The sequence below is a fragment of the Ambystoma mexicanum genome, chromosome 1p (assembly GCF_040938575.1).
Source record: "Ambystoma mexicanum isolate Mex_15411 chromosome 1p, UKY_AmexF1_1, whole genome shotgun sequence".
NCBI classification, from domain to species: Eukaryota; Metazoa; Chordata; class Amphibia; order Caudata; family Ambystomatidae; genus Ambystoma; species Ambystoma mexicanum.
In genome coordinates this window covers 109625721-109769899 of record NC_090921.1, presented here as the reverse complement: position 1 = coordinate 109769899, position 144179 = coordinate 109625721, and the positions used below count along the sequence as shown (strand labels likewise).

The 144179-nt window shown below is 46.7% G+C and overlaps 1 protein-coding gene across 1 annotated transcript; it reads right to left on the bottom strand.

Moving 5' to 3' along the window:
* Nucleotides 1–66217: 66217 nt before the first annotated feature.
* Nucleotides 66218–117264, bottom strand: TMEM256 (transmembrane protein 256). The gene is made up of 4 exons (XM_069644437.1): nucleotides 117109–117264; nucleotides 75520–75557; nucleotides 74868–74948; nucleotides 66218–67058 (listed from the first exon to the last, which is right to left on the bottom strand). Exons 1-4 carry the CDS (start codon nucleotides 117191–117193, stop codon nucleotides 66915–66917), a joined length of 348 nt encoding a protein of 115 aa, XP_069500538.1. The 5' UTR covers nucleotides 117194–117264; the 3' UTR covers nucleotides 66218–66914.
* Nucleotides 117265–144179: the final 26915 nt, after the last annotated feature.

Sequence of the window (144179 nt, the reverse complement as noted above, 5' to 3'; positions counted from 1 at the left end):
CACGAGGACCCGGCTCTTCAGACGTGAGCGGGCGGCGGAGAGGGAGCGACCGGACCGCCCCAGCGCTGCTCCTGCTACGAGGAGCTTAGTGACGTGGGATTCTCTCCACAAACAACCCTGCTTCCAGGAGCATAATGCCAAGGCCATAGGAGGCTAACCTGGGTGCCCTGTAATCCTGCTGTGTGCCCCTCTTATCTTCACACCCGGCCCCCAGTGAAGCAACTGGGAGGCACATGAACTGAATAGTGAGTACAGCCTATCCTTCCCCATGGACTACAGTTCACCTCCCTCACTGTAACTGCCCCAATAAATACAGTTGGCAGCATTACTGGTGTCCTGTCTTCCCTCAGCCCACTACATATTTGGCGACAAGGACACTAAGGACCCACGGCCCACCATGCAAGGCGCCACACTGCCCCCGCATTCCTCCCTTCACCAGGGACCCCAGTTATCCCGTGGCTACAATGGGATCCCCTTTTCTCCACGTACTTGGAGGCAGTAGGAGGCATGGAATACGCACCTGCCAGAAAGAGGGCAATGTTACTGAACGCAATGGGGGTCGAAGGCCAGCGCATCTTTGCCAGTCTGAAGGCCATTGCTGTGGAAGGCGACGGTGATGACGTCTATAAAGAGGTGATCTGCCGCATCGTGAAAAGATTCACCAATAAGGAGAACGTGGTGCTACACAGGCTGTGTTCTACACCCGCAAGCAAGAGGGGAACGAGCCAGTGGATGACTACATTACCAGGATGAGGGAGCTTGGGTCCTTGTGTGGCTTTGGCAAAAATGCAGAGCAAGTCATCTGCGACATGCTGGTAGTTCATATAAACTTCAGGAAAGTGCAGGACAAATTCATCCAAGAAAAGGAAGTGAACCTAGACAAGGCCATCCAAATTGCCAGAGCGGAAAAAGAAACCTCCAACAGATGCAAAGAAGCGTGAACCCACTCCCCAGTGCCCGAACTAACGGCACTGCAGTGGAGAGGGCGCAGGGATAAACAGACTTGTTACAGCCCCAGAGCCAAAAGATGCACCAAAATGCTACAGGTGTGCCAGCACCAAACACATGGCGAATGATCCTGACTGCCCCGCCAGGAACAAGGAGTGCTCCAAGTGCAGATGCATAGGTGACGTGGCTCCGGCCTGCACGTGGCTTGAAAAGGTCGTCACCCATATCGATGGGGACAGCGAGTCGAGTGAAGAGGAAGACCAACAAGACAGGCCCATGGTCATCATGATCAACGCCCCCATACCAGGAGAGAAAAGCCCCACTGCACCATTAAAGTGGACGGCATGTAGACACGCGTCATGGCTGACTCGGGCTCAGACCTCACCATCCTTCCCATCAACACATACAAGGAGATGTTGGGACAAGACAGAGTGGAAATCAAGACCACCAGGCAAAAGCCGACCGTGTTCGGAGGTGCATCCGTCGATCTACTCGGCTACATCAGAGCACAAGTTGAGATCAAAGGCAGGTCCCACACCACCAAGGTGTACTTCTCGCATAAAGGCCCCGCCATGCTTGGATGGGACGATCAACATAGACTCAGTATAAAACTGGACCCCAAAATAATAACAGGTACTTATGGTCTAGTCAGGAGCAGCACCGAGTTTCAGAGAAGCTTTTCCAGACCTGTTTTCTGAAAGCCCGGGGAAAGTGAAGAACTATGGCCATAAAATTCGCCTCATACCGAATGCAGTTACGGTGAAGCAAAAAGTCAAACCAGTACCTGCTACGGCAAGACCGGCGCTAGAAGCCCACCTTCAGAAGATGGTCGAGGAAGGAACCATTGAGACAGTAGAATCATCAGAGTGGTTGAGCCCAGTGGTACAAGTTAAAAAGAAATCTGGCAACGACCTCAGAATTTGCATTGACTTAAGAAGCCTGAACTTAGAGGTTGTTACCGACAGTTTCCCGCTCCCCAGCATCAACGAAATTGTGCTTATGATGAAAGAAGCGGCGATCTTCTCAAAGTTGGACATGCGCGATAATTACCACCAGATTCCACTGCATAGAACCTCGCACCCCGTAACGGCGCTCATCACCCTATTTGGCTCGTTTCAGTATACCCGCATGCCATTTGGTCTATCTTCAGCAGCGTCCGCTTTCCAGAGAATGATGAGCTCACTTTTAAAGGGAGTCACCAATGTTTCCTACTTTCAAGATGACATCCTTGTATATGCCAAGGACACCGTAACACATGATAAAGCGCTCACGGCAGTCTTGAGCAAGCCTCAAGAAGCAGGCATCCATCTACGCCACGAGAAATGTGCCTTTGGGGTGAGTGAAGTGGACTATCTTGGGTACTGCATTTCAAAGCAAGGGGTAAGCCCCAAGAAGAACCTTCTGGAAGCCATAACAGAAGTCCCAGCCCCGATGTCCAAAGATGAATTTCGCTCGTTCCTAGGCCTCGCAGAGTTTGTTTGTTTGTTTTATTCGTATTTATATAGCGCGCAACAGTCGAAGGACATCGTGGCACTTGTTACGGTACAAATCTTATTTACATAGTCATTAGCAATATATATACAGGGTACAGAATAGTTATATAGTCATTGGTAGCATATGTACAGGTTACAGTAAATGTATACATTTGTATTATATTACAATAAGGATGGCAGGCCGGGAGATGGCACTGCTAGTTGAGGAACGTGGCCTTGAGGTTGTTGCGGAAGACAGAGATGGAATTATTAGCTCTAAGGGTGGCTGGGAGAGAGTTCCATAGTTTTGGTGCAATATAAGAGAAGCCTAGACCTCCAGATGTAGCTCTCTTTATGTGTGGTATGTGTAGTTGGTTGGTGTACTGAGCTCTGGTGGGGCGTGTGGATGTGGTCCTGGATAGTGCTTCAGATAGGTATGTTGGGGCAGTTTTGTGTATACATCTGTGAGTGATGGTAAGGATTTTCAGAGTGATACGGTCTTCGACCTGGAGCCAACGTGCTTCACGTCTGGCGTGGGATATATGGTCTCTTCTAGGGATGCTCATAGCGGCTCTGATTGCATTGTTTTGTGTAGTTTGCAGTCTTTGAATGTTCTTGGCGGAGGTGCCAGCTAAGAGAGCATTGCAATAGTCCAGCTTGGCTCCTATAGTTGCTCTAGCTATGGAAAGGCGGTTGGGTATGGATAGGTAGGGTTTAATGGCATGATGAGTTTGGTGCTTAAGGCAGATGCAGAGGTTATGGCACTAACTTGTTTGTTCATTGATAGATTAGCGTCAATGTGAACACCTAGAGTCTTGACAGAGGATGATACAGGGATGGCAGTGTTGTCTATGTTGAAGTTAGCGTATTGGGGGCTTAGCTTCGTTATTGTGTTAGGGAGGCCAATGATGAGGATTTCGGTCTTCTCCCCATTAAGACACAGGCCATTGATTGGCATCCAATCTTGGATAGTGGCATAAATGTTGTGAAGGGCTGTGGTGTCTTGGTGATAGAGTCCCAATAGGGGTATAAGTACTTGAGTGTCGTCTGCATAGTTGGTATATGCTACACCCATGGAGTCCAGTAAGTCGAAGAGGGGTTTTGTAAAGAGGTTATAGAGGATGGGGTCGTGCAGGATCCTTGGGGAACACCACAGTTGATGGTGGTAGGGTCTGCGTTTGCCGTATCCGAGTAGACCTTCATGCCTCTACATTCAAGGAAGGATGTGATCCAGGATGCTGCTGGTTTAGAGAAATGAGCTGCATGGGTGAGGTGGGTGGTAAGTGTTTGGTGATCCACCAGGTCAAATGCAGCTGATAGATCGAGTAGGAGGAGCAGTGCAGGTTTGCTTTTGTCCATGATCTGTAAGATTTGATTTTTTAGGTCTAATAAGGTGGATTCTGTCCCGTGCCCAGCACGGAATCCAGATTGTCTTTTATCTAGTAAGGAGTTTGTTTCTATGTAAGATTGGATCTGGTTGTGAGCTGCTTTGTCCAGGATTTTTAAGAGGAATGGGACTGTCGTTATTGGTCTGTAATTGTTGGGAAGCGTTGGGTCAAGCGTGGCTTTTTGTTAGGAGTGGCCGGGAGTACTACGCCAAGTTCATCCCAAGGTTCTCTGAAACCACATCCCCCATGAGGGAACCCTTAAAGAAAGGCACAACCTACACATGGGGCACCAGCAAGAGGAAGCCTTTAATGAGATCAAAAGACGGATACTGCACGCACCGTGTTTGAAGCCGTTCAATCCTGAATGGGACACCTGCATCACAACGGATGCCAGCGCGTACGGCTTAGGGGCCACACTGACCCAGAAGAAGGGTGATACAGAAAACATCATAGCATTTGCCTCGAAAGCCCTGTCTTCAGCATAAAAAAATTACTCCACCGTAGAAAAAGAGATGCTGGCATGTGCCCGGGCCGTTGACTACTTTAGATCATACGTTTGAGGCACAAAGTTTCAGTTGATCACTGACCACAAGCCTCTCATCCACATGCTAAGCCCAGGTGGCACCAAAACGGCTACCCCAAGGCTGGCCAGAATCGCTGCAAAGCTTCAGGAGAACACTTATGAGATAGCCCACTTTGCCGCATGGAAGACTGCACAAGCGGACTGCATGTTCAGGCTCCTCAATCAAAACACCCCGGGACCACATTCCTTGAGGATAAATGTGTTGTGGCCTCCATAGATGACCTGAGGAACGGCAAGTACATGGACATGAGCGAGCACCACTGGCAGGAGTACGAGCATGATGATGCCCTATGACACATAGCAGCATGGGTCCGCAAAGGGTGGCCCGATGAGAGAGCCATCCCTGAAGGTCTGCGTCCCTACTAGAAAGTGAGTGACGAAATCACCGCCATGAACGGCCTCATCCTAAGAGGCGACCAGGTGATCCCTCCCGGCAGCATCCGCAGAGTGATACTATGCAGAGCACACTCAGGCAACTTAGGGTGCAACATGACCAGGCGCAGGATACACAACGCCTATTGGTGACCAGGACATACGGCAAATGGTAGAGAGATGCCACGAATGCATGAATAGCGACAAGCGCCTGTCAGTGAGACAAGCCCCCATGCTCCCCACTGAAGTCCCCAAAGGGGTATGGCACAAACTAGGGCTGGACTTCATAAGGCCCCTGGACAGTATGTCCCCAGAACACAAATATGGGAATGTCATAGTCGACTATTTCTCCAAATGGGTAGAAGTTGAATCCACATCGGATATCACCACGAGCACAGTGATTGAAGCACTCACCACCATATTCCAGTGAGAAGGCCTCCCAGAGGAAATTGTGATGAACAATGGGGTCCAACTGGTGTCCCGAGAAATGGAAACATTCTTAAAATTCCACAACGTTCGACAGCTGAGAGTAAGTCTCTACCATCCACAAGCCAATGGGCTTGTAGAGAGGGTGAACCGTTTCATCAAAGGAGCCCTACAATTGGCGCACACTTCGGGTCTGGACCCGTACAAGACCGTCAAGGAAGCCGTCGTGGCGCACATGACCTCCCCCAACGCCATCACCTGTGTTTCACCTTTCCATCTGTTGAGAGGGAGAAGGGCAGCATCCACGCTGGTGCCACCCTGGCTCCACCAAGTAAGGGATGACGAAGAGGTGGACATGAAAGATGTGGTTTTTCGCATGCAACGAAGCAAAGAAGCCATGAAGGCTCAAGGGGACACAAGCAGAGCCGCTCACCACACAGAGGTCAGCAAGGGCGACTGGGTGAAAATACGTCTTCCCCATAAATACACCATGACTGGCTCCAAGTACAGCAGGCACAAAGTCATTGCCAAAGGGTCCAACCACATCTGCACCAGCAACGGGAGGAAATGGAATCTAGAAAGGGTGGCTATGTACCGCAGAAAGGAATCTGCCGAACATCCACTGCCGGAGACGGCGGAAGAACAAAACCAGCAAGAACCATCCGACAAATCCCAACAGCCAGAAAGAGACACACCAGAGACACTATACCGTGACAAACTCTCAGGCACCAACCCTTCAACCCCAGTTTGGGAGTCACAACACAGATCAAGGCACGGAGAACCAGATCCACCCACATCTCCCAAGGCAGTCTCCCGTAACCCTGTTTCGCTCCTGGACCAAGGCTGACCACAGCGAGAGAAAAGGAAACCCAGCAAGTTCGCAGACTTTGTCATGCAATGACCACCTTTTCCTTTTCCCACCAAAGGAGGTGTGTGGAGATGTTGTGAGATCGCAGGCAGGCAATCTTGCGAGAAGCGCGAGGACCCGCTCTTCAGATGTGAGCGGGCGGCTGAGGAGGAGCAACTGGACCGCCCCAGCGCTGCTCCTGCTACGAGGAGCTTAGTGACGTGGGATTCTCTCCACAAAGAACCCTGCTTCCAGTAGCGTAATGCCATGGCCATAGGAGGCCACCTGGGTGCCCTGGAACCCTGCTGTGTGCCCCTCTTATCTGCACACCCTGCCCCCAGTGAAGCAACTAGGAGGCACATGAACTGAACAGTGAGTACAGCCCATCCTTCCCCATGGACTACAGTTCACCTCCCTCACTGTAACTGCCCCAATAAACACAGTTGGCAGCATTACTAGTGTCCTGTCTTCCCTCAGACCACTACAGCGCCTCACAGACGAGGGCTACGTTCCATAGTTTTTGAGCCGGCAGAGAGGAGGCAACAAAGCATTTACTTTAGTTTGTGGCCTCCCTGGCCGTAGCGGGCCCCTAGCAGCCACCCCCTCCTCCCGCCTTGCCTTTTCCGGACGTGCTCACGAATACAGTGGTTTGGCACTTTGTTTGCTGCTGTGTATGAATGCACATGTGAAGCCTCACACCAGTAGGAGGTGTGACAGGAACAGAGAGCCAGGGAAGAGCCTGCTTGGAGTTTCTCTTCCTCAGGTGCCTCAGCTCCACAACCGTCATGCTGTGTGTGAGTGCGGCATTTTTTTCCACAAACACACAGACAATAATGTCAATTTAACCATTTTTTCTATTTGTCCACATTTACTTGTTTGCATACTAGTTGGGTGGCATAACATTGATCAAGGGTCAGTTCACCCTATATATTTTGTTTTTTTGGGAGGGGTTAGTAATAATGGCAACCGCTAAAGCAGGGGAGGGCCTTACTTCAGCTGATGCCAGCACCCAGCTTAGGCCTTCCAAGAAGGCCAGGAGGTTTGGCCTCAGATAACATCGCTGTTAATGAGTTGGGGCAGGGGTCCCTTTCGGTCCCTGTGTAGGTAGCCAGTGTCATTCAGGATACAATGGACTCCGCTCTAAATTACCTTAATTCTATGCGAGCATCTGCCTTTGATAGGCTTATTAATAAAATAGCAGATTTTCACCCTCATTAAAACCCAGAGTCTTCGCTCCCCTCTCTGGACCCCCCAAGTGCTCAGCTAAATCCAAGCCTTTGCAGGCGCAAGAGGTTCAGGCCCTAGCTCCCCTGCCCAGGAGGTTTCACATAGGAGGGCACTGAAGCACAAGTTAGTAGATAAGGGTCTTTCCCACAGCCTTCCATCTTGGGCATGCCAGTTTGAGGGGTGTCAGGCTGCTGGGGCCCTGTCCATATCCCCCTCCTCGCGCGATACCTCAGAGGATTCAGAATCCCGCCTGAGCTACTTAGAAAGAAAGGGGATTCTTTGGATCAGTCCCAGGGTAATGATGTCCTACTGTTAGACGACTCTGGTCGGCCTTTCTTCGATCCTGCTCTCATTCAGCACCCAGGCCAAAAGAATGGCACCCATCCCGGGCTCTGCCTTCCTTAGGCATTGGGTCAGAAAGCCCCTTCCGAAGAAGAACAGAAATAAGCTCCGTTCAGAATGCCCCATGCCAGTCCTTCTCGATAAGGTGGCGCTTCCCGCGGAAATCGACCAGTCCCTGGTTTGTTTTTTGTCTCAAAAAGGGAAAGATTCTATGAAAGGGGTGGTAAAGACCTTAAGGCGGTGTCAGGATAGGGTGCTAGATGTCCTGGGACCCCATACTCAGATTTTTGGGATGGCAGAGGAGGCTGCTATCTCTAGTTCCCTGCTGGATGTGAATGCCCTGCGAGGTTTTGGAGCCACAGGACATTTTCCTGCTCAGCAATGCCAATGCTTCCATTTCCAGAGAACGCCGGAAAGCGCTTCTCATGAGAATTGACTCCAAGTTATCAGACATGGCGGATTGGTAGGCAGGTCCCAAAGCTCAAGGAAACCTCTTTGGGGAGAAGTTTATAAAGGATTTATCTGCTTATGTCCACACCTTCACGGCCTAAGATTTGCCCTAAGATTTCTGACAGGGCCAGAAGAGCCTGCTCCTCTGGCCACCCCTTCAGGGCTCATCCCATCCCAGCCAGTGTGCCACCAGGAGTGCACACAATTCCTCCTCTGCTAGAGGGGCCCAACCTGCATTCTTTCCCCAGAGAGGGAACCAATGGAGAGGACGTGCCGGCAAAGCTTTGGTAGAGCAGGGACAGCTGCAGGTAATGCCACATGTTTTAAATGTTTCTTCCCACAAAGGTTTGGGGGCGGGGAGGCTGGCTGGGTATCTTTCACAATGGGAGGCTCTCACATCAGATCCTTGGGTTCTCCAAACAGTAAGGTGTTTTCACATACAATTCTACTCTCCCCCATGCCAATTGGTCAGTCCAGTTCCCCTCTCTTTCGACAGGACCAGGCAGAAGGCAGGCGACGCAGAGGTCCATGACCTGATATTTAAGGGTGCAGTTGTTTCTGCCACATACAATATTTCTTGTCCCGAAACCGGAGGAGGGGTTTAAGCCGGTCATAAATCTAAAAGCCCTCAACTCCTTTGTTGTTTACCACCACTTCAAGATGGAGGGCATTCTCCTCAGAGATACGCTACGCCCGGCGGACTGGATGGTCAAGATAGACCTCAAGGACACATACTTGGTGGTCCCAGTTTCTGCTCCTCACCATGAGTTTCTCAATTTCCAATGGAGGGCTTGCATCTGGCAGTTTGCCTCTCTCCCATTCGGTCTCTCCTCAGCCACATGATGCTTCATCAAGATTAGGCGTCCGGTCATGGCTCAAGCCAGATCCAGGGGGATAAGAATCATCATTTATCTAGACAATATTCTCCTCATGGCTCAGAGCTTTCAAGTGCTTCAGTCTCACGACGATCACAGACTCCCTACTGCAGAAGCTGGGTTTGTCATACATGTGAAAAAGTCAATTTTCCAGCCTATGCAATGTATTCGATTTCTGGGCTTTTGTATCGATTCCAAGCAGTGCATCCTCCTTCTTTCAGACAGCAAATGGTCCAAGATCCGGAAGGAGATCCGCTGTCTCCCTGCAGAAGGGAGGGTTTTCCTCAGACACTTAGCCTAAATAGCAGTTATGCTTTCAGCATCCATTCAAGCCATCTTTCCAGCCCGCTTCACTACAGAGCCTAACAGCATCTCAAAGCCAGGCATCTTTGCAAGAAACTGTCATACTGCCAGCTAGTAGATCAGTCTCAGAGGCCAGAGTAGAACATCTTTTGTGACTCGAGCACATGGATGCCTGGAATGGCAGACCGATTTTTGGTCCATTTCCGGATGTCATCCTGGAGTCGGATGCCAGCAAGGGAGGCTGTGGGGCCAGGATAGAGCAGGTGTCCACTGGGGAAAGTGGTCGGATCAGGAGAGGTCTCTGCACATCAACTGTCTGGAGCTTTTAGCGGGATCCTTTGCAGTCAAGAGTCTTCTGAAGGATCATGCGAACTGCTGTGGCCTCCTCAGATGGACAACATGTCCGCAGTTCGTTACATCAACCATCTGTGGGGTACTTGCCCCAAAGCGCTGGCGGATCTGTCATTGGAGTTTTGGCACTTCTGCCTAGACAGGAACATTCTGTTGAAGGCAGAATATATTCCAGGGTCCATCAGTGCAGTGGCAGACTAGAATTCAAGACACCTTTTGGACAGGACCGACTGGATGTTGGACAAAAATGTCTTTGCCAAGATTCTCTCTCTCGGGTCCGATCCAGATAGATCTCTTTGCTTCCAGACTCAATTATCAGGGGCCTCGTTTTTTTAATGTTGGAGGCCAGATCCCAGCGCTCTGGCAACGGATGCATTCCTTAAGGATTGGTCAGGGGTAACAGCTCACGCTTTTTCTCCTTTTGTTATGATAGTGAGGGTCCGAGTGCAAGTTTGCAGGTAATCTGCAACACTGGTAATAAAAAATCCCTTTTGGCCCTCTCAGGTGTGCTTTCCAACCTTCTTAGTGGTGGATTTTCCAAGGCTTCTCCCTCTTCATCCCCACATCATTACAGACCCCGCGGGTCTCCGTCACAATCTGGTCCTTCGGGGGCATCTTTCCCTTATGGCCTGGAAGATTTCAGATCTTTCTGGTGCTTTCAGGGACTTTCACAGGATGCTTTGTGTATCATCAAAGACTTATGGGCACCCTCCACCAGGTCTGGTTACTCTTCAGCATGTGGCCGCTGGGTGGTTTGGTGTGTGGCTCAACACTTCAGTCCTGTTTCTGCCCCTCCGGTAGTGGTAGGTAATTTCCTAGTGGAATCTTTCAAGGAGGGCGAGGCCTACAGGACAATCAATGGGTTCAGGTCGGCCATTCCTGCGGGGCATGTGCTTGTGTAGGGGGAACCTGTTGGTAGGCACTTTTTAGCGTGGAAATCTCTCAAATTCATTTGCATCAAGGTCCCGCCTACGGCTAGATATTTAGTCGTATGGGTTGTTAATGTGGTGTTAAGGTTGTTTCAGTCTTGGCCCGACAATGAGGGTTTGTCTCTTCAACAGCTTTTTTCCAAACTAGGTATGTTGTTGTGCCTCATTTCTATTAAGAGGGTTTCAGATATCGGGGCTCTGAATGTGGACAATAAGATGTATTCCCCGCAGGAGGTAACATTTTTTGTTTATAGGAGGACTAAATGCATGATCTCTTCAGTTTCTCATCCCTCTTAACCAGGAGATCACAAAGTGTGTGTAGTTCAATGTTTAAAATGCTCTGAATAGAAAGTCTGTGGGGCTTCCTGGTTTCTTTCAGCTGCTCATTTCTTACCGTACGCCTCATACATCTGTATATCCAGCAACTTTAGCAAGATGGATAAGGTGGGTCATGAGGGAGACCAGCACTGATACCTCTTTGTTCGGCATTCATTCAGTAAGGGGCGCCATGGCCTCTAAAGCAGCTTTCTTGGGGAGAAGTTTGCAACGCATCTTAAAAGCAGCCGATTGGTCCAAAGAGTCTACGTTCAAGATATTTTTGCTATTGACGTTATGCAAGGGCTATGGACTTGCACAATATGAAGCCTCCTGTCTTTAAATAGAATGAATAATCCCCCTCACTACTGTGAGAGGGGGTTTAGATTCTATTAAAGACAAGGAGGCAAGTATTATCCCTCCTTTGCACCTTTTCTGTTCTTTGTTTCTTGCAGCTTCTGGATGAGGTGCATTCCAATCAACAAGTTGCAAAGTTTCGAGGATTGCTGTCGGGGAAGCAGCCCTCGATTTTTAGTTTCTGGTTCGGTTCCGGAGCAGCAATGGTTAACGGTCAGGATGGCGTTGGCTGTGAGGCAGCTGCAGGAGAGGATGTCATCAGTAAGGAAGGGACTTGTGTGGTGGGATCTGCCTGTCTATTGGTTGCTGGTGGGGCATGACCTGTTAATCATCTTAGTTTGGGAGTTTTTTCTATGGATTTATGTGGTTACATGAAATTTTGTCTGTTAAAACGAAACTTAACTTAAGTTTGACTTTTAAAGTTTTTTTCTATGCTGTTGTGGTAGTAAAGATGATAATGCATAATACTCACCTCCTAGTCTTTAATACAATCTAAACCCCTTCTCACACTAGTGAGGGGGGATTATTCATTGCTGTAAGTGTGCCAGTTTAACTGTTTTGAAGCATCCACCCTGTTATTCTGTGAAAGCCCACTGCAGCTGGTTATTAATGTTATTTTTACTTGTTGTAGCTGCCCAGTATATGCCAACTTTGCTCCTGACCCTTTGGAACACAGCCACCCGGGGTGTTGGGCTTTCTTCTGAGAATGACTACTGTGAACCTTCAAAGAAAATCTTCTTCTAGAGACAGCTGCGGGCAGGGAGCGAGAGAGATGGAGACCGACTCAGGTGGCCCTCTGGGCGGTCGCGTGACCCCCACCCAGCTGGTATTTACCCATGAAAGTTGAAGTTGTTAGCTGTGGATATTTGCACGTTATAGTCCCAACAAATCTTGTTGTGATATTAGTTATTTGCAATTAGTTTAATTAATTTGATTTTATCAATCGGTTGTTCAATCGGTTGGGCTATTAAGTTCTCACGATTTTAAGAATTTATGAATTATTAATTATTATTTGTTGTGCGTTTTATTGTGCGCTATGAGGAGTTGCTCTCAAGTTGTAAAATTAACTCTTGTTTACTAGGATGTTTAAAACAAAAGCCTCAATGTTACTCACACCCCCGGAGGGCCCAAATAATGTCTATAGACATGTGGTCCAGGTCCAACACTGCCATGAGGGTGATGTAGTGGGAGACATTGGGAGTGGAGGAATCATTGAACACGATGCAGTGCAAACTCTTCCCATGGGTGAACGCAGCAACGGGTGGGTGATTGGGTGTAGTAATGGGATAGTGTGAGCAGTGGGTAGTGGGTACAAGGGGCCTTAGGAGGCAACATGATAAGGGAGCTTTTGAGCAATATGTGCACAATAGAGAAGCCATTTTGTCTGAAGGCCCACGTTAGGGAAGCATTTCTTGCAGACAGCTAGTCATGGAGCTGCACAAGGAGAATTGACAAAGAAATAGAAATCAAATAGAGTTAATTAGAATCCAGCCACGGTGTGGTATCGGTTTTCCCAGACTACACATGGCAGCAGGGTGTAAGAAGAGATCTGGGGGCCATAGCATTGGGGCAAGGGTTATGGGGTATGCGATAGGGAACCAATCAGCGGGGAGAGGTTTCGGTGTCCCTAGGGTGCAATATTGTACAGTGACCTCGCTGTGGTCCGTGGGGCACATCATTGGTCAGACCCGTTGCAAATGTCTCGCCCCTTGCCATCTCAAGATGTTATGTCCAATCAGTATGGACCCGTTTATCCATTTATATGTTGGACATTGCCAACCAATGACAAACAAGTATTTTGGAATGATCAGCACAATCTTGTTATTGAGGGGCAGCCTGAGAGGTTTTGTGACGTCACAAGGGGTGTTAATGTGATTTTTGTCCGAGAAATGGTCTACCCAATCAGGGTAATTTAACATATACATTCTTATAGGTGACTGATGTGGTTCTGCCAACCAGCTACTTTGACCGGCCCTAAAAATGGAACTAAAATGTATGATAATTCTGTAATTTGGGTATAAAATGCTTAGCTTATAAGCTTATTGGGCGGCATTGACACCTCATTTCATTCAGTTCAGTTGCACATGGCTGTCTGAACCGTGCTTCCCAGCAGTTTGGGTCCAATACATTTCCGTTACTTCCTGCGTGGGGTACGCTCCATTTTTGGATTACTTTTTCTTTCCTAGCGTTAGGTTTGATGGAGGTCCCCTGGTACATTGTGGGGGCCCCAGCAAGATCCTCAGATCCCTCGGCGAGCCAAGGGGATTCTTGCCGCAGTCCTGGGACCGCGGGACATGCGGGCAGAGACCATTTCAAAGTTTACTAACAACAGACACCGAGCACAGCAGACGCCGAGTCCACAAAGGTCTGCCTGCCCCCGAGCTGCATCTGCACTCAAAGGGAGGTGCAGGCCACGGAGGAAGGCTCAGTGTCGAGAGGACTCGAGGATCTATGGAGCACAGGAGTGTACCCTTGAATTAATGCGCAGTGTCATGCATGTGCGCACGCAACAGTGGTTTTTAGGGTATATAGGATGTATCCTACAAGGGGTTGATCAGCGGTCGTAGTCACAGATATTAGTTCCACCCCTCTGATAGGGAGAGGGTGTGTGGTGGACATATCTGTAGTAGAACAGAGGAGTGTGTAGACTTCCATTAGATGGGAGTGGTGCATAGTATTTTGTATTTTTATTGTTCTTTATATAGCGCCTTTATCCAAAGCGCTTTCAAGTGCAAGCGATTGTATAGTTGCATCATCCTTTATGGGGATTAAGAGAAGAGACTATTGAGGTAAGCGCTGGTTTATTTTTGAGGAGCGTGCACAGAAGATTAGAAATATTGTGGTACATTGTGTTGGCTGAGGTGGAAGGGCTGGCACAAGTGTTGAAAAATAAATTAACTGGTAGCTAGAATTGTGTGGGCCTGTGGAGAGTTTGAAATGAATAATTGGGCGGGTCTGTGGAGAGGGTCATTGAGTGTTGTTTTGGTTTGTTTGATGTTGGTTTGAAGATGTGAATATAAGGAGAGGTTGTGTGGGTATGAGGTAAGTGGTAGGTATAGTGTGTGTGGGGAAAGTGGATTCGGAAGGTGAATATAGGGCTGTGAGTAATCTTTATTTTTTGTTAATAAATTGGAGTCTTGTACCAGTGAAATCATTTTGATTGTTTGTTTTAATCTAAATTGGGAGGGAAGCTAAATTGCACAAGTGCAGGAGGGCGGAACTCCCGACTGTGGTAATTGAGTTGAAGTTAACAAGTGGGCGAAGATGTGGTTATTGGGATTATGGATACATCCCAGGAGCACCTTTGTACTAAATTGCACCAATATCGAGAACACATTTTAATATACCACTTCCAGTGTGTGCAGGACATTGCTGGGCAGTGTTTTCGAGAATAGCCAGGAGAGGGAGCCTTAAATAGTGACATAACAGAGAATATGTTTTCATATTTGTTGGTGATATATAAAGGTGTCAAAATGAAGAGTAGGTAAAATATTCTAGGCATATGGAAGCTCGATGAAGAGATAAAAAGGGGAACCCGCCAAAGAGATTGGGAAAGGTAGTGACACGGCGGGACCGCACCACCTCCTCATTATGGGCTGTACCCAATGCTGAAGCCTGCAGTGGGGTACACAAACCCACGACTGGTGTCCAGAAGTAGGGACTAGGCAGACATAGGGAAATAGGCAAGAAAAAGCAATAGGCTAGAATCACTACTACTGAGAGAACAACCACCAGAAACAAAAAGTACTTAGCAGACATAGAAAAAAGTGTGCGGTGGCAGTTAGAAACTGTTCAAAGCAGCCGAGAAAATGGGATAGGGAAGCCAGTCTGGAAAATGGAGGAGGAGCAAGGGGCGGCGGGAATGCCAGGTTGCTGGATGTCCAGGAAAATGATGTTTAGATAGATAAAAAGACTCCGGAAAAGGAGGAGGAAGGCTTTGTGGTGTCCGAAGCGGACTCCAAGGATACTGATGATGATGGAGGGACCAGGGCCTGACAGAGGGTGATGTGGGACGAAGGGGGAATGGGATGAAGACAGAAAGAAGGAAGAGGAGAGACGACAGAAGAGGGAAAGAGGAAGAGTGATGGAGAAAGAACGGGAGCTAGATTTGGGGAGTAGTAGGGACTGGTCCCAGACCCTCCGGAACAGGAAAGGTGGAATGGTGGTAGCTAGCACTGCAAAGGGCTGGGCTGACCTAGTGCCACCAACACAGTTGTCCCTGTTACAGAAAGGCTGGGGAGGAGCGCAGTATATACCATGGCAGAGCATAGACAGAGATCATTTGATGTATAGCTTGCCATCCCTCACAGCAGGGGCAGGCAAATGGATATATACACTTGAGAAAGAGACTGCTAGATTACCCTGGCAAATGGTGACATGAAGAGCTTATTTGCGGCCATATTGGGCGAATGAGGGGACAAAATATGGGAACAGGCTGGATATGGTGGAGTGAAATTGATTAGTAACATTCACAATAGGTGCACCCTTTAACAACTGTCATGCACACGTGTGGAAAGTATTAAGGACTATGAACCCAGACACATCTGACATGGGGGCCATTTTAGCACAAAAAATGAAACCCGAAGAAGATCCCACAGAATACATACAACAGATGCAGGAGATGTGACCATTAGGGACGCGGCAATCATGGGACGTTAACATACCAATATTTTACCACATATTGGTCCATGGCTGTCCCCCAGATGTGTCAAACTTCCCTAGGAAAAGATGGTTGGTGTTTAGGTGAAGGGATGGACAGAAATACAGACCACCATAGTACACTTTTCTAAGAGGAAACAGGAAAGAAAGAAGGACACAGCAGACAATGCAATTAAGGCATAGGCATAATTGGTGCAAACGAAATTTGAAAAATTATCCATGGACTGGGCTGTACTTACCAACATTGTCCCAGGACAGCCTGAAATAGCACCCGCCCAACAAGAAGGGGTTGCCCACAGGGGGCGTGGTGCAGGAAGGAGTTAATCCACAGCAAGGGGGGGCTCCAGCAATAGGGAGTGTATAAGCAACAGGGAGTGTATCAGCAACAGGGATGCTACCAACAGGGCAGATGATACTTGCAGATAGAGGCGTCGCTAGGGGGGGCTAAGTGGGCTATAGCCCCTGGTCTTTTGGTTGTAGCCCCGGATATAATCTCAGGAGCTACAGCCAAAAGGCTAGCTAGCCCCCAGTCCCAACAGTTCTGACATCAGTGTAGCCCCAGGTCTTTTCCAGACCTAGCAACACCCCTGCTTGCAGACAGGGTGGGAGTTTGGATATGGAGGAGCAGGGTCCAGATTTGGAGGACCATGTTTTATATATGGGGAAAGAGGACACTTTGCATGGATGTGCCCACACAGACAACACCATGATTATGGTGACAAGGGGACCAAGGTATATGTTCAACCCATATAACCACAGAAACAGCCACCTCAAGCACAAATGCCACCACAGAAGGTGCAGGCGCCCTTCACACAGACAATGCAACCTGTAGGGCCCACTGTTACCCAGACACCACAGGTAAACACAAAGCAGCAGGCGACAGTGCCACAGAACGCCTTACTTACTCAAGCATAAATATACATGCAGGTAGAGAGCACATTGGTAGCTCAGAACACAGTACCACACTACAAGGGAGTGACTGTTCTTGGAGGTAACCGGTTCCCATGTTCAGGACAAGGTCCAAATAACCAATAGGCCAGCCCACAGAAGACACTTGTATGCCCAATCCTTTTAGTAATTGAAGACCCCGATGAGGGACCCAAGGTAGCAGTGAAGATTAGACTAAAAGATTTCAAATGTTTGGTTGGCACAGGATCCACCAAATCCTGCATTAAGGAGGGTGTCTTTTCCCTGTCAGACAAAGTAATAGATACACAGGGATTTTCTGGGGCCGTTGAAACGGTTCCTATCACAGAGGATTAACCACTCACAATAGGCACACAGCAAATAGTAGTGCCCCTGTTGTACTCAAAAAACACTCCCATCCACATATTGGGAGGAGACATAATGAGCAAATTAAATATGACCATTTAATTTTTATATAAGGGCATAATATGTTCGACATCCAGTATCATTTATGAGCAGCTCGCAGCCATCATACAAGCATTTTGCACACACAACACTTTATGTGGGTCACCACGCCACCCAGAAGTATTCCTTTTTGGGGTACAAGTATTGTTAGGGTGGGTACCCAGAATGAAAGACAAGGTATACCGACTGGCCACAGAATTTCTGTTCAGACCAGCAGTACACAAAGATAGAGTAACAGGAACAACACTCACAATACATTTAGAAACAGCACTCACAAGTATGAGGCTAGACCTCCAGACAAGAAAAACACCCTTTAAGGAAAAAGGCTCGGTGCACCTCCTTACAAGGAAAACAAGGTGTATTTTGTATACAAAAAGGAAAAAGGTATCAGAAGGTCCCATAGAAACAAACTGCCACAGAGCTCTCTGTTATTTCAAAGAAAGCACAAGGTTGTAAGAGAGTAAAGCATCACTCGTGATGTAGATAATATAGAGTGTTAACACCCCACCCTCATTGGCTTCTACCTACATACATACTACCAGTCCCCTATGGTCCATTGACCGATTGGCTGCATCCTAATCTACCCCTGCCCTCTAACACGTGGTCCCCCTACTGCATCATCTTGGTTTTCTTCTAACTGATTGGCGAGGTACCTTGGAATGTTACCCTCCACATTAGCTTAGTCACATGGTGTGCATCTGGTCGTTAACATGAGCTCAGTGGATAACTCCAAGGTCAAATTGGCTCCTTAGAGTAATGGTATGTTTCTCTTGATACCAGACATGCAGGCGTCCCCACTGTGCCTCCCCGTAGCAGGACTAAATGTGTTGGCATCACCTCTTGCTCCTTGTATCAGAAATCAAGGGATGTTCACTCCATGCTCCCCCCTGATTAGCTGCCCCTCCCAAGAGCTTCTCCTGGGACTCTCGAGGACCACATTAATCAACCAAGTTCTGATGGATTTAGGTATTTTATTTTATGGTTGACTGGCAGTTCAAATGGGATGGCCATTTTTCTGGGAGGGGTTTGTGCCCTAAATCTAGGCCGGGCATTTTGGCAGCTCAAGACCCCTACCCCTGCTCCCATGAGTTTGTCCTTCAGGACGGATGCAGCCCTGTGCGTGCTTGGCCATTCACATTCCTATCTGGTTTCTCAGGCCTACTGTTCGATACAGTTGCATGTATATCTCGTCTGCCTGAAGGCCTCTGCTCTCGGTTCCACTGCTGGGGCTTTGGAAAGGAAGAATGATTCTGGCTTTACATGGCTATGCTGCTACACCTTCATTGGAGAATGGACAGTGCTAGGCCTTATACTGTAGTGCTTCAGTATCTCTTGCACCCAAGCCCTATATCTGTATTGTCATTGTTACCCATCACATTACCCATGTTCAATATGACAATTCTATCTTTTTACATATGTCCTCCTCCATAGCTGTGTCATGGTGCCGAACTGTCATGGTCATGAAGTCAGGGGCACAGGCATACAGGGGGCGCATGCACAGGAGACCTGGGTGGACACTGTCCTGGCGCTTTTGACGCCAGGCTCATGAACAAAAGTAATCTTGAACATTCCATCCATTAAGCACTTCAGATGCATTAACCTTGAACATTCCATCCATTAAGCAGCCCCAAGTGTATTATTGGGTGTGGCTGCTAATGGATTCACAGCTACATAAGCTGCCCTGCGTTATCCTGCAGTTACCAGCAGCGTAACGCTCACCGTCCCCTGAGGTCAGACCTGCTTACCTTTGAAGACTCTGCTTCCTGGACATCCTGCTTCCTGCCAGCATACTTACCAACTGGGGGAAGCTGTTCTTACCTGTACATCTCTTCGGCGAAATGAGCATTCATCTTTGCACTTTCCGGAACACCAGAATCTTCATCTTGGCACCGCAGCACGACACGCTCCATCATCGACAGCAGCGCCTGCAAAGAAAAACAGAAGAGCATAGTCGCAGCTGGACTGGACTAATCCTTATCAGGGATCAGTGAAGGAACTAGATCACATTCAACACACCCCTGCCAGAAGTAGCAGGACAGAGAGCTTACCTTCCATAATTCACAGGTGAGCTTTATGGGCTGGCGTATGCTCACAGAAACCGTACTTGAGGAGAAGGGTTCGAGAGGTACAACAATGACAGATTGGCACACTCACATATTCTTATCTCCACGCAGGAGCAGTATCGCCACATACCACCGCTCACAGCTTTTCTACCGAGAGAGAGGCCTAAGGGTTGTGATTCCAGTTCAGGGAGGGCTGCAACCATGCCCCAACGCCTCTGCAGAGACCAGGTGAGCTTAACAAGAATATATCTTTTTTGCAGGGTCATGAGCCGTATGGACACATTTAGCTTTTTATTGAATTCAATCCCTGTTGTGGATCCTTTGCTAGCTGGATCTTTTCCCACCGCACAATTTGCAGCCATTTGGCATTGGCTGCAGCCTGGACATCTGGCAGTAATAGAGAGGCAAAGAACACTGTTTCGGTGTACAGGCGAAATGTATCTGTGATTGCTTTCAATAGTTTGGAAGAGTCTTCAGATATATAGTCTGATCTCTTGTGTCAGTTTCTTCCCATGAAACACATCTTTCTCTTCACTCATGTACATTGGGATAGCTTCTGCTGCGGGTGAATTTTCTATTGCCAGGTAGGCACCAGGAACCACTAAAATAGCTGAATGCAAGGTCACTAATGAACATGTTCCTCTCCATGATGGTGGGAGATGCATTTATATCCGCTGGCCGCACACCCAGAAGATGTCCATGAGAGCCGCGGTCCCTTTGCTGAGGTCGGGAATAAACAGTTTCTTGGTGCATTTGCTGTTGGTTTCCACAGGAACAGTCCCATGTCCTCGAAAACAAAACTCATATTCATCTTCCGCTCGCACTTTCACTGGAGTTTCTTTTGTTTCAATCCACGTTACATTTGACACATATGTTGCCCATATGGTGAGACAAATATTGTTTATGTTCCATATGATCTCTTCATCGAATCCCACAAGTCCCCGTGATGCACAGCTTACTACTGCCTCCTCTCGTCTGTTAGATATGAACAACACTCAGTCCATTTGAAGCAATGGGCGCACCTTGCACCAGGGATCTTTTTCATCGTTCGCACATTTTTCCTCGTCTTTTTCCATCAACACAACTCGGACTCTGTGCCCTTGGAACATACCCCGTACCCGACACAGTGCCAAATGGACTCAACATTGGGCTTCTAGGGTGGCATCTCTTGGGGTACTAGCATTTTGGGTGCCGCTGAAGCATTCAGAATGAGAGAGCAAAAATAACATCTCCCATTTGACCTCTGCTTCCCCGCTGAGAGCATTTGACTGTACCACAAGTTCTGGATGGTGCACATCAGGCATTGTGTCAAATACTACCCCTTTATGTTGGTCATATTCCTCCTCTTCATCAACCCTCTTTTGACCCTTGGCTTCCAACGCCATGTTACCGTATCCAGTAGCCGGGTTCTTTTCATATTTACTACCTCATCTTGAAAAACATCACTTCAAACAGTGTGCTGGTCCGGTAACAACCGTTCCGATAAGCCTACCAGCACTGTTGTTACCAGACCGGCACACTACTCTGCTTACTGGAGCTGCTGTGCCCAGCAGGTGGGACCCTGCTGGGCACAGGGCCACGGTAAGCAGACCTACACAGAAGCACCGGCACCATTATTAAAGGTGCCGGTGCTTCCGTGTTCCCCATTTCCATTTGAGTCCTATAGGACTCAAATGGGAATGGGGATTAACATTTACGGGCACCTGACTTCCCTGAATGCCAGGGTCGTAATCCTCCAGTAATTCCGGCAAGCCAGGCAAGCCTGGCACCGGTAAATATTGCAAGTCTGGCAGCAATCGGCCGGTTTTACCGGCAAGGCTACCGCCGGACTTGTAATGAGGCCCGCTGTGTCGTGCACACCCTATAATACACCCCCTTTTATATTTCCCCACCATATAAACCTACTAAACAAAGATATGCAGAATCCTACAATAAATCTTAAACATGTGTACAATATAGACATTATAAGGCGATAGTTGTGATGTAGTTCCTTTATACCATTCCTTGTCTCATTTTTCCATATTTACCTCTCTACTTCTATCTTTCCTACAGCTTTCAAACATGCTATCATCATTCCTATTTTAATAAAACCTTCAGCCAGTCCTCTTGTTGTTTCTAACTTCTGACCTATTTCTCTTCTACCCTATTTATCTAAGCTTCTGGAGCACCTCGTCTATTCTCAGATTTCTCCCTTTGTTAATGACTTATCTCTTCTCCCACATTTTTAATGTGGGTTTCGTCCTCGTCACTCCACTGAGACTGACTTAATGTGTGTCCTTAATTCTCCTCTGTCAGTTCACCACTCTAAACAGTCTTCTTTTCTCATTCTTCTTGACCTATCTGCCGCTTTCGACACCGTTGATCACTCTTTGCTCTTGGACTCTCTCTCTTCTTTTGGTTTTAGGGGCTCTGTTCTTTCTTGGTTCTCTTCTTATCTAACAGAACCTTTTCTGTTTCTTGGGGTGGAAAGACTTCCTCACCTTTCCCTCTTGAGCACGGTGTTCCCCAAGGTTCAGTCTTGGGTCTGTTCCTATTTTCACTCTATACTTCATTACTCGCTCCTGTTATTTCTTCCTTTGGAATTTCTCCAGATTTCTATGCTGACGACACACAACATTTTCTATCCTATTCATCTTTTACGCTGGAAATTCACTACACTCTTTTCTCTTGCCTTTCTGCCATTAAATCATGACTGGCATTGCACTTCCTTACTCTGAATGCTGGGAAAACTGAAGTTCTATTCTTCCCTGTTAACACATTTCCTCCACCGCCGTCTATCTTTTTCCACCCTGCTACTCTTTCTATTTCTCCCAATGCTCGCACTCTTGGCCTTTATCTGGACTCTAACTTTTTTTTTTACCTATCATAGGGCCCTCATACCCTGCACTTGTCGCTTTCACCTGTATAATATTCAGAACGTTTGCTCCTCTCTTACCTTCCATGTGACTAAACTGCTTATTTCTTCTCTTATTTTCTCTCATCTCTTCTATTCTTCTGTCACGCTCTTTGTTCTCCCTACCTCTCGTCTTGCTCCTTTGAAATCTATATACCATTCCTCTGTTCGCATACTTTGTATACTCTCTACCGTAAATCCATTTCAGCATTGCTTGCATCCCTTGGATGGTTACTTTTTCATTCCAAACTTAATTTAATTTTCTCTGTCTAGTCTTTAAATCTATTTATGGGCTAGCTCCAGACTATCTTGCTGCTCTTCTGTCTTTTTATACTCCTTCTCGATCTCTTCGCTCGTCTGGGCTTTTTAAATTGACTGTTCTCTGTTCACTCTGTACTCAGTCTCGCTTTCGTTCTTTCCATCTTCTTGCTCCTCTCCATTGGAACACTCTCCCTTTGTCTCTTTGGTCTCTCATGTTCTGTTCCCTATTTCGGGTCTCTTTGAAAAATCAGCTTCTTCACTGTCCACGATTGTTTGCTCTCAGAATTGATATTTGAATTACTTTACACGCCATTATTTTTGTACCGCTGTTTTTAACTTTGTGCAGCACTTTGGACAAAAGCGCTATATAACACTCACTAAAATACAAATACAAATGAGAAATCTGCAGGGGGTGAGAAGAACGGGACAACCATGCAACAATCACTTTTGTTTTCATGATGCCTAAGATGGAAACAAGTACTGTATACCATTGGATAAATATCATCCTGAAAGAAAAATACATAATTTGCTGAACTCAGAATGTACAAAAACAGTAACAGCTGGCTCATTTAATCCTTATTCTAATGAGTGCTGTGAATATGGTAAAGGGTAGCTGTATGGTGTGCCTTCCAAACATTAGAAAGGTGTACCCAATACCGCAACTCCTTAAATTTAATTGCAACCAATGTGGCATACACCACACTGTAAGGTTCATTGAAGCGTGGCTCATTCCATCTGCAGACAAAATTGCAAATGTAGATGGTGTCTCCAGGCAGTAGCTGTAGTAGTGGTGAGCTCGCAGTTTCTGGCGCTGTGCTGTCTTCGACTCCCATTCTTCTTGGCGCTATCTGCCCAGAAAGAACTTTTATGCATCTTGTTAACAAACATCCTGTAAAGTCTTCTTCTAAAACATCCCCAGCCCGAATGAGCATCAGATGCACTGTGCATAGGTGAAAGTGGTGTGTGCATTCTCCACCCCATCACTATTTCCTGAGATTAGAGGTGATGGTCCTTGCAGGCATGCATGTCCAAACTGAAAAGGGCCAGAGGCAAACAGAAAACCCAGTTCTTTTTTAGGGTAAAACCAGATTTGACAACTTGCCATTTAAAAGGGCATTCATTCTCTCGACAATGATATTGGCTTCAGGGTGATAGATGGACCACATCTTCCGCCAAATGCTTAACAGAGCAGCTATTTCTTTAAACAACTATTGAAATATTGTGTGTCATTATCTGATTTTAATACTTTGCACACACACCAGTGGGGTACATTTTGCAAACTAAAAATGTGGCTGCTGATTTAGCATCTGTATGTGCACATGGCTCAGCCTCAAATCAATGATAGAATGGGCAGACAATAACAATGAGATACCAGTAGGTATTGCACCGCTCTCCCATCAAAGTCGATATCTAACTCTCAAAATGATCCACTGGGGCGTTGTAATGTGCCTTGCAGTGTCCTCAATGTTTACCCAGTGTTGTATATATGGCAAGTGGTGCAATTGGCAATGAAAACATTTAGCAATTCTTGGATGCTTGGCACAAACCAATCCTCTCGTGTGTCTGCAGCAAGGTGCTGCTTCAACGCGTGCGAGGGCTTGTACAACTGTTTAAAGGCGACCATTACTAACTCTTGGGACATCACTACTTTACCTGTGATGACCTGTCTACATATCAGGTCAGTGGGAGATTGCATAACCCCCTCTTTTACCAAACACAGTTTCTCTTCCTGGGGTGCCTGGCCCTGTAGTTCGACAATCTGGGTAATGGGTAATGCTGTGTATGGGACCTCTATTTGTACTTGCACATTGTCCACTTCTGGAAGCTATTTTGGCTGCTTCATCTGCTGCCTCGTTACCAAGAGAAATTGGGTCAGTGTTGTTAGTATGCGCAGTGCACTCGATAACTGCAACAAGTGTAGGCCTCGAGAGAGCACAAATCAACCTGTCTGATAGTGCTCGGTGCTGCACAGGGGATTCCCTTCCACTGCAATAATCCAGAATGCACAGTGGTGGTGACATACGCCTAATCGGAGTATATTCTAACCCGACACCTACAGGATGCTTCCAGTGCCTCAATCAGGGCAATGAGCTCTGTAGCTTGGGCAGAATAATGCATGGGCAACCTCTTCTGCCTCGTAGTCTCCATTTACTAGGTGGACGACTGCTGCCCCCATGTGACTCTTGCTCGTCTCCTGGTCGATGGTTACTGACCCATCAATGAAAAATACTTCCCCATCCTATCCTCGAGAGCACAGTCCCTTGCCTTGGGTATTTCCTCCTCTGGACCCTCATAAGTGGCACAGTCATGTACATCATCTTTCTCAGTGATTGGTTCAGTGATAAATGTGGCTGGGTTCACTGTCTTACACCTGACACTGTGAATGGATGGGCTGGATAGTACTACCTTGTATGCTGAGGCCATTTGTGTTGTCACTGTTGATTTAGACCTCTCCAATATCGCAAACACTGTATGTTATACATATATTACCAGTAGCAGGTTTTTCAATGGCGAAGGTCGCTGCTGGAAGATCCTGTTCGCATGGGAACTGACCTTGCATTACTGAGTCCAGCATGCCACAGTAATACGCCAAAGACTTGGAACTCATGGTACTTTTTTTGTGTCAGCCTTGCTGTCATCATCTGTCCATATGAATGTGAAAACAAATAGAATTATTGTGTGTAGTTAGGGGCTGCTGAAACAGGGGGCATGCTAATAATGTCTGAGATCCTGGAGATTTGTGAGCATCGCTTCTGTCCATGTGATGGTGCTTTTTATCTTCTGGGCCTCCTTTAGTCAATGCCATAATGGCCTGGTGAATATGGTGTAGTCAAATATCCATGCTCTGCAGTAATTGCATAATCCTAGGAACATTTGCATGTCCTTAACTGTCACTGGCTGGGGATTGCTGCGCACAGCTGCCACGCACAGCTGCTACACACTCAGGCATTACCTTCTTACCATCAACGAAATCAGTTGACAGCACTTCTTGTTGACAATACTGCATCTTCGCTCTGTCTACCTTGTACCCTTTGTCTGCTAGCAATTGTAACAACGAGATGGAGTCCTGTCTGCACTTCTGCTCATTGGTGCTACACACCACAGGCCGTCAATGCATTAAATAATGATACTGGGAATATGTTTGTTTGCGTGGAGTACCCTGTTAACAATACTGGGGGATTCTAAGGCCCCTGTGGTAATCAAGTGTGCTGGAACCTCATGCCACGGTAGGTAGACACAGTACGGTACTGGGAATTGGGGTGCAGGGGAAGAGAAAATAATGCATTCTTTAAATCAATGACAGTAAAGTGGGTAGCTGTGGTGGGTATGTTACAAAGTATTCTGGCTGAATTCGGAACAACAGGGAACATTATACTGTTTAGGAGGTGCAAGTCCTGAATCATCTTCCAGCTTCATCCCTTTGCTTTCTAGATGGGTTATATAGCTATGTTGAAGGAAGAGTTTGGTGGTACTATAACACCCCGATGTAACAAAGCTGTGATGGTGTCATTTATCCCCTCATCTGCCTTCTTGGATAAGGAACACATTACTTACCTGTAACTCTTGTTCTCCAGCATGGGTCTGAAATGGAATCACATGCTCATGAATATTCCCTGTCGTCAGGCTGGGAATCCTCTGTAAAAGAAAACAGTTTCACTTTCACTTACAAAACTGTATTTCTCCCATACACCAATCACTGTCCTGTGGGTCATACTTCCCCCAGCCAATGACAGCCCTCTCCCTAAGCCCCTCCTCTGGCAGCCATCTTCAGATTTGGTAAGCATGTAAAGTGGCAGTATGAGCAACAAGAGTCACAGAGGGGAAGGAGGGAGGGTTCGCATGTGAATCCATGCCAGATCCATGCTGGAGAACAATAGTTATAGTTAAGTAACTTGTTCCTTCTCCAGCATGGGGTCTGGCATGGATTCACGTGCTCATGAATAACAAACACACAGCATTACAACATTACACAACCATGGGAGGTGGCACGCCTCAACAGAAGCAATTCACTCATCTTTATAACAGACTCATCTCAAGTGAACCGGTCGCGTAGCACTGCTTGACTGACTCTGGACTCCTCCCTGGAATCCCTGTCGACGCAGTGGAACTTTGTGAAAGGGTACGTGGAACTCCATGGAGCAGCCCTGCAGATGGCCAGCAGGGGCACAACACTCAGGAACTGTAGTCACAGCGATCGATCTAGTGGAATGGGCTCACGGATGGCCAGGCAGCGCTCGGTTCGCCAACCGATGACAGTGCATGATGCAACCGGAGAGCCACCTTGAGATGGAAGCCTTGGCCAAAGCCTTCCCATGGTTCACAGAACCAAAGTTCCTGAACAGCTGTGAAGTCTTTCGAAATCTATTTGTGCGTGCCACGTAGAACTTCAGGGTACGAGCAACATCCAGCAAGTGTAAGGCCCTCTCACTCGGAGACCAAGGTTTCAGGAAAATAACAGGTAACATCGTAACATCAAAGGTTCATTGAGGTGGGATTCTGATGGAACCTTCGGCATGAAAGAGGGGTGCGTCCACTGCACCACCCACAATAAGTGGAAAGTCAGGTATAGCTATTTGCAGGACAGGGCCTGTATCTCACCCACGCTCCTGGCAGAGGTGATGGCCACAAGGAAGGCCGTTTTCCAGGAGAGGAACTTGAGAAGGGCCTGATGCATATGCTCGAAGGGGGCCCCATGAGCCTCATCAGAACACCATGTTGAGTTCCCATGCTGGGGCAGACGCCTTCACTGTCAGGAAAGATCGAAAATGTCCTGAGCGGAACTCAATGATGAGCAGATGAAACGAAAGTGAAGACCTTCCTGGAAACCTGGTGTAGTGAGTGATAGCCATCAGATGTACTTTGATCGAGACGTGAACCAGTCCAGACTTGGCCAAGGATAGCAAATATAGAAGAATGTGCGGGGCCCTGACCCTCAGAGGGGTAATCTTCTGCGACCGGCACTACATAGTGAAACGCTTCCACTTGTGACCATAGCACTTCAGAGTCGATGATGCGCTGGCATTGGCGAGGACCTCCCTGCAGTCCGTCGGCAACTCATATCCTCCAAACTCTGGTGCTGCAAGAGGCGAGCCCTCAGGTTTAGCGATCGTGGGTCGTGATGCAGGATTGCGCCCCCTTCTCTGGTGAGAAGGACCAAGACCGCCAGCAGTGTAATCGGCAGCGACGCTGACAGGCCGAGAAAGTCTGGATAACAAACCTGCCTCAGCTACGTGGGGGCGATGAGTATCATCCTGCACTGACCCTGCCTGGGTGTGTTGATGACACGTAATAGGAAAGGCAATGGAGGAAACATGTATAGAAACATCCCTTCCCAAGGAAAGGAGAGCGCATCGCCCAGGCTCCTCGGCTGATTGAACCAGCTGGCGAATTTCTGGCATTTGGAGTTTGCTGCCGTCGCAAACAAGTCAACCTGGGTCCTGCCCCACTTGGTGAAGATGTGGTCCACTTGGTCCTGCCAAGGTTCCCACTCGTGGCAGGAGTGCAACTCCCTGCTTTGGGAGTCCGTGATGGTGTTCTTTACTCCCGTTAGGTGAAGGGGAACAAAGAACATTTCTTGTTTGACATCCCAGCACCACAGTACCTGTGCTTCCTTGCAGAGTGCCGGGGAGGGAGTGCCCCCTTGTTTCCTGATGTAGAACATTGTGGTGGTGTTGTCCGTGAAGATCTCCACCACCTTGCCATTCAGGGTGGAAGGAACAAGGGCCGCAGCTCCAGGATGTTGATATGGAGATTATTCTCCTCCGGCAACCACAGGCCTCTTGCCTCTTGCGTGAAGACATCCGATGTGGGCTCCCCAGCCTTCCAGGGAAGCTTCCGTCATGACTGTCTCCTGGAATGGATGGTTCTGAAACCCTGTGCCATGGGTGATGTTGGAGCACCCTATTAGCTGACAGAACTCGTCACCCACAGTGATCTTGTCCACGAAGTTCCAGGACACCTGCACCCAGCGAGCGTCCAGGAGCTACTGAAGAGCCAGGTGAGGTAGATGCAGGACAACATCATGCCGAACAACGACGTAATGGTCCACACCGTGGCCATCTTCATTGGCAACAGCTGTTGCACCTTCCCCTGAATGGCGCATTGTGCTATGGTGTCTAGCAGGTCTTTGGGTAATTGATGGAGAATCTCAAATCCGTCAGCAGCTTGACGGCCGCCTCCGTTGGTCCAATGGCCAACTCCAGCGAGTGGGCCCAGATGAGCAATTCATCGAGGTACGGGTATACATGAATCCCCCATAGATGGAGATGAGTCGCCACGGGGCCAGGCACTTCGTGAACACCCTGGGGGCCGAATTTAAGCCAGAGGGTAGGGCCTTGAACTGGTAGTGCTGTCCCTACACTATGAAGCATAGAAACTTGCAGTGTTTCCTGTGAATGGGGACGTGGAAGTAGGTGTCCTCCAGGTCTAGCATGTCAAGATATCTCCTCTTTCCAGTTGGCCGAGCACGTGCTGTAAAGTGACCATCCTGCATTTCTTAAACTTGAGGTACTTGTTTAGACATTGCAGGTCTAGTATGGGCCTCCAGCCCGCCGTCTTCTTTCTCACCAAGAAGTATCTGGAGTAGACTCCGAAGCCCTGGAGTCGCTAGGGAACCAGCTCTATTGACCCTTTTCTCAGCATGGCCCCTACTGCCTCTAAGAGCTGAGAGACGTGCTGCTCCCGACAGGCCACCGGTGGGATCTGCGGACACCTGTGCTGAAATTCCAGGGTATTTCCTTGGGCGAGAGTGTCCAGCACCCATCTGTCGGTGGTGATCTTTTCCTACTCGCTGATGAACCTCGTAATCCTGCCTCCCACCGGGGTGCATGGGTGGGGGCCTGATGCCTTGGCCAGTTCAGGCTTGCTTCAGTGTCAGCGTCCTGCTTTGCTGGCGATGAAGACGCTGCCCTCCTCCTCTGTAGGCCTGGGAACTGCCTCTGTGGGCTTCCTGGGTCATGGATCTGGACGGCTGATGGTACAAGGAGGAGAAACCTTTTGACGACCTGCCCGACTTTCCTCTGGAAGAACGAAAGGAAGAGCAGTGCTGTTGCAGCATGCCCAGGGCACGGGCCGTCTCCGTATCCACCTTGATTGCCTGTAGGGACCCGTCGGTGGCCTTTCCTAAAAGATTATCACCGTCGAAAGGCAAGTCCAGTACCTTCTTTTGGACCTCCTGATAGAAATTCGTGACCTTCATCAAGCCTTGCGAACAAAGGAAGACACTGTTCCCCATCTGGCCGAACCCCATGTCAGCAACGTCCAGTGCCACTGTGATGGCATGATCTGACTCTATCTCCCCCATCTGGAAGAGGGCCATCGCCTCCATCCTCTTGTTGTTGGGGAGGAACTCTAGAATAAACCACAGCTTGTTTGTTTGTTTGTTTGTTTGTTTGTTTGTTTGTTTTATTATTTGTAATGCGCACCTAACCCGGAGGTAGCAGGGCGCAGGAGCAACAAGAGGATTGTATAGCTTAGGTTACATAAATCACTGTAGATGGGTCCAGCTAAGGGTTACAGTACTGGACACATCACAACATTGAAGACAGAGTACAGTAAGTCATATTTACATAAAATATACACAAAATTACAGGTTTATGTTATAACTGAGCGCAATAAATGCTTTAAATATCATGTTCCTTAATCCAAGAGATAAGATTGGATCTAAAGTGTAAGTAAGGAAGGTCTTCCCTTAGGGGGGGCGTTAGGGAGTTCCAATGTTGTGCTGCTTTGACGGGGAAGCTGCTCCCTCCAGTCATAATACATTTGAATCTTGCCACCAGTAGAAGGTTTGAGTTGGTCGTTCTAGAAGGGCGGCCCGAAGCTTGTCTAGTGAAGCTCGTTATAAGATATTAAGGGGCTGACTGGTGGAGACATTTGTGGGTCAGGGAGAGGGCTTTGAGGAAGATCTTGTCTTTCGTAGAGAGCCAGTTAACAGATCTTCTAGTGTCTGAAATGTGGGCTTTTTTCGGGAGACTTAAAGCTGCTCTAAAGGCATTATTTTGCAGAATTTGGATCTTGTTTGTAATGTATTTGTTGCTGCCTACATAGAGCGCATTGCAGTAGTCCAGTTTGGACAAGATCAAGGCTCTAGCTAGGGTGATACAGTTATTGGAAGAGAGGAATGGTTTGGCTGCTCTGATCATTTTGCAAGTGTAGGAGGTAGCGGAGGCCATGGCGTTTACTTGTTTTTTGAAAGTTAGTGTAGAGTCTAGATGGAAGCCAAGTGTTTTAACCTCCTTGGCCACAGTAATGATATGATTATCGATTTTGAAAGAAGAATAGTTCTGGCCTAGTTTATTGAGGTTGGATGTCGTGCCAAGGATGAGTAGTTCCGTTTTGTCATCATTCAGGCATAGACCGTGAGAGGCCATCCATGCCTGGATGGTGAGGTACACTCTATTTACAAAGGCCAAATCCTTATCATAATCCCCCGTCAGCGGTATGAGGATCTACTTTATGAAAGTTAAAGTAGGGAATGAGCCCGTGGGGTGGAGGCAAGCTAGCTTGCGGGCCTGGCACATTAGTATTATTGGGTTTGTAGGTAGTGAGGAGCATGTCTTTTTTGTTATTGATCTTGGTCTGAAGGGTTGTTATTTTATTGGCCAAAGCATTTTGTATGCCTGTGCACCAATTTTTGTCTTTAAGGCAGGAGTCAGGGGTTTGGATCGGAGATTCTACCTCTTTCAGAATAGCAAAAAGCTCTTTGGTATTAGACTTAGCTTGGGCGATTCGGAAGTTGTATGAAGTTTGCTTGGCTAGAATAATTTCTTTTTTCTAGAGGGTGGATATTTTTCTCAAATTGTTCTTGTTAGTCTCTGAAGGATCTGACCTCCAAGGTTTTTCACATCAGCGTTTCTCTTGTCTCATAGCTTTTAGGTGAGGGGAGAACCAAGTATTTACGTGTTTGCGAGGTTTACTCTTTCTCATTTTCAGTGGTGCTATGGCGTCAAGTGAAGATAACATCACTTTATTATACATGTCTACCATAGTGAAAGGGTCCCTGTGGTCCGAGATGGTGTTAAGAGTAGGGAGAATCAGAGGGATGAGGTTTTCAGGAGTAATGTTTCTTTTATTTCTGGTCAAGGGTTCTGCCTTTAATGTGGGTAGGCCCTGTGATCTTTTGGGTGAATCATAATTCTTCTAAGGAATTGCTGATTTGAGTGGCATTAGAGTCAGAAGGGTCACTGAAGCCAAGGTTAAAGTCTCCTAGTATGAGACTCTGGGAAGAATTCTTAAGATTGTTGGATAGGATGTTCAATAGGTCCTCTTCAAAGGATCCTAGGGGTCCTGGAGGTCGGTATATGAGGTGGATGGATACAGACTGTGAATCGGTAATAGTTAGTTTGGCAGTTAGTGATTCACATGAGTCAGTGCTGTGGGGTGGAGAGAGACGCAGTGTAAGGTTGGTTTTAGCGATTATGGCAAGACCTCCACCTCAGGAAGTGCTACGATTGAGTCTAAGGAGGGTATAATCATCTGGGATGGCTAACATAATTGCTGGTCCAGCTGCAGGATGCAGCCAAGTTTCCATGATAGCTAGGAAGTCTAGGTTTTCACTTAGTAGAAGGTCTGCTATATCTGATGCATGGGCAACCATAGAGCGGGCGTTTAAAAGTGCACCATTTGTTCCACACTGAGTTGGTTGGGCCAGAGCTGGCCAGAGCTTGTACTACAGCTCCCTGACGTACCCGGCTAGGATCGCCAGTGCGTTGGCCGCCTTGATGGTGGACGCTGCAGTGTAGATTAACTTCCTCCTCATTACGTCCAACTTCTTGCCCCCACTGTCCGGAGGGATGGAAGACGAGGACAGGATAGATGACCCCTTCCTCGCGGTTGCCGAAACCACAGAATCTGGCGATGGTTGCGACCACAGGCACTTGGGTACGGATTCCGGTACCTGGTACTTCTTCTCCAGCCTATCTCTCTTGGCCGGAGCCGTGCAAGGGTTCTTCAAGAGGGCCAGACCCTCCTCCCACACATCATCCAGGAGGGGTACCACCATAATTGTCTTCTTCTTGGCCCAGAGCCAAAGTCTTCCTCTATGATTGCCAAAGCTCGGAGGCTTTGGCGATCACAGAATGGAATGACCCCACCTCATACAGTCTGGACGCCCTAGGCTGCGGGGTCCCGCTGCCCCTCCAACCATATTGTCATCGTCGTCCATCGTTGTGGCCATATCCATCTCCGTACCCGTTTCCGGCTATGCTGGAGGAGATGGGACCCAACACGGGTGTGGAGGCTGAAAAGGGGGCACTGTTTGGCACGTTCTTTTCTTCAAAGCCAGTTGATCGGAAGCCTGGGGGACCGTTGGAACAGTTCCTTGTGGCATCCTCTTCTGGATCTCCGACACCATGATGTGGAGGGTTGATAGGATATCCAGAGACACATCCCTCGGTAGAACTGAGCCATGCGCCTTAGTCGCCGTTGCCTTCCACATCGCTGTCGTTTTCTTCCATGTCCTCATGGACTGTGTGCACTCCATATCCTCGTCCTCCTTGGATGACATTTCCATGGCTTAAGCCCCGGCCTGGAACTGATCCGGGGCCTCCTTGCCCCCCTTTTGTTCACAGTGAGGGGCTGGAACTGTGTGCCCCTTCTCTGGAGTGCCGGTAGACCTTGTCAAAGTCAACACTGTGGCTTCTCGTCTGGGAGGGAGGGAAACCTTCAGCGCTGTGGGGGTTACCCTCTCAGGGTCAGCCCCTTTAGCTTTCAAAAGAGGAGCAGCCATCCGCTCTCTCATCGATGAAGACTTTTCTTGTGCCGCCTGGGCCTTCTTGGGCATCTCGGCCTTATTCTCCTCCGTCTACAGCTTCTCTGGATTCACCAGCAGCTTAGGTGGGTTGGACAACTTCCTTTTCAATGAGGGGCTTGATTGCCGGCTGGCAATGGAGGCGGAGGGTGATGTTGATCACGCCCTACCTGCCGTAGGACCCGCTTCCGCAGCAACCCCGGAGGACCCAGACTTGTGGTGCTTGGCCTTATCTTGGGCCGCCACAGATGAGGTGCCCTCACATGACTTAGAAGCATGCTCCTCGGACCGACCGGCCTTGGGTGAGGCATGTGCCTGCTCGGTGCGCAGGGCGGAGACCTTTGCGTTCAGCCGGGCCGCCAGTCTACCGTGCCTGTCCTTTGTCGTCTTCTTGGAGAATCTGCTGCAATTCTTGCAATCCTCTTCCCTGTGGTCCGGATGCAGGCAGTACAGGCGTTGTAGGTGCTTGTCCTCCACAAACACATTCCGGGTCCCAGACTTGGTGCAGGGCTTGAAGAGGGATCTTCCTTCTTTCTTCTCCTCTATCATGGTCAGAGGGAGAGAAGTAGGTCAGATGGCCTTCTAGAAACTTCGACGATCGTCACCCTTGAGGGGCGTTAAACTTCACCGACAACAGATCCCCACCAACATTGGCAGATGGAGAGAACAGCACAGAGGCTTTTTTTGAACAACAATAGAACCTTTTTCTGCGAAAAAACACGAAAACATAGAAGTAGCTCGCAGAACAAAACTCGAGAACTCCCAACACTGAAGCATGCGGTCAAAATCTGAAGATGGCTACCAGGGGAGGGGTTAACAGAAAGGGCTGTCATAGGCTGGGGGCAGTATGACCCAGAGGACAGTGATTGGTTTATGGGAGAAATACAGCTTTGTAAGTAAAAGTGAAACTCTTTTTCTTTTACAGAGGATTCCCAGCCTGACGACGGGGAATATTCATGAGCATGTGAATCCATGCCAGACTCCATGCTGTAGAACAGGTATGGCCTTACTCTGGGCAATAGTGCTCCTGGTTTGAGGGTAATGTGTACTGATGCCACACTCTTTAACAGTCCTACGTCATGGGGATTGCTTGTCCACAAACTGACAGGTACCTGCACCAAATAATCTTGAGCGAACTGTGGTACACTCCCTGCTAGCATCATAGAGCATGGGACATTTTCGATACTGAATCATTATTTCGCATGGGACACATACTGCCAGTATCATTTACCCATCATTGTCCATGTCCTCAAACAGCTGACTGTCAGACACCCCTCACAATAGCTGGACTGAACTGATACTCCTTCCTCATTTGAACCTATTAACACAATCTTATCTTTTATACCACCACTCCTTCCAAATCCTGTGTGATAATCTTTCCTAATGCTACATGGTCTTGGGGCTGGGCTAGTCAGGACAAGATTTCTGATGGTACCCTCCATGACTGCTTAGCCACACCTGGCACTGCGTTAGCAATACTGTAGCCTCATACATGAACTAGTCTGCATGCACAGGTAGCCTTCTATTTGCCCCCTCACTCCCCAATCCGTGCAAAATGAGCATAGCCCGTACATAACAAATGCCTGGGGGGGACACACACTACTCCTTCCTCCGTGAATGAAATTGTCATGTTCAATTTGCTTAACAGATCTCTCCCCAGCAAGTTTACAGGGGATGCCGTTAGGAACAACAGTGGGCTTGTACCTCTATATTACGTACCTTGATGGGTAATTCTTCTGCGAATGGAACTGATTTTATTGCCCCAGAGAACCCTAGCGTGTCTATTACCTTACCTGAAAGGGGGAAATTTGCCTGCTAAATACATGATTTTGTTGAACCTATGTCTACCATGTAAACACATGGTTCATTTCCTATCTCCATGCTCACCAATGGTTCCTCTTCTGGGTTGACAGTGAATGACAAGACTGGGAATGCTAAAGTTCTTTGTGGGCATTCCTAGTCTCGATAATTATTTGTCCCTGGGAAGATGAAGGGATTGCCCCCTACCACACTCGCCCCCTGGTAGTTTGTAACTGTGCCAGGGATACTGCATTACTGTTGGGCACTTGAGGGGCCTGTGACTGTGCCGGATGTATCGCAAAGCTGGTGCACTGTTTAGCATTGGGGCAGGTAGCTGCAAGAACTGGGTGGAGGAACAGGAGGGGGCCATCAGCGGTGGTGTGCTGTACGATGGTGCCAGGCGTAAGGCTGTGGCTAAGGGGCGGGTGCACCTTGCACGTACAGGGGCATTTGAATCTTATATGCAGTTGCTTGTCTGCTTCTACACTCCCGTGACAAATTACCCATCTTCCCACAAGTCCAACATTGCCCCATATGCCCGCCCCTTGGGCCCATCCCGTCAGATCCTCCTCCACTTCCTCAAAATCATAGGAATATTCCCTTCCCTGTGGAGTACCCTACCTGGGTCCCCCTTGATACTGTAACTGGTATCCAACATTCCAATTATACCCTCCTCCTCATGCAGGGGCTACTCATACCTCTCCCAATATTGCCCTCTGCTCCATCTGCCGTTCTTGTGGCACGGCTACTACCACTCCCTCCACCGTCAACTTTGCTAGCTTCTTTTGTACTAGTTTTGCTTTCTCAGTCTGTACCCTCTCTGCAATTTCCTTTGCTTTCTCTCTCAACTGTTTACAACACTGTACAATTGTAGACTGTATCTCCGCCCACCCCTTTGCTCCAATCCCCACCACCTTATCTAGTGCCTACTGCACTTACTTGGGGTGGGGCTTTCTTAACCGTAAAGTAGAAAAGTTCAATGGAGCGGTCCCATGGTTTCCCCGCTTCTGCCCTCCACATCTTTTGTATCTGTAATATGTGCTGGGCCAGGTCCTCATTGTCCCACATAGTTAGCGCCATTATCGACTGGAGATCAGATGTGTCAGAGTACACGCGCAGCAGCGGCACCCACACTCAGGCCCTACAATCATTGAAATGCGCCCTGTTATGGCTGTCATCCCCTATTCATGCCCCGGAATACCCTGCCATGACCCAAATGTCATCTGCCTGGTCTAACACTGCAGCAAACAAGCTCTTCATGCCTACCATTGACAGGGTAATGCCTGTGGTCTGTTTCTCAAATGTGTATATCCACTTGCCCGCGGTAAGGGATGTTAACACATTTATTACATTATTTCTGTCCATATGCGGCCAGGGTACATATTGTGCCTTACCAGGACCCCTGTGTAACAACGGAAACTGTGCCCCCACCGGCCTTTTTGCTGCAGCCTAAATCATTTGGGAGGACATAGGAGCTGATGTGCATCCTGACACAAGCAAGGACATGGTCATTTTGTATGGGACAGATAAAGAGAATACAGACAGGCGCACAGTCCTCTGCATTGACCCAACATTAAGAATAACAGACGTGACAGGCAGACAGCTGTTCAGATAAACATATAAGAGAGACAGGTCCATCAGAGGATGCAGCTAGTGAGCGTGGCATGGTATCTAGTCAAAATATCTGAAACATAACAGAGTGGTAAATTTCAGAGTGGACAAAAACAGAGAAAATCACTGCAACCATTAAATAAATAAATAAATAAATAAAGTGGGGTAGGGGGGGTTCAAACGGGTCAGAATGGGGTTGCGGTGGTGGTTTAAGTGTTAAAACACAAGGGGCTTGGGAGGGGACCCTCCTCAAATAACAAAAAAACAAAATATAGGTGTTTTTCTGTATTTTTTCCACAATGAAATTTACCATTCTGTAATTGTGGTCGGTAAGTCACATATAACTGCGCACTATCAACTCACTTGCTGGATGATTTGAAAAAAGTACCAGAGGTACTATGGACAAGTGGGCCCCATGATGTAGGGATATTGAAGGGGGCAGAGATGGTCCGTATAAAATTGAAGGAAAGGGCACTGGTGCTCTGGATTAAACAATTATATGATTGGTTATTTATAACGCGCTTAATACCCACAGGTTTCTAAGCGTGGCCCCAGGGATCGAACCTGTGTTGCTCCGTGTCATCTTGCTTCCAAGGCGAGCACGTTGCCCCTGAGCTATCCTCCTGAGTCCAATACAATATCAACTATAACGTGAAGCAGATAAGAGTGCATATGACACACTCCTCGGGGGCAGGGCATAATAAAAACATCATAATCCCGATGTAACACAGTCATCTACCCTGTCAAGAAATTGAAAGGTGGGGCGTGGAGATTCATTCTCAGCCCCTTGGACAACATAGTGGAAGCAAAATTTCCACTCATGCCATATCCAGCAACAAAATTATGTAACATGCGTACAGATGCCACATGCTTCAGAATGCATTCTTTTCTATTCCATTCCACTGTGATTCACAATATATCACTGAGTTCACGTAATACGGAACGTGGTTCCAATCACACTCATTTACCACACGGTTATTGTGAGTCACCTAGTGTATGATTGGTATGATTGGTTATTTATAATGCGCTTAATACCCAGAGGTTTCTAAGCGCGGACCAGGGGATCGAACCTGTGCTGCTCCATGTCGTCTTGCTTCCAAGGCGAGCACGTTGCTGCTGAGCTACCCTCCCAAGACAGTGTGTTCAATGGGGTGCTCCAGATAGGCCTAAGAAACTTGCAAATGCACAGCACAGTCATCCAGTATGCGGAAGACCTCCAGGGTGCAGTACTAAGGAGGACCAGTGCAGGAAAGATTCAGTTACACTTTTGACATTGCTAGCACCAAAGGGGTACAAGGTAGACAAGGAGAAATTTCAGTACTGCCAAACGGAAGTAGTGTACGGTAAGAAAGGCATGGCATCAAAGTAAGACAGACACAAATGATCACAGTTAAACTGTAAAATGGGTAAGATAAACGCCTAATCTAAACCTAAATCTAAGATGAGAGCAAGCTACGACCATCGAATAATAATAATAATACCGTTCAAGTAGAGTCTAGTCAAATAAAAGGGCCTATACTAAGAAACCTATTGCCAATCTTTACCGCTATGTTACAAAACAGTGTGGGATAATGTACACAAGAAAAGAAAGAAGTGTTCACAAAATGGTAAGCCAGGATGTTATGGCCAGGGTCTCCCTTCCCCACATTCTTTTAGCACGGGACAAGGAAGGATTCTTGAGCACAGCACACTCCTGGGTTTCTCCAGAACAAGCATACAGTTCCTTTTCTCAATATCAGGGCCTCCTGTGCCCAAGTCTCTTCTCATGCGAAGTCTCTTGCTTCAGAGGGCCTGATATGTCAAAACAACAAAACAAAACTTCCTTGGATTCGTCCTTTTACGTCGGGTGATTACCCTTTACCCTTGGATCCCCACAGCCTGGCTCAGATCCTTTTCTCAGTCATCGGCCTCCCTCATTAGGGCTCAGACCAACCACTCACTGTGGACATCCCTCAGTTGGGTTCATACTTGTCATCACAATGTTGTTCACCTAGCTTCTTCACAATATGGGATTCAATTCCCTATAATCTTACTCTCTATGTTTGTAATATTCACAAGTCTTTATGTCTTTTTTTTTTTAAAACCTTCGATTTAGTGAGGTCCCCCTCATAGGGCTCAGACCTTCCGAAGCACTTGCCAATCTTAAACACGGTCTTCCGTAGGGTGATCTTGTCTCGCTGGGTCACTCTGTTAGGTTACAGCAGGTGCAGGTCTTCACACATAAACAGGTTGCACAGCGTTTACCTCAGCCGGGCGCAAACGCCTGTTTCACATATGATATGATATTGCATTTATAACGCGCCTATACACAAGTGTTTCAAGGCACAACAAAGCAAGGGGGAAAACCGAGGGAGGGAAAAAGGGATCTTACTAGGTCTAGTGACATTCGGTACGCGCAAGTGCAGGGGAACAGGGAGGGGAGTAGTGCTGGGGGTGGGAGGATGGACTAGTGCAGGACAAGGAACAGGAAAAAACCAGTAGTGCAGCCAACAGGTGGCAAGTGCGAGTGTTCCCAAGTGCAGTCAACAAGTGTCTAATACGTGCAGGAGAGGGGACTGTAGGGTTACAGATACAGACAAGAAGTGCAGGGGTGCCAAGAAGCAGTGCAGGTTTACATCCGGACAGGCAGGGACATGGGCCTGAATTCAGAGGGTGGCCAGGTGACCAGTCTGTGTATCAGACAGGAGATCAGCAGGGGAGAGGAAGAGAGAATGCAGAAGCAAAGAGGACGGTCTTCAGGTGCTTCCAGAACCCGAGATGGTTCTGCTCAAGTTTCAGAGAGGCAGGGAGGCACCAGCCGAAGAAAGAGATGTTCCCCCAACTCGTTGCTTGGAGAAGCAACTGACTCTCAAGGAGTTGGGATATATTTCGGTAGAGAGTTGAAGGTATTGCAGTCCGTGGCCCCAGAAAGACTTGTGGACGATGCAGAGGGTCTTGAACTTGATCCTTGCCACCACTGGGAGCCAATTCAGAGATTTCAGTGCTGGAGAGATACGATCCATGGGCTTGAGGCCAAAGACAAGTCTTGCAGTCCTGTTCTAGATGAGTTGTAGAGGATGGAGAGTAGAGGCAGGCAGTTTTAGAAAGAGGCTGTTGCATTTTTCCAGCCTAGAAAGAACTAGAGCTCTGGAGACAGTGAGCTTCTGGGGGAAGGTGAGGAAAAGGAGAACACCTCTGAGGAGGTGCAGATGGTAGTTTGACTTCTTAGAGTTGTGAGGAGAGAAGGAGAGTGTGGAGTCGAAGATGACCTCAAGGTTCTTAGCCTCACATGTAGGAGCAAAAAGAGGGTCCAGAGTGGGCGGCCAGAGAGTGAGAGGAAAGGAAGGTGCAGGTGAGCCAATGAGGAGGATCTCCATCTTACTGGCTTTAAGGCAGAGATCACTGGCGACACACCACTCCTGGATTGTGGACAGACAATCCGGGATGAGAGAGGGAGAAGAGGTGGCTGAGAGGAGCCTGAAAGAGAGTTGAGTGTCATCCTCATTGCACTGAAAGTTGGAGCAGAGAGCAGCTATGCGGTGGGCGAGAGGTGCCAGGAATTGACCAGCCAAGGAGAATGATTATACCCCTGGGGAACACCACAGGTAGAGAGAGAGATAGAGGAGAGGAAGGATCCAAGTTAGACCTGGGAGGGTCAGTCAGAGTGAAAGGAGATCAGCCAGGCCAGGGCCTGATCAGTTATCACGGAAGCGGTTGAGCAGGATGGCATGGTTGACAGTATCATAAGCAGAAAACAGATCGAAGAGGATGAGGACAGAAGGATGGTTAGTGTCGAGGTCTGAGAGCAGGTCTTCACTGATGTTCAGGAGAGCAGTTTCCATGCTTCTGGACGCTCTGAAGCCAGACTGATGGTCATGGAAACAACCAACTCAGTGTGAAGGTTAAGATGGGAGATGGCCATATTTTCCAAGAGTTTGCCTAGAAAAGGAGTAATGGCGATCGGGTGATAGTTAGCCAAACAGGTGGGGCGGCTGAGGGTTACTTAAGAAGAGGTTGCAAAAGTTAGTGCTTCAGGGGGGAAGGGAAGGTTCCAGGTGTGAAAGAGTGGTTTCAGAAGTCGGCAAAGGGTGTAGCGAGGGAGTCAGTATGGTCCTTGATGGTTTTGATGAACAGGGAAGAACCTATTTTGACAAAACTTTCATAGATCGGTCTAGAAACATCATCAGGGGTGAACAAAGGAAACTAAGAGAAGGGAGGAGGAGAGGCGGCCACAGGAAGTTCTGAAGTAGAGGAAGAAGGAGGAGAGGAAGAGAGGGTGGACAGGATGGAATGTGAAGCCAAGGCCATGCAGAGGACTTGGGAGGGAAGAGGAGAGGAAGAGATTGCAGCAGGATTGGCCAGCTCCTAGCAGATTTTAAAAAGTTCAGCCGAGTTGTTAGATGCAGCAGAGACGTGGGCTTCGATGTGAGCTCTCTTCTTAGTGTGACCAGAGAGTCGATACTGCCTCTGGAGCAGGCGGCAGGCCAGTTTGTCGGAGGTGCACATGATGCCCTCCATTTCCTCTCAACCACCATACACTTGCGTTTAAGGATGACGAGGCCTGAGTCGTACCAAGAGTTGCACTTGGCTTTTGGCTCCAAGTGGATCCTCATGACAGGGGCAAGTACATCAAGATTGTTGGAGATAGACGAATGGAGGTTGGAAAGGGCTATGTCAGGATGTGAGTAAGCCAGAGGTGCAGGAAGGGGAGAAAAAGTGACGGCGAAAGCCTCAACTGACACACGCTTTATGGGTCAGATGACCGAGAAGGTGGGTGGCAGTGCTGGAGTTGGCTTGGCCAGAGGAGTAGTGAGAGAGAGATGAGAGGAAGTGAGAAAGTGGTCACTCCAGGAGAGAGGAATGGTGAGAGGGTTAGAGAGGGGAAGGTCTGAGGAGATCGGAACATCCGAGGTGTGCCCTGCAGAGTGAGTAGGGGCAGAGGGAAGAATAGAGAGAGAGATAGAGAATCGCAGAGTTTGTGAAAGAGTCCAGAGGTAGGACGGAAGCATCCAGGTGGATGTTGAGGTCTCCGAGGAGGAGTGGAGTGGTAGAGGCAAGGAGGGAGGAGGAGAGGTCCGGCCACTTAGAGAGGAAGGAGGTTACCTAGCCAGGCGGCCAGTAGATAGTAACCATAGAAAGAGAGTGGCCCGGAGAGAGAGAGAGCCTGCAGACCAGAACTTCGGCAATGGGTCAAGGACTTTCGATTGTACAAGGTATTTGGCTTGTAACTTGTATATCCACTTTAACATTTTATGCCTGCCTTCTATATGGCCTCTTGGTATTTGTAGTTTCTTTCATTTTCAATGTTCAATACAGTTTCTTTGTTCATAAGAGGGGTACCCGCTAGGGACCTTCAACTAGGCGCCCACATGGCGCCAGACCACTGTACTTCTGGTACCAAGTTTGCTCACAAAAGACCTTGTGTCTCATTATTGTCTAAATGTTGCCATTGCAACCTTGAGCTTAACACAGTCTGGTTGACTATCAGGATCTTCCGACTCACTGGTTGTGCTAAACTCGTTGGCGGTTCCTTCACTGCTGGAGTCAAGGATGGTAATATGATGGCAAACGCTTCTCCTCGCCCTGGCTCTCAGTGCAGGAGGGTTCCATGTACCGTTGACATCCGTCACACCATTTGCCAGCTGCAATTCCCAGTTTCATGTTTCTTTCATCGGGGGCTTTGCGGGTCTTGGTTGAAAAGGGCAAGGGCAACTCCCTCCTTGACGTCCTCTCAGACTTTGCCGCCTTTCTCCTCCGTTTGCACTGCCGTCCAGGAATGGCTGCTTCCTTGTGCGTTCAGCCTTGCTCTGACTGTGCTCTTGTGCTCTGCCTTTTATCCCAATGGGGGTAGGGAAAGGGTAGTCAGGTGTGTGAAGTTATCGGCAATTGACTGACTCTGCCTGACCCTTGTTTTGGGACATGTCAGGATGCCAGGTAAACAGGCCGGGTATTAGTCCATTGTTGTTCACGCTGTGAGAAAGTGTTCGTGTTGGAAAAGGGGCGGGGTTGTTGGAACTGTAGCATTTTGTCAGTTCGAAAAATAATCAGAGGGACGGGGAGAACAATGACTGGGAGTACTCAGGTAGGTAACCGAAATATAAGGAATTTGGGAGATGTTGGTCCCCCTGAAACAGGGTTTGGGTTCCTAATAGGTTTAACAGAGGCGGAGGGGTTGTTGGATTCTAGTAAGGGAGATTCATTGGGTGGAAGGGAGGTTGATTTGGAACAGCCTATAAAAGCCTCAGAAACTTACCCCCCTCGTCCTCTTCCCCGGTGTAATACCGCATCTCACATGGGGCTTTCCCCAGAGCATAACTCCGGGCTCCCCTGCCCAGGTGATCCTCCCTCACTCACCCACCCCCAGGGTTGGGATCTGACAGCGCCAGCACTTCCCTGGCCAACTGAATAAGGGATTCTCGGGGTCTAATTGGGAGAAAGCCCTTAGGTTTCTCACAGTACCTAGAACATATAATATCAGTTGACGGCAGGAGAATAACTCCAGAGAGAACAGACAGAAGCGATACACTGCACAACAAAGCCACACACAGTCAAGAAGATGCAGCAGTTCTTGGCCCTGTGCAATTATTGCAGGGCTTGGGTCTTTGATTATTCCACATGTACATAGCCCCTCCTTCAGGGATTAAAAGAAGCACAGAAGGAAACCACCCCCATGAAATGGACATCTGAAATGATTGACTCATTTGTCGCACTCAAGGAAGCGTTAGCATATGCCCCAGAAAAATGTGTTCTGTATTCACATTCTGATAGCACATTGATGACGGCAGTCCTCACTCAAAAGAAGCCACAAGGACAAGGACACAAGCCCGTGCCCTATTATAGTGGTCTCCTAGACCCAGTGATGCGAGGCCAGTTCCCATACGAACAGACGCTCGCGGCAGCAGCTTTTACCATAGAGAAATCAGCAACAATAACGATGGGCTGTGCAATCATGCTCTATGTGGAGCATTTGCTTTTTGCGATACTGGAAAAATGAAAGTCCACGTTAACAACTCAAGAGAGCATCTGGGTACAAGGTGATTTTGTCCAATCCAGCAATTGAGGTTGTGAGGTGTTGACTTGTCAATCCAGTATAATTCATAGCACAACTGGCTCAGGTAGGGGAGAATGTACATGATTGCGCCTTATATATGGACAGGGTGAGGGGTGACCCCAAATAACATGAAGAGCCCATAGAAAGAGAACACATGCTCTTCGTTGATGGGTCATCAATGATAGATTCAAGCAGTGGTGTCAACATAAGGGTGCCGCAGTGGTTTGTTATCATGAAGGGAATTTAAGTGTGGGCTCAAATTAGGTTGTCCCTACACTATTCAGCACAGGCACCTGAGTACACAGCTCTGATAATGGCTGTGGATATGTTGCGAGGGGATGCCACCAACATTTTCTCCGATTCAGTGTACGTCACATCCACAATGCATTTGGGATTGGCCCAATGGGAAAGGAGGGAATTCCAGAGGAGCGATGGCTCCCTCGTACAGCATGCAGAGTTATTGTAACTGATAATAGACGTACTGCCCCTCCCATCAGAATTGGCAGCGCAACAATGGCACAGATGTAATTACACAAGGCAATGACAGAGTCGACTCGCCAGCAAAAGCAGCAGCACATTTGCCACTAGATACAACACTGTTGATGCCCTTTAAGAAGGAACGCCCTTGATGGCTTTGCTGAAAAGGCAGTTCCCCACACTCGCTGAGCCATTCAATGCATTACTGATTGTCCAAGTTGTAGATTTACAGGGGGTGCATCCCAACAAGAACAGGAGTTATAGAAAAAGAGGGGATGCTCACTGTCACCAACGGACCTGGTGTGGAGACAGAACAGTGGAGGGAAGCCAGTAATGCCCCAGGGGCTGCTCCAAACTGCCCTGGATCAGCTTTATTAACCAGCACATGTATCAAAAGATCATGTTGCTGCAGAGATTAGCGAACAATGGTTTGTGCCTAAATTGCAAGAACTGGTAACTGAGTTTGTAAATAACTGTTTAACATGCCAGAAATGTACAGCAGGGCACACACTCAAAACTGTTAAGGCAACATTATCACGCGTGGAGTGGCCCTTCTGGCATTTTCATATTGAATATTACAATAAGCAGGATCGATGCAGCTCTTATAGGTACATGATTGTTGTTGCATGTCTTTTTCCACTTTGGCTTGAGGCTGGCCCATGTGCTAATAACCATGCAAAATATGCTGCCAAATATTAGTGCATGAAGTATTCCAAAGGTGGGGGGCATGTGACGTATTGAGATGCGACAATGGACAGCACTTCAACAACAATCATTTTAAGGAGGTAACTTCCTTACTGGGCATGAAGCACAAACAGTGGTCTGTGTACCATCCAAGCCAAATGACTTGTAGAGTGCCTCACAGGCCTGCTTAAAGAGCACCTTGCCAAGCTGTCAGAGAGACTTAGCAAGAATTGGCTCTATTGTTTGCTGCTAGCTTTATTTACACTATGCAATTCCCATGGCGCGGATCATCATTTGACTCTGCACAAAATTGTCACTAGCAGGGGAATGCATGCACCTCTCACTCCTGTATGTACAATTTCAGATGCTAGCAGTACAGCACAACTCTTGCAGATGAATTAAAAATATGCTTAAGTGAGCTCCCAAAAGCTCACGTCAGGCTCAACCACGTCAAAGCAGGCCTGCTATCCTGACATCAAGCACAGACATTCCAAAGCGCAGGAAACATACATTTGCAGCACAGCCTCGTCTTTATCCGGATGACTAGATACCAATACACAACTTCACAAGATCTTGGAAGGAACCACGCTTCATCGGACGCTACACCCTGATGTACAGCACTCCAACAGCAGAGAAGCGGCGCGGATGGATTCATTTTATAGATGTCCGCCAGGACAAGAGCAGCGCTCCCCTCACAGGAGAAGAGAGGGGTGCCGACTGATAGGAAGTACATCCCAACTAACAATTACATGTTTCCTCTTCCTTCTGCTTCTACAGAAGACTAATGGACGGTCCAAAGGAGTTGCAGAAAGTAGAAGGAGCAAAGGGGGGGTCAAGAGGGGGAACATTGTATAAGCTATGTTGTTGTAGTGTAGTATTTTTGTTTTAGGTTTATTTGTTTTTTAGTAGAAATGGGACAGTTTGCTCCTAGTAGTAGTAATCATGAAGGAGTATGCAACAAACGATAAACATTTAATTCTGAATTGTTGGACTATGGGATTAGGGGCAGTCATGGCACTGCGTCCGGCAATATATGGTATGAAGATATGAGATGGGTGGGTCAGAGAAGGCCAATGGCACATGTAGGTGTGCTCTCATTCCACACGTTACTGGGTGCCAAGCTAATTCAAGGAGTTTGTTTCAGGGGCAGTCGGTTACTGTCCAATGGATAGATGAGGGGGAGGAAGTATATACCAACAATTATATAAAATGTACAAAATTAGGGAACAAAAAAGGCCACAAAACATATAATTTGAGAATACTTACCACAGCAGATTACAGTGTTACAATGCCACCGGGCAAAGCATTCCGTGGTGCCATTGCAGACTACTAATGCTCATTGAGTGGTCAGTTTTCCATGATGGGGCATGGAAGGGGGGAATGTTGCAATATAGGGTGGAGGACTGGTAGAGTTTGAAGAAAATGTAGTAAAAAAGATGAACAATAGCTGTTGCATGATTTGGAACAATCATGTTCCCGTTCTAACCCGGATTGATGACGAAAAAACAACCTTTGCACGTAAGGGAACTCACACACCTTGCTTTGTGTTTTAAATGCACTGGCTCGATATATTTGGGGACCATCACTGGTTGCATAAAAGTGATTTGTAGCCTGTCGCTCAGGTGCGGCACAGCAGTTATTATGGACAGATGGTGGGTATGTGGGACCCAGGCATCCACCCAGGTTACTCCAGATTGGGGAGGGATGCACTCTATCGTCACCCTACACAGCCTTGCCCAGTGGTGCTCTGCTCAGCACTCATTCCAATCACTGATCAGCCTGCACTATTAAAGATTTACACACTAATAAAGATTTGAGAAGAGGGATGCATACATGATCGGCCCGATCTCTGCACTTGAACAGAATTTGCAGGGACAGTAAATACTGGTCCAGGAAATCATCCGACACACTGGCCCTATACCAGGATTCTACCTTTTTAATAAGGCATCTACCTTCTTTGAATCACTGCTGCTTCCAGGAGTCCAGGCAGTGGCAAACTCTAAATGGGTTCAAATAACAAGATATGAAGTATTACAGTTGGTGAATTCAACGGAAAAGGGGTTAAGCGCTGTGAGAGAGGAGCTAAGGGCAGTAAAACTGGTTGCGCTTCAGAACTGGTACATTTTGGATTTAACAGCAATGGAGGGTGGTGTATGCAAAGAAATCAGGAGCAGCTGCTGCACTTTTACACCTGCAAATGATGCAGCAAACCGAAAATTGACGGAGGCCAGTGAAGAGCTGCACACACTCAATGAAACTATGACAAAAGAAACAAGCCCAGTAACATCTGACTACTGGCTCGATTGCATATTTGCCTGGGTCCCCATGTGGTTGGCTAACATTTTTAAGATAGCTGTTAAGTTAAGAATCTGTAAGGGAAACAAGGGAGGGGAGACATGCATGTTGCCCCAGAATGTTGATGGAGCAAGAGGAGCAACACCCTGCGTATGACACACATCCTTTGTGCATGTCAATTAGGGTTAGGACTCTGTAAGGGAAACAAGGGGGCACATACATGTTGCACCTGAATGCTGATGGGACAAGAAGAGCAAAACCGCATGTAGGACACACACAAACGCAAACAGATATGTCTGAATATAGTCCTCCGCGAATGTTTACAATGCCACCCCTGGATATAGATAACTATAAGGCCTTTTGGGTAGTGTGAGAAATCTGAGGGTATTCTACCAGCTAAACCTCGGAAATCCCTTATTTAAGTGGCCAGAGAAGGGCTAACGCTCTCAATTCCCAACCCTGGGGGTGAACGAGCGAGGGAGGATCACCTGGGTAGGAAAGCCCAGGGTTATGCTTGAAGGAATGCCTAAGGTGAGACACAGTATTCTATCAGTGATGAGGTCCCTGATGTTTTTTTTAGGTTATTCCTCCTCTACCTCCCTTCCATCCAAAGAAGCTCCCTTGTTTTCCTGGTTTCCATCCAAAAACACCCCATCCTTCTCCATATCCCTCTGATTATTCTTTCCTGAACTCCCAGTCTAATTTGACAAAACACTAACGTTCCCACAAACCACCCTGTCCCTTTCATAATAACAGGCCCGGTCTTTCCTGTTTGTTTCACAAATCCTACCCTTATGAGTTACCGAACCCCCCTCCTTTTCCGACACGAACACTTTCGCACACCACGAAAGACAACAGACAAACACCAGAGCCGTTTACCTGACATGTCCCACCACACGGGTCAGGCAAAGTCAGACAATTGACCAGAATCTCACACACATGACAGCCCTTTACCCTCCCCACAGGGATAAAGGGTGGAGCAAGAGAGCCCAATACGAGAAAGGCAAACTGCACGACGAGAGAGCTAATTCAGCACAGCAGTTCAAGAGGAGGAGAAAGACGGCGGGAAACAAGATGGTGACAAGGAGAGAAGCAACCAGGCCCTTACCGACTAAGGCCCGTGAAACCTTAGGAAGGAATCGTAAGACAGAAAACAATAGCCAGCTTGTGTCGCAGCAGAGGTCAACGGTACACAGGTCCCTCCTCTGCTGATAAACAAGCCGGGGATAGATGCTTCCCCCCGGGGTACCAGCCTTGACTCCAGACACAAGAAAAGCCAAGCGGCTCATCACAGCCGGTGAGTCGAGGGGACAGCCGATAAGAAACAGAACTGTGTTGAACAAAAGTAGCAGATGGCTAATTGAAGAAAGTACAAAGAAACGTTAATACGAGAGGGGGAAACCAGCTGAACAGGAGTCCAGCACCACGTGTGTGCTCACTTGAGAAGCTCTGTGCGTTTATCCTATTGTTGAAACTACCGTTACCAGAAGGCCTTCGGAACGGCATGGAAAAGGGGTCAAAGTGGTCATACCGGGCTCTAGTAAAATCCTCTGAACAGTCAAAAGTCTTTGACCGGCAGATGATTGTGAAGCTAAGGGAAGTGAATCCTGCATCGTAAGAACTGTTCAAGGAATTATGTGATTGGCAAAGTCGGCAAGAGGGAACCCGACGGAGGGATGCAGATGAAAAGGGGGCAAAGCCTAAAAGTCACTATAAACAGTGTGTTGACGTGAACCCAGCAAAGGGATGTCCACAGTGAACTGTATAAAAAGACATTAAGATTCGTAAGCGCCATGAAGGTGAATTGACAAAAGCCGTAGTGAACCCGATGGAGGGAAGCAAACATTCTAGAAGGATCTGAGCCCAGAAGAGGGGGATCCAGGGGTGAAAAGCCATCACCCACCGAAAAGGGCTGTGGTGAACCCAACATAGGGAGGCTGCTATTCAAGAAGGGTCTGAGCCCGGAAGAGGGGGATATAGGGGTGAGAAGCAATCACCCAAACAACACGTGAATGTCATGGATAGAAGTGTGTGAATACAAGCAATAGTGAAACCGACGGAGGGAGGCTGATATTCGAGAGGGGTCTAAGCCCGGAAGAGGGGGACCCAAGGGCGAAGAATCACCACCCCAAGTCCAATCCGAAAGGAACTTTTGTTGGTTATTTTAAACCCATCAGGCCCTTGGAACAACCGAGGTCCTGACATTGCTAAGAACTTTTGAGGGCCTGAGCCCAGAGGAGGGGGACCCAGGGGTAAAAGGTCATCATCCAATGTACAAGCAGAAAGGAACTTTCGTTTATTATTTTGGAATATATCAGGATCTCAGAGGCAAGAGACTTTTTGTAGAAAAGAGACTTAACTACCGATGGCCCGGATAGCTCAGAGCAGAACTGTTAGATCGTGCTGGGGAAGCTCGATCGTATGCTGTGCTCAGGAATTCTACCTTGTCCCGTGCTCAAAATGTGGAGAAGGGAGACCCCCGGCTACCACATCATGACTTATCATTTGTGAACACTTCTTTCTTTCTTGTGAATATTATACCACACTCTTTTGTATTTAGCTTAAGGATTGCCAATAGGATTTTCTCAGTGTTGACCCTTTTATTTGACAAGACGCCACGAGGACTGCCTTTTTATTATTTGATGGTTGTAGCTTGCTCCCATCTTAGATTTAGGGTAAGAATAGGCATTTTTCCAACCTTCCTGTACAGTTTAATAAACACCCTTGAACTGTGATCACTTGTGTCTGTCTTTACTGTTGCCACCATGAGTTCCTTACAGTAGACCGTTTAGCTGACAGCAAGGCATGTATGATAATGGGTTGCTCGCCGGAGGAGTATGAGGCACAAGGGGAACATTTACACAGGGTAACGACAATATGGATGCCAAAGGAAAAGAGCACAGAACTACGGGAAGAAGGTGTGTCGATCGTTAGATTGACCGAAGGGGGGAATGTTGTAAAGGTCCAAGTTCAATGACAACCCAATTCTAGCAACTTAATGAACATGGTCTCTTCAATTGGTAAAAATCACCATTAAGGGATGTTATTATATTTATCATGTATAACACCTGGAACCTCAGTCACTTATCATAACTATACCTTTAGGCAGAACTTGAGAACAATATTGAAAATAAAACTGAGCTAAGCACAGTTTAGGATAAGGGCTTACCAAGTAAACCATCCAGGTCAGTAAAAATGTAAAACTAACATATAATATTGAAGTAAAAGTGATATCTTCCAACTAATTATTATTAGTTAGAAAGAACGGATATACCTCATAGACAAGAAGCTATAATCAGATATGTAACAATGTTTTGACTATGAACAAAGGACGAACTCAATGAAATTTTAACCCAAGTTGAATATGTAATATTGACAATATTGAGTCATGTGGACTAAAAAAGAAGTAATTGTATATTTTCAGAAATTCTTCTTTTAGATACTAATTGAATGTAAAATCTGTCCCGTGAAGAAGAGATTATTCTCGAAACGCGTTGGGCCATACAAATATTAAAACATACAATTAATTTTCAATGAATGTCGATTTTTTCTTTTATTATAGCAACAAGATGAAAAAATGTGTTTGATAGAAAAATGATGAAAAAAGATATGGAAATTCTGTAAAAATACACTCCAGACTGTTTGGCTCACTTGTTTTGAGCTAGTGAAAGTGTGCAGGGGACGGGAGTTCCTCCATTAGGAACTTTTCTATGTTTACCAAGTTCAGCGCTGCCAAGGGCGGAGTACGTATCAGTTGCACAAGTGAAATGTTGGATGACACTGGGAGTGATGATGTCATTGAATGCAGTGCAGCAGGCATAATATGAGAAGTACCACGGAGGAACGCAGCGAAGGGTGGGTGATTGAGTGTAGTCATGTGGTAGTAGTATTTTGTGAGCAGCGTGTGGGGGTCCCAGGGGGCTTTAAGGGGTCTGCCTTACGTCAGGTATAATAGGCGATAATTCTGAGGATTCTGCCAATTTTTCGGCAGCGAGTTGGATTATTTACCTCTAGGATTTTCCTGGAGGCAAATCCTACACTTTAGGCCCGGAATTGTAATCTTGTTACTGCCAACTTTACTACTTACCGCCAAACTAGTAATGAGGCTGACATTTTTCTCTGCACAAAAGTAAGTTTGAAAGGTACTGTGGCAGATGTTGATGTCTTGGACTGGCTAATGAGTTTTCTGTATAATCACATATGACATATTTTATTTTAGCCTATGTGTTTGGATAAATTGTTGTAAGATTTGTAAAGAATTGCAGTGGCTGGGAAGAGAACATTCCTTTCCAAGCTGTCATTTGCGACGGTAGCTCACAAAGTGACTTACCTCATTAGTCAGTTGCGCACATGCAAAATAATGTGCACACAGCAGCCAACCAGTTCCGCACATAGAGAAAAATAATTAGAGGGAACGTTGCCCATGACACCCACAGAAATCCCATATGGCGTCTGGCACAAAAATAGGACTGGACTTCATTGGCCCGCTGGATGGCATGTCAGCGATCACACGTACGGAGTAGTCATGGTGGACTATTTTTCCAAGTGGGTTGAGATCGAATTTCTACCAGGCATCACCACAAGCACAGTTATAGAAGTACTCGGTGCTGTTTTCCCCAAAGAGATCATGACGGACAATGGTGTTTAGCTAGTCTCCAGAGAAATGGAAAGTTTCCTTAAGAAGCACAATATCCGTCAATTGAGAGCAAGCTTGTCCCACCACAAGCCAATGGACTGGTAGAAAGGGCAAACCAAACCGCTTCATCAATGGGGCCTATACATTCTTATAGGCGATTGACGTGGTTCCGCCAATCAGCTCCTGTGACTTGTCCTAAAAAGGTAACTAACATTGTGTATGGAAATTCTGTAATTTTTGTATAAGTGGGCAGCGTTGATGGCGCATTTCATTCACGCTGTCTGAACCGTGCATCCCAGCTGTTTTGGTCCAATAAATTTGCGTTACTTCCTGCTTGGTGTAAACTCTGTTTTTGGATTACTTTTTCTTCCCTGGAGTTACTTTTGGTGGAGGTCCCCTGGTACAGACATTTCGTGGCAATTTAGGAAGTTAATGTTTTAATCACAGAAATTCAAGTCCTCGAAGAGGATATTGAGGGAGGGGATAAAGACCCAATTAACGCCAATGATTGTAAAGTGGAAAAATCCAACTACACAACATGTGCAGTTGGATCTGGTGTGTTGGACATCATAGCCACTAAGGGGGCCAACAGCAATCCCAAACCCTTGGCTCCCACAAATGTTAACTTCCCTACCAATCACATGAGAGCAGAGGAAGATCCTTTGGGTGCTTTTGAGGTGATGAAAACAATTGGTCAATTAGGGGCCACATATTTTAAGATTCCTGCCCCTATTTCAGAGGCAAGCAGCAATGCCCCTCTAGTGTTATTTAAGTATACGTCCCAAAGACCTGTGAGCTTGTCTGAAAACCTTGCCATGTTGGCAACCAGGGTGTTTGTGACATTGTTTGTGATATGGCTAATTGGGAGGTTTACTGCAGAGGGGTAGTAATCAAACATCCCCAATTAACTTTACCCACCACCTTGATTCCTCTGTTGTTACATCAATTATTTCTGCTCCTGTTATCACCTTGTCTAACCGTTTTTCAGTTCTGGGTGGGCTGGAGGAAAAGGACAACCGTGATAATCTAGTTGGGAATAACATAGCATAGTCCCCCACTTCTGGCCAAGTTACTGATTTTATTGATACTCAGCCTGTCAGTGTTATAGATGCCACTGCAATTCAGCCAAATCTAATGGTGTAGTGAATGGATGCGATACCCCTCCTTTGGACATCATTGTATGCAATTGCTGCAAGGGAGCTCGTCAATTAGCTTTATCGAAGGAGGTCAAAGAACTAAGGGGGATTATGGACTTTCTTGGTGCCAAATTGAATAAACTGGTAAGTAGCAGTAACACCCTTGCTTCCGCTTTGGCAACCAACCAGCAACCCTGCTTATACCAGCCCCTTTCATCCCACAAGGCCAATGGGGAATGCACATCTCCACCAAAGGGCTTTTGTGGACAAAAATGGGAGTGCGGTCCTAATACCATCAAGCCCATTTGGGCACCGCCCTTTACCCTGTCCACTCCCTCTTGCTCCCCCTTCCTTATCTAATCAGTCCATGCCACGAGACCATCGAAGGGACTTTAAAGTAACTCAATATTAGTTTGATGCGATCATTTCAAGACGGGGAATGGATTGTCTGCATGCATAATGTAGCTAGACTTCCTAGAGGGTCCTTTGAGAACCATAAATAAATGTATATATTGGATCTGCCACACTAGGGGTTGTAGATCCATCATATGCAAATGACATCTTGTATTGTAGGCGAGGGGCAATGCCAAATAGTGACGATTTTGTCATAATTGTGCTGAAGGACAGACAGTTGGTTGATGGCTTATTGTCCATAGAATCTAGAATTTACCCTGCTGGGGGGGGAGGGGGTCAAAGATTTCACCAATACCCTATATTCCCATTTCATCTCCGAGCCCTTTGGCGGTTGGACTACGTGAAACGAATCAGAATATTACCCAGCAATTGCAATCTGAGGGTTTGGACGCTGTTGACCGACTGATGATTCACACCACACATGCAACCAATGAAAATCGTAGGACGCCAAGTATGTCCCATTTATTGGTGTGGAATATGCTGGATTAGCTAAACATGTTTCTGATCCTTCTGGGTCTCCTTTCAAAAACCGGGACTAATCAGCAACTTCTTATTGTCAATGTCTATACTAAACCCTATGGGTTTGCTCCCCTTGGTACTGTGTCTCTAATGCATGAATTAATTCAACACTGGGAACTTCAATTTGCTGTTGACCCCCATGCATTGTTGATAATGCTGGAGGATATATTGGACGAGCAAGACGCATCATGGGGGATACCTTTCCACATGGCTGCGACCCCCAGCAGAACACGTAGATATGCCTACACCCAGCTCAGCTATTATATGACTTGAATCTAAGGGCATGCAATGGGCATTTTGCAGTAGACCAACCGACCAGGAAAACCTATGGTAGACATGATGGTTCCTCATTAATTGACTACGTTCTTATCTCTGCCAACGATTGGAACTGGGTGTCAAGATTTTAAGTTTGTAACCGTTCTGCAAGTAACTATAGACCGCTAGTTGACTCCTTTAGAGTTCTGACTAAGTTAGCAAATCATAACGCTTTAATAACTGACATTATTGCTATATGGGTATCGGGGCACGCACGCCAGGTGGTCAAATGGGCAAAGGCTGTCGCCTGCGATTAAGCAACTCATTTACGAGGTTGTGTTACCCAATATTGTGAACATATGTGATCATGCTTGTCCTAATGAGTGTGTATTATGAGAATTTGATGAATTGTTCTACTCCCTCCTTCCCATCGTTACCTGCATTGTGAAGTAAGTCAGGCAATCATCTACCGAGAAGGAAGCTTGGTTTGATGATGATTGTAGGATGGCCACCTGGAGCTGGTGCTATGCCTCATGGAGGAACCGCGATTGGACAAGCAACGGTTACGTGCGCCAGAACCAAATGTAAAACCTTAGTTAAGAATAATAATAAGAGGTTTGAGCACATTATCTTGGAAAATCTGTTAGATGGAGTAACGAAAGGTGACTCCACCCTATTTTGGAAACTTGTGACTGGTAAAGAAGTGAATAGCACAATCCCGAAATTGAGGGGCTGTGTTGGATGTTTTGTGATGTCACGAGGGGTGTTAATGTGGTATTTGTCAAAGAAATGGTCTGGGGGGCAACAGATTCTCATGTTTATTCTTTGCTGATGACGCTGTATTATTAGCCACCTCCTTATGGGATTAAGTCATACTCTAAGTCGTTTCACCCTTAACTGTAATCAGTTAGGACTTGAGCTCAAATAGAACAAAACACAAAAGTCACGGTGGAGATTGATGGTTGTAAACTTGAGTAGGTCACGCAATAAGACTATATAGGAACTCAATTCAACGAAATCATGTGTCTCACTGGAAATAAATTGTCGGGCGGGGGATCAAAGATTTGCAGCTAGCTATGGCTGCAGATCCATACCTCCTGCTATAGAGGTCTATAATTTACAGACACTCACCCTTCTGTTCTCTATGGTTCGGAAATTTGAGGTTACTCAAATTGTTCATCCTTGGTGACCGTAGAGAATACTTTATTTTGCCAAACACCCCACTCTACATTGAGTATGGTCTCTGTACCATCTCAGATGTTGTGCTATTCAAACCCGTATTGTAATGGGCAATAATTTGGAGTACCCCTGAATTTGGCAAATACAGAGAGGTTTTGTCTCATGTCAATTGAGGGAGGTCGTTCACTACAGTAGGAAGGTCACTGAAAAAGAAATGGTTATGAGCTTTAAATTTGCAGAATATGTGGGTGGACCAGCAAAGGAACCAGTCCAAGGCAGCAAAGGAACTGTCCAGGGGGAAGCTGGAGAGCTCTGTAATTCATTGAGCACAGGCCAGCTCTCCGCACGTTGCACATTGAAGGTGTGGAAATGCACCAGTAGTTGGGGTGCCCCAAACTCTGTTGCTTGTCCGGTTTGTAATTGTAGTGCGGAAACAGTCATACACTTTTTGCTGCTCTGTAATGGTTCTAGAGCTTTGAGGGTCAACTATCATGTCCACATGTTCAGAGCTGGAGCTGCTAACAGTTATCACACTCGGTAAGCAATGGCCTTTTGCAGAGAAAATTAACAAGGGGGGTCCTGGGAGTCCCTGTGCCAGACATTAGTCCTGGTTACGAGAGACTTACCGCAGGAGCTTTTGCAGAGCAATACATGGCATTAAGAGGGTTTCTTTCACTGCCAAATGTATTCATGGTGCCTGGATACTGAGGAAACGTCAGATTCCTCAGGAGTTTGCCTAAGGAACCATACGATAAGCCGGTCAGTTAGCACAGTGAGTGAAGCACTCGCTTTGACATCCGCGCAGAGCCTACTGACCTAGGTTCGAATCCCGGTAGGGCCAAACTCAGCATTTCATCCTTCAAGTCAAAATAAATGAGCACCACCCACTGTGGGTAATAATAAGCAGTGCTCAGATGCCTGAGGGTTCATTACGCGCGATTCCCAAGGGTTTGGGTGTGTAATCAAATGCAATAAATAAATAAATAAACGTGGACCCTTCCAGGTTAATTACTAGACCTGGTCACTTGAGGTATTATTGAAAAAGGGATGGAGTTCTTGATTCTAGAAATCCTCAGGATGAGTCAGCCGCTAAATGCATGTAACCACCCACTACTTCGTTATTCAGGGTGTTTCTAGAGATTATTTCTGAACGCAGAAAGGAAGAAACAACAAAAAAGATTTGTAAAAAGGGTTTCAATTATGTATCTTCGATACTTAATATAACAATGAAGGAAAAAAGAATTCACAGTGCATATAATTAGATACTTTACAGGTGATCAACAGAGTTGCAAACAAATTATTAAAGAAAATGCATATAACAAAATAAGACAACACAAAAAGGCAGTGCTTCGTAGTTAAATCACTAACAAAATAGTGTTCGTAGGAGGAGATTCAAATACATGTGCAAAGTTCAATGAATCCATTGCATCATAGATTCTCACTTGGATGCTTTAGTTTATCCTTGGTATAGCAGAGTTATTCAGTAGAGAAATCAATGAATGATGCAGGGTCTTTAGATACACGATATCTGATCTCTGCCTTTGTTTCTGAGGGTCCATCAGAATGTATGAATAATGTGGTAGCTCCTGATTTAAAGGTAGAAGTGCTGGCATCATTCCCACCACCGACTGATAACACACCTCATGATTCCCCTACTAATGTAATGACTAACCATTCAACATGTGAAAGTGGTGGTAGTCCGGCCGGAGGGGGTGCGGGAGGGATGGGGGAGATTATTGGTGGCAGGAACAGAAAGACCTGAGAAATCTTCACCAAATAAAGTAATTCCCTTGATAAGAACGAAACAGAGTAAGCGGAAGCCTATGACGCGGAGGCCGTGTATTCTGAGTATAAGAGCGGCCCACAATTCTTTATTCAGACCTAAATTATCTCAAATAATGGAAGATGGTTATCGCCGGCTGGTGGCCCCTACAAAGCCAATGTCTGTCGACTCCACTTTACAGACAGATGGGACCCCCCTAAATGCCCACTCTGAGTCTGGTTGGCATTCAGTTTGAAGGGAACCAAGAACTTTAGGCCAAATCCCCACAGGTGTAAGTACTGCTGGGGGGGGGGAGGTGGTCACTGTACCCGGGCTTGGCGGTGAGGGTACCTCTGATGGGAAATAATGCAGAGCCAGAGAAAGCATTACGAACAGCATTAATTGTGAGAGAAATTCCTCTATCCTCATATATGCACCCACTACAGAGGGACAGATTGGAACATTATGGGGACTCTGAGAGGGAGCAAAGGTCTCCACAAATTGCAAGGAATAATCATGCAGGGCAGTTCCCAGTAGATCGGGGCTGTGGGCCTGGGAAATCAAGAAACTTTGAAACAATTCGGCAATAAAAGGCGGGTGAACCAAGTTTAGGACTAACCCGGGGGTCTGATGGAGTGGGACGGATCTTGTGCAAAAACGTTTGTGGCTCCTATAAGTGAACAGTGCGAGTGGGAGGAGGAAAGTTCTGGTATTGTGGAACATGCCAAATGGGAACCCGCTTTAAAGATGGCACTATATATTCTGCAATGATACAATGTAAAAGTTCACGTGCCTCGGGCCCTAATGGCCTGACAAATAACATTTAAGGCAGATCAAAATAACTGGGCAAATCTCCTGTGCTTGGAATTTAAAGACATCTTCCGTACAGGATCTACTCCTCTGTCCTGGCGCACGGCACATGTGGTGCCAATTTTCAAATGTAGAAGTAGGTCGGACCCGAAAAATTATCGGCTAATCTCCCTAATAGATGCCAATAAGTAAAATATTTTCAGCATTATTACTTTCGTATCTAGAAGAATGGGCAAAGCAGGCTCATCCCCTTGATAAAATACAGACTTGGTTGCATAAGGGTCATCTGACAAATATCAATGGGTTAGTACTTAAATGTATACAGGAAGATGCGTGGAGGAGGCCAAAGAGGTGTACATTTATGGCCTCGATTGATCCGTCAGCCGCATTCGACTGCGTTAATCGCAGCAAATTATGGAAGAAACTGGCATCATGGGGAATGCTGTTGGGTCTACTGAAACTTATTCAGGGAGTCTATGAGAATTGTGGTATCCAGGTTAGTTTGAGTCAGAAAGGTGATATTTCCAACCAATATATGTCAGATGTTGCAGTGAGCTTGATGAATGAAGGGTTGATAGCGCCAAAAGTATGCCAGTCTAAAATTATATGGCTGGCACATGCAAACGACTTCTTGATTTTTGATCTAACAAGAGTTGGAATGCAGCGTCTCTTAGATATTTTTTCAAAAATCTGGCATTTACGAAAGCTGGACGGAAGAACATACGATCCTCCTGGCATATTGAAGGAACCACTGTGAATACATCAACGAGTGTGAGGTATCTGGGATTCCATTTTGGATCCCAGAAAGGAAAGAAAATTGGTACTGAGGTACTGTTACAAGAGGCTAAGCTTTTGGAGTCCCAGATCGTGAAAATCTATCGTAAATTTGGCATGTTCCGCTAAACCGTCGATAATGTTTTTTGAAGGGAAGTTCGCCCCTAAATGAACTTATGGCCTTGAGTTGATGCCTGGTAGGACAGCTAAAATCATGGATAGAATTGAGGGTATAATATGGAGACGGATCCTTGGTATTCCAAATGCAGTGCCATTATCAGCAATCAGGTATGAATTGAGGTATGTTTCACTTTAGGCCAGAATGCAATGGCGTTTATTGTCATTATACGCTAGGAATATGGACCAACTCCTAAAACCCTGTATGAGCTGATGGGAAAATAATTTGAGCTTTTCTGTAGGCCTGGTAGATCTTAAGGATACATGTGAAACTATCCTCTTTAATATCGGCTCAAATTTGGAAACTTTGGTCAGTAATCCAATGTTAACCAAAAAATCATTGCTGGACTATGATTGGATCCTGACCACAGATGCTTTCCATTCCTATGCTTCGATGAGCCATTTGGCCCACGAGCATAAGCGTCGAGGGTCCCTCTCCTTAATTCTGCTCCAATTCCCTAACCGTTACTACCGTGGGCTGATATTAATGTTAGGATGGAACCTTTTAGAAACTAAGGATATTATCCTTAGAAGGAAACAAATTATTTTAGAAGAAACTGGTTGTGGGTTCTGTCAATTAAAACCTGAATCTATTAAACATCTTGTCCTGGAGTGTGAATTACTTAGTGATTTAAGGAATACATTTCCGGTGACACTGAGTGATTATCAATTGGGATGCAGTATTGATACGGTTTGGAAACGCTGTCTTAACATCCAAAATGTACATGAGGGTCTCACCCTATCAGGATTCATCAAGGGCATCAATATGGTGTAGACTGCTGGTGGCAAACCCTCATGATCAGATAGGTAGACCTGGGTTTAGGATTGGGAGAATTCTAGCTTAATCTTTGGGGATAACGCTGAGCCCTTAGGTATTTTCTCCAAATTGGGTACTCACCTGAACCTATGTATATTACGAGTTTAAACATCTAACCTTAAATAACTGTGGCTGTTTTAAATAGCCAATCCGAAAAGAAGAAATAATGATTCCAATGTTTAGCATATACACTGTCATTTTTGATGTTTGATTCTTTATTTCATTTTACTATTTAATAATGATAATAAATTGCATGATGTAATATGATCTGGTTCGAAATATATTTGTAATGCATTTTACCTGTCTGTGAACTTGCCTTCAATATGTTGTTCATAGTATGATGAATTCTTTTTTATTTCTGTGTGTTCTTTTCTTGTCATTATTTTCAAGAATTTGTAAAGGTTTAATTAAACCAATTGCAATAGAAAAATATTTAAAAAAACACAGCAAACACAATAGCCCAAGAAATATGTTGTCACTGACAAGAATATACTTGTCCCAGGAAGTAGGATTTCCACACCCTTCATTTTGCTTTTCCATCTCTGAGATTCTCATATCCAGCTGTTTCGAGGATCTCTACAGAGGATTGGTGGGTTTCAAGCCCTTGCAGCTGAATCTCCATCCCATCCAACTTTTCGTTAATTTCTGCCACCATGGTAGCAATGTCGGCTCTCTTCCCCCCCCCCCCCCCCCCCCATCTCCTCCAGGATGGCCCTGATATCGCTTTTCGTCACTCCCCTCCACTGCAATGTCCGGTGCGCTACTCACTGCCTGGTCCATTCTCACCTCTTTGTTCACCTCCGGCAGGTTTCCTAAATTGCTGCAGCGCTTCCTTCCAGCTCATCGAGCCTTGTGTCTCTGGCCCGACAATTCCAAGACTCTATTCCAGGTGAACTCCAGATGGAGCCAGCAAAAACAGAATGGGGCATCTCCTACTCCCAAGCACATCAAGTGTCCCGTCCTGCATTCTCCCCAGATGTCTATGGCCCCCTCTCCAAGTCTATGCCTCTGTGGCCGCAGCACATTCCAAGGGGCCCTTTGGATCCCGACCCCACATGGTCTTGTGCCCCACTCCAGGACTCCACTGACCTCCATCTGCACCTGTGGGCCTCTTCCAATGGGCCTGGGGCAGTGAGAGGGACCTTGGCGCATTTTTGCCTCTTGCCTTGTTTCCGGTCTGCAGTGTCACGCTGGGGGTCCTCGAGGCGAGCACCCCTTCTGCAGCTGGGTCTCCCTTGCCTGCGCTGCACCTGGTCCATCGCTGAACTGTTCGTCATGCTGCTCCTGTCACTCCAAGCTCAGGTCAAGCATGACTCCACGTTTCACCCGGCCTCCCTATAGCGATCTCCACCGCCTCCCAAGGCACTGCTTTACGAGGGCTTCACAGCACGCCCAACTCGATCTCTTCCTCCTCACCTCCGACCTCCACGCAGGGGGTTTTCCGGGTTCGGGTCTGCTCACTGCCTCGTGTGCTGTGCAGAGTCTCCGTGAGGAGGAGGGTCAGTCTCTACACCTGCTGGGTCCCAACACCATGCAGTTGCTTCACTCCAGGCAGTCTGTTCCACCTGAAATACGTCCCGGTGCTCCTCTGGTTGCCAATCCTCAGTACCCCATCTACAGGTATTCGGGAGGGTGCGTGTTGCCATCTCCCTGTTCAAGTGTTGCGAGGGGCTTTGTGGAGCATCACTAGCAGGCCGTAATCTTGCTGATATTTTTATAACTCTGTCTCCTCATTAATTATGTGAATTTTGGGCACCTCTGAAAAGGAATTTTAGTGTCCTTCCTCATCATTATACTTCGCTGATAATGAAGGACTACATTTTGAACCCACAAAACACCATCATATGGAGTTTTATGTGCCTTCAATGAGATTCTGAATAGTCGTTTCTGTACCTTATAAACGGTGACAATACCCCGCCTCAGGATGCATCTTACGTACGTTATTGGGTCTTTACACTGCACCGCAGTAATTTGCGTGGTCTCTTTCCACTCCTTTGGATGCAAGATAGATTTGCATTTAGACTGATGCGTGCAGTTCAGAAACTACCCAGGTCTGTGTGCGGGTCTATTTCTAGATGGTTCGTGTCAAGAGCACTTGAGGCCTGTGTGTGCAGAGCATTGTATGCCTGCAGCGAGGGGATGTATTGTCTCGCGACTGCAATATATGTTTGCTGCAGAGGTGTAGCGTTCTGATGTTTGGTGTCGGTTGGGAGGGTTGTGCAACTGCAATGAGTGGGGGGCTTATTTATACATATTGGGTTGGAGCATGTTATGTTATAAGAATTTCTTAAGCGCGCGACTACCCAGAGGTATCTTGGCGCTAGAGAGTCGGGCAAGCACCCACAACAATGACCCAAAAGAATGGAAACGCTTTCCTAAAAGCCAGATGATTGGAACGTTTCTTTATAGGAGGTGGTAACTCGTTCCATAGCCTGACGGCAGCAATGGAGAAAGCCCTGCCTCCAATCCTCATGCGACGATAGGAAGGCACGACAAGTAGATCTGCAGACGCCGATCGCAACTGGCGATTAGGATAGTAACATGTAAATATCGCTCAAAGGAAATCGCATAGAATCAAATACTTAAGAGGAGACCCATTTCTGGATTAGCAGCTCAGGAAATACAAACATGTGAAAAGATAGCAGGGTTCGAAATTGAGGGGAGCTGGGAGCTATTTAGCTCCTATATATAGCCTAGAGGAACCCGACACCAATAGCTACCAGGAGCTACTTTTTGCTCCCCAAGCAAACTGATGCCACATAAATATACCGATAGGACAATCAGTTCATGGGTCTTCGATTTTCAATAAACGTGCTGTAGGAACCTTCTAAAATTCATTTAAAACTTGATGAGTCAAGGAGTACTGGACAGAACGTTACAAGAGGTAGCATTTTTTCCATCACTTACTTTTAGTCTTCTTGGGTTGCCATCAGTTTTAAGTCACTGGGCCTCATTCCGAGTAGGGCGGTAAGGGTTAACGGTCACCGGTAACGAGACCGGTGCCATTATACCCTTACCGCCCTACTACGAGTTCCCTTTGCAGGTCCTTCTTTAACGCCTGCTTTTAGCAGGCGTTAAGGACGGGACCCGCAAAGGGACTTTAGAGCTAATAACGGTACCGTAATCTATGGTACCGTTATTAGCGCCTTCCCCATTCCCATTGAGCCCTATGGGGGCTCAAATGGGAATGGGGAAGGGCCTTGGTGAATGGGGAATTACCGGTCCCTCCAACCTTGGAATGGACCGGTAATTACTCCATTCACCAGGGCGGAATCGGAATGAGTTTGGAGGCAGCCATGCCGCAAATAGCGGCGTGGTTACCTCCAAACTCGGAATGAGGCTGTAACGCTCACCTGGTATCCACGGGGACGTCACTCAGCCTGTTCTGACCTCTTACGACCTCAAACCCTTCCCTGGAGGCTATTCGACTGGAGACTGGGCCTGAAACACAGGATTGGTAGAGCTTAACTCCCTATTGTCTCTGTGTGCTTGAACCTCTTCTTCCCCGGGGTCCAACCCTTCCCTTTGATCCACAGCTCACCTTGTTTTCTTGGATAGTGTGCTCTCCATCCTGCTTTCAGCACAGGGGCGTGTTGATTGATGCAGGCTCGTTGCTGCCTAGTTACTTCACTGGCAAGAGTCCGACAGGTAAGTATAATGAGTCTTTTGAACAGTTCTCTAACTTTGTTCCTTTCCTTCCTTAGATGATTGGCAGCGTCCGGGGATGGCTGCGTGCTGCTGAGATGAGTAGCGCTGAAGGTGAGTGAGAGCGCGATGCACTCCTTTCGTATTTGCATTGAACAGAGTTCTTTTTGTGTCTTTTTTAGGTGACGCAACGTTTTCAGCGTGGATGCCGGTTATGAAGAACAAATGCGGTGGGTAAGCGCGGTATGCAGCACCTCTAGATGTTTCCACGCAAACCTGAAGTGCCTTTTCTCTCTTGCAGATGCATGGGAAGTTCCGGAGACAGAGTTCCCCCAGAGCAGCTGGGATTCAGGTAAGCGTTTGAAGCTCGTACAGTATTTAAAAATAAGCGAAGATTTGCAGAATGCTTACTAATGCCTTTTTCCTGTTCTTTTCCCTTTTTCTTAGGAAGCAGCGTGCCGGGATGGGAATGACACCGCCGAAGATGCCCGGAGAACAGAAGGAGCGATGAATGATGGGCAGAAGTGCCGCAAGGTAAGGGTGTTCTTGTTCTTGCAGGAGCTGAGCGCAGAAGACAGATGCAGGCCTACTGGAGACCGATCCGAACGCGGTGAGTGTCACGCTGCAGGTGCAGAAAACGCAAAGCATGTTTCTCAGTCCGGGTGTGGCTTAAATAGTCTCTGGGTATCCCAGGTGTCTCTGGGCTAAACCACACCCAAAAGTCTAGACCGCACATGCAGTTCTGGGAACCGAAATATGTGGGGGCGTCCATCTTGTCCCCATCAATGCACTACAAGTCCAATCCCTAATGTTATCCTATGGGAGTGAGTGAGTCTGGTGCCACAAGCGCCAAGTCTGACTCCAAGTGGATCTTTGGAGGGATGGAGAGGCCCTTTAGGGCCATGTAGGTGATCGTGGCCTGGCTCCAGCCTGGCATCTTGGAGGGCTGGGGACATGAGGGGCAGGAATCATGGCAGAGGCCCACTGTCTTGAGAACTACTTCTTGAGACTGGACTTTCATGGCACCTATGTCGTGAGGAAAAACTCCTGTTCACAGGAAAATGCAGACTTCCAGGAGCTAACTCCAGATCTTGATACATACATTTCAATTTTGACACCAGCATTTTCCTGTTGAAAACATTTCAAGTTCATTGAAAAAGCAAAATACATTGAAACTCTTAAACAATAAATGTAACATCATTCTATGGTTATGAAATGTTTACTTTTTAATATTGCTATAACAGACAACGCATACATACACACAAAGAGTGCAAACATAGTTCAAATCAAACATTTACAAAGATGATTGCAGTAGATAATGAAATTAGTCTTTACCAAACAGCAGAATACTGAAAATTTTGATATATTCTAGCATCCTTTAAAAGGAAACTGAAAATGGCGTACGAGAATCAGTGTTTAAATTGATTGAAACAGATTGCAGTTTAATGTATAAGGAACTAATAATAATAATAACTACAGATGGTTCTGGCAAGCCCCAATTCTGGAGCTGGCTAGTACCGGTTGACACTTCAATGTGTTACAGTGAATGCACCTTCTTCAGGACCACTTGTATATCATTAATAAAAACTTAGGTGTTGTGATTAACTTGTGACTGACCAGCATGTGTTCTCCGCCTGCTTTTGTGAATTTTAATTAGAACACTTTTGTTAAAGGGATGCAGGTTGAAGATGACTATCCTTGTCTGAAGTTTTGATGCCGGGTGATACACACATATGCAAGAGTTGCCACCATGAATACCTGTTTGGAAAGTTAGCAAGTCAGTTTAGACATTTCCACTAATGAACCATGGACCCAAAACACATTATGTCCAGCATTCTCGGCTTCGAAGCGCATTAACTATATCATGCCAAACAACTTAGAAATGTTGATCCCTACTAGTCAACTAGAGTATTCAGACCGACAAGAAATCTGAACATTGTGATTTACAAAAGCCATTTTCAGCAACTTTTAGATGCTGCTTCACATGTTATCATTTGAAGTATTCTGCGTCTGTAGTAGACAATACAATTAGTCAATAGCAATCATCTTTGTGAATATGTTTGGCTTGAATTATAATTTGGTTGCTGTTTGTATTTATAGCAATAGGAAAAGGTTAATTGATTGTAAAAATCCCTAGTGACCAAATGATGCACCATTCAATGTTTTAAGTATGTTGCTTTCGGAATCTTTTGAGTAGGAATAGCGTTCAAATATTTCACAGAATGTGAGTGTTAGTAAGGCGTGCAGTCCGTGTAGACCTTGACTGGTGTGGTAATGTGGATGCCCTGGTTGTGGTGCACTTCAGAATAGGTAATTGTGAGAAGTCAGAAGAGTCCCTGGAATGGGTTGGTGTTCCTAGCAGTGAACAGCGTGCAGTGCTTGTTTCCAGATTACATTGGGGGCGAGACTGGGAAAGACATAGCGGAGGGAAAAGGCAGTAGTGGGTACCATATCAACAGTGCACTGAAAGCAGTGGAAAGGCCACATATGGTGGCATCGTTTTCTACCTGATCAGAGCCACTTCTTCACACAGATCTTCCACTACACTTTCTGAAGTCAAGATTTTAAGCCCCTCACTCTGCTCAAGGTGCTGCCTAGCATCCCTCACCCACACTCCATTGTAGGAATGCTGCCCAAAAAAAGTTAAACTGTCTTGTGCTATGTATGTAGAGCTGCAATTTACTCTTCAAGCTGGTTCAGGGCAGTGGACTTAAACGAAAGGTTAAAATGTTTTGTATCCCCCACCCCCTATATGATCTATCCCCTGCCCTCCGCTTTGGGAATGCATTCAACCGCTGCACCCAGAAATGAAAGTCATTAGTAGACGGGACTGTATTGAAAATACATACCTAATCACAGTATACGGCTTCAGGAATGTTCAAGTGTGGTTTAAAAAGAAAATCTTTCAATTTGAATTTATGTTGCTGCTTTGTATTAACTTGTTTTTTTCATGGTTTGATACTTCAATAACATTAGTTGCGACACCAAATATAAAACAAAGGTTGGATCAAAAATACACTAAAGAGATTTTATTACTTTTATGAAGTGCGATTATGACAGTCGAAAAATTTAATATAAAAAAGGCGTCTCTCCGGCTCCAGCATCATCTGAAAACTTGATAAACTCTTCAATATTTAGCAGAATAGTAAATATGCTTTTCAATTCATCCCAAATAAGCGAACATGTAGGATTATGGAATGCATTGTATATTCTGGCTGCATAACCCAATTCATTAGCACTCAATTCTGTCCTGCAAAGGGGGGCAAGAAGCATGAGGCATTGCCCGCATTGTCACAAATAAACACGATCGGAGATTGCTAGCTCATTGCGAAGAGTGTCCTCGGATTGGGCTTGCTCATTCTTTGATTCGAGGGAAGAAAAATAACAGAGGAAAATAGTCTATAGAGGCCCAAGAAGAAGGCCTTGTCCCACAGCCCTATTAGACACAAGCAGGTCTTTGTTGATCATCAATCATGAATTTTTCCAGGCAGAGTACCAGCAGCCACCACGCTCTGCTGGGGACCCTGGCGTGTAGAAGGCTCTGGACATTCACTAGCAGCGAAGGCAGTATGGATCATGATGTTCAGGTAGTGCATCTATCAGGTTCCTGGAGAACTTGTTGGTGACTTGCTTGGGTGCTTCGATATCGTTCTAGTTCACACATCCGGACGACTGGAGATGAATCCTCCCCTCACGTCTTCTCCCAACATCTCAGAGGGCCATGGCCAGCCAGCCCAGGATCAGGACTGTCCCACCCACAGGGGCCGCCTGCCTGAGCCTGGGGTCCTCAGTGATCGCATAGTAGTAGAAGGAACCACAGAAAAGGACCATACCAGAGGTTAGCAATGAGCCGGCCTAGAAGAGGAAGAAGTAGAAGAGATTAAGTGACAGTCGATCAGGGTAAGCAAAAGCAAGAACCCCATATCGTGATATTAGAAATCCCCAAAGGCCCATAGACAAGGTTTCTGAACACTGTTCAAGTTATCATGACTCTAGCAGTTAGTGGATAATCTCAAGAAACTCGAGGGGAAATGCAAGTCGCACTCTGGAAGGTGTTGCTATACATTAGCAGTTAGGGTCCGAGGAACAGCTGGTTTTTAATGGGAGGTGTCCTTGGGGGAGAATTGCAGCCAACATAGGTAAAAAAAATCTTGTAAAAGAGAGACACTGCAAGAGGGCTTGTGACAAAAAAAAACAATGCACTTGGGCCTTCAGAAGCAAATGTGAGGCATAGTCAAATACTTTTATGAGGGAAAATAGAACACTTTAAAGACCACTGAAAGCCCCAAACGTACACGTGTCTGCTATGCAGACAAACCATTCAATTGTGGACACCTGAGGCTTGGAAAAGTAATGCAGCCGACAGGAGAAATAGGACAGCGCCACAAAGAGCACACGCACACGCACACGCACACGTTCCCCCGTCCCCCTCCCCCACACAACCTACTTTTCTAGGTAGAGGTTTCAGCCACGCTGAACAATAAAATACTACTCCACACAACCAAGATCTTATAGCCTCTTACTAGTAAGTGTGGCAATCGTGAATGCTGCATGTTTTACCTCTCCACACTAATGCAGGTGTTGCTACGGAAACCCGGTAAAAAGCCGCTGCTTTTGGGTGGTGACAATTACCTTCATACTAATGAATTGTGTCATTATTGCATATGGTAATACCGCATGTGCCCAATAAAGTCCAATGGGACCATCAAAAACAACTGGGTGGCGCGACTCAATCATCTGGGCCGTCTTATTACTGCATGCATGCACGCATGCCTGGTAATACCGGCAACCCTGTAATGAGACCCTTAGTCACCACAATTTTCACAAGTTTTTCTGTTGATGAGTTGGGTGGTACACAGTTGAGCTAAATTGGTATGATAAATACATAAAGTAATGAGTACCTAAGCAAACTGACTGCAAGTTTCTACTATAATGAATAATTACAAAAAAAGCATATCGTCATAGGACTGAGGACTGGTTGGACAAGTGGTAAGGCAACACAATACGTACATTCTTAAGAAGTATAAGTAAAACTCTTTAACAAAGACATATAAAGCAGTAAGAATGCACTTTGAGCATGCATCCATTTACTATGGAATAAGAGCTAACAGTGATTTTGATACTAAAGGCACAGCCTTTATAAACCATGTACGGGCTAAACACTGGTTGAAAATGAGGTGAAATAGAGCCTTAAAAAAAGTCCACTTTCTATTTCCACAGACGAATGACATTTGAAGAGGAACCAGACGCCGACCAGGAGGAGAGTATCCTATACTGGCAAGTAATGACCACCATTTCCTTAAAGACACAAACATGAGTAAGTTTAGAAACATTGGGCTTCATTACATGTTCAGTGATGGGAAAAAAAAGTAGTGGCAATTCTGTTACTGCTACTTTTTTTGCGGAAACGGAATTACTGCTGTTTCTCCCTGACCGACTAATTAAAATTTCGCAGGTGAAGGGGAGGATTTACCTCCAGCAAAAACCTGGGGGTGAATCAGCCACTTCACTGCCAAAAATTTGCTGACGGCAAATCTGCCGAAAATCCCCTTAGAATGCCATCGACTACCAAAATAGGGAATTGACACCACTTGCAATCCTATGGTAACGCCACGGGACCAAGTGGCGGTAACGATAACTGAGTTTGGAAGCATTTCGGCAGATTTACCACCAAACTCGTCAGGAGGCCCATGGTCTCTTAAAACTCTGCATATTTTGTGCCAGTACACCCCTACACAAGCTCCACCCATTGGACTTCATGACTAACTCTAGATTACTTTCTCAATTGTAACACTCCAATCGATTCATGTGCACGTCTATATTGCACAGGAAGACAGTACATGCTCAGATGATTTGGTTTAGTTCAGAACGGAGAGAATTGGTTTTATTTAGTATTATTATAGATAATGGCTCTTGAAGAAGCCAGATAGTATGAAACAAGTATTAGCAAGTAGTAAGTGCACTGAATTTGGCAAGTACATTATGTTGGAATATGCAAACAATCGCACAATACATTTATTTTCTAAAAGAGATTTACAAAGCGATACAATAAACTACTGGATTTTACTCTTGGATGGTTGTTGTTTCTCCTATCAAACATTGGCAAATATAAATGGTGGACTTGGCGCAGAAGGGATTCTCTGCCTGTTTAAAGTAAACAGTGCATCAGGCTGAAAGGGCAGCTGCTCCCACAAGCCTTCACCTACCCTGAAGTCACAAAAGGTGCCGCTCTTTAAACCCCATGACTTCTAGACAGTGAAAGGGCACATTACAGTTCCCCTGCCTCACTCTTCATCATCATCATCATCATCACATTCTTAGCTACTTGAAAGCAGTCCACACCGGGCTACAAGCAGACTTCAGATTTAGGGGATGCTTTTTTTCTAACCCCAGAAAAGCCATTCCCACTGAACACTGTGACCTCTTAAAATGGCCTCAGCTCCCCATATTCTTCATAATATTTGAATCTTCCAGGAGGAGGGCCTGGAATAACATTTCTATCCGCCATTAACTCGGCCGGGGTAGGGGCTGTGAAAGTGGCTTGACCGCCATACTATCTCAGCAGAGCTGCCGCAAGGATTTTGATGCCACGGCCTCCATGGCACGGTCCAAGTAGAGGCACAAGTATTTTCCATGTAACATTTTGAAACGATGTCTCCTAGAGTGTTCGTAAATATTTGTGGCAGTAACAGCAAGCCAGAATCAGCATTTAGAGTCAGGAGTACAGCCTCCCCTTCATGCTGTGCAGCAGGATCTCAGCATCCCCAGGAAATAGTTAATGATCCAGGATTCTTTTTTTAGATTCCACTCCATGCTCTGGAAAGTTTATTTTGGTGTTCACCTTGCTGTTGACTGGAAGTACGGGCAGGGGCTTTCTAAGATCAAGAACCTGAAGCAAGAATATTAAACGGGACATGGGACACAGGTGCCACTTGCGAGAACCCGAGGGTATTCTCTCAAATAGACCTTGGGAATCCCTTATTCATGTAGACAGGGGAGGGCTGGCGCAGATTCCAACCCTGGGGGTGGACGAGTGAGGGAGGATCACCTGGGTAAGGGATCCCGGGGTTGTGCTCGGGCAAAAGGATCAGGTGAGATGCAGTTTTATGCTGAGGAAGGAGAGGAGAATGAGATCCCTAAAACCTTTGTAGGTAGCACTACATCCATCTCCCTTCTTCTCAATGAAGCTCCTCTACCACCCATACACCTCTGATAATTCATTTCCGAACACCCAATTTACCTTTACAAAACACTACCGTTTTCACAATCCCCTCTGTTCAGTTCATGATTCCGGCTGTCCCCGTTTGTTTCATAAGCCCTACCGATCGTGTCCCTCTGATAGTCACATTCGACTGGTAAGTCGTAAAATTACAAACAACTACAGTTCCCACAAACCCTCTTACTCATTGCACAAACCCTACAAAAAACACCTTTCCGAGATCACCAAATTCCCTCTAGTACGAGGGTTATAATCTCGGGAGGATAGCTCAGCGGCAACGTATTCGCCTTGGAAGCAAGATGACACAGAGCCACACCGATTCGATCCCCGGGTCCGCACTTAGAAACCTCTGGGTCTTAAGCGCGTTATAAATAACCTATCATATTATATCATACAATACCTCTTCCTCTCTATATCTAATACTCTAACGCCCCCCCCCCTTTCTGACACAAACACTCCTGCACAACACAAAAGTCAATGGACTAACACTAGAGCTGTTTACCTGACAAGTCCTGACACAAGAGTCAGGCAATTAACCAGAATTCCACACACACCTGATGGCCCTTTCCCTTCCCCACAGGTATAAAAGGTGGAGCACAAAAGGAGTAAGACAGTCAACACGACGTGAGAGCTAACTCAGCATGGCAGTTCAAGAGGAGGAGAAAGATGGTGCAGACCGAGAGAGTGAAAAGGAGAGAAACGACCTTCCCCTTTCCGACCAAGGCCCGTGAAACCTCTGCAGAAGGAATTTTAAGATTCCAAACAATGGGCAGCGCGTGTTGCAGCAGATGTCAACGGTACAAGAGACCCTCCTCCGCTGATTACCAAGTCGGGGAGAGACACTTGTCTCTGTGGACCAACCTTGACTTCAAGGAGAAAGAAAGCAAAGCGGTTCATCACAACCCGTGAGCAGAGGCGAGTGTTGATAAGAAACCGAACTGTGTCAAACGAAAAATAGCCAACGGCTAACTTGAACTTTGTAAAGCAAAAATATACTATTGATGAAAGAGGGTGCTAACCAGCAACAGAGGAGTCCGGTACTACGTGGATGCTCACGCAGGAAACTCTGGGCGATTTCCTGATGGTAGAAACTACCGTAATCAGAAAGCCTTGGGAAAAGGCGAGAAGAGGTCAAAGTGTTCATACAAAGGTCTTGTAAAATCCTCTGTACTGTTGAAAGTTTTGCTTCCTCTCCCCACCCACTCACTTACCTCTTTCTCTGCTATCCGAGATGTTCAAAGTACAAATATCTTGAAAATTATGTCTTGAACCCAAAAATAGTGAGGCAGTGTAGTGGCGTACAAAATGTAACGTGGCTGTCTATGCTGGAGTTATACTTGCCCCCCCATCTCTCTCACTTCACTTCATTATTTTCCTTCTCCCCTTAAGCATAAGAGGATATTTATTATGTGGTGTGTGTCAGGCAAATGGTTTGACCCTGTTCATAACATGTCTTTTTTGCAGTTACTCAATGCTGTGGCTCAGCTCAGGCCTTTTGGCTGCCTTTTGTGAGAAAGGGCTCAAAATCAAGGGGTCGGACTCTCTGCTTCACACATTGAAATGACCAAGTCCGCAACCCTCCTTCAATGGGGCTTCCTTCGTTTGAGAGACAGCTACTTTTCCTCCCTTTTAAACACCTTGCAGTGACAGTTTAGGTGTTTAGCCCTACAAAGCAATACACTTACACCTACAAAGTGACAATCTTAACAACCATCCCTTCTGCTCGTCATTTTGATGAGTTGAGGTCACTTATTTTTCCCCAAACCTTCAAACCCTTATGACACAAAGTTCTTGGGATAGGTTCTTCTGCGGCTTGTTTGTTTTTCATATTAACCAGGAGATTGTTCTGCCTGTATTTTTTCCTGCCTCTTTTGAAAGGAGAAGAATCTGCACCAGTTGAATGTTTGGAGAGCTCTCCTGATATAATTGGACAGAGTGCCTGCAATATTTTAATCATGTCGGATTCATCTAGACATGATCTTCGACCTTCCACAACTATAATGAGCAGATGGGTACAATTACTGAGCCGTAGGAGGGGTGTGAGGGAATAGTCTTGTGCAGGATGTCTTCAGAACCGGTCCTTTCGAGTTAATCAACCAGTGGGTAGTTGCTACTTGATCAGAGGTGAAATGAGTTCCAGTGTGATGATGTATGTTGTGCTGCTACATGGGGTTTGTCTAGCACTTATTTTTCCCTAAAGGATGAGGGAGGAAGAGTATTTCAAATCTTTTTTGTAATGGAGGTTGTTAGTTCTCCCATGAAGGTGGAAGTCCAGTGTAAAAGCATCTGGTATCTAGTTCCAGCTGCAGGTCACGTGTAGTGCTTTCCCTAGATAAGGGCTGAGTGAATATATACATTTAAAATGGGATGTGTAACCTTGTCTGTAGGCACGAAACAATACTGCTAATCGTGCAAGTTTTGTGCAGGTGGTCATAACTGGGCGAACCAGCACATTCAATGTGATAAGTGAAATGTACATTTAATGAAAATACACCTAGGGAAATTCGATTCACATAGGATAAGCAATCTGCATTGGGATAACAACACAGAGGCATAGTGGAGATTGGTCAGTGTCTCCGTCACATGGCATTAGTGGCTGGAGAAGATAAGGGTGGCATCAGACAATATGGAGCATCTCTGCTAGTGTCCAAAGTCTTTGCAGAACAGACCGATTTTACAAAATTCTGAAGAGGAAAAGGCCCCAATTACAAAACACTGCATAAGGAGTTGCTGCGGGAAAGAGAAGAGGAACACCACGAGTAGTGATCTCGCTCCACATAGATTTCATAAAGGCCGCTAGCAGGGGTTCAATGTGGAGGTAAAGGCGATGCCACACACACATTTAAGGTTTCCCTGAACCAGAGCTCTTCCTTGAAACCATCTTCGGGCTTCAGTTTTGCATCTAGCATTTCTCCGATCAGGAATGGTGGCACGACCCTCTGCAAAGCTCAATTATTCCCGGTGTAAGTGAATCAGTTGGCTGCTGGAACAATAAGAGTACACTCGGCAAGCTACAGTGGCAATAACATCCCTGACGGTGGCCTCATGCACCCACTGTGGGAGAAGCGTCCTTCACAAGGTGGCAGGCCTGTTGCCATTAGAAAATACACGTAGGCAGAGGAGGTAATAAAGGACAACCATGTCAAGACTTAAGGGAAGCAAGTGTGACACAATATCCTGCCCTCTCACCAGTGAGTTGAGAACAGGACTCCCTAAGGGTTTAATCCTGCCGAGATACGAAGCCTCCGGGGAGATCAAAGCCTTAGGAAGGATTTGGACTCCCTAGCTCAGAGGTGCTGAAAAAGACTTACGTAGGGATCAGTGAATGAGTCCCTAGCAAGGGACTTAAGATAGTCTTACAAATATAGAGTTCAAATAGAAGGCAATATAACACCCCAAATGGTCCAAGCAATCCAGGTTCTTCTCAATGGGATAAAAAAAAACTCTCCCAAAAAAAAAAAGTCCAGAAGGGATGTGCGTTAGTGAGCACTCAGAAGCATCTTAAAAAAAATAAATGAAAAAAAAGCATAAAATAATCTTGTTTGCTCCGAGCCATACCTCATAATCTGTCCTGCTAGCATTCCCTCAAGGCTAATCTAAAAGAACGTGCACGGGTTCCTGTCCTGAAGGTGGTTCAATTTAAAGTACTTAATAAAGAAAAAATAAATAAGTTACAGAAGAGCAAAGATCTATAAATACACTAGCGCTCACTAACGATGTTTAATGTTGAGTTTTGTGTGATCTTTTAATGCACTGCCCACCAAGAGGGGCACTGAATCCAAGTGAAAAAAAAAGGTACATCAGAAGAAAAAAAAATCTCCTATACCCAATGGAATGAAGAAAGCTTTTTTAAAAAAAACATTAACATTTTTCGTAAATCTTATACTTCGTGTATACAATATTTTGTACAGGGAAACAGATATTCACATATTAGTTTAACAGTATACATCTAGCGAACAGGCCACTTCTATAGCGCTGTAGGTCAAAAGAGCTACTTAAAAAAAGCAAACGGGAAAAACAACGATTTAGAAAACTGTTCTGTGACCGCACAGCGCTGTCTTTCTAAATCGAACTGTCAGCCACTGCGGCGCAGAAACGGAAGTGGCCACGAGGGAGAACGGGTAAGTGTGTGTTTGTGTGTAAGGGTATGGGAGGCAGGCAGCGGGGGCTGAGGGAGGGGCGGTGAAACTCCCGATTTATAGCAAAAGGGGCAAGTGAGGATGGGGGGTGGATTCAAGGAAATGTCATATTTTCTATTTTTGTAGGCCGCGTAAAAAATAGGCCCAATAAATAAATAAATAATCGAAAAACATGACAGAATGCTTCATAGATATTCGAGATCTTCCACTACCTGAGGTGTTCTAAATCAACAATAGCTCCCCACTCCACCTCCCCTGGGGATACAGAACCATTGAATGAAACAAAAGCCAGGCCTGGACACTTACCAGTAACGGCCTGCGGCAGTGCGGCACAGCCAGCAGAGCCAGGCTGTGAAGCATGTGGTAGCGGTTGGATGTTTCATACAGCTGGAAAACGAGAAAATGAGACTGTAACAAGGACGGAGCATGGCACACAAAAACAGAACAAATGGGTGGCAGAGAGTGCCTTACTCTGCCGGCGGACATGGAGAAAATCTGAAGGGACATGGTAGAGCCAAGGATGGTCTTTATACTGGGACTACTTGGGATAATTTGGAATCCCCAATTTATTTGTATCTAAATTCACTTTCCATACATAACAAAAATCCAAGCGGGGGCATTTGAGTCCAAGCTTCAGCTAGAGGTTGAAGGCACTGCTGCACAAGATGATGCATGTGCAATGCTACAGTGTGGTGACACTACTCCCACCATACTCTAAAGGGTCTGTTAAATCTCCAACAGTGATCCACACAAATCCCATACTATCACCCACGACCGCCGGCCCCTAAGAAAACCAAGGTAAAAATGAATGACCGGAGTCATCAATGGATGGCAATGATCAACAGAGGGACCCCCTCATGTCACAACACGGGCCACGCCCATGCAGTTTAGGACAAGGAGCTCCTCACGTGGAGGCGCCTTAAAAAGGAGCCTGTGATAGCAAGAGCCCCTCACCTACCTGTTTGAGGTATTCATCCTTGTTGTTGATCCGGAATCCTGCAGAGTGGAAGAGATAGAAAATTAGGAAGCAAATATCAAGGGCGAGTGGAAGTCGCTGCAGTAACATTATATCCCAAAGAACACGTTATCTAATGCCCACCTCCCCCATTAAACATCCCCTCCTTCAGCTTCAGAGCTTTAGACGAGGATGTATGTTTGTAGGTTTATCCCAGAGGAGACCATTCCCCGGGGTCTTCAGAGAGGTCTCTTATTTGACACCGTAAATGTCCTACTGCAGCTTTATGCTGCTTATATAGTGCTTAGATCGCTCAGAGTCTGTTTGAAAACGCTGAGGGAGTAGGTCAGAAGGGTACAACACAGGAAGGAGAAATGAGGCATGGGAAGATGGAAACATGCTATGGAGGGCCACGTAAAGGTTTTTTGGAGTGGAGGAAATAAGACAAATGTGGGCTCCTCCCGCCGATGGCCATCCAAAGAAATTAAGGGATCCAAAAAGCTCTCTTGGTCCCCTTCTTCATCAAAGTCACAATCTGTGCTTTGAAATGCTGCCCTGGTAGCGATCAAAACAGTCATGGAAATCACATTGCATCCCCTGGCCCATTTCTTCCGTACTGAAGACAGAATAATAAGCAAGTGGCATTAAAAGGGCAATATTAGCAGTTCACAAAGAGGAAATAAGTGTTCCGGCATATGAACACGACACATTTTAACGACAGCAGATAAAAAGAAGATCCAAGACTGGTAGTATAAATGTACAACATAGATCAGTATCCACATTGAAAACTAAAACAAAATAATAATAATACAAAATAAAAAAAAAGGTACAAATGCCCAAGCACAGATTCAGAAGTGAAATTGAAGGTCATGAGGAAGGTTCATATCAGAGTCAGGTGTCTTAATGATTGGACAAGCCTTGGGTGGTGTCAGGGGCTTCTCCCTATGAGGTCAAATAATTACACAGAGACAGATAGTAGGTGGTGTTCTGTTTCAGAAACAACTTTTATTTTTTGTAACTTTTGTTTCTTTTCTCTTAGTAAAAGGATACTTGACGTCTGTTCAACCTTCCAGCGCTTGAGGTTCTATTTATACAGGAGTCTTGTAACGTTCTCGGGTAACTCTCTAAATCCTTTCACAGACTCTTCGAATATTCTTCTTTGTTCCTTCTGAGCAGAGAACTATTATTTCATCTTCTTAACCCAATCTGTTCTACTTTGCCCGATTAGTTCCCCTCTTTGCATATGTTCTTCATGTTGGAGGGCATCTGGTCTATTAGCATATTTCCTCTCTATTCACTTTCAGTGTTTATTTGCAGTCTCTGAAAAGTCTTTATGTGTCCTTTCCTCCTTGTCTCTTAATATTCAATTCGTATTTATTTACTAGTGCCCTCTTAAATATCATGCTGGTTAAAATTTGCTCCCTTCCTGAAATGCTCTCGTAAACTATGCAAGGCGAACATTCCTACGTGATCATTCACTTCTTCCTTTACTCTCTCACATCAATATCAGATGGCCTGTAATGAAGTCGTAAGAAATACTGACTCGTTTTCTTGTGTTCCGTTTCACTGTTCGATTACAGGACTTCAGACTTCCACGTACCTCTTTGTATGCATATATGACTTTCGTTACGGCTTTGACAGCTCAGCTGTAGTCAGGCTCAGCCGGCGTGCCGCCTCCACTCGGCTCTCTCTCTAACTTCCGCAGATAGCTTCTCAGAGAACTCAGCCCTCCACTCATGTGCGATGAAATGGACCTCCTAAGCCAAGCAGCTGACGAGCTACCCGGGCTCCACTGGATGGTGCCGTATCGTACGCGTCATCTTCAAAACAAACTGACAGCGCGTCTCGCTGAACGATGAAATTGACGCCAATGAATGTCTATTTCACAAAGCGATTATATCGCTCACAGTAACTTCACACGATGAACTTCATATAAGCGCAATGGCGCAGCTGGACTTCTCAATTGTTTTATTTTTTACGATCTCCTCCGATCAAGGGACTCGTACGTCCACTCGTAACCGCCGTTATGGATCTCCTCGTCCTCCGTTTCCTAGCAACCACACAAGACATGGAAAAAACAGATGTTATCAGAATAATGTACCCAGTACGGTTAGAGACAATCACTCCTTTTAGACAGATAGTTAAAGTTAACCCTTTAAATAGCCGATCAGCCTGGTATTGAGTCAGTTTATATACCCTATCTGAGTGGCGTTCCCAGAGTAGGATTATCACATAGTAGGATTATCACAGGTGGCAAATCTCATGCAGTGACATTTCTATGCAGAATATATTCAAAGTGCAAAATCTGCACTTGCCACTAGCCATTGGCTAGTGATAATGACTCTTTGTGTGAAAGAAATGGTGTGCTATGTGTACGTGTAGAATTGAGGTGGCAAGTGGATTTTTAAGACCGGTGAGTAGCTTTTCAACTTGACCTTTTTACACCAGATATATTTATTAATTGTTGCATTGCAAAACTAAATTGCTGTGAAGAAATGTTTCTCCTCGGAATACTGCCTTTATCGCCACATCAATCACTGCAAAAACGGGGGAGGGGGTAAACCGGTAGAATGGTGCTGAGTCAACACTGGGGCAGGACTGGGCTGCAACATTGCTGCAACTGTGTTCCGAGTGGCCATTTGCCTCAGCACATGGACGTGAGAGCGTTTGACAAAAGTCAGAGCCAAGCAGTACAAAACTGCAAATGGCGGCAGTGTTCCGAGTAAGAAAATAGGACGCGTTTGGACTCTTGAATGCTATAACCCTTCCCTTCCATAGACTGACTGTAGGAAGTAATTTCTGTGACCATGGCATCTTTTTCCCTTATTGAACATTTCAGCCTAAAAACAAAGGAATGAAAATATAGTCATTACACAATTCAGTAGCCTACATACCGGACCCCTTAGTAAATAAATTGCAGCAAGTGCATGCACAACGTTATGTAGTTGTTTACGCTTGATGGATATCTCATTGGACAGGGCTGCAGCTGCAGGGTCATGACGTGCGTTAAAAATTGGTGAAAGACGGATATTGTTGGATTGATTTGAGGAGCACCAGCTTCTTTATGCTTTTGGCCCTGAACGAAGGTCTAGTCTCCCCGTTCACAGTCTTGTGCCCCAAATGTTTAGTTCTGCATCGCTGCCTGCAGCATCTGTGCCCGCCTCTACACCTGTGGCCTGGGATTGGTGTCCTTTCGTAGGCCATTTGACACGAAAGACATAGCAAGCCACCGCCATATGAGCTGAACTTCAGCCACACCGGAGCAACTCCTTGAAAGAGAAAGGCAAAAAAATAAGATTTTTTTTTTTCATGTGTTAGGAAAGATTTCTTAATTGTGGGTAATTTTCCTTCCATGTGGCAACCCCTAAACTTTTTGCTGTTGTTTTCACCATGATTTAGACTTTGCCAGACAAGTGCAGCCTTCTGCCGCACTCCTCTGGGCTTTCGCTCCATTCTTACAGGGAAACTGACATGCCCTTAAGACAGTCAGTACCGGGAAACGTTGTTTTCCGTAGTTTCTTTATCATGTTGCAGCTTTCGCGCAACATGGCACAAGAGGGCACTGTAAGCTAAGTTACTATTCTCTTCGGGTCTTTAGTCTACTACAGGCCCTAGATACTCTCTTGGGATTGTTATCGAATGGTGCAAGTGAATCACGGACGGGACTGGTGGCAGCGATCGTTTCTTTGTGTTTTTGAGCTCCTTTTGGTGTTTAAGCGCGTTTCTCGCGCTTAGCCCAAAATGGTGGCCTGGCCCCCAAAATGGCCAGACCACGAGGCTCGTTGTCCTGTCCGCTGACCGTCTTGCCCCCTTCACCTTCCCCAGGTCGAGCCGACCCGGGGCCTTCCTTATTTGGGCATGTACTTTCCTGCAAAACACAGATGCTTTCGCGGGCTTCTACAGGCATTGTGTGTGCCTCCAGGATGCGGGCTGGGATGTCTGGTCCCAATACAAATCCTGGGTGCCAGAGAGTCTAGGGTGGTGTGAATGCCTGAGACCTCCCTGGTCCGTGATAGGTCCACGTATGGTGTGAGTGTTTTGTGAGCAGATCTCCCATTGGGTCCCCTCCGTTTTGGCGCAAAGGGAACCGTGCATAAGAGGGGGCTGGAAACACCACAACCATGTCGAACTCCTGAGTTCTCACGAACAAAGGAATACAGGAGCCAAGTATCCTGCAACCACGAGGCTAAACCGAGGAATCGCTGGTGACCCGCTGAAGGACTGCTCCTCTGCACTGCTGTCGCTTTGTGAAACCCTTTCTACCTCGGATCGAACGAGAAGGCCTGTACTGGTACTTCGATCCTTGGAATAGTGGGAACTTTTCTCGGCATCTTCACCATCTCCTGCACGTAAGCCCTCGGAAGTGTCTCTGGGCCATCCAGAAGACTGACCAGCCTACCCAGGAATCTTGCTCTGTAACCGCCGTCAGGTTGTGTTGTATTACGAGTCCTTGTCACTCTCACACGATTCGTACACTTGGCATTCCCAGGTCTGAAGTGAGTAGTGTACATTTGGCTGAAATACACATGGCCGCTCCGTTGCCCTGCTGTGTTAACAAACTGTGCGGGTTCACTGCGTTTGGGACGTCCTCAACTCAACTTCTGCTGCTGCGGAATCTACACGACGACGAGACGTCCCCTGCTCCTATCTGAACCTGCCAGCACTGAAACTGACGTGGAGAAGCCTGGGTCTGCCTGCATCGGGGACCGGTGAGTAGCATCGCTAGGAACTGGTCGCCCTCCTGCAGTAGCCCATAGCTTTTCCCCGCTGTGTCTAACAGCACGCATTTCCGTACTCGCGCTCTGCTTCTGCCCCCAGTGGAGGCTGCGCTTGAGTCACGGAGCTCTGTTCATCTTCATTCGTTCATCGAACTAAACTGCCTGATTCCCTCGAAGAGACTCCCCTTTTGCCCGTTGGCACCAGCGTGTGCAGGTACTTTTGAGCACAAGGCTCCACTCTTCGTAGGGCTTGGACTTCCTTTTAGATAGGTGCCTCTGAAGGCGGACTGGGTCTAATTATTATTTGCACTGCCTGTTTTCCTCCTCATCTAGGTGGTCTACACATTTTGTGCGTCTAACTCGTTAGACTCGCTTGTATTTGTATATATATTGTATTGGTTTGGTATGTGTTGGTTTACTGGAGTTTTATTGTGATTTCTCGCTACGGTCAATGTTACAAAGGCCTTATAATAAATGTGTATATATTTTTAATATAACACCTGCTTGGAGTAATGTGTAAGTGTCCTTGCTTTGTGTGCTCATTGCGGGCTTTCAGTCACCCTCACCCTTCTTGAGACCTAGTCTTGACCGCCGCGATCGCTACCTTGATTGGTCCGGCTTGTCCAGAGGTTACCCTGTTCCAAGAAACTAGGCTGGCCTTCTGAACCTCTGCACCTCCAGGACAGAGTTCAAAATCCATCTTAACATCATGCGAGTGTTTTTGACCCTGTTTGGGGAAGGGTGACAAATGTAACAAAGGCAGCAGGAGTGATCTCCCGCATCTCAGGAGGTGTGTCAAGAGTACTGCCTGGAAAGAAAGCCTTGGGAGTAATCTCCCTCGTCTCCAGAGTTGTGATAAAAGTACCAAGTGTGAAGATTATATCACATGTGATCTTCCTTGTCTCAGTTGTTGTGTTAAAGAGACTAAAAGAGAAGGACATATCGGGAGTAGCATTAATCAGCACTCTATCCTCAAGAGGGACACTAATGCTAAAGAGTGCCACAAGAACAGCCTCCTTTGTCAAAGTCTTAGTAGGAAACAAGGACACTATAGAAACAGTTCTCCCACCGGCAAGAGGAAGGTAAAGAAAGTCAAGGAATAACTATGCCTTGGAAACAGAAGTAGTGTATAACCTTTAAGCACGCCCTGAGAGAAGCCTGGGAAGAATTGCCAGGGTTCATAAAAACTGTTGCAAGAAGTTATCCAAAGATAACCAACGACTGAACTAGTAGAAGGGAGTCATTCTCCTGGTTAGCCACATAATTGTTGAACCAGAAACTAAGGCAAAGGAAACTGAAGCCTTGATGCTGACCAAGTTGACCACGAGAAAATAGCAGTTGATGAACTGTTGAAGCAGGAGAAGGGAGATATTCTCCTAGTATTGGCTACAAGTGCAGAAGTTAAAATGTTAAAGACTAATAGCAACTTGCCCATCGGGCTGATCCTATTAAACCAGGAGAAGGAAGTAATTCTCGTGAACTCAGTCACAATTGTAAATACCTTATGCTCATAATTAGTCTCATGGCCAACTGCACCATCTCTCTTCATATTGTATATCGCCCCCCTGGCCCAGTCACAGACTTACAAGAAGCTCCGTTTCACTCCCTCTCGGACAACTTGAAAAAGACCTCTAAAGTTCTGCTCCTAGGAGATTTCAATCTAGGACTCAATGACCCTAGCGACTCCCATGCAGCTGCTCTGAATAAGGCCCTATCCACCTTTGAGCTCTCTCAAGCCATCGCCCAGCCAACTCATGTTAAAGAACACAATCTGGATTGGGGCGCACACCATAACTGGTCTATTCAGATCACTGACATTACTGCTATTCCATGGCCTGACCACCCCTAAATTCAATTTGACCTCAATACATCCAAAGGGCCTCCTAAGACTGTCACTGCGCTTCCTGCATCACTAGCCAGGAGAGCCCGGCAGCTCACCAAGGAGAATATCTCGCCCCACCGGACGGTGCCTGCCCTCCTGCCCCCCTTCTCCAATAACCCTGAAGCCATGGCCAGTGCATTTAAACTAGCCATCACTCAAGCTGTTGAGGCCATAGCCCCACTCACCTTGAGGAAAGCCAAGAGAGCTAAACACTCCAATGCCTGGTTCTCCCAGGAGCTTCTGGAACTACGCTCTAAGGCAAGAGCAGCACTCAGCCTGGAAAGTGAACCCTAATGATGCTGCCAAAGCAGCTTTTAAGGACATCTCTAAAAAATATAAAAGTGCCAGAACTAAAGCTAAAGCTGCTTCCTTCAATACAAGGATTGGAAAAGCTAAATCAGGAACCAGAGAAATGTTCACCATCTTTAGAGAGCTGGAAAATCCTTCCACACCACCATCTAGCCTCTGCAAGGATGAAAAGTGGTGTAATGACATTCAAAACGCCATGCTTGATAAACTCAACACCATTCAGTCTAAAATCATAGCTCACCAAAAAGCCCTTACTCAATTTATAGCCGACACTCATATCAACCTGCCTCCAGCTACCATGTCTGCTTACTCTCCGCCCTTCGACGTCAAGGATAGGAGCGAATCTGAAGTCATCTCCCTGCTTAACTCCAAACCCACTAACTGCAAAGGGGACACCTGCCCGGCTCAGCTCATCAAAGACTGTGCCCCTACCCTGGCCCCCTTCCTCACGGCTTTCATCAACTCCTCATTGCAGTCTGGCCATGTCCGTACTGGCCGTAAGGAAGCCTCGGTACGCCCGCTCCTTAAGAAACCCTCCCTTAACCCAACCGTGCCAGGGAACTATAGACCCATTACCACCATCCCTTTTTTACTGAAAATCCTGGACAAGGCAGCTTATCTGCAAGTCCAAAAATTCCTTGAAAACAACCGGCATCTTGGCCTTCGGCAATCGGGATTCTGTTCACGACATAGTACCGAAACGGCCTTACTAGAACTAAAAAAATCAAATGGATGATTTCAGAGACGCAGGCAAACCTGCGCTCCTTTTGCTCCTTGATTTAGCTGCCGCGTTTGACCTTGTGGATCATAAGACTCTCTGCCACCACCTCGCTTCTGCAGCTAACTTCTCCCCAGGGGCATGTGCTTGGATCACTTTGTTTCTTCAGGAAAGAGTCATGAAGGTCTTTTCTGACTCAGCCTGTGCTACGCCTATTCACATTAAATGCGGAGTCCCACAGGGCTCCTGCATTGCCCTCACCCTCTACAACCTTTTCACAAGGCCCCCGTTTAACATGCTGGACGCGCTGGGCATCGCATATACAGATTATGCCGATGACACTCGGGTGCTTATCCCTCTCACAGGTGATTATAAATCTGACATGAACACCCTTAACTACATTTACTCAACAATCCAATCCTGGATGGCAGTAAATTGGTTATGTCTCAACAGTGACAAAACTGAACTCCTGCTAATTGGATCCCCAGCCTCCCTGAGTAAACTAGACTGTCAGTATAGCTCCTTCACCATTGATAACATACCTATCATGGTGTCTCAAACAGTCAAGACTCTGGGTGTTTGTCTTGACTCCAATCTGACCATGAATAGGCAGGCGAGTGCCATTGCCTCCTCCTCAGCATACTACTCCAAACTGCTTAACGGTGCCAAACCCTTTCTATATCAACAGAACTCCCTTACCATTGCTAGGGCAATAATTGGATCCAGATTAGACTATTGCAATGCCCTCTTTATGGGTACCTCTGGCAACTATATAGCCAAACTCCAACTGGTCCAAAATAATGCCCTCAGAGCCGCTACCGGGATCTCAAAAAGGGACCACATCTCTAAGGTGAGGAGAAAGGTGCACTGGCTTTCCATCAAAGAAAGAATCATCTTTAAAACCCTTGCACTTAGGCAAAACTGCGTACATGACCAGGCACCCCCGTACTTAGTCCAGAGAGTAACTAAGCACACCTCTTCCAGGCCCACCAGAACTGCTTATGCAAACAGGATTACCATACCCAAGACACGCAGGGTTCGCGCAGGTGGCACCAGCTTCGCAGCCATGGCCGCATCACAATGGAACGCTCTATCTGCACACATCAGGATGATCAACTCCAACAATGCCTTCCGTAAAGCTGTCAAAACTAGGCTGTTTGTATATTTGAACATGGCACCCTTGCTCTCACACTAGCACCTGGTTTTGACTCACTGCTCTTACTTGCGGAAACTCACCTTTTCTCTCAATGCATCTAATGCTTAAACCTTCTATGTATGAACTGTCCATCATCATTCACCAAATTGTACCTGTAATTAAGAATACATATGATTGGGCAGATGTTATTGTAACCCTTAATCACGTACTCTTACAATTGCCTGTACTAGCGCCTCGATGCCTAAGGGCTGTAGCGCGCTCTACAAATCCAAATGAATAAAATAAAATTCTCCTGGAACTATTTATATTAATGGCTTTTGTTAGTTGTAGGACTAGAGAAGGCCAGTTTAGACATAAGATGACACTCAAGTTTGACAACCACCCTGACGACGAGCACCGAAGTTATTCTTTAGTTAGGTAGGCGCATCCATTTAGAGATAGGGAATGAGAGGTATTTTTCATTATTATTTAAATAAGTCCCTAGTGAAAATGTCACATCTTTGTCAGACTGCACACTATCTACAACCCTAAAACAGGAAACCTACTACAACAGACCGCCACAACGCTGCCACCACTTCCTCCCCCCAACACATTTCCCAATGAATAACACACCAAAGAAAACACAATGAATACATGACCGGATACCTTCCTCAACAAATGACATATCAAAATTAACACAATGACCATAACACCCTTTAAGGTACAGCACAACACGACAGGACACCTTTTCAATGAGTGACGCACCAAATTGAACACACACAACCTAAGGAACAACACAACCAACCTTCAACTAAAAGATGACACCATCTACACATAGCGCTAGCTTCCCCCAGGCAAGCACATTTTTCTTCTCTATGTGTTACTCCCGAGCCGCCAACCCAGAGATTGCTGGATTCAAATGCAGAGCGAAGAAACAACCCGAACCAAACATTTATAAGAAAACGTAAAACTCACCAACAACATCTAGTCTTGCAAACCTATCCAAATAATTCAACCTACTAACAACCTACTAACAATCTAACTTTTCGTAAACACTCACCAACACAAAATATCAGAGGTGTGAGGTACAAATCACAATAACATTACATCTTTTCTGAGGTCCGAAATAGTTGGACTATCACGTACAAAGTGATGGTAAACCCAGGATGGGTTTTAATATGCGAGAGCAACTTGGGTGAGCCTGCCTTGCCAACTTTCCTTTGAATAATAGAGGTGTTTTACAAGTTTAAGTTTTGGGGCGCATCCACGGAGATATGATGGCTCATGTCCCGGTTTTGGCACCAGACGATACGTTGATCTTATTTCACTGTAAAGCTGCTCCGTTCGGTGGAAAGGTTTGTAGTTTTACAGCCCGGTGACCTTATTTAAACCACTGCCTGCTCTTCTGCTCCCCTTTGCCCCCCACACCCCATGTAGAAGCCCTGGAGATGAGAGAATGGACCAATAATGAAAACAGAATTTTTTTGTAGATGCATCATTATCATCATATATTGGCATGAAAATATATCTCTTCATAAAATCATTAAGTAAACATGCTATGCTAAAAAAAACAGGACATTTATTTATTAGTTGTATAGCGCCAAACAAAGCAAGCCAAGGGGCATCTGGGCGCTAACAAGGACAAACAAACCTATCTCCATCACGCCAATGGAAATAATGTAAGGGAATTCATTATGTTAAAATTGGAGACTGCTCAGGAATATAGAAGGGTTTTCAAGGTACGTGTGAACAGAGTCAGAGAGTCACAGCGCCTCAGATCTGGGGGCAGAGTATTTCAGAGTTTGGGTCCTGGTCAATGAAAAGTTCTCTGGCCCACAAAAGTCAATTTGGCTCTCAGAACAGACAGTAGATTAGTGGGATTGGTTCTCAATGTCCTACAGATGGGTAACCAAGAGAGCCTTTCTAACAAATAGCCCGGGCCATTGCCAAATAGGTATTTGTGTGTCAAAGAAAGTAGCCAGAAGGAAACCCTAGCTTCACCTGGCAACCAGTGAAGCGCTTTTCTCACCTGCGGGATATGCTCTCTCTTCCATAGGCCTGCAACCACACATATGGCAGAGTTTTGGATAACTTGCGATTTGGATATTTCCCCCTTGCATATATATTCGTTGCAGCAAGCCGTCACAATAAACCAACTTCGCCCCAACGATGGCCCTTGCAATAGTAGCTTCATTTTAGCCATCTGTATGGGAGCGAGGGGCCAATGGGCCCCTCTCTACCGTCACTTCTCAGTACAAAACTCAGACCAAGTGCCTCTAGTGGTGGGTACGTCCCTCGCCCTTATGCAATGGTAACTTTTGGTTACATTCGCGTAGATGGGACCAAGCAGGACACAGGGCATCCATTTTTTGTACCCACTTTCGACTCCATCTTGGTAACCAGGTCTCACTGCAATAGTACAAAATGCATCTCTCCCTTGTGCCTGCCACATTAGCTCTGAGCACATGGCCCCCACCCTCGTCCCCACTCCAACTGGAAAACTCTGCAGCTCCATTCACACGCTGAAGCCGGAGCTGCTTGCAACAAATAATAAATGTAACACATCCCTTTTCCCCTGAGATCACTCTCCTGCATGTGAACCAACATGAGCCAAGCACATAGCTCGGCCATCTCCACAAAAGTGTCCTTGCCCTCTTACCCTCGCCAGTTGAAACTTATTGCCATTCTAACCCTGTGTCCTTGCAAGGAATTCCTTTCATGTACCAGACTGCCAACCATGCTATGAAGCCCACCCAACAGACCCCCAACTAACATTAGACCCCTGCTGCAGTATATCGTGCCCAATACTAACAAGTGCCACATACCTGAGATTCTTGTGATACTAACCCTATGGTTCAATGACAGTATTATAGTGGTCAAGGCCCATAAAACCTGTGACCTGTATAACCCAAATGTTTTAGATGATATAAACTCTTGAGTGATTTGTACAATGACATGATACACTACGGAGGGTCTTTTGATCGACTATTATTTAGTGCATGCATTACTCCGAATGTATTTTCTTAGCTTAGATAGTGACCACAGTGTTTCACAGCGACCTGACCTTCACCCATCTGGAGCACAGATATCTGACGTCAATCCTCCCGCCAACCAAGCAACCAACCCGGAGGAAGAGATGATGCCCACACCTAAGACACCAACCCGGCTGACCAATCCAGGTCCAACGTAGCATCATATGTTAAAGATGTCGATGTACTATATAAATGTGTCGTAACCTTGATGTGGTCAGAGTGCTCTCAGGGATCTAGATAAACTTTTCCTTGAACTCTCGCAGCCTGCTCTTTTGTGCCTTATTCCCTGTCCAGGGAGTGTCTGTTTTATTCATTTTACACGTGTAAGACAGGGAGGGCACAAACACATCATAAATGGAAATCTACGAATATCAAATTGTAACTATGGTCATACAAAACATTTTCCTACTGTATATTCAAGACAAATACGGAAATACGCCGAACTAATGAAACTGTATGATAAGGAACCGCTTACAGTCTTAACTTGAAAAATACTTCAAATTGTTATTCAAGATATGAGAAAGCAAACCGCTTTTTGAGTCAAATAAACAGAAAAGAAAAGAGGCTTTCCATTGTCCTTTGACATTTGATCCTTTTTCCCTTGTCTAGAGACCCTCTGATTCAACCCAGTAGATGGATAGAGGGAGATGAATGAAAGAAGCGTTCACCGGCAGACTCCAGAGGGAGAGAACAGGGCAATGTCCATGGTGCTTTTTCCATCTCCCGACAAACAGAACCACTGAAAAAAGGGTTACACAGTATGGACTCTGCATGCTGGTACTTGAGGTCAGAGATCCCAGAACACAATAAGGAGGTGATCATAAGGAGAAATGCTACCAACAGTTCCGCAAACACAATAGGGTGGTGTAACTTGAGGTCAAAGAACGTGGTACTGGAAACAAATAATTAAGAGAAACGGATTGTGCTGGAACTTGGGAGTAAAGGTCCATGGACCAATTGGAGAAGGATAACAATGAGAATCAATGCATGCGGGAAACTGGAGTCAGGTTTCCTTAAATGCCAATGAGAAAGAGCATTAAGAGAAGCATTGCATGCTGGAACTTGGATACGTTCTCAGAGTACATGCGAGAATTGAACATATAGAAGAATGTTGCATGCTAAACCAGTTTCAGTGTTCCCAAGGCGCACTGAGAAAGTGAGCCACAAGAGAACCCCTGCATGCCCAAACTGCGAGACCCGGTGTTAGAGCAAAAAGAGAGTCGCAAGATGCAGAACTTAAGAGTTCCAAACACTGATGAAGTGAGTAAATAGAAAAATGATAGGTACGGGAACTAGGATTCAGGGCTTATATGAGAACAGTCAAAGATCCCAGAACACACTGAGAAAATGAGCAATAGAATAACTGCTGCATATTGAAAATTGGTGTCTCAGTTCCCAAAACCTATTGAGAAAGTGATGTAAAGAAGAACGGTGCACGCTGTAACACTGTGCCTGTATCCAGAAGGTGCTGGGAAAGGAACTACAAAGCCAACCCTTGAATACTGGGATCTAAAGCCCAAGGTCACAAAAGAGGTTAAGAAAGAAAACTGCTGCAACATTACTAACGTCCGAGAGCACCCAAGAAGCTACCTGATGTATTTTCAATACAATACCCGAATTCTATGTTCTAATTTTCAGTAAGTTCATTTTTTTGACCTACTGAACAGGATCCACCACTTGAACAGAACTCTTGGATGAACCCAGTTAACCAGCATATCCTACTGATTTCCCTTTTCTCTACAATAATCAGCCACGAAGGATCAGCACAAACACCTTCCCTTTGTGTGACACATAAACCTTGGTGGTTTGAGCACAAATGTTTATATCTCCAACTGCAGGACTTTGCTTTTGACTAGCGTCACTGAATACCTCTTATTTGTGTTGCATAAATCACATCTTTGGAAAATCAATATGTAATTATGATTGTCTACAATCATCTGTTTTGCTACAGCATCCTAGAAACTCATTCATAAGCTCCAGGTTTGTCTGGAGAATGTAGTGTAAAAGGGCTGGGCGCAGGACCTTGGTGGCACACTAAAAGTATTAAGAGATAGCGACCTCCTTACATTCCTCCAGTCCTACCTCTTCAGCTCTGAATGAATTTTCATCCTGTAAAAGTGTGAAAGAGTATAAAATGTGTTAGCAAGACATTGTTTGAGAAAGTCCACATATACGAGCTAAATACTAGCGGGTTTGCGACGAATCGGGGAGTTGAATCCATCCTGCTGTAGGGTGGGTATTGAGCAAGTGGGCCTTGAAATGAATATACTCCTCCATTCAATACAACTGCAGCATTATTTCAGAATCAGTAGAAATCCATAAAGGCACGGACAAAAAAAGATAAAACAATAAATATAAAAAATAAATAAAAATGGATAGTTAAAGTGAATCAAATCAGTTCAAAACATATAAAACGTCCTTACAGGAAATGCAGAAACAAAAACCATTTGGACTGTGAAACAAATAAGCTGAGAAGGAATTGATTGCAGGTATACTAACGCAGGACATCATGGAAAACAAATGCCCATTTCTCAGAATGCCCTCCTCATTCATGACGGGTATCTTTCTCCTTGGGCCTGTTCAGCCATGACTGCTACCAGTCCCATGGTTGCCCTCCTTGGATATATCCTTAATTGCGAAGCCTTAAGTTTATGATCTTGGAGTTACTTTCGATAGTTGTCTTGTGTCGTTCTATTGGCCTCCTTGTCTTCTCCGCTCCCACTCCCAATGTCTTCTTACTGTTCCTCAGCCTTCTTGTGCTCAATCACACTTCCGCTCTTGTGTCTTCCAGGCCCCGCTGCACTGGAACACGCTTCCACTTCATCTTCGCTCAATTTATTCTTAACCTCTTCCATTCTCATTTTAAACTCTATCTTCACTCCATCTAACTGGTTTATTTTGTATTTCTTCTTTGTTCATAGTAGATGACCCGATTTTTTTTATCCCGTACGGCGCTTTGGTGTAAAGCGCAGTACAAATACCAATAAACTACAAAAAAAAAAAAAAGTTACTTGTACCTTCAAGAACATAGGAAATACAGTCAATACCATCTGAAGACGTTCCTACATGGAATATCTTTTTGGTCTAAAAGCTGGCGGCTCTCAATCCTCTCGCCAGTGTACGGCCCAGAATAAAATGCCAGCAATGTTCGTCATGCACTGTGGGGGCATCACAAGAAAACAGAGGTGCTGCAGGGAAAAGATGAGCAAGACGGCGAGGGTTGTGTGGGGAGAAATCACAAGTTTTCGGAAAGGATGGTTGAGAAGCAACAGGGAATGCATTTTTTGGGGTTGTTAGAGTTCTCCAACACTAAGTCGCCTCTGTCTAGAACTCGGTCCCACTGCATCCCGGAATTGAGCCAGACAGCAAGAAACCTAGAGGAGCATTGAACGCACCTTTACTGCGAAGGAGTATCTCCCAACTCTCCTAAGGTCCTGACTGCTTTGCAATGGGATAGGGAGGTTTCATCGCAGGAGATTTGGTCAAAGCTAAATAGATCAATTATTTTCAGCTGAATTTGGACACTAATATATGTGAGGGCTGGGTAAGGGTAATCATTATGGTGGCGATGAGTGGAGGCGCAACAAAATGGCTTAAAAGAAGAAAAAAACTTAAATGAAAACATTGGGAGTACAAAAGGCATGTATTTCCAGACATATTGTCTACTTGACCATCTGTTTTACGGGCCGTCCTGAAGGTGACCTCATGAAATACAGGATGGTGTGGCACAGTGGCAGGAGCTTTACCCCCTTCAATACTGATATAGACTGCCCTTCAGAAAACGTTGTGCTTTGTAGGATAATGCAGGGTTCAAATTAAGAATTGATTAGCAGGAGCTAGAATGCAGGAGCAAGATGAGCAGGAGCTAGAACAAAGAACTGTTCAAGATTCTTAAAGAACTTGAATCACCCATCGCCCCTACCGACAATTGCATCACAGATGCTGCATGGTGTACTAACATCCAGAAGGCTCTCCTAGATAAAATATTGATGCTCCAAACCATAATTAACCAAGCCAATACCCGCTGACTGATCCTGATCACAAGATATCTACCCCCACCAATACCTGTCCTGAACCATCAATCAAACTGTAGAGGAGGTCCCAGACATGGCCTGCACCCCTGCCTCTCATTTTGAGGTACCAGGAAAGTACTCGCCAAGGTATGTGACGTATGAGGAGCAAATGAACCAACAGAGAGCCGTGCTGGGACTCTGCCCAGTGTACATCAGAAGATCCGTACCTGTTGAAGTGGCCATAATCAGACAACCGTGGGCAGCACGGTACCCTATCAGACAGCCATACCAGCCGCTGGTACGAAACGAGGAGTACCTACAGACGGTCCATGAAGAGACCCAAAGAGCCTTAATGGAAGGCCAGTGGAAATGACATAAGAGCCTGAACAGGCTCGCGAATGAACAAAAACGGCTATTGAAGATAGCACGTCAGTGCGAGCAGTTATGAAAATAGATGGAATGGACACAGGAAAGAGACAATGTTAAAACGTAAGAAACGTTGCTACAAGACAAGATGGAAGTAACCGACCAGTTAACGCGTGTAAATAGGCTTAGAACGCAAGAAGCTAAGAAAACGATACTGCTTGCTATGCTTAGTAAAATAATAGAAGTGGCATGCGCCAACTATATATCTACCTCAAGAAGCACATTATACAAGTGCGACGCCATTTTGTAAAGCAGAAATGTGCCCAGGCTGCCAGAGGCCTAACAGGCCAAGTTTCATAACCCAGCCAGAGTCAAAAGAAGGAGCGGAATCGAAACTCAACAAAGAGCGGCTCATGCCTAGGAAATCGAGGTCATCCAGAGAAAGGGAGGAGAGCATCAGCTAACAAGACTCAAACTTCAGAGCATACTAGCCTGCCCCATGAAGGTCAAGATAAGGGGGGCTCATGCAGGTGGCGAGGCTAAAAAAGAAACAAATACACGAAAAGCTTGGATCTGAAGCAGAATTCACGGTGAACAGACATGTGACCAGTCAGGCGCGAAGAATTACCAACGTCTGATGTCACCCAGATCCAAGGGTGCCATAACTTCTCCAGATAAGAGGCTACAGTTTCGAGGCCATACCCAGCCAACTAATTGACACATAGCCCTAAGATACTGATTGATGGAAGGGAGGCAGGGTGAATCTTGGGACACCAGGCACCTGGGTGTTCATTCTGCATGCTGCTAATTAAAATGGGGATTTATGTCTAGGGGTGTAACCTGCCCAATCACAATGGACCATGTAATCTAAAGTCCTACAGATACTAGAACCAATGGGATGTCGTACTTGTAGTGACGTCTATCACGTGTGATGTAGAGGGAGGGGCGTAGACGCCCACCCGATAAGAGTTATCCAATCCGCTTGCTCTGTTACCATATACAGATATAGCACCTATACTTAAGTTACTTTTCCTAACCAATTATATTGCATGACGAATTTGTAGAGTTAGACGTCAGTGATGACGAGTTTTGCCTATAACTATTGCTGTTCGACTGAAGTTTGAGGAAGTCGGAGCGAGACAGGTGGTCGCAACGATGCTGATTCCCACTGCTTCCCTGTTTGATGTACTTGTCATTAAACAGACTTCCCTTTGCCAAACTACTGAGTCCTCATTATTGAGTCGTGTTGGAGTAAGTGAATCCTGCTCCCCCCATCCCTCACATGGTGCAGCTATCTTGTCTTACAAGTAGTAGAGGGTGAGCACTGATCTATGGGCCCGTTGGAGGACATCTCGCTCTCCTGTACACTTGGTAGCGTGAGGATGGTTTTGGCCATCGATTATGGATTATTAATTAATATAGTTATAAAACACCTATAGACCGATGGCACAAAGTAACTCTGGGCCTTCGGCAATATCACAAGCCCTTTCGCCATTCCGGCTGAGTAGGCTGAGAAGCTCCCCGTGGACAATGATAGTGTAAATCCATAAAAAATCTGCAGTGGGTCTGAAGCAACCCGCCTTTCCAAGCATAACCCTTCTCATTCCCAAGGACAGCCAATGTAAGAGGCTGAAGAGGAAGGGGCGGTGATCCCGAAGCTCCAGAGAGGAAAAAGATGCGATCGGTGAGTGAAACAACAAATATGTTACTTTGGCAAATGTCTTGTAGGCATTAGAACAAGCAAGGGAAAGGTATATATATATATATATATAGGGTTAGTAACTCGAAGAGAAAAACGTAAGGTTACCGGGGGGGCACCCGAGAGAAAAACGTAAGGTTACCTGGGGGGCACCCGAGAGAAAAACATAAAGGTCCCGGGAGAGGGGGGGGGGGGCACACGAGAGAGAAACGTAAGGTTACCGGGGGAGCACCTGAGAGAAAAACGTAAGGTTACCGGGGGGGTATCCGAGAGAAAAACGTAAGGATTTGCCTTGTTCCTGTGCTTTAATACAGCGGTCACAAGAAACGTGAACTCATAGCCCATATAATAAGGGACAATTAGACTACGATGACGTTTAAAGACGCATTAAAGGAGTTAGTTTAAACTCCATGACGGGGTATTGATTAGAAGGCAGGTATATGTATGACCAGCTGGTGTCCGTCTAGTCTGTCAAGTGTCTGTAAGAGAACTGTATCGTTGATTGTGATGAAATTTCATTTTACGCGATTCTGTCCAGAAGAGGGAATCGCCATTGAATTGATGGTTTTGAGTTAATTGATAATATAAATTTGGCGGGAAAAGATTGGATTGGAGCTTGCGTATCTGGTGCTCGCTCATACTAGTAGAAGGATAGCAAACTGTATAAATATTGTTGGTAACGGAATTGAAAATGGAGGATGTCACCCTACTTGCGCATCTGTGCAAGCAACTACCTAAGCATGCACCTAAATTAAAAAAGTACAACACAGAGTGGGTTAAGGGTACTGCCCACAAGATGGGTCCCTATCTAAAGCCGTCTTACAGCATATGATGACTTATCTACATGCCACATATACAGGCAAGAAGCTAGAGAAACGTCTTGCTGTTCTAGAACTATGGAAGATGTCTGAGCAGACGAAGGAGGAAGAGCCTCCTGCAGATTGGATATTAAAGTATGCACGGAGGGGGGGTGAGATGACTACCGCGCTACCGGCCCTGCCTGAGTAACCCATCGAGGGAAGACAGAGGGGCTCTACCCGTTAAGAAAACTAAAGGCAGCCACGGAGTATAGCAACCCAGCATATGAGTCGCCTACGTATAGTGGCGACGACAATAAAGAAAAGGACCAGGAAATTAATCTTGCCTCCGCAGTCCCGAGGGACAAGGAGAGACGCAATGATGAAGGAAAGGATCACGCACAGAGGTGTGCATCTCTCATTAGGGAGAGAGAGGGAAAGAAAGGGAAAGGAAGTGAAGGTAGAACTGATGAGATAACATTCGCGAAAGACGAATGGATGGGAGGTCCGATATTGCTGAAACTGGATGGAAAAGGAAGTGATGATATAAGGGCAGGAGAGAGGTTTGATGAGACGCAAAGGAGAGAGAAAGAAAAAGAGATGGAAATAAGGGATGAAAGGACAAGAAGGAAGGATAGGCTGAAGCGAGAACAACTATATCGCGAAGAGCAAGAGAAACAGCTCGATCGCAAACAGAAGGCAGCCTATGACCAGTACAAACAAATTAAGCAAAGGTTGGAAGAAGAGCAAAGGGTACATGAGAAGAGAGTGAAGAGATGAGAAGATGAGGAAATTAGAAGGGCAAAGGAACGAAGAAACGAAAGGATGAGGGAAGTAGACAAGGCTAGAGAAGAAGCGAGGAAGCGCAAGGAAATAGATGAGGAAGCAGAACGTAAGCGAAGACAGAGGGCACGAGATCTTGAATATTTGGAGCGGGAAGTTAAAAAACTCAATCCTGTTGTAGATTGGGAAGACCAAGAATTATTTCCTGCACATGACTCGGTACCAGGTGCGAGTGGGACAAATATTGAGCCTGATTTCAACACCAGAAGCATCAGGGAAACGATTGATAAGATATACAATGAGATGGGGCTAGAACGGATATCCCATGGGGGAAGGGAAGAGCACTTGGAGAGCACTCAGCTATATGACACAGAGGATGTCAACCGAAGTAGTGGGAACAAGGGACTGTCCCTAGACAGACTGGAGATTGGGCAGGACGAGAAGATGCAAGGACTTGTGTAAACTGGGAGTATTCAGAATCTGACTCCGGTGGGGAAAAGGAGGATGAGGTACAGGAGGAAGGGAGACGGTGCGGAAAACGGCTCCCAGGGCACCGAGGGGTACGATGGTCAGATACTAGCGAGTCCACAAGTAGGACACCGAAGTCTGCCGCGCAGTCCGGCCAACATGAAGGAACACCCCACGTTCAGAGGGGGCGTCAGCACCTGCCTATGCAGATAGATTAAGGGCATTGCCAGGGAGATGGCAAAGCGGAAATGCCACCCCAGCGATAGACCGGAGAGCTATAGGGAAAGAAAAGAATGACTGCGTATTCCAACTCCCACTGCTAGAAAAGGAGGGAGCAAGACCACAATATATTCCATGGCCACACATGGATCGAGAGAACCTAAAAAATAAGCTTCCAATGCTGACATCGGGAGCCGGGAATTGGATACATGAGTTAGAGAAAATGACAGGGGGTGTCACCTTAGCTATAGGGGACATCAAGGGCCTCCTAATTGCCATACTTGGTGAAAGAGCAGACGATGTATGGAAACGGGCAGGCTACCCTAGGGTAACCCTAACTAACACCTCCCATGACGGAGCACCATTTAATAATTGTAGAGCAGCAGTATGGAAAGCGCTGCAAACGCTATATCCAGACACTTCTGATATGGGGGCTATAATGACTCGGAAAAAGAAAGAGTCAGGGGATCCGTTGATTTATAACCAGAATTTTCAAGACGCGTGGGTGCTCGAAACGCATGAGTCTTGGACGAAATCTATCCCTGTATTCTACCATATATTATGCCAAGGTTTGCCTGAACCAGTGCAAAAACAGCTCAAGAAATTGGTAGGAATAGAAGCTAAACCATCGGCTGAAATACAGATGACAATTGCACATTACTGCAGATTGTTGCAAGAAAAGAATCGGAAAAAGGAAGCAACTCGTAAGGGTGAAGAGGCAAAGCTTGTGCAAAAGAAACTCTCAAAGTATGCTCTCGAGGGAGCCATGCTGACAAGCCCAGCTGAACCACGCGCACAATAGGCGACTAACCCAGCCATAATAATCAGGGTAGCGCAGGATTTTACCCAAGGGGAAGGGGTTTTGGAGGAAGATGGCAGAGTAATCAGGGTGGGTTTCGAGGTAACCAGGGACGCTTTCAGAATAATCAAGGTGGCTTTCAGAACGCGCAGAATAGCAGTCCAGCTATGCCAGATGGACAGATGGCCTGACCTCCGCCAGTTTGTTGGCTGTGTGGAATGACAGGACATATGGCGCGCATGTGCAGAAGCCAAGGCATGTGGCAAAATAGCCAAGGGATGGGGGCAGGCATGGTGAATCAGCCAGCCATCGTGCAACAGGGCGGTGCACAAAATCACACAGTGCAGCAGCAGGCGCCAGGCTTGCAGCAAGGTGCACAGCAAGTGGTTCAACCCCCACACATGGGGAACATGCTGTAGGGACTATCCCAGCAGGCACCACTGCAAATGTCACAGGGCACTACCTCTGGAGGGGGATTCAATTCTGGAAATGGGGGAAATCAGCAAGTATACAGTGGGCCGAACCTATATATGAAATAGGACAGCTCACGGGGGACTCTGATGTGCTCTATCCGATCAGTGACACCAGACTCTAATAGGGAACCTAGGGTGAATGTCGTCATGGGGGGCAAAGAATATTCTTTCTTAGTTGACACGGGTGTGACGCGCTTGTGCATACGAGAAGGCAAGTTTTCCTTTCTGGCGAGGCTATAGATACTCAGGGCCTCATTTCAAGGTGGGCGGTAAGGGATTACCGGCACCGGTGCCGGTAATCCCTTACCGCCCTACTACAAGTTCCCTTTGCGGGTCCTTCCTTAACGCCTGGTTTTTTCAGGCGCTAAGGACGGGACCCGCAAAGGGACTCTAGAGCGAATAACGGTACCGCAATTTGCGGTACCATTATTAGCACCTTCCCCATTCCCATTGAGCCCTATGGGGGCTCAAATGGGAATGGGGAATGGAATGAGGCCCTCAGAGTTCCACTGGAGCTCACAGTAGAGTTCCCTTTACAGGCACACTTCCCAGTCTCTGCGGGAGAGCGTGAAATGAATGTACCCTTATTGTATTCATGTCAGACCCCAGTAAACATCCTGGGTCGGGACTTAATGACTAAGTTGAATATGACAATCTCGTTTATCGAGAATGGTATAGTGTGCTCCACTCCAGGAATGCATTATTCGAACGTGTGCGAAATTATCAGAGCACACTCCGGAGGTATAGCCATGAGAGCTATACCATTAGAGCCAGAAGTCTTCGCATATGGCGTACGGGTGCTCATGGCGGGATTGCCAGGCCTTGCAGATAGAACTATGAGGACACCTGATGAGTTTCTATTCAGACCAAGAATACCTATGCATGAAGAAGAGGGACAAGTATTTACAATCTGCCGCAGTGCAAGGGAAAGTGGTATTGGTCGAAGGATATGATGACGAAGGCAGACAATGGTGTGCGATTATCGCCATCGAAGAAGGGTATCGAGTGACTGACATCACCAATGACGATCTGTTCGAAGAACACCCTGACCTAGAAGAGAGAAGTAAGTCTCATATTTTGGGTCAAAACGATCAACCGGGAGGTGCCACAGAGAATGATGTTGGCGCTGATACATCCAGAATACTTTGATGACCACATGGCCCAAGTGCCTGCCGCGTTATGGACTACAGGGCCCTATGACGTAGGCCTCCTGAAGGGGGCAGGTGAAGTGAAAATTAAACTGAAACCAGGAGCAATTTTACCAAGAGTGCGACAATATCCCATCTCCAGAGAGGCAGATGAAGGGATCGCAAAGACTATTTCCGCCATGATGGAGCAGGGCATCCTAGTGACGACTGAATCACCTTGCAACACAGTGATTTACCCTGTCAAGAAATCAAAGGGAGATTCTTGGCGTTTAATCCAAGATTGAAGAGCATTGAACGATATAGTGGAAGCCGAGTTCCCTCTAGTCCCTAATCCATCCACAATTCTATGCAACATACCCACTGATGCAAAATATTTCATGGTGATTGACTTGAAAAATGCATTTTTCTCAATCCCGCTGCACCGTGACTCACAAGACCTGATGCCATTTACTTTCAGGCAAATGCGTCTGAAAAACACAAGGCTGCCACAGGGGTACTGTGAGTCTCCATCTATTTTCAACAGAGTCCTGCAGATGGACCTAAGCAATATTGCAGTAGACAGTGTTGTTTTGCAGTATGTGGATGACATTCTGATCTGCAGCGTCACTGAGGAACAATGCAGGCGCGATTCTGTCCAGCTATTGACTATCCTGGCTGAGAAAGGATATAAAGTTGACAAGGAAAAGCTACAATACTGCCAGCGAGAGGTGCTGTACATAGGACAGCTAATCTCACACGAAGGGAAAAGGGTAACCCCAGAAAGGGCTGATGCTATCATGAACAAGGCTCACGATAAAACAAATGCAAAGCTTCGTAGCCCTGTGCAATTATGTCAGAGCATGGGTCTTCGACTACAGCTTGTATACCAAGCCCTTGCTTCAGGCCCTAAAGAAGGCCCAGGCGACAAGGGAAAAAAATTGAATGGAAGGAGGCAATGGAAAAGGGGTTTGCAGAACTCAAGGGGGCGATTTGTAAGGCCCCATCTCTCGGGATTCCTAATTATGCAGAGGAATTCTACCTGTTCTCACACACCAATGGTAATTTTATGACGCAAGTGCTCACGCAGCGAACCTTACTGGGGTACAAGGCTCTAGCATATTACAGCGGGAGTCTGGACCCGGTCATGAAGGGCCACTTCCCATGCGAATAAAAGCTAGCTGCTGCCACGTTCGCCATTGAAAAAGCGTCATCCATTGTGATGGGGTGCTCCATGATATTGTATGTCGAGCACTCGTTGTTCGCCATACTAGAGAAGCCAAAGGGCACGCTGACATCTCAGAGAGCATCTGCATATGAAGTGATTATTTCTAACCCATCGATGAAAATAGTGCGATGTCAAACTGTGAATCCAGCTACGTTCATAGCTGAGCCGGTCACAGAGGGAGAACTCGTACATGACTGCGCAAATTATGAAGAATTCTATGATGAAATCCCCAGGGTAAAGGAAAATGCCCTGGCAGGTGGTGAGATCGTGTTTATTGATGGCTCATCTAGAATCGACCAAGAAGATGGACAAAGATACACAGGCATGGCTGTGATAAAACACCTAGCGAATGGAGAGTTCCAGGTACTCGTCAGTGCACGAATACCATCTCACTATTCTGCGCAAGCTGCAGAACTATTGGCGCTGGTACTCGCCATTGAGAATCATGTAGACCAGGAAGTAACAGTGTACAGTGACTCTGCCTATGTGACATCTACCGTGCACGCAGGCTTAGCACGCTGGAAAATGAGGGGTTACCTCCGAGCGGACGGCACGCCAGTGCATCATGCAGCCTTATTGGACAGGTTGATAAAAGCACTACAGCTCCCAGTGGGCATAGCGGTCGTGAAATGCGCCGCCCACACCAATGGGACAGATTTCGTGTCACGGGGAAATCATGAAGCGGACACGGAAGCCAAGCACATGGCATCCAAGGATGAACCAATCATGGACGTGGAGGTGGCACGTACCCATGAGCGTATGATGGTAGCACGAGCCACACCTGAGGCCTATAGCAACATGGGACAGACTCAGCTAATGGAACTCCAAGGGGAGGCACCTCAGGAGGAGAAGAATTTATGGAAGCATCGAGGGTTTTCCTTAAACCCCTCTTACGGATTGTGGAGGCAAGACAGCACTGGTAAACCAGTAATCCCCGTCGCCCTACTGAAGGTAGCATTGGAACAATTACACTACCCTATACATATGACAAAAGAAAATCTCGCTGCAACGCTCGCAGAAGACTGGTTTACACTGAATTTAGCAGAGCATGTTGCGTTCTTCATGGTGAACTGCATTATCTGCCAGCAATTCACCGCTGGGCACACATTAAAAGTAGTGAGAGGAGTTATCCTCCGGCCAAATGGGCCATTCCAGCACTTGCATATCGACTACGCCGACATGATTCAAATGTGCAACGGGACAGGTATTTAATTGTGGTGGTGTGTCCGTTCTCTAGATGGATAGAAGCAGGTCCCTGTGCACACCCAGACTCTACCTGTGCTGCCAAATTTCTAGTGAGAGAAGTGTTCCCTGTGCGAGGTAATGAGATCAGACAACATGGCTCACTTTGTTAATGCAGTTTTCGAGCAGATCAGCTTGTTGCTTGGTATAAAGCACAAGTTCTCGTCGGCGTATCATTTGGAGGGGAATGATATATGTGAGCGGTTCAACGGCCTGTTAAAGGAGAGGATAGCCAAGTTGAAGCTCACATTAAAAAAAAGGATGGCTGCACTGTCTACCACTGGCATTGTATGCACTTCGGAACCAACCAGGCTCCGACCATCATCTCACGCCGCACGAGATAGTCACAGGCAGAAGGATGTGGACCCCTCTTACCACCACCCCCACCTCCCGAGATAGAGCTAAATGTGATGCCCAGCCAACAAAAGAGGTCTTGGGGACAGAGATGCAGGACTACTTGAATTGTATGACATCCAGCGTCTCTGTCATTTCAGGCCAGCTGCTGCGACGAAGAAAAGGGTGCAGCGCAGCACAAAATACAACAGGAAGTGCTGAAACAGACTCCGTGCAAAGTCTATGTGCGCCACCCATCTTCCTTGGTGACGCTGTTCTCATAAGGAACTTTACAAGGAAGAAGTGGGAAGAGCCACGATTCAATGGCCCTTTCATCGTAGAGGACTGCACTCCTTCAGCCGTCAAAGTCCAGGGCTTCTTCCTGAATGACATTAAACCTTATATAGGAGAAAGCCCCTCAGCTGCATCTAACCACGAAGAAACCACAGACAACGGGGAAGGACCTCAGCACGTGCAGACAAGATCCATGGCGAGGAAGAAGGACGCATGAGCAGCAAAACAATGACAAAAGAACTCTGATTCAATTTCTGGCTTTAAATAGAATACTTCCCCCAAACCAGAGAAAGGTGATAAAGAACAATAATGCGGACATTCTGTACTCCACAGTGGCAGGGTAAAGAAGAGAACTACACACACACAAAGCCACAACAACGTTGATAAAATAAACTTTTGAAATAGCATCACGCACAAGTAGTACAAAGAATCACGAACTCTAATAGACTGTAAATAAGATGTATTGCTGAGAACGTAACACAGTATCCTGAAGCAACTAGTATCAAGACTTTGTTCACAGATCTAATTGTATCCCCCAGCAGAAGCCTCAAGAGGGATGTGCTAACCTACTTCCAGCTGGTGGTAATATCATATCCGTCACTCATAGGGAGAGAAACCAGTGTCACAGACTTTATTCAAGATCCTGCGAACAAGGTGGTCATTTGGCAACTGCTGACTGTCATCACGGAAGCCTTCGCCGAGCTACCCGAGCACAGCAAAGAGGGCACAAATGCTTCCACCGCCGGTAGACATTGATGAACTCACATTTACTTTGTTCAAATAATCGAGAAATGCCCAGGACTCATCGGGAGAACAACTGACACACGTACTTTCATCAGAGACACAAGAAACCTAGCTCAGTTGAACCAGCTGTGGACTAAATTAAATCACCTCGTAGCAGTCCACGCAACAGGAAGGTGCAAAGACTGTGCGAATAAAAAGTAAAGCTCATGATCAGGACCCGGCCAAACAGGACAAATGTCCCTATCACCCGAGGACACCCGGCTGGCGCACAATGTCCTGCTTAGACTAGTCACAGAATATCCAGAAATGGTGGGGAGGCCTGCGGGTGTTGACGTCATCACCTTCCTTAGAGATCCAGCCAATACCCCACACATGGGCACTCTCCTCCAAGGAATCATGCTCCAGGTGGAGCCATCTAACTTCCAGCGAGAATATTTGAGAATATTCCAGTGAGACTTTCTGCCGAGGGACAGATCCGAGGGACAGAGACACAGTTCTTCAATTTTCTGCTGTGCGGCAGACCGAGAGAAAGAGACATAGTGCCTTATTTTCCACTGAAGGACAGATCGAGAACAGCAGAAACGAGAACTACACCATCTTATTTTTCTTTCTGCTTTTTCTATTTTTCCATGTTTACTTTTATTTTTATTCTTGTTTTTATTTTTACAACATTCTATTTTTGTGTGATTTTTAGCAGTTCCATCTTTTCATTCCTTCGCATTGAACAGGTTCCAGCATGTCCTCAGGACCAAAGCAAATTCGAGGAGTGCACTGGGACTTCACCTACTGTAGATATGCATAATGAATGTGATGTCCAAAGTTACTAGCCTAATCTGTTTCCATAGTCTAGCAAAAGGAACTGTACTGCATACCCAGAGATTACGTCATCACCCACAAGAGGGAAGGGAACACTTGAAAAGCACTTGTCACTTTAGTAGTAATGAACTCTTGAGCTACGAGATCAGAGCAAGAAAAGGAATAAATGACTATGGACTCGTTCGAAATGGGGGCCCAGAACAGTAACTTAGTTTTACCAACAGCAGAGGGGTGCCCCCTCTTCCCCGGGAGGAAATGCTTCCAGATGTCCTACAAGTCTATCATGTGTATATGTTTAGTAATTATCATTGTGTTTTTATTTTTTATTGGTGCACAAAGTGTCCCAATTTCAGTGCACCCACCAGATGATGAACGCCTGGGTCCCACGAAAGCACCCAGACCATATATAGTCATTCCAGTCCCAAGAAAACCTGATGGTAAAGTTAACAAACTAGAATTAAATGGTAATGGTAATTAGCAGTGATTTAGACACATTTGAGGTAACGAATGAAGAGAAAAGCTGGAGACAGGGTCAACACGGAATGAATAAAAACGCGGACCTGACCATTGCACGCACCCACACACAGAATGCACACAGACAAGGGCAAGTGTCTAGGGCTACAGGGCCTCCAACGAAGGCAGCAGAGAAGGGGAGACTGCCTGCCGAACAATCAGCTCCAGAAAATAGCAGAAGCAACCAAGGAGAACCAAGTGAGAAGCCAATGAAAGAGGGGGTAGCAAAATCCCTCAAAAGAACAGAAGTAGCCGCAAAGGAACTCACAGAGAAAACACAAGCACTGATAGATTATTTGTTCCCATTCATAGTCAGAGCAATGAACTTGCAGCTAAAAAATAGAACTCCAGAGACTATAACAACAAGCACGTCAGCTCGAACACTGCTAACAAGCACCAGATCTATGACACAGCCACATGTTGGGGTAGTTGGTGAGCCAATGGCGGTCAGAGAACCTCGATGAAAAATTACAAAAGGAAAGGAAGAGAAACGCAAAACCGTCTCCTACCACTGCGATACAGCCAAAGCAGCCTGCTCTACCAAGTCGCACAGAGTGGAAAAGCAGCACAGATGCTTTTAAGGACATAGTAATAGCAAACTAAAGAAGAGCGCTGAGAATCAAGAGAAGCCTTCATGAAGATAACAATGAGCTCAACGATTACCTGGCCAGCACAGCTCATCTCGGAAATAACATATGGTACCAGCACATGAAGGAAGTAGGACGAAGGCAGTCAGAAGGAGAATGCTTCATCTGTGCTCTTTTACCATACAGCATGGGAAAATCCAAGATCTTCGTGGCTGTAGAAATTGATGTACCCACAGCACACTGTAAGTCACATGTAGCAATGTGCAACACCAGAGGACAATTTATGGGAAGAGACGCCTTGTTGATATGGGCCAACGAAAAGGGCTACCCGGATGAAGATGGCTACGTCCAGGACATTAAGACAAGAAACAGGGCGCACACAAGGAATCACGTGATCAGATACGAGAATCCTGACGTCAAAGTATCAGGAACACGATTGGTAATAAACCCAAGATTGATCGTACAAGGAAAAACTGCAGAAGAGGCTCAACTCTGGAAGAACAGAGGTCAAATGCAGATTTGGGGAACCAGATGGATGGGAAGAAGGAGTAGTAATCTGCCGAGCTTGGATGGTCCTTGGAGCCTGCCGAGAAGCAATAGAGAATTTGCAGGTTATGCAAACCTCTATGGCCAAAACTGGTAAAGCTGCTAACATGGGTCGAAGACAGAAAAGGACCCCTGCAGATAGTACCACTGGAAAGCCCAAAACTATGCTTCAGAAGTAATGGAACGAGGAAGATGGGAGAGGATGTAAACTGTGGACGAAGTTTTTGAAGCTCCAGGAATGGCGCAAGGAACCACAGTCATTATGGACCATTACTGGGCGTGTGGATCCAAGGCATACATAAGGCTACCGAAGAACTGGGGAGGCATATGCACACTGGTGAACATCCACGTTCCCGCGCTGGTGATCCCTAAGAATAACCTGAATTTGGACCGGTTCCCAAAGGCAGATGCTCACCTGAGGAAAATGAGATCTGTGGAACTGATATCCAGGATGACGAGAGAAAATTACTTCTCTGCCAAATCAGAAGAGGAATTCCATGCAATCCCATACGAACACAGGCTGTTCAGCCTCACCTCAAAAGTGTTCACCGCGATGCTCTTGCCACACATCCAAATTGGAGTGAATGCTAAATGGTTGCAGATAACCAGATGGGAGTTATTACAGACCATCAATACCACTATAAAAGGATTTAACGCGATCAAAGAAGAACTGAGAGCAATCAGACTGATGACCTTCCAAAATAGATATGTGCTTGACATGATCACAGCAATGGATGGAGGTGTTTGTGCAAAAATCAGAGAATCGTGTTGCACATTTGTACCATTGCAGGATGAAGAAAACGGAACCCTAACAGAGGCCATAAGTATGTTAACAAACTTGAAAAACCAGATGATCGATGAAAGTGATGAAGTGGACGATGACAGCTGGTTTGGAGCCCTGTTCTCATGGGTTCCACAATGGATGGCAGATATATTCAAGGTTCTGGGAGCTTTACTAGCAATGGTACTGCTAGGATTCTGTGTTATCAAGATAATCATTACACAGTGTCAGAACTGCAAAGAAAGCCATAGGGATGAAAATAATGGTTGATGTCGAACCAGGATGGAAACCCAGAGACCTGACTGATGAAGAAATAAGAGACTTTGATAAGGCCAGCAAATTTGCGCCAGAAGGAACAAAGTTCACATATCCTAAGAAACGAAGAAGGTATGAAGGAAAATGGATCTACTGCAGCCCAAATGGACACAGTCAGCTAATGACATGGAAGAAGACGAACATGTGAAAACAGCAGGGAATTTGAAAGGTGTGATAAAAATATGGACTGACCAGACCAGAGGGGGAGTGTAGAGGAGGTCCCAGACATGGCCTGCACCCTTGCCTCCCATTTCGAGGTACCAGGAAAGTACTCGCCAAGGTACGTGACGTATGAGGAGCAAATGAACCAACAGAGGGACGCGCTGGGACTCTGCCCAGTGTACATCAGAAGATCCGTACCTGTTGAAGCGCCCATAATCAGACAACCCTGGGCAGCACGGTACCCTATCAGACAGCCACACCAGCCGCTGGTACGAAACAAGGAGTACCTACAGACGGTCCATGAAGAGACCCAAAGAGCCTTAATGGAAGGCCAGTGGAAATGACATAAGAGCCTGAACAGACTCGCGAATGAAGAAAAACGGCTATTGAAGATAGCACTTCGTGCGAGCAGTTATGACAATAGATGGAATGGACACAGGAAAGAGACGATGTTAAAGCGTAAGGAAACGTTGCTACAAGACAAGATGGAAGTAACCGACCAGTTAACGCGTGTAAATAGGCTTGGAACTCAAGAAGCTAAGAAAACGATACTGCTTGCTATGCTTAGTAGAATAATAGAAGCGGCATGCACCAACTATATATCTACCTCAAGAAGCACATTATACAAGTGCGACTCCATTTTGTAAAGCAGAAATGTGCCCAGGCTGCCAGAGGCCTAACAGGCCAAGTTTCATAACCCAGCCAAAGTCAAAAGAAGGAGCGGAATCGAAACTCAACAAAGAGCGGCTCATGCCTAGGAAATCAAGGTTATCCAGAGGAGAGCGTCAGATAACAAGACTCAAACTTCAGAGCATACCATACTGCCCCATGAAGGTCAAGATAAGGGGGGCCCATGCAGGTGGCGAGGCTAAAGAAGAAACAAATGCACGAAAAGCTTGGAACTGAAGCAGAATACACGGTGAACAGACACGTGACCAGTCAGGTGCGAAGAATTACCAACGTCTGATGTCACCCAGATCCAAGGGTGCCATAACTTCTCCAGATAAGAGGCTACCGTTTCGAGGCCATAACCAGCCAACTAATTGACACACAGCCCTAAGATACTGATTGATGGAAGGGAGGCAGGGTGAATCTTGGGACACCAGGCACTTGGGTGTCCATGCTGCTAATTAAAATGGGGATCAATGGACCATGTAATCTAAGGTCCTATAGATACTAGAACCAATAGGACGTCGTACTTGTAGTGACGTCTATCACATGTGATGTAGAGGGAGGGGCATAGACGCCCATCCGATAAGAGTTATCCGTACCGCATGCTCTGTTACCATATACAGATATAGCACCTATAATTAAGTTACCTTTCTTAACCAATTATATTGCATGACTAATTTGGAGAGTTAGACGTCCGAGTTTTGCCTATAACCATTGCTATTCGACTGAAGTTTGAGGAAGTCGGAGCGAGACAGGTGGTCGCAACGATGCTGATTCCCAACTGCTTCCCTGTTTGATGTACTTGTCATTAAACAGACTTCCCTTTGCCAAACTACTGAGTCCTCATTATTGAGTCGTGTTGGAGTAAGTGAATTCTGCACCCTCATCCCTCACATGGTGGAGCCATCTTGTCTTACAAGTACTAGAGTGTGAGCACTGACCTATGGGCCCGTTGGTGGACATCTCGTTCTCCTGTACAAAACCATTCAGCTTCTCACCTTTAGACACCTGGGAACTGGTAAACATTATTAGGAAGCTAAAACCATCAAATTGTCAAGGCGACGCCTGCCCCGCTCCAGTCATTAAAGCGGCTGCACATGACCTAGCACCGTTGTCCTGCCTATTCATGTTGTAACTAATTTAATTTGTAACTGAATTGTATAATCATGTGTAACTGTACTGCCTTAAGAGCTTTAAGAGCTGTAAGATATGTGCCCAGCTGCGTCAGGGCCGGGAGCGCTCTACAAATAAATAAAATACAACTTACAAATAGAACCGGCTCGTTCCTGGTTGTCCGGAATTACCCAGGCAATTGGCATGAGTTATCGGTATGGAACCAGCAGTGAGTACAGAGCGCCCTGCAAATCTAACAGGAGATGCCCGCTAACATTTTGCCCATTATTTAGCAGCCATTATATTTAAATGTGGACTAGATATGTCCTAATGCCTCTATTTGCAGTCTAAAACACTCAAAGGGAATGTCACATATGTGTTTTTAAGGCACATGTGTCCCGGGAGCCAAGAGTAGCTCCTGGTAACTGTTGGTTAATCTACCAGAATTCCTGTGGCACAAAAAACAAATACAGTAATATTACAAGTGATGCCAAGGCTACTTAGTGCACTTAGTATTTCTTGTGTGCAGCCAGGTGTATCCGAAGGGGAAATAAAATGCCAGGCTGCTGGACAATGTGCCACGAAAGTCACATTTCAGTGGGCTGGCATCAAGATGATAGTCAACATACCAGGCAAGGACACACTAACATGTCCCCAGCAGTCTAGAGTGGGACTGAACAACCATGCCCCCTACACAAAATTGCTTTAAGCTAGGGGAGGGCTCTGAGAAGACTGTCCAGTCAGCTTTATGGTGACCTGCATGCTTGAGGGTAGGAACGGAAGGACAGCCCATGTCAAAGGGGAGTATAGAACTGTGTCCAATGAAGAAGCGATTTAGCCCTAAATAAGCATGGGCCAAGCCAGGAAACTTTGAAGCATCCGGCCAAATGGGCCTTCGCCAAGCAAGGTGAATGCTCTGGTTTCTGAGCACTGCAACCAGCGTCAAGCTACAAAGTAGAATTGGATGTCATTGAATTATGTCCCTGCCATCTGCTACTTTACAGCAAATTGTCCAGTCGACGTTTCTTGTTGGTTTCTTCTGTAATGTAGTGTGGGGCAGCGGGAATAAATACAAAACAAATTTAAAAAAGGGGCTGCATCCCCACAAGCAATAAAATATCCATATATGAGGTGTGACAAAAGGACTACTGCTCAGCTTGAGCAGTGGCTAAAGCACCTACTCAGCCCGGCACTATTACTAAACCAGCAGTGACCCCAATCATAAAGGAAAATCAGGTACAGCCTGAAAGGTATACGGCCTTCACCACTTTCTGGTGCAGGGTTAAAAATTGAGATTCATTGGGCAGGAGCTAAAACCAGCTCTTGGGTGTCAGGCATCATCCTGTAGGCAGCATCTACCGCAGGGGAAACGGGAGCTACCAGAGATGCTCCTTCAACTTTTTGGCCATTTTGTATGAACCATTGTGCTTAAATGTGTAAAAGATGTGTTCGAATTCTTTTTTAGTAACATTCTCAAATGCTCAAAGTTAATGGCACATTTACACGTTTGGAAGGAACCAGTTGGCCTTAGGAGCAAAAGGTAGCTCCTGGTAGCTGTTGGTTTTGAGCTAGCCAGGCTTTCCTATGCTAGGACCAGGAGCTAAATAGCTCCCAGCTCCCCTCAATTTAGAACCCTGCTGTAGCACAGCTAGGCTATAACTGCGAGAGGGCTCTGAGCGGATAACAGTTGAAGCACAACAGTGTTAGTACAATGGAACCAAAATAAAAGAATGCCCTATTAACGCTCTAGAAAAATAATAATTTTAATAAAAACAATCAATGCAACCAACTGACCGAAAACAACAAAGTCTGAACCCTGTAAGAGAATCCCAGGTAATGCAGACTTGACGAGAAAGGGCAATCTGGGTTGATAGGCAGGGGTATTCAGGCAAAAAGATTTCAGAAACAATGTCAGTGTTCAGGAATATGTGCAAAAGGAGGGGAGGGAGCCTAAAAGTCACTGCCGTCCCTTACAGCAGACCAGGGGGACAGGGACTCTGCAAAATACCGTAAGTTATTTTCTTGGGTGCCTCATGGCATTGAGTCGGGCTTCTAGGCACTTCTCACTACAACTGAGCCGGTGTTGAGATATTAGAGTTGTGTGGTCCCAATAGCAAGTTGGTTTAATGTGCTGGATCTCGTTGGGTCTAGTCAGCGTTGGAGACAGGTTGAGCAGAAAGCTTCCAGCAGCCAGCACAGTTGGAGTTCGATCAGTTGCATCCACGAATTCGATCCAGCGATCGGGTCAAGAAGAGAAAGTCCTCCTCCATGGGTTGAGCCAGTGGCTGGATGGTTGGAAAGGAATGCAAGTGGTTTGAAGATGTATAGAGACCAAAAGCAGCACACTGTCTCGTAACAGCATACAGTGTGTGTAGCGTGGTTGAACTAGCTCAAAGTTGCCTCGAGGGAACCAGGATTCCTGCAGTGTCTGGACTTCAGGGTTGCTGGGAGGCCCAATCCAGTGTATTCAGGAACAAGGTGAATCCTTTGTGCCACACTCCCAGTCCAGGAAGTTCTCCGGCACCTACAGGGGTTGATCACATCTAGTCAGCAGGATCCTGGTTCCAGTGCCCAGCCAAAAGAAGCAGCTTGATCCAACAGCAGCGTCACCCCCATAGTTCTCTGGGGCTGGTTAGGCAGCAGAGCTTGCCTGTCTTGGATGTCTTCTGTCTTCACTTCTATGGCCGAGTACTTTGGAATAGGCTGCATTCCCAACAGAGGTCCAGCAAATATTTATTATGCGAGTCCAAAGATGAATCAAGTAAGAAGTGGTGTAAGGGTGCTGAAGTAGATTCGGGACACAACGGTGGCCTGCTTGTTGGAATACATTTTTATTTAATAGAAAAATAAGGAAGAACCCTACCTGTCCTAAGAACTAAGAGTGGTTTCCCCGCCTCAAACAAAACTAAGGATGATGTCAGAATGTCAGTCAAAAGAAAATAGTCCACTGTCCTATGTCCCCGAAACTATTTCTGTCCCTTACGCTTCAAACGAAAAACTATATAACAGGTTTCGCCCTAACTCCAGAAGGGTGGCTCCATCCTTCTGGATGGTTTTAGGCAGTTTGTAAAGGATAGGGGAATATCCTCCTTCCCCTGGCCGTCACTAGGCCTTTCTATATAGTTCCACTCAGATGGGCCTGGGGGCGGTCTCCCTTCCCCAGGCCTTTCCAGGCAGCTCATTCATGTTCCACCAAGATGGGGAAAATTTCTCCATTCCCCAAGTCTCTTCCAGCAGCCGCAATGATATCCGAAATATATCTTTCCTCCTCTGGTCTTCTCTTGACTTTTGCCAAAGGATATCTCTCTCCCCCTTGGTCTTCTCTCCTGGTTATGTGGGTCCCAGACCCCTTTCTTAGGATTAAAATGTCTCTTTCTCAGGCCATGTTCACTATCCAGCCAGGTATTGTCTTGCATGTACAATTCTTCAACCCTCTTAATCTTTGGGTCCCATACCCTTAACTCTCTTCTGGTTTCTTTGGGGTGCGCTCTTACCCAGTATGTTTTGTTTCTCTATTTGGTCCCAATGAGAAGAGGAAGATGGCTCTGCACTTCCTTCCGATCACAGCCTCTAGGGTTTCCCAGTGCCTACCCAGTCTCCCTCTGCGTACCTTCTAACTTGGTCCGCGAGAGTCCGGGTACTCAGCCACACCGGCAATTTCTCTGGCTTCCCCTCGGCTCTCACGTTCTGCTCTCAGTGGCTCCGCCACGCTGGTTTCTCACAAAACTTTAGGTCTCTAGTGGACCACTGGGATGGCTTCCTTCCTGCCACTGGAAGTCGGGTTTCCCAGCCTTCAGGTGAGCCCTGTTCAGCCTTCTCGGACGCCATCCAGGTCTTCAGCGCGTCCTCCCTGCATGGCTTCGCTCCCCGGCTCGACGCTCCTTGGGGGCAGGACTGACTATGAGGAGAGTTCTTCATTGGTATTTATGGCAACCATGTTTTGAATCTCAGATAGCTGGTATGTTTGTCTTGGTTCTGGTAGGGCTCTTCATTGCCTTGCTCTTCTTTCTGTCAGTACTTCTGGAGCCATCTACTCTCACTCTTTCTTCACGCTTGTCACAGTATTGTCTGTCTGATAGACAGGGTTACTATGCATGATGTAACTAACAGATGAAAGAGGAGACATAGATGGTGGGGGTGCCTGGACTCTATCCACGTTGTTGGGTGAGCAATGCATGGCGGTTTACATACCGCATTCTCGCCTGATAGTCTTCCCTTTTCCCGCGAGGGGGTCCTGCCGCATGGCATCCTCCTACTGAGGACCAGCCCCAGGCGGACTATAAGGTGGTGACCTCACCTCCCTGGCCCCATGAGAAGGGTTCACCTCCCGGGGAGAATGACTACACCAAGGGATTTGTCACATACCTTTCCTGTAAAGTCAAAGGATCCCCCATTGGTTTTGGCTCTAGTGGAATGTTTGATGGGTTTTTCCTAGTACCTTTGTTCCACTTCCAGGCAGGAACTGCATTCGGAAAGTCCCTCCTCTTCCCAAGTAACAAAAGGGGAATGTTTAGTGGGGCCCTGGAGGACTTCAGTCAACAATTGGCAAAACCTGGGAAAGTCACTCCCTACAATAGTTTCCTCAGGTAAACCGGATATTATGGCTGAATTGATAGTTGTTCTTCCCCATATTTTCAAGGTTATGGTTATTCAAGGGTATACCTCCAGATCTACATGTACACAGGTAATCTTCATAGGTCTTATCTGATTTCATCGATCCACAATAAATCAGCTTGGACATCAGATTGCCGACTACCTGATTGTATCAGTGCAGACACCATGTTGCAATTGACCCGGCTGGTTCATGGATTTTAATGGAGTCAGTGCGGACACCATGTTGCAATTGACCCGAGCTGGTTCATGGCTTTTAAGGGAGTTAGTGCTACAATAATAATGATTGACTTCTTCAGGCTCTATTTCCTCGTAATTATGTTCTACCTCCCATTCTTCCATGTCTAGCCAACCAATCCCCATTGGTTCCTGCTTGGGTTGATTCTTTGGGTAGGGTTTGGCCATATGACCCCTGGCCCCACAGGAAAACCATAGGGGACTCGATGGAAGGAATCTTTCCTTTCATCTGCCCTAATACTAAGTTTTTTCTCTAGAGGAATGGGAGGTTTTCTTTCTTCCCTTCTATTTCAGAGGTCTTCGATATGAGTTCTTTTTTTATCTAATCAAGGGTAGATTTGTTATCTTTAACAGGAATCATTCCATGATTTCCCTTTTCTTTACAGGCTCATCTTCTCTGCATGGCTCTTTATTGTCTGATGGCCTCTAAATCAGCTTGCACGGTTTCAATGGCTGGTTTCAGAGTGAGATTCACCAACTGTAATACTGGATGTTGTAAATATGGCGGTAAGCCATTTACTAGTTCTACGGAGAGTGCTTCCATGATTTCTTCTAAGGTTTTTTTCCCAAGCCAGTGAGAGATTGCATTCTGGATACAGGCCCCAATTTCCAGTGGGGTTTCGTTGGGATCATGTCTGGAGTGCCTACATTTCTGTTTGACCCACTCACTTTATTTTCTGGATCGATGTAGTACCCAAGAGATTTAAAGCTTGGTAGGCGACCTAAAGTTCCCCTCCCAATAAGGGTGCTAGATAGCAGGCTTTAATTTCCTCATCCCAATGGAGCTGATTTGCCAACCTTTCAAAATGTAGGAAAATATTTCTTATATCTTCGTCTTCCTGATAGGACTATAAAGCCCAGTGGGGAAGAATGGGTATATGTTGGTTTCTCATAAGTTGTTGTAGACCCTCTAGTGTCTCCGTTCTGCCTCAATTTGATGTGTGGCCAGTCGGTCCAAGATAGGATTCATATTCGCCATTGGGTCAGTACGTTCTGTGAAAGAAAACACTGGTGTGGCCTCTGGCTCTTCACCCTCGAGACAAAGAGAAGCAATTGTCTCTGTGATTTCTGGTGTTTTGAAAGGGGGATGGGTTTCAATTCCTTTTTTTAGAAAGGTAGTTGTGGGCTTCTTTAGGCTGGGTTTTATACCTAATAGACTGATGAGAGTTTGGGTCTTTAAGTACCAGACCGATTTTAGACTCAGATTCTATGGAATAGTCTGTTCGTTTTTGTCCCTACACTAGGATCTGCCCCTTGTATAAGAGTTGTTGGTTTTCTATTGGGATATGTAATTGTTTGGCCACTAATTTCTTAACTCGGACTATGCGGCCGGGGGTAGAGACCTTGCAGTGCACTCACTTTCCTTGTAATTCTTTCACTATTATGATCATACCTTTATAAACTTGAGATTACCCTTGTTTGTGTCAACCTGGTTAATATCCCAATTCTGACACCATGGGAAGGGTTCTCCTCCCAGGGAGAAGTGACGACACCAAGAGATTTGTCACAGATGGGTTAACCACCTTACAAAAGGCATGATGCCACAGGTGATAGGTCCTGAACTAGCTTGTATTAATGGACCCAATACAGGCTGTTGTAAAAAGTATTCTTTGCCTTCTGACATCGTCCGCAGGAAATGTTGAGAACCGAAGGTTGTAGAGAGCCTTAGCAGAAAACAAGATGGTGGAACCCTTCTCTCAGCCTACCTGACTCCTCTGATTTCTCCAGTTGCACCCCCTCCCATGTCTGCAGACTTCTAAGGACCGCCGGTGGTCAGCACCGTTATGTGTCTCTTGGTTAGTGCTGCTTTGAAGCACTGATTAAAGGGTATGGGAGTGAGTGGGGAACTCATGTGGAGGGTTCCTGTGCCTGGGAGGAAAGCGCTGCCATTTAAATGGTAGCTTTCTGGCCATTACCTCACATGCACATGGCTGTTGTAAAGACATCTAAGTCAGACAGCTAATATACATTGCCCTGTCATAGCTTAGCAATGCTCACCAAATAGACACCACCATATGTCAAATTCTGTGGTTGTGCACTTCTGTGACCCTAGTAGCCACAAATACCATACATGGGCATGGCTTGTTTTTTACAGATTGACATGTCACCAGGCTGACTAGGGTGCACAATTAATATGTTTTGTATCAGAGGTGCAGAAGTATAAAAAGCCATACCTGACCAAGGTATAACTTAGTTTTCAAGCAAGAGAGCTCTGGTGTGCTGTTGGCAGCTTCAATTCGGTTTACACCGTTCGCTAAGCTTAGGTGTGTTTTTCGTTTGGTAGCCTTCATGTGCTGTTGTGCGAGGCTATGTGTGGTTTGTTGTTGCGGAGTAGTGAAGTGTGCGTGGTTTGTTGTGCTTTAAAGGTATGGTTGTGTTTAGTTCAGAGTTGGTGAGGTGTACACAGAGCAGTGACTTAGTTTAGTGGGGTTGGTTAGTGGGCTCACTATCTAGATGGGACGCAAAATGAAATCCGCAATTCTATCTAGATGCAACGCAAGCTGATATTCACAAATCTGTCAAGATGTGATGCAGGCTAATCTTCACATTTATGTCTGAATGCATGTAACACAGGTTAATCTTCATAGTTCTGCCTAGATGTGACGCAAGCTAATATTCACAATTCTGTCTAGATGTGACGCAGGTTAATCTTCACAGTTCTGTCTAGATGTGACGCAAGCTAATATTCACAATTCTGTCTGGATGGGACGCAAGCTAATATTCACAAATCTGTCTAGATGTGACGCAAGCTAATCGTCACAGTTCTGTCTAGATGAGACACAGGTAATCTTCACAGTTCTGTCTGGATGTGACGCAAGCTAATATTCACAATTCTGTCTAGATGTGACGCATGCTAATCTTCATTTCTGTGTAGATGTGATGCAAGCTAATATTCCAAAAGCAGTTAAACAACACTTTCCTGTAAAGCATGGAGGTGATGCAGTGTTTCACATTATCAATACTGTAATTATGCATTATGTAAAAATGGACAGGTTTAGGAATGGAATTGCACAACTGTCTTACTGGTCTTTGCCGCACAGGATATAGTTTGCTTACTAAAGTATCATCCCAATTACTTCTGGTTAGCAATTATTTGAAAAGGAAATTCTGCCCTAGCACTTCCACACAAGTCTTTGGTAATAAGAGTGGATGAGATTATAACTGCTACACTCTCTCTTCATTAGCACCTTTGAACTTGTAGCGAACAAAGAAAAGAGGGTGACAGGAGCCCCAGTGGTAAGAGAGGATTGCAGGGTCAGCTGTGCCGTCATTGTACATTGTAACCTAAATAGCTAGCTTTGCTACACAAGTTTCTATTATATTAATAAACCTACAGAATTGCGCAGCAAATTGCTATGAGACACTGCTTATTTTACGCCTTGCTGCCTGTTGGAACTTTGTATTCCAGCAGCTGTCAGGAATGAACAAGTGACATTTTAAACTACACTGTTGCCACCGCGAGAGGTACTGTAGACATCAGGAGATGGGCAGAGCAAAGGCAACTGAATGTGCTAAGCTTTTGGCATGGTGCTTTATGAAAGGGGGTGTCTCTTTATGAGAACTCAGTTTCTGAAACAGAATGACATAATTTTCTTTAATACAAATCGAAAACACTAAGGTTTTTAAACCCTCACGGATGGTTATCCGTCACAGAAGGGGTTGCATACAGACATTAGGCATCACAAAAGAGGCCATAGTGGTTATTATTGAGATACTTAAAAGAAAGCCAGATCCTTCCAAAGCAGAGGCATCAAGTTTGGTGGGGACCAAGGAGGATACAGGTATTGTGTGCACATCGTAAGGTCAACGAAAATTAAGTTGGGTCAGCGCAGGTCCATTTCAGTGAGAATCAGAAAAATAATCTTGGGGCAGGGTGTGAAACATGTGGGGTGGCATTTATCCACACGGGCAAGACATTTAAACGAATAATAATTAGTCACAATGAGGGAATATGACCATAAAATCCAGTTTCAATTGGACACATTACCACTACAGGGCTTTCCATTTACAGATCATTAGTTCCAGGGAAAGTAAGCAATGATTTCAATTCACATTATGCATTTGATCATTATATGAAAACGAATCACCCCAGGAGAGGATCATTTTGGGACGAATGGGGTCGCGTGGGGAGAAGACATTTTTTTGTATTTGTAAGACACACACAGTACTGCTTCATGGAGGAAAGAGGGGACAAAGGAAGGTTATGTTGGCAGCCACTTGGAGGATTAAAGAATCATGGGTTGGTGGAAGCACTAAGGGGAGTCATTTATGCTCCCCATACATTTTATCTAACATCCTTGTTCATTCTCTGCAATACAATTACTTGGCATTCCCTTTGAAATTCATTAATAATTATTAATGATTCATTATTCTGTAGTGTACAAGGAGTTATCCAATGTTCATACCGTTCTGCCATTTTTTTCGTAATCGAGTGTATTATTTGTGTTATATTATTTGCATGCCATTTATTACTTGGCATTAATAACAATTACGTTTCGAAAGCATCGACTCCTTAGCATGACATATATTATTCTAATTTTCCTTCCAGCCTGGCTAATTCCAAACTCCTCTCTAAAATATTGCAACGGTGTGGGCCCCATAGATGAAAATAGTGCAGACTTCCATGCACCCTCCCCGACTGTAGTCACCCAGCCCAGGTCACCCACGGCCCGTGTGTACAGCAGGTCAGCTGACCCGCGTTACGCTTTGGCAGGCTGGGGCGTGTGCTGTGACGCGCAGGGGCTTCTGGGCACCTGGGCAACTCCACGCATGGTAGATATAGAAGAAGGACTCTGTGAAAGGAGGATGGTCCTAGAAGCAATGTCCGATACGATCGTGCCTCATAAGTCTCCAGTCCCTTACCGTGTGCCCCGTATGCCGCGGCACTGACCGCCAGCGCGCCGGACACAGCCCCCAGCCGCCCCCACGCTCGCGCTCCCGCCGCCATGATACGTCTTTCTTGATATGCCTCCCGAAACTGCGCTCTCCCAAGGGTATAGCACGCGCTCCAATTCTAGGCGCCTTCCCGCTGGCTAAAAGGGCTGTCACTCAGAGGTAGGCTCCTGTAAGCAACCAATCAAAATGCTCTCCCTCGCCACCCGTCTCTAATGCGAACCTGGCTCAATGACAGTTGATTTTTCTTTCGACCAATAAGAATTGTACCCGGGTTATGTCAACAGCGTTGTAATGAGGAAGTAGAATGCAAACCAGGCACAGAGGCTGCCAGAGACTTTAGTTTCAGAATCACTCGTTCTTTTTCGTGTATATTAGGGTGGAAACATATTTTCATACCTTAGACCAGGGGTGCACAACTGATTTTGACAGAGGGCCGAAAGTACCCTATATGATGGCTATAGTGGGCCGAAAAGTAAATGTGGGTGTGTTGTAATGTTGTATTGTCTTGCCACTGGCCTTTATGCTTGCTGTAGAATGTTGGTGCATGAATGCAGCTCAGGAGAATGTTGGGTGGATCTGTGTGTGAATGTTCTGTGAGTGTCAGTTGGGGGCCTGAGCTGGGTTGAATGGATGGCCGGTGGGTCAGCTCCTTTGTTAGTGATGGTTATACCTTCCCATGTCTATGTCAAGGTCTACGCGTGATGTAACTATAACAAGAGTAACTGGAGCAATGTACAGATTGTACATATGTAAAATAAAGCCTTGCCTGGAAACAACTTAAGTCTCCACAGCTGGTCTGTGTGTCCGGTGTGACTAGTAAGAGACATCACTACAGGGTGGGGCGGTAGGCGTGGCGTGGCAGGAGGCTTTTTCAACCCCTAATTTTTATTAAACACTATGCCCCATAGCCCCCACCCCTCAAGCAAACACTATGCCCCATGGCTCCCACCCCTCATGCAAACACTATGCCCCAAGGCCCCCACCCCTCAAGCAAACACTATACCCCATGGCCCCCACTCCCCAACCAAACAGTATGCCCCATGACACCCCCTCATGCAAACACTATGCCCCAAGGACCCCCCCCCAAGCAAACACTATGCCCCATGACACCCCACCCCTCATGCAAACACTTTGCCCCATGGCCCCACTCCCCAACCAAACACTATGCCCCAAGACACCCACCCCTCGTGCAAACACTATGTCCCATGGCCCCCACTCCCCAACTAAACACTATGCCCCATGGCCCCCACCCCTCATGCAAACACTAGGCCCCAAGACACCCACCCCTCATGCAAACACTATGTCCCATGGCCCCCACTTCCCAACCAAACACTATGCCCCATGACACCCACCCCTCATGCAAACACTATGCCCCAAGACACCCACCCCTCAAGCAAACACTATGCCCCACAGCCCCCACTCCCCGTCCAAACATTATGCCCCATGACACCCACCCCTCATGCAAACACTATGCCCCAGGACACCCACCCCTCAAGCAAACACTATGCCCCATGCCACCAAGCATGCACCATGCACCCATACAGACCCGAACCCCCCACCCCCAACTCACCACACAAACCCACAAGCATACACCATGCACCCATACAGACCCGAACCCCCCACCCCCAACTCAGCACACAAACCCACAAGCATACACGATGCACCCATACAGACCCCACCCCCAACTCACCATACAAACTCACAAGTATACACCATGCAGCACCCATATAGACCCGGACCCCCCACCCCCACATCTCAACATACACTGAACGTGCACACAACAACAACAAACATTCAGGCAGACCCAACCCCTCCAACCTCCCCCCCAGCATAACATACACTTCACTTGCACACAAACACATTCAGGCAGACTCGACACACACCCCACTCCCGCATCTCAACACACACTGCACTTGCACACCAACACATTCAAGCAGACCCGACACACACCTCACCCCCGCATCTCAACATACACTGAACTTGCACACAAACACATTCAGGCAGTCCCGACCCCATCACCCCCTCCGCATCGCAATACACACTGCACTTAATTGCACACAAACACATTCAGGCAGACCCGACACACACACCCCCTCCACATCTCAACACACACTGCACTTGCACACAAACACATTCAAGCAGACTCGACACACACCCCACCCCCACATCTCAACATACACTGAACTTGCACACAAACACATTCAGGCAGACCCGACACACACACCCCCTCCGCATCTCAACACACACTGCACTTGCACACAAACACATTCAAGCAGACCCGACACATCCCCCATCCCCGCATCTCAACATACACTGCAAACATACAAATACAAACACACCTGACACACCCCCACCTCCGCATCTCAACATACATACAAAAACAAAAAACACAGTCAGGATGGACCCGAGACAGGCCCCCTCCCCCCCATGTACTTATCCAGACGTGCTGGAACGCTGGCGAGGCTTCTGGCACTACGGCTGGCGTGGCAAGCAAGGCTGAAATGCCTTCCGGCATCAAGCCTTACTGGCCACACCAGCCGTAGTGCTGGCACTCCATTGGTGCAGCACACACGCACTACGTAGCTCGTAGGAGCTGCGTGGTTCGTGTGCACTGAACCAATGAGGGCCAGTGTTTTGTCCGGCCCGAATGACAACAAAGACTTTCCTAATGGAGGGCGGCCGATGCCGCTTGCAGGCCGCCCTCTATTAGGAAAGTCATTGTGCCTCGTGGGCCGGACAAAACGGCATGGCGGGCCGCAACTGGCCCGCGGGCCGTATGTTGTGCACCCATATCTTAGACAATCAAACTATCAAGTTGCCAAAAATCCTAACAAAACCCAATGTCAAGCCTTCTATGTACGGCCTGCCCGACCTGCAAAATATGTGCGGGCCACCCCTTATGTAAATAAATAGTGACATTAGTGATATTACAGAACATTATATTATAGAATGATTCTTCAATTCCCAAAGGTATCATGGGAAGTTACATTAAAAACAGGTTGATATGATATGATGTGGTATTTATAACACACCTCTACACACAATTGTCTAGGAGCAACAAGACAAGGAGGGGGAAACAAGGGAGGACAAAATAACGATCTTACTAGGTCTTGTGTCATTCAGATAGCGCAAGTGCAGGGAAGAAGAAAGGAGAGAAGTGCCAGGGGGGAGTGGAAGGGTGAAGTCCAGTTAACTCACAAGTGCAGCCAGGGGGTGGCTCATAGGTGCAGAGTGAAGGAGCTGTAGGGTTACAGATACAGACCCTTAAGTGCTGGGAAGCCCGGAGGCTGTGCAAGGGCAACTGGAAATGCAGGAGCCTGGGCCCGAGTTCAGAGGGTGACCATGTGACCAGTGCGCAGAGCAGTCACGTGCATCAGCAGGGGAGAGGAAGAGACAAAGCGGAAGTGAAAAGGAAGGTCTTGAGTTGCTTCCGGAACCGGAGGTGGTTCTGCTCAAGTTTGAGAGAGACAGGGAGGCTGCTCCAGAGGGAGGCCGCAGCCGAAGCGATAGATCTGCCCCCAACTCTGCTTGGAGAAGCGTCTGACCCTCAGAGAGTTGGAGGTAGATGAGCGTAGAGTTCGAGAAGGAAGATGTTTTGGAAGAAAAAGTTGGAGGTAGAGCGTCCCAGGCCCCAGAAAGCCTTGTGGACGATGCAGAGGGTCTTGAACTTAATCCTTGCAGACACGGGGAGCCAGTGAAGAGGTTTCAGAGCTGGAGGGATACAATCCTAAGGGTGAGGCCAAGGACAAGTCTTGCAGTCCTGTTCTGGATAAGTTGCAAAGGTCGAAGAGTAGAGGCAGGAAGATTTAGAAAGAGGCTGTTGCAATAGACCAGCCTAGAGAGGACCAGAGCTCTGGAGACATTGAGCTTCTGGGGGAAAGTGAGAAAAGGAAGAATGCATCTGAGGAGGTGCAGCTGATAGTTTGACTTCTTAGCGACGTCGGAGATGTGAGGAGAGAAGTAGAGAGTGGAGTCAAAGATGACACCAAGGTTCTTAGCCTCACAGGAAGAAGCAGAAAGAGGGCCCATGAGTAAGGCAGGAGGTAAACTGAAGTCCTGTATAGTTGTCACTGCTAATAGTTACCTATGCAGAAATATCAGGAGTAAATACCTTTATATAGGGCCTCATTACGAGTTTGTCCGTAAGTGGATACAGTGGCAGTAAAGGAATTACTGCCACTTTTACCACACTGCTCAATTATACTTCCCAGAAAATTGGAATTAGTTCCGCCAATATTACCACAGAACGAATAACTGTAGAAATCTGGCGGAATTAGCACCAGAAACAAAAAATGTATTATAATCGTATTACAAGTGGAAATACAGCTAAAATGGTAATTCAGCCAAAAATACAGTGCAGTTACCTCCATCCAAAAGGTGGAGATAATTGCATACAGGTGATGGATATCAAGTCACAGGTGCACCCAATCCACTCAGGAGGAGTACACAGCCCACACCTGACTCAAACACACATCCAAGCAACATGCAGCCACAAGCAGAAGTGAACTAGGGTATCCGCAACCTGCTACTATTCATTGCGCTATAGCAGCATGGAAGGCCTCAGCAGGGAAGGAGGCAGGCACCACAAAGGCGCAGGAGACATGTGCTGCGGAGGCCCCCCATACCAAATGTCTGCCCATCCCCTTGGACACTGACAGGCAACCAATTAGAGACACTCTATCGCTTGGACCGGCGCACCATCACAGATCGGTTGACCCTGATTGAAGCTGATATGCAGAGCGCCATCAGTACTGCTCACCCCCACCAAGTAGAGCTGGTGTCTGTCCTACACTTCGGTTGCACAAGCAGATTCCATTACACTGTTGGGATGCTGCATGACATGGAGCAAGTTTTGGATGCACTCATGAGGCATGCCCATCAGCACATCTCCATGCCTACCACCCAGGCGCAGGTGCACGCAGCCAAAGCAGGTTTCAATGCCATTGCCCGGTTCCCCAACATCATAGGGTCACTGGATTGCGCACATGTGGCATTAGGAGCCACACAGGCAGTGAAGCAAGCATGGCGGAACAAGAAACAGTTTAATTCCATGAACATTCAGATGACATGTGACGCCGACCTCACCATCAGCCACTGTTGCGCCCAATTTCCAGGCGCCACACATGATGCCATGATACTGAGGAACAGCACCCTATCAGCTTACACAAGCACATAGAGGACAGCATACCTGACTTGTGAGTAAATAGGCAATCTGACAATGACGTGGTACAATGACACATAGGGAGAACGGAATGAGAATTGTGAGCAAACTACAAGTCCCATAATGCAACAACAAGAATATAATGTATAGGCCATGGCCCATGACCAACTTCCCGCAGTCCACAAAGTGACCTTAGGTGACTCCACAGGAATATCTGGCATGCATGGAAGCAGACACACAATTAGACATACCAAGCAAGGCCCCCTGTCTAATCCAAGAAGCCATGCCCTGCCAAGGCATAGTCATAGGGCAGTACATGGCCTAGCGCCATCGCCATAGTGTCAACTGCAGGGGTGATGTCAGCGCATAGACAAACACACAATGAATGATGCTGCACACACTGTGAATGATTGCAAGGGCACCCTGTAGGCCAATGCCCCTCCACCCCAATTGATGTAAGGTGTGTCATCTACATGCATAGATGAGCACACATAGGCCACCAGCACAATAGGACATTATACATGTACCTCGACAGACAAACAGCCATATGTAATGTAAAGAACAAGCCAACCCAAAAGATGAACAATAAAAATAATACAAAAGGCCATATAATCACTGAACCTCTGTGCAAGGGAAAACAAGGTTATTTCATACGAAAAAGTTCTCAGACGGTCCCGTAGAACCGAACGGACACAGAACTTATCACTTCCCAAGAAGATACAGGTTATAAAGTGGAAAAGCACACAATCTGCATACATAGGTTACAATGTTATCCCACTACCCTCATTGGCTACCACCTATAGGAAATGTTAATACCTCCTATAGCAGTGGTCTTCAAACTTTTTATGCCAAGGCCCCCCTGAGCAAACAATAAATTGTTCGGGGACCCCCTCGCCCCGCCCCTCTGTGTTGGTGTTATTTTTATTTTATAGCGATAGCTGCGAAATGTGTGATATCCATACACGAGAACACTGGATTGTTTTGTATATGAGAATCTGACGAGCATGCCAATCAAAGAAGTTGCCCCACATTGTAAATCCACTAGGCCAGTGGTCTTCAACATTCTTTGGTCTGGACCCCCCATAGCAAAATTTGGGGAGGCCGGGCTCCCAAAAAAATGCCAAATGTACAGTATGTATTGTGCACCGTCACTGCACCCTACTCCCAGTATAGTCCCTGGGCTCCCCCACCTGCTCCCATCACAGTGGCTGGGCTCCCTCATCCCACTCCTACCCAGTCCCTGGGCTGTCCCCACACCATCACACACCCTGGGATCTCCCCACCCTGCTCTCACCCCTAACCCATGGTTTCTGCCCATCGTGCTCCCACCACAGTCCCTGTGCTCCCCCATCCAGTTCCCAACACAGTCCGAGAGCCAGTGGCGGCTGGTGAATATTTTAAGTGGAGGGGCATAACTATTTCCCCCAAAAATGCCACAGCAACCGAGCGCAGTGAAGGAGTCCGAACCAATCAAGACGGGTTCGGGGGGTTTCCCCCATGACATATCATTATAAAATAATGGGTTAAAATGTTGCATTGTAGAGCATTCTTTTTAAAAAATGGGTAAAAATCCAAACCGTTTGTAATTGCTGCTGGGGGGCTCAGGGGGCAGGCATGACATGTTTTACTGGACATCCATGATAGATGTGCAGCAAAAATATACCATCCCTGTCCCCTGGGCCCCACTAGGCCTAACACAATCAACATGGTTATGTGTGTATGCAAGGTGCTGAGGTCACAAGGGGGAAAGCATGGTATTTTTGACTGGACATCTATGATAGAAATCCAGTAATAAAAATACCATCCCTGTCCCCTGGGTTCCACAGCACCCCAGAAGGAGAGCTGATTTTGGCAGGTGGGTAGGGGGATTGTGCAACAAAGGCATTTAGGCATTTTTAAAATGCCTTTGTTGTACAACCCTCCTTCCCCCCTCTATCCACCACTTGCCAAAATCAGCTCAACGGACCAAAACAAACGAACACACATACACACACACACATTCATACAGCGTTTACTCTATCATTCACATGAGCATCCATCACCATACACTCACACAACACAAGCATTCACGCATCCATACACATGTTTCAATAAAATAAATGAACATAAACATACCTTCTGCATTGGCCTGCAAGTGGGTGCTGAAACGCCCTGTTCCAGGCTGCTCTGTCCGTATGTGCGAGGAGGCGCAGGAGCTCCCCCTCGCACATACAGACATGCAGTTTCCAATGAGCTATGCAGTGCTGGCGAAGCAAAACGCCCCAGCCTTGCATGGCTCAGTGAGCATGTGCGGCTGGGGGATGAACTGAACTGTCAAAGGGAAATAGGGTTTCCCTTTGACAGTTCAGCCAGCCCAGGAGCACTAGCTCAGCTGGAAAAAGCAGCTGAGGGAGTGCTCATTGTTTCACCAGGCTGGCTCCTTAGCTCCTCCATAATGGGTGAGGGGGCCACTGGGTGGGCGCCCCCTCGCCATTATGGATGAGCTGCCAGGCTCAGATTGGCCTATAGGGCAATGCCTGTACCAAAAATACAGTCAATATGGGCCACCTTTTTGGCCAGTGTGGACAGTTTGATGAGTTACTTCACTATGCAGTTAGTTATATTGACCATTGTTGCTGAATATTCTATAAATATCACAATGTACTTACATTTTAACACAAAGCACCCCATTGGGTACTATTCAAACAGTCTGTGAATGAATATCCATTTACAACTGCGGGCCACTTTTTCATTGGTGCCTGAGACAGTGGGCCTTATTACGACCCTGGCGGTAGCCGTGCCTACCCACGAAATACAGGCACGGCTACCGCCGGAGTTGTTTTTTTTTCCGGTGCCCTTGAATGGGCGATTACCCCGGTATTACAACCCTGGCGGACCCGGTAATTGCCCATTCAAGGGCGCCGGAAAAAATTATTCCACATTCCCATTTGAGCCCCATAGGGCTCAATTGGAATAGGGATGCCTGTAGCACTGGCACCATTAATGATGGTGGCAGTGCTACAGGCATGGTGTGTTCACGGGTGCCGCTCTGCCCGGCAGGTCAGACCTGGCAGGCTGACAGACACCCGCCAGCACAGCTCGTAGTATGGCGGTACACTCACAACAGTGCCGGTAGCGCTACCGACACCATTGATACCTTACCGCCAAACTTGTAATGAGGTCCAGTGTCATGTTTCAGCCCGACTATGTGAGCCACCTCTTTTTTTTTTTTTTAACATTTCCTGCTGGGCTCTCACGGCCTCCCAGGGATGCAGCCGCGGCCCCCCACGGGGCCTCGTCACACAGTTTGAATACTGCTGCCCTATAGTCCCTGGACCGATTAGCCACAACTTGTCTATACTCATTTCCCTAGACACGTGGCCCACTACATCGTCACTATTGAATCCAGATACGCGATTGGTTGTTCGAACATATTGAAAAATTAATAAATCATGACAGTCACTTGATGAGCACCCCTCAGATCCAGATCAATGTAAATTGGCGAGGCCAAATCTACTTTACAATGACAATAGGCCTTCTCACTATAACAGACGCCACAGCCTATACAAGCTGCACCGCTGACTGTATACTAAATTTATTTGCATCACCTCAATTCCGCCTATCCCAAATCACAGGATGTTCCAAATACGGCTCCCCTTATCTCCTTTAAACCCCAGTGGCCCAGTAATGACATGCTCAGGGCACCACTCTTGTGTCTGAATTTCAGGGATTTCTTTGCTTCAGGTGTGCGCCTACTTGTAATTCAAATGGGAGCACCGCTCCTTGGATGGGGGCAGTAGTGCACACAATCGTAGCCTGGCCTTTTGGCATCACAAACCCTCATGCTCTATTCTCATGAATTTGTCCTTCAAAGGGTGCATCCTTACCAGCTCTTCCAGCAGCTAACATTCCTTTGCCACCACTTTCAGGCCCTGCAGCTGGATAGAGTTAGCGGTTATCTGTGCACCACGGGAGCCTCCGATCTTGGCTTTTCTCCTGGGGAACGGAAAAGGGGATTTGTTTTTGGGACTTAAATAAATGGAGACGTAGCTCCACATCAGGGCTGGCATTCTCTTCTGTTCATTGTGTACTAGGCGTTAACATCCAGTATGGCGTCAAATCTGCCATGCTAATACACTGACCTTGCTGCTACCGCAGTACCTTTCTGACGCCATCATCCACCTGTGTCAGCACTTTTTCGCACACCTCACTAAAAACATAACTTCAGATACAACTAAACAAAGGGCCTGTAATACTGCCCTATCCATAACATTCACACTTTTGTTGTTTTTTCTGTGTTGGTATATGTGTTTGTTTATGTTTATGTTTATTTGTTTATAATGCGCCAAAGCCTGCAGGCATGTGAGTATCTAATATTTGTCAAAACTAACTAAAAACAATACATGTGCCTCCTGCCATGTGAAACTCGTCCTGCTCACATGGTGGTACATTCTAATAGGTGTTTCTCAACCTGAGCCTTTTTGCCTGGCTGGGACGCTGTACGTGCATCCCAACATTCTTTCCTTTAGTTAATACTTCATTAACTAACCCTGATGCCTCCTTCCCTCTATAGTCATCATCCTTGGGTATTCAAGCCCTACACACATGACGTAAACTCTGCCCCCGAACACCCTCCATCTCCTGCTAGATAATCTCAGTGCTCTACATAGTTCACTGGGTCTGGTGGGGGCATGGCTAGTGCTTCAGATAAGATGTTGAAGTGGGAGTAATTTACTCCATATATTTTAAAGTTGGGAGTACAAATATTTTTTGGGGGTAAAAATGCAAGTCCATTTCCGAATGGGAATCATTTAGAAGAGAGTACTTTTTTTAAAACTGGAAACGTTTTTGTAATAATTATTTCTTTGCACCTGGTTATTCATGTAAATTAAAATATAATGTTTACTCTTCAAATCAGCAGTAATAATGGGAGTTTCCTCCTCTGGTTCTACATGCACTGCTGATCCACACATATCCATGGAGCTGTTTGGGTGAAAGCAGGGGCACAATATCCTAAGTGTCTGTTTCTTATATTTAGTTGGGAGTATTTTGACTCCCTATTTTTTTTGGGAGCATTTGCCCCTTTTTTGTGAGTGAACGTGGCCTATACACCCCTTATTCGTAGGGCTGGGCATGGTCAAGGTACTTAGGGGTCCAAAAGCCTGCTCTATTTTCACCATTCTTGGTTTTGCAACCCTGTCCCAACTCTCAGTCTGGGTGTACTTGTGTTTTGTGAGAGGAGGAGTTCTACCCGCTGTTATTGACACCATCTTCATTGCACTCTTCGTCAGGGTCTCTGTACAACATCTCTGGATCATCTGATATAAACATAAAAGTACGAGCAGAAAATCCACAATGGGAGACAACAATTTTACGGCTATTTCTAACCACAAAGGTGCCCATGAGGACATTGTATCGAACAAGTCATCAGCATTTACTCCGGCTTCTTTTTCAATGGAAAGCCTCAAATTATGAAGGGCCCCTATTGCATCGGTCAAAGACCCACTGTCTGCATCATTTGGGAAATATATGTGCAGCAAGACAGACCAATTTCTTGCACACGCCGCCTCCATAGCCATGAGCAAATCCAGAACCAATCTGGTCTAGAGAGTCATAAACCTGATTGTCTGTAATTCAGTCTTTATAGATTTAAGACCCTGCTCCATTTGGTTCACCAGTTTAGTTATCTCCCACCCGGTGATCTGCAGCCACTTGGCATTGGCTGCAGTCTGGATACCTGTCACCAGGAGGGAGATGAAGTTTCAGTTTTAGTGAATACTTTGTACTGATCTGGCCTTGCCCTGAATTTATCAGAGGAATCTTTAGGCAGATCATTCGATCTTCTCTGACAATTAAGTCTTAGTGAGCGACAGGTACGTTGTCGGATGGGGGCTTAGTTGGTTCTGGTGCAGCACATTTATAACAGTTAGATGGGCATCAGGAAATACCAGAACCAGACATCCATTTGCATTGCTGTGCCTTCCGTCAGGTCAGGGATGAAAAGCATTTTATTACAAAAATGTTTTTTCCTAAGGTATAGTGCTATTTCCTCAAAAGCAAAAGGAATACTCTGCTGGCCTCTGTACCTTTGCTGGTGTCTCACTTAACTCAATCCATGTTAATTTTGGCATGTCATTTCCCCATGTGTTACCACAGTTCTGATTGACGTGTGCCACTACGTCTTCCGAAAACCCCAGTAAGCCCCCCGCTGCACAGCTCACTACTCCTGCCACCCATCTATCGTCAGAAAACAATGCTCCTTCATCTCCAGAAACAGTCTTAATTTACAATGTGCTTGTTCTTTCTTCTGCGCCCATTCTTCATCATCTCTTTCCATTATTACTGCTGTGACCATGAGCCCTTGGAAAAGACTTTGTACTCTACACAAAGCCAAGTGTACCAAAAACTGGCTATAAGAGGCAGCATTTCATGGAGTATAAACAACATGCGTGCACCTGTTGCATGAGATATCAAAGAGCATACATGGCAGCTCTCATTTGACCTCTACCTCCCCACTTCACACATGTGATTATACCACATGTTATGCAATTCAGGGTGGGGCACATCTGTCACAGTGTCCAGTATTACCCCTTCATAGTGATTATATTCTTTGCTTGCCTCGGTTTCCCTCCTGGTGCATGTTATCCCCAAAGATACATTTGTGTCATTTCAATAGCCCTCCTTTATATGCCTTAACCATATAAAATAACCACAGAAAAATACTATACCTACTATAAAAAGAAAACAACTTATAAAACATTGCATATACATTACACAACACTTGTAGTGGTGAATATGCAGAAGTATGGAAAGAATAGGAGAACATGCATAATAAAAACACACTTTTCATCATATTGTAAGAATTGGCCAATTGTAGGATCATAAAAACGCATGCTGCAAAGTATACTTTAATATTACTTAGTACCTTGTTTAATCTGGCGTGGCAAGAAGGAGGAATGGTGCTGGGTGCTTTCCGAACATCAGAAAAGTGGACCCAGTACCACAACTCCTTCACACAAACTGCAAATGGAGTGTCAAAGACGACAGTGATGGGTCCCTGGAATGTTGCTTTTTCTCGAATCGGACAATATTCCTGACGTACCCGGAGCATGCTCTTGGGCACTGCTGGCCTAAACAAAAATTCTGAGGGCACTGTCCATGCTTTGTTTCTGATGCCTGGCACCCAACTCAACAACATGGTCAATCCATACATAAATCTGGGTGCAAAGGTATTCCTCTTGTGGCACCATCACTGTACAATGCTTGTGTTATCGCCAGAACCCTAGCGTAACAAATACCTGGTGTAGAACACATTACCCCTTTCCTCAGAGAACGAAATGGGCATATTTAGCTTGCTTAACAAATCTCTGCCTCTTAGTTACCTACCTTGATGGGTAAGTCTTCTGTAAATGGAGCCACATTCATTGCCCACGAGAACCCTTGCCTGTTCATTACCTTTCCTGATAAGGGGAAGCACCCTTCCTTTATGCATGAATTTGTAACATATGTGTTAATCAAGAAAACAAATTATCCTCTTCTGGGTCAGCAGTGACTGATAGGAATGGGCACGACCAGAGCTCTCTGTGGGCTGTCCTAATCTGGGTATGTGCTCGACACTGGGAATACGAAGAGGTTACCACCCCCACACTCGCCCCTGTATAAGGTGTTACTGTGCCGTGTGGCAAAGGATATTTGTCCCATACTGCTGGATGTTTTTGCTATTGCTGCACAAATACTGGTATGCTATTGGCCTTAGCGGTTGCATCTGTTGTGGCACTGGTGCCTGATGTTGATACTGGGGTTGTTGTCCCAACTGGGGCACCTGCACGGGCCCATACGGGGCACTTACAGGCATAATTCCATACTGCTGTTGATATGTGACCGGGGCCGCTGTTCCTCTGGAATATGCACAAGGATCATAAGCAGATGCTTGCCTACACTCTCCCGCAAAATGGCCCATTCTCCCACCTGATCAACACGCTCCTGATCCACCAAATCTCTTCTTCTTCATCCTTCCAAATTCCCCTCCTCTACCTCCTCACCCTCCTTGGAATCCCCTTCTCCCTCTTTGGTAACTACCCTGGTGACCTGTGTTGTCTGGAAAGCCTTCATACCCTCCTGTCCACTCGGGTACCTTTCTTGTTTCCACCGGTGCCATTCTCAGTTCTACCTGCCCTACAGGCGGGCCAGTAATCACCACTCCATCTATGCTCAACTTCGCTAATTTCTTCTGTACTAAATTCGCTTCAGCCATCTGCGCGTTTTCCACCACTTCTCTTTCTCCTGCCTTTGCCTGCAATGATGTACTATCATTGCCTGAATCTCTGCTCATCCCTTAGCCTTGATCCCCACTACCTAGCTCACATCCTTCTGCACCTCCTTTGGAAGTCCTTTCTTTAATATATGATAGAATTTTGCTATAGTCTTGTCCCATGTTTCCGTTGTCTCAGTGTCTTGGAAAGGGTATTTTTTCCCTGGGACCAGCCCTTATTACCATAAATTACCCTATTTCACCCATATACAGGTCCAATCGTGCCAAACAATGAACTCATCACTAGAGAAATCACACCTTCAGCATAAATTTAGCATTTATTAGACATAAAGCATAATATAACAGAACAGTAAAAATAGCAACAATTTGAGAAATGAGTGAATTCAAGTTAAAGATATCACACATTATTAGAGAAACACAGTCTTACGTCCCTTGGATGTTATTATTAGCGCTGGGGACCCAGGTCATCTACAACAAACTGCTTGCTCAGCCAGCGCTGTAGATGACAGCGCCACAGGGAGCTGCATAGGGCATCACCATGCTCTGGGCACTTGCTTGAAGCGAGTCCGCGGATGAATCTCCCATCTGGGTCATGTGTGCATTCATAGTTATGCCTTCGCGCTGTCATTCAGCATGATGCACTGTTCCAGAATGTTCTCAGTGCAAAAAACATGTCCACTGATGGAAAAAAAACCAGCTCAGTAAGTTTCAAACGCGCTCCCCTCTCTTCCCCTCCCAACTTGGAGCCTCCATCTGCGAAAGCGCAGGAATGTTTCTTATCAGTGTGTGCAAGGCCGTACCATGCCTTCTCAGGCGAAAGAGGGCCTGCTTACCAAGCATGGCAGAGCCACTGTGGCGAAGAGAGGAGCTGAAATAATATGCATCGCAATTAACCCCTAGTGAGCAAGCTTTACCAGCCCTGTGCTTCACTAGCTAGTGTCCTAATGCTTCAAACACTCAAATACAGGTCTCTATTAGCTATTAAACCTAGGCCTCTATCCTGCCTTTCTATGCACAATGCAACCTTCCTTTCCTTTGAGGCCTGCACCTTCAATGTAGCTCCTTATGCTACTAATGTAGGAGCTACTATCACAACACATTTCATCTATAAAAGTGTGTTTCAGCATTTAGCACATAGTTTGAATAAGCTATTAGTCTTAGCTGTTAATGCAGCCATCTAAGGCCCTAATATGCAAATATGGTTAGCTCAGCAGGCTACTGCACTTGCGAAAATGAAGGAAAATGCATTCTCCTTTCCACTACACTCAGCCCTCCACATCTCCTGTATGTATTGTGCTGCGTCTTTGTCTTCTTTCATATCGCGCGCCACAATTGAATGTATGTCCGGTGTATTGGGATATGCTCCTCTGCTACTCCTGCATCAGCATCTGATCTGATCGACTTGTATTCTAAACTGTCCACCAGTAGAAGTCCCTCTCGATACCTCTCATCGTTGTGGCCATCATCCTTCGGTTTCAACATGTGCATCCCTAATCGGGGTACTATAATTTCTAAATAAAATATCACCTGCTCTCCATTCATCAGTGCCTATTGGCGTTCTTCGCCCTTCTTTCCATTCTGACTTTTCTCGAGCAAGCTCTGCCTCTGTCCTTCACAACATTGTTTCTAAGTCTCTTCTTTCCCTGTTCTTTGTCTCCATAACTAATGGGTCATGTGTGGCATTTGCTGCTGGGTTGCGGGATGTTTTCATAGGTTGCATGGGCTCTCTGTCATGGGGCTGCATGGGGCACATACTCAGGATTAGTATAACCAGTGGCTGCTTTCGTAGGGTAATACCCCTGTGGGGGCAGCAGGGTTGTGAAGGTTGTATGTGTATCACAGGATGCAGGGACTACACTAGGTGTTGGGGTAACACAGGGCTCCTGTATTACAATTTCTCACATTTTAAGGTACTCAGGGACATCGTACAAATCCTCAACCATTTTGCAGAGCTCAAGAATACCATTCCTATTCTTCAAAATCCTCCCCTTATATTTCACTGTTAAATATGTGTACATGTGGCCCAGAACATCTTTATTATTCGTTCCTTCTTCAGGCCATGGTTTGAACATCCCCCTCTCGTATCAGCGGCCCACTCCCTATGGTACTTCATACTATTCTCCCAGTACTGCGGGAGCGCTGTACACATATATTCAAGTGGGGTAAGAGAACTCATAGTACCCGTTATAATCGTTTGTTTCTTAAGCACCGATCGAGCAGTGCCGATCTATCCCACCCTCCCAACACTAACCGCACTCCCTGTTACCCCTTCCCGTCCTCTTCACTCCGCACACCACAGTTATTCCACCACACCTCTCTTCACATAACTCAAATACCACCACTCCACATTGTAACAACTCCAAAAAAACTCCAAAAAAACACCAAAGATCACAAATTAATAATAACACAATTATATACACAATGTATTAAACCCTTCCTCAGTCTCCTCTTCAAGGCGAGGGAATTGACCTCCTTACCCCCCATTATGCCGGGCAAAGAGATCATCATATAATGAGCCTACACAACAAAATCACACTTATTTACGCAATGGTTTAGACCTTTCCTCTATCCCTTTGCCTCATGAAGAGGGAATTTACCTCCTCACACTCTCTTTTGCCGAGTGGAGGGATTCCAGGTCCTCCATATGATATGATATGATATGGCATTTATAATGCGCCTATACACAAGTGTTTCAAGGTGCGACGAGGCAAGGGAGGGAGAACAGAGGGAAGACAGAGACAATGATCTTACTAGGCCAGGTGACATTGGGATTGCGCAAGAGCAGGGAAGGGGGGAGAGTGCGAGGTGAAAAGGGAGGCAGTGCAGTACATGGGATCAACAGTAAAAATAAATAAAATCAATAAATAAATAAAAGTGCGGCCAGTTGGTGGTAAGTGCAGGGGTAAGTGCGACATCAAGTGTCAAGTGCTGGTAGGGGGCTGTAAGGCTACAGAGACGACCTCGAATGCATGGGTTGCCAGGGCGGCAGTGCAGGTGTGTACCTGGCGTGGAGGGAAACTGGCCGAGAGATCAGAGGGTAGCCAAGTGACCTGTGCAGTTTCAGCCAGGAGTTCAGCAGGGGAGAGGTAGAGAGCAAGCAGAAGCAAAGAGGAAGGTCTTGAGGTGCTTCCGGAACTGTAGATGGTTCTCCTCAAGTTTCAGAGAGGCAGGGAGGCTGTTCCAGAGGGAGGCCCCAGCCGAACAAAGAGATCTACCACCAACTTTTTTGCTTGGTGAAGCGACTGACCCTGAGGGAGTTGTAAGGCAGATCAGTGAAGAGCTTGAGAAGGAAGATATTTACGAAGAGAGAGTTAAAGGTATTGAGGCCCCAGGCCCCAGAAGGGTTTGTGGACAATATAGAGGGTTTGGAATGTAATCCTCACAGCCACTGGGAGCAGGTGCAGAGATTTCAGTCCTGGAGAGATATGATTCCTGGGCTTGAGGCCACGGACAAGTCTTGCAGTCATGTTTTGGATGAGTTGCAGAGGGCAGAGAGTAGAGGCAGGCAGATTTAGAAAGAGGCTGTTGCAGCAGTCCAGCCTAGAGAGAACCAGAGCTCTGGAGACAGTGAGCTTCTGGGGGAAGAAGAGGAAAGGAAGAATACCTTTAAGGAGGTGTAGCTGGTAGTGTGACTTCTTAGAGACGTCAGAGATGTGAGGAGAGAAGGAGAGCATGGAGTCGAAGATGACCCCAGAGTCGAAGATGACCCTGAGGTTTTTAGCCTCACAGGTGGGAGCAGGAAGAGGGCCAAGAGAGGCTGACCAGAGAGTGACAGGAAAGGAGGGAGCAGGTGTACCGATGAGGAGAATCTCAGTCTTACTGGCATTAAGGCAATCATTTGCGGCACACCACTCCTGAATAGCAGACAGACAGTCAGAAATGAGAGAAGGATAAGAGGTGGCAGAAGGGAGCCTGAAAATGAGCTGAGTGTCATCAGCATAGCACTGAATGTTAGGGGAAAAAGAGCGGCAATGCCATGGGCAAAAAGTGCCAGGTATTGGTTAAACAGCCAGGGAGAGAGGTTAGACCCCTGTGGAATACCACAGGTAGAGACAGAGATAGAGGGGAGGAAGGACCCAAGTTCGACCTGGGAGGGTCGATCAGAGAGGAAAGAGGTCAGCCAAGCCAGGGCCTGATCAGTGATACCCAGGTTATAACGGAGATGGTTGAGCAGGATGGCATGGTTGACAGTGTCAAAGGCAGAAGAGAGATTAAGTAAGATGAGGACGCAGGGGTTTTTTGAATGCAGGTTGGAGAGCAGGTCTTCACGGATGTTCAGGAGAGCAGTTTCCGTGCTTCTGGCAGCTCAGAATTCATATACTGGATAGCACCTCTATTTTATTTGCAGCGCTGCCTTTCCTCCGCAATAGAGGAGATCCCGTTTCCTCACTCTACTCTTTTGCTCACAATATTTGCCATGACTTCACCTTTCCTCTTGGCGGAGGAGATCCCTCTGGCCACCTCTATATATAAAAAGCCACTATATAATGCCATGTGGTCTTTTACACGCCACACACTCAGAATTAACTCACTCCAGACACCCCCACACACTCTCCTCTTGTTGATTTCTAGCGCAAAGGTGCACTTACATCATCTATGCATTCTCCCCCTAGCGCCTACAATACAGGGGTCCCGTTAACGTCCTGCACAATCTGGGAAAAGTGCCCCAATCCAAAGAGCAGACAGGTCTTCTAGCAACATGGCACCTGAAAACATCTTCAGATCGTGCACGGTGGAATGGTCACTGCAGATGGGCGCCTCATCCCACAATCTGCAGCTGGGACACTCCTTACTTCATGGAGAGCCTGGGATCACGTTGGGGTCATCAATTTGTAAAGAGGAAGGCAAACCCAAATCCCGAAGTGTAAAAATAATCCAAAAGGCAAAATAATCACTGCACCTCAATACAAGAGAAAACAAGGCCTATTTCATGCAAAAAGGTTTCAGCCCGCCAGGTAGAACTGATCTGACACAGAGCTCGCCACTTTCCAGGAAATTACAGGTTATAAAGCGGAAAGCCTCAAAATCTGCATACATAGCTTACAATGTTATCCCACCACCATCATTGGCTATAGAACATGCTAATACCCCATATAGTCCCTAAACTGATGGCCGCACCTTATCTAAACCCATTCCGATAGACACTTGGCCCACTACATCGTCACTATTGAATCCAGGTACAGGATTGGTTGTTCGAACATATTGACACATAAAATCATCGTGACCGTCACGTGATGTGAACCCCTCCGATCCAGACACGATCAAAGTAAACCGGCTAGTCCAGAGAGCGGTAGAGGGCCAAACAAGATGGCCGCCTTGGTCTGAGCTCCCGTACATGCCCTGCATTAATCCTGAGTAATCCTGCTGTTCCTGGTGGTTCTAGCGAACTATGTCCCTGATTCCTTGCTTTTAGTGCTGCCAGCTGCTACCACCCGAAAACTGGGGCCAAAACAATCTTCCCCTGCCTCTGAACAGTCAGCGCGGCCTCGGTGCAATGATTTGGGTGATGCACCGGGCGAGACGTCGATCCGCCCCCCGCCCCCGGACGGAACCCGGGCACTCATATCCCGGCGGAGGCGCCTGAAGATAGCTGTGGCAGAGCGGGTGTGGATCCTGTGGCTTAGAGTGGCGGCTGGCAGACCGGTGGAGGATCTCTCCCTCCCCCCCTGATCCTGGGCTGGCGGGTGGAACAAACCTCGCCACCGCTGACCGGAGAGCACTGCCAGGGGCCGAGATGGCTCGGTGGAGGACAGGTGGTCTTCCCCCACCGCCACGTCCGCTTCGCCTGCTGCAGAATCCTGTGACCCATCGGCGGAGCTGGAGGCGGGGGCCCCTTGTGAGGACCCGGAGTGCTGCGCCGTCTGGAGCGACCCCCCGCTGAAAGAGGTCCACGCTCGCCATAAAGGAGGAGACCATGACCGGCTTTGCGCGGAGGTAAGGAGGGGGGGGCCGGCCCAGCAACACAAGAGCCGTCCGCAGCACCCCCTCCCTCCCGTGCACTCAGGCATAGACGGCGAGGCCGCCTCGGGAATTAGTGAAGCAGAGTCCCCCGCCCGTCCACACCGTGGCGGGGAGGGCCACGGAACGTAAAGCACCTGCACGGCTGCGGCCGGGGAGGGAACAGTCGCAGCCACACTCAGCCTTACATGAAGGCTCACCTCATTACTATTAAAGCGAGCTGGACCGCGATCCTGTGACGGTGCACACCCCGTGTACCACTTCATCTCAAGAGACCTGCTCACTCCCCACAGCACCGACGACGCAGCTGCATTTAAAGTAAGGGGAGTTGACCCTGCCATAAAGGAAACCTTTCCCCTCCATTTTGCTGTCACAAGACCTTTCTACATCACATCGACCTTGCTGGGAGCCCATAAACTACCTCCTACGTACAACACCCAGTGTCCATCGCCGCCAACAGCTGCCACCAAGCAACTGCCTACTGGATATCCACTGATTCACTCCCCCGCTTGGGAGAGGAAGGGGTCATCAGGTGTCTCTCCACACGGGTCGTGGGCTCGCATCGCCTCTATGCTTACAGAACTCAGTTTTGAATTGACACTACTCGAAGCGCTGCTTTACAGGAAAATCATCCTCACACACAGCAGCACCTACACTTGCCTTGCTAGTCAGAAGACCCCTGCATCGCTGGTTAGTTCCCAGAGCACTCTAGACAGAGCAGAGTAAACTCCAGATCTATCACACATCATCACGACTCTTAATCGTGATGGGGAAAACTGATAAAACTCAAAAGAAATTAAACTTTGAGAGTGGCATGACTCCAAAAGCTCCTCAACAACAGGAAGACCAGGGGTCCATGTCAGGGTGTTCGCGCCAGATGGAGGCAAGCGACAACCTGTCCAAGATCAAAGAAATCCTTCTTGAACTAAAGGCTGGCATAGGAAGTTTGAACAATAAAATGGATGGGCTAGCCTCCAAAGTCGATCTCCTTCAGCACCGCATAGACACACACTCCGAGCGCCTGAACAAGGTCGAGCAGAGAGTATCCAATCTTGATGATACCACAACAACCCTTTCAGGCAAGGTTTCTCAACTAGAAGCCCAAATTAAATCAACCATGGCCAAGTGCTAAGATCTTGAAGGTCGCTCAAGAAGAAATAATATTTGCATAGTCGGAGTGAGAGAACATCAGACACAGGCGAAAATGGAGGACTATGTAGAGTCCCTCTGCATATCCCTTTTCGGCCGCGACGCCTTATCCCAACGCTTCATAATAGAGAGGGCACACAGGATACCAACGACCAGACCAGCTCCCGGCTCTCCACCCAGACCAATCATCGCGAGACTACTCAATTACAGGGACCGCAACACCATTCTTCGACTGGCCAGGGAAAAAGGGGATCTCTTACACGATGGAGACAAAATACACTTTTATCCTGACTTCTCTCCCTCGGTACAACTGCAGAGAAAATCATTCACCGCCATTAAACAGAGACTCAGAGCCAGCCAAATGGTCTACTCGATGCTCTTCCCAGCACGGCTCAGAGTGCAACACGGCGAGAGGGTCCACTTCTTTCAGCCTCCTAACGAGGCAAGTATATTCTTGGACCAGATAGGCTGCCCGGATCAAAACCCCAATCGCCTCAGACCTCAGAGAGACAGAAATAACAGGAATCCACCATAACCTTAAACATTCAGTTTCATGCAGCAGGTTAATTGTCCTCGCAAAAATCACTGAAACAACCGCAACCAGCTCACCGCGGGGCTAGGACGCTTGGGAGGCCTCAGGTGCCCCTAGCACAGCATCTGTTTGTTCTACAAAGTTTGGTTATAGGGTGAATTTCACCCAATGGCATAGCTACGCCATGGACCGTCTTTTGTTGGGGTTTACAATTGGGCAAGTTGGGGATAGCCTGTGGGAAGACGTCCTCCGCAACATTCCATATACGGGCCAGTTGGGGGTTGCCTGTGGAAGTGGATCACCAGGGGGAAGGGAAAAAGAATTGCGCCACCCACCCCAGACCTCTCACTGTCCCTCCGTCCCTCACCCCACCTCCAATGCTATTGCACCCTTCAGCAAATAAGCTCACTAATCGCAATCATTCCGCGAGGTCCAAGTCGGCTACTCCATCACTGTGTGATACGAACCAAACCGGAGCCAACATAGACGATTGCCTGTTCCATTCAAGGTCATAACATGGAACATAAGAGGAGGCAACATCCCGTCTAAAAACAGGAAAATCCTACAGTACTTGAGAAGACATGAAGTCGACGTGGCCATGAATCAGGATATGCATTTCCTTCCGGGAAAAGACCCCCTGTGGGCTAGGAACTGGGGCTGTCATAGATCCTTCTCATCATACTCGTCCTACTCCAGGGGAGACGCAATCCTAATCCATAAAAGGACCAACTTTCGGCTAATCAACACTACGAAAGACTCCGAGGGGACGAGCTCCAGGATTGACTACCTATTCTCCTCAGCAAATAGCCCACTGGTAGGTGGCCCATGCCACATCCTTCCAAGAACTCTTTCCGACCACTCCCTCAGCCTCAATCCATCACACCGCAGGTCTCAGCTACAGCAATAGCGCTTTAAAACTGGCTGCATGCAGGACGAAGTATTCGCCGCTGAATTGAGAGATGAGATTACTAGATTTCTGGAATCTAACGGGGGCTCGGTTTCCTCCGCCAGCACGATCTGGGAAACGCTAAAGTGCTTCACGAGGGGTGTCTGTCTCGCTAAGGAAAATGGCATCCTCAAACTTATCAGGAGAGAGCTGGCAACAAGAGAAGAGCACCTAAAGAACCTCGAGCGTCAAATCTCAAACACTGACGACCCGAGAATAAAAGCCGCCCTGAAAGAGGAACTGCAGAAATTCAACGCTACAGCAGAACTCGAAATCAAATTTTTACTCCGCAACAAGCAAATCAGGCAATATGGAGAAGGCCAAAAACCTGCCGCCCTCCTAGCAAATCTAATAAGAGCCGATAACAAGCTGCCACCAATAGAAGGTATCCGCACCGCACAGGGGGAGATGACTCATACCGACGAAGGAATGGCTGAGGAATTTAGGTGCTTCTATCAAGACCTCTACAGTACCAAACATAACATAGACTCAAACACGGCCCTGGAGTACCTGTGAACACAGAGCTGTACTGGGTCGAAAGCCACCTACGAGAGCCGCTCAATGAAATGGTTACGCAAGAAGAAATCATCAAGGCCATAAAGACCCTTCCGAATTCTAAAGCTCCCGGCCCAGACGGCCTAACAGGGGAATTTTAGAAAGCTTTTGCTAATATCCTAGCCCCTCTCCTAACAGCGGTATATGAGGAAGCCTTAGAAAAAGGAGCCCTCCCCCGGTCCACCAGCGAAGCCAACATCGTCATTTTGCATAAACCCGGCAAACCACCGGAGGAATACGCATCCTACCGTCCCATCTCCCTCAACCTCGACAACAAAATACTAGCTAAGGTACTCACCAACAGATTGATGCCGCTGATGCCCACCCTAGTACTTGCGGACCAAGTGGGGTTCATACCTGGCCGTAACACGACCTTCGGAATCAGTAGACTATTCGGCGTCATGGAGGCCCTAGACCCCTCCCAGCAAGCAATCGCAGTCCTCCTCGATGCCGAGAAGGCATTCGACTCGGTGGAATGGCCGTTCCTGTTCACAGTTCTCACTAGGATGGGATTGGGAGCCCGCTTCATTAAACTGGTATCCCTGCTTTATACTAAACCACAAGCCAATATCATAGTCGGCACAGCTAAGTCAGCCCCCGTCGACGCGGCACCAGACAAGGATGCCCACTGTCAGCACTGATATTTGCTTTGATAATGGAACCCCTTGCCGCCAATCTCTGGGAACATCGACAACACAGGGGGCTCATCTTAGGCCCGCACAAGCTCATCATTTCCCTATACGCAGACAATGTTGCACTGTTCATACGCAATCTCGCAGACAACCTGAACCTGGTTATGAGGGAAGTTATCAAATTCGGAGCAGCCTCCGGGTTGAAGATCAATCAGTCTAAATCCATAGTATTCCCGTTGACCCCAGCGACTAAACCTTTTACAGACGACTTCCAGCTTACGTGGAAAACATCCAAAGTCCGGTACCAGCGAATACAGATGTCACTTAACAACCAAGAAGTATTCCGTGAAAACTATGAGGAGGTAGCCAAATCCCTGCAGGAAAAAGTAGCTTGATGGAAGACCCTGCCACTAACCCTCTGGGGAAGAGCCTCCCTAGTCAAGATGGTAATCCTACCGAAGCTTCTATACTTATTCACCAACATTCCAATACCACTACCACAAACCTTTCTGAAAAGACTGAAAAGCATGGTCTTCGAGCTGCTGTGGGCAGGTAAACCGGCCAGAGTGGCACACTCAACACTAACTCTTCCGGTAACAAGCGGTGGACTAGTCCTTCCAGATCTGGAGAAATACTTCTGGGCAGCTCAGGCGCAATTCCTCAGCCACTGGTTCGCCACACAGGCTGTCAGGCCTCACGTGCAGGTGGAGCGGGCCTTGGCGTCACCCAACCTACTGGGGGCTGTCATCTTCGGTCAGTTCCCCATTCCTAACAACACTATGAACGTGATGCTATCAGCCTACAAAATCTGGAAAAAACTTGCCCAGAAATACGAGATACAAACGCGATACTCTCCCCTCCTCCCCGTCAAATTCATACCGGGGGTGCCACTGACATCAGAGAAGGTCCTCTATCAATGGGTCGAAAAGCTACGTATAAACACCTTAGGAGACCTCTTCACCTCCTCACCGAAGACGGCTTCCTGACTCCACAACAGTCGAAACTGAGAGGCGGCAACACCGCGCTCGACACTTTCATCTATTTCAGAACCCGCTACACACTGAAAGCACTCCTACCCAACTTCCCACAGCAACCTCCGACCTGGCAACTACTACACAACGTCATACAGGCGCAGGGAGAGGGCAGGCTGGTTTCACAGATCTACAGATCCATCATTACCGACACAACTGCCAGCAACGCCCGTGCAAAAGTCAGATAGGAAAAATCCCTAAACATATCCATTTCGGAAGAAGACTGGACTTACATCCTGAGACAAAATTGCGCTCAATTCACGATTCAAACTAATCCACTTCAACTTTCTTCACCAAACTTACTAAACACCAGCAAAAGCGAACAAACATCGTCCTGAGATACCCTCAAAATGCAAACGTTGTGGCTCGCCCTCAGCCGACTTTGTTCATCTCGCATGGGATTGCCCCAAACTATCTCTGTTCTGGAACCAAGTCCTAGAGACGACAGGTGCAATCATCGGAGAAGCTATACAACCCGTCCAAACTGCGGCACTACTCGGAATGACTAAACTGCTATCAGCACCAACGAGTAAACTGGCCGGACTGCTACTAACACTCGCCCGCAGGAGAGTCGCCATGGCCTGGAGCCGTGGCCCACTTCCCACAGTCTCTGCTTGGCGCAAAGACATCCTGTACTGCCAAGATGTGGAAACAGACTTCGTTAAACTTCTACCTCTCCACGCCCGCCCACCAGATATCTGGGGCCCGCTGATACTATTCTTAATGAAGGAAGCTGAAGAAGCCCCCTCCTCCCCTCAAGCACTTGACAATTAGAAGACATCCTCCCAGCCTCCTCATGGCTTTGAAACAGAGACCTGGATCAGTGCAATGCACACTCATGAAGATACTGAACTTTGGGGTGGGGGAACAGGAATGGCGCAAAGTTAATTCCACCCTAATGTGGGTGAGAAGTTGTACTGTGTTACAAAAAAACAAAAATAAAGGTTTAAAAAAAAAAGTAAACTGGCTAGTCCAACTCTGCTTTGATAAGACAATAGACCTTCTCATTATTGCCTTCTCATTATTTCTTTCCTTGTATGTCAAGCACTGGCAAAGGGTGCCTGTCCTCCATCCTACACCAAGGCTCGGCTAGGGTGTGTAGGTCTTTCTTTGCTTTCTGACTGACACGCAAGCTAGTGGGGGCAGTCTGCCTTCACGGTCTACCACAGTAAGAGTGGATTGGCACTAGTGGAGCTATAGGGTTCCTCATTCCAGGCAACACTTTGGATTACGAAGGACGGCTCATGGCAGTGCGCAAATCTTTTTGCTTTTAGTTTTATTTAACACTCACGATATTATTTTCCTTTTAAATCACCGGGTCACCCGGGCTGAGTTGTTTGACTGGGCCCAACCTACTCGCACGCATGCTACTTCGTAGCGATTGTATTTTAATCTTAATATTATTTTAATTATTTCTTACCTTTTTCATTTTTCTTTTCTTGTATTTCAGGCACTGGCAGAGAGTTCCTTGTCTCCAGTGGGGGCAGTCTGCCTACACAGTCTAGCCGCAGTAGGAGCGGATTGGCTCTGGAACTTAGCTTATGTGCCATTTTAGCAGACAGCGCAGCGGTCGAGCGCAGCAGGTGAGAGCCTGTCAAGCCGAAGTTGTGCCAAATTTAAGCCCAGCTGGTTCCATCCGGGGCAAGGATGGGTCAGACGGGTCGGGGACCATGGCGGGTAAGTTGCAGTCTAGGGAATCCCTGCTTAATCTACGACCTATAGGCACTGTTTTGCCAAATAATATTTCTACAACGTCACTAAGACATGGTACTGCGGCATGCGCAGAGGATAGCCTACTGCACTCATTTCTTATGAGCTTGTGATCTTTACCTGCTCATGCTATGTTTATTCATGACCTTTTGTCAGAATGTTCTTGGGATGTACGATTTGTGACAGAAACATGGCTATCAGAAGTATCTGCCCCAGCTTTTGTCCAGTCCCTTCTGGCTGATTACAATACCATTTGTTTGGGCTGTGTATCTCCCCACCCTGGTGGGGGTTGGGGTTGCAGTCATTTTTAGAAGTACCCTTCAGTTTTATGCGATTCAACTAGATCATAAACTGAAGATAGAAGCATTATTAGTTTGCCATGTTGTGTCAGCATCAAGTGCCTGGCATTTCTTAGTGGTGTACAGAGGACTCGGTCCCTATGTAATATTCCTGAATCCATTCTTAGACCTGGTGGCTACTCTTCAGGTCAAATATGCTAATCCGGTGGTGCTTGGAGATTTCAATATGCGATTTAACTGTCCTCTTTCACCCACGTTAGCACAGTTTTGCGAGGCGTTGCTGGATCTGGGCCTCCATCAACCTATAGCCGAGCCTACTCACATCAAGGGTGCGATTTTGGACTTGGTCTTCTCAGTGGTAGATAGTACTGCGGCTCCATCAGTTAAGCAAGTGATCTGGTCTGACCATAGCCTTATTTACTTTAAGGTAAGGAGGTTGGCAGTACCTAGCAAAGTATCTCCGGCGCTGTCGCTGAGAAGTAACTGGCGCTCAGTGGACCCCCAAAGCCTACTGTCGTTAATCTTGGACAAATGTAAGGCCTCCACCAGTTTTAATTTGTCCTTCCTTTTGCTTATTTTTAAAGAGGTAGCTGATCAGGTAACTCTGCTCAAATTTTTGCAGGCATGGAGGCTTCTTCTGAGCCTTGGTTCACCGACCAACTGAAAGCCTCTCGCTGGCTTGTGTGGCAAGCGGAGCGTATATGGCAACAATCTTATGGCTTGTCGGAGAAAGCCACTTTGCAATCAACTGTCAAAAGTTACCATAAAGACATCCTGTCTGTCAAACAAGCATTTTTTACCCGGAAAGTGGAAT

What these genes read in the sequence shown, in the direction of transcription:
- TMEM256 (XM_069644437.1), bottom strand. Translation starts at nt 117,193, where the DNA reads ATGGCGGCGGGAGCGCGAGCGTGGGGGCGGCTGGGGGCTGTGTCCGGC. An exon ending in CGCGGCATACGGGGCACACG is followed by an intron (nt 75,558 to 117,108) that starts GTAAGGGACTGG and finishes TCCACTCTGCAG; the next exon opens with GATTCCGGATCAACAACAAG. An exon ending in AGGATGAATACCTCAAACAG is followed by an intron (nt 74,949 to 75,519) that starts GTAGGTGAGGGG and finishes CTCGTTTTCCAG; the next exon opens with CTGTATGAAACATCCAACCG.